Here is a 115,650-nt window from a genome sequence, read left to right as displayed (position 1 = left end):
TTTATACAAAATATATTATTTACACAATCATTTTTAATGCTTAAAATCTAGCAAATATTTTCCTAAAACTAGTAGTGGAGGTCCAAAAATATGAGCATGGATATGCTCAATACTTTTGGACACCCTATGTTAATTTTGGGTTAATTATTTTGTTAGTTTTGTATTTTAATTATCTTTCTTAAATTCCTTATTTCCTTAATTCCTATTTTCCATCTCACAAAGATTTGATATCTTATTTATTTACCTTAAACCACTCTTGATTATTCCCTAAGAAAAGCCATTTGCCATATTATTTTTTATGACAACACACTTTTCATAATTAATTATTTCTTAGTCACCATAATATTAAACCTTTCTTAATTTTTAAACTCTCTTCTCCAAGTAATTTCCTTAAATCAATTTACCATAATTCTTCCTACATTCTCCTACCATAATTCTTGCATGAGCTAGCCTATAAATACCCCCTCATACCTCTCATATTCTTCACATCAAAACCCAATTCTCTTCTTCTCTCTTATTCTTCTTTTCCCTTAACCTTTTCATACTTTTCTTCTCCTCTTTTCTAAAAGAAAATCAGTCCGTATATCTTTGGAGCCAATTTCAGAGCACTTCTGGTCAGTTTTGGGATTTTGCTATTTCACGGAAATTTGTTCCTCTCGAAAAACCTTTAGGTTAGACTCAAGAATCACCCAATTCGGAATTATACTGAAGGAGTTATAGCCTTTGCAAGTTCTGCCTATTCTTTCCAACGCAAATTCAATTCTCTTTAATCCTATTCCTTTATTTTCTTCATGGTTAGTTTTCTAAAATATAAATACCTATTTCAAAGCTATAATTTTATATTAAAGTATTATTTTTAAAAGAGTTTTATAGTCCATGCACATTAGATTTGGGTTTATGTCTAAAGATGTTGTGATAACCTTATAGTTATGTTAATTGCAAGGTGTATTCGTAATTGAACTTTGAAAGTGTAAAGTGTTGATTGATATTCGGAATCAAGGTACGTTTAGGTGGCTAGATACTTTTGAAAGTGATTGGTTTGAATAACATGTTTTATATGATTTTATTGGTGATTGAATTAAATTGATTTGAATTATGATTTTTGAAATAAAGTATGTTTGGAGGTGTTGATTTAATATTTGTTTTAATAAATGTATTTTTGAAGGATTGATTTTAAAATCATGTTTTGAATTGTTTGAATTACTATCATGTTTAAATAATGGAATTGATTTGAAAAGCTTGTTGAATTAATCAAAAGGTTCTTCAAAGCAAGAGTTATTGATTTTGAAAAGTTATTAATATGAGATTTAATTCTCAAATATTTATTAAAAGATTGATTTTGAAAGCATGTTGAATTGAATAAAAGGATTTTTTTATTTAATCTATTATAAAGGTTGATTTTATTTAAAGAGGAATTTCATGAGGATTTATTGAATTATTATTAAAGCTTTACAAGCATGTTGATAGTAATCCCACTATGCAGATTTGGTTGATAAGACTCTGGACTTTGTATGACCGAGTCTTTCCTCAAGAATAGCCTTGAAATAGTAGGAGACTAGTTTGGGGGGTGTGCACACTTGGGTGAGAAATTGGTTTTTATTAATGAATTATTTGAAATATTGATTTATTGGAATTGGTTTTGGAATTATTGGATTAACATTGTGGTTTTAAAAGCATGTTTGCAAATAAATTGAGTTTACAATATCTTGCACTTATCGTACTTAACCTATTTTGCTAATCCGTATTTTCTATTTGTTTTGGTTTGCCCTGTTTACCTTAATGGTAAGCAGTGTTGACTATTTTCAGGTGGAGTTATGAATGAGCATATGGGAGTCCTGGGATTTGCTTCACCTAGCTTAGGAGTGTTGGTTTTGTCTTTATTTTGAGTACTCATAAGAATGTTACTATTTTTATAAGCATTAATTAAAGAAAGTTGGGTTTTCCGCTGCAAGTTTTGTTATTGAGTTAAGTATTTTGAGTACCTTGCGTAATCATGCGGCGGTAACACGCCTAAGTCTATCTATACGCATTATACTTGTATTTCCGTACAAGGAGATTTGGGGGTGTTACACCTTGATTAGCAAACCAATCTATATCTTTGTTTCCTCCTTTGTAAGTCTGATTCACTTCTACCGTTTGGATTAGCTATGACTTTGTGAGTTCGTGACAATTCGCAATGTGATATTGTCACGTGTATCAGTCAAACGGTTACATTTAATTTTAAACGGAGGAAACACCAAATTAGGCCAACCAAATTGTGTCTTTTTTTTATGCGAACACTTCAAAAAGATGTTTTATGACTGAATGAGGAATGACTAATTAAGAAAGTAATGAAATATGCTAATCAATAACTTAATATTAACACAGACACCGGGAGCAACACGTGTCACATCCTGGTGTTGTTTTTTCCCTCCAAAATTCCCCTTCCCTTTTTAAACTTCCTCTTTTTTTTTTTTTTTTTTTTTTTTTTTTTTTTTTTGTTAATATTTGATTCTATACTAATATTATTTTAAATCTTTCATATTATTTTTATGGAAAATATATTCCTTTTTATTTGGTGTTCATAATTTTTCTATACACATTTACCTAAATAATTATTCCAACTCCTTTTTAATCATCTTCTAAATGGAGCATTATTAGATTTTGCCAAAAAAATAATAATAAGATTGATTCATATAATTGATGTTAGAGAAATTATTTCAAAACATCATTTAATTTTTTTTTCAAATACCTCTAGCTATTATTTTATTTCTATTTCAATATAAGTTTATATTCAAATTAATCATTTAACTTTATATAACTTTATTTTCATTGAAATGATTTTCAAAGTGATATAGTATGTGTAATTAATATATTTATCATAAGGGCTAAGTGATGAGAATCGATCTCAAGATCACTTGGATCGGGAGGGGAACTCTAACCACTTGAGCTATCCCTCACTCTTTGTTTGAATAATTTTTGATGTTTATTAAAAGACATTTACAAATAAGTACTTACTAATATGACCACTAGACCTGATAAAACCAAGCCTCGCCTGAAAAAAATCTCGAGTATGGGCAGCACAAAAAATCCATTTTTTTGGCTTTGCTTATTGATATAAATTATGACAATATAATTTCTATATATTTGATGTGTATGTTTTAATTTTATTTGTTAAATATAATTAATTTTCTTAAAAATTATTAGATTTACCGTGCGTGGCACGGATTTTAAGCTACTTGACTTCCCTCATCACTAGTTCAACACTTCAAGGTCTTCAACTCCACTTCTCACTATCATTTCCTCTTTTCGTCTTTCGCTCGTTTGTGGCGCTGCTAAGTGCTAATCATGGCTTTCATCATTCGAAGAAGTTTTTCTGATGTACCTTCAATGGCAGCTTCTGCAATAACGGGTAACAAGCTTTCATCTTTATTTCATGTAGATCCTTCCGAACTTTCGCCCAGAAAAACTACACTAAAATCAATTTCCCAATCTAATGAAGATACCCAATTGCTTCAATGGTTAAGTACTACTTGCAAATCAGGCAATATCACTATAGAAGAAGCAAAATTTTTCTTTGATCATATGATTCATTTACACCCCACCCCACCAATTTCGTCTTTCAATTGTTTGTTGGGTGCTATGGTTAAAATTAAGCAATTTCATCCTGTTATATGCTATTATAAAAGATTGAATTTAAGTGGGTTGATTCCCAATTTTATATCCTTGAATACTGTGTTGAATTGTTATTGTAGTATGAAATGCACTAGTGCTGGGTTTTCGGTTCTAGGGTTGATTTTAAAGAAGGGTTTTAAGGCAAATGTGATGACATTAAACTTTTTGGTTAGAGGGTTGTGTTTAGAGGACAAAATTGGTGAAGCTGCAGGCTTGTTTAGGAAAATGGTGCATTTGGGTTGTAAGCCAAATGTGGCTACTTGTGGGATCTTGATCAATGGGTTGTGTAGGACGGGGAACGCCAAAGCCGCGTTGCGGTTGCATCGAGAAATGGGGAATGGGAAACTTGGTTTTGGTTTTAAACCTAGTTTAGTGTCTTATACTGCTCTTATTGATGGTCTTTGTAAAGCAGGATTTGTCCATAAGGCGAAAACATTGTTCATGGAAATGAAATCCGAGGGTATTTCTCCCGATGTTGTGGCTTATAGTTCTTTGATTGATGGGTTTTGTCATTTTGGGACATGGATAGAGGCGATAGGACTTTTAAATGAAATGTTGGACCAACACATCCAGCCTAGTGTGGTGACATTCAATATGCTCATTAGTGTGCTTTGCAAAGGAGGCAAAGCCAAAGAAGCGAAAGGACTGTTGGAGTTAATGAAGCGGATAGGTGTGCTTCCTGATGTGTTTACACATAATACACTTATAGATGGCCTCTGTTTAGTTGGTAATGTTGATGATGCAAAAGCAGTGTTTGAGTTATTAGCAAGTAGTAGTGACGGTTGTGATGTAATTAGCTATAATACTTTGATGAATGGATATTTTAGAAACCGGAATGCAGATGAAGCTATGAGGCTATATGCAGATATGATTAGTGAAGGAATTAAGCCAACAATTGTAACAATGAATACCTTGCTAACTGGTCTTCTTAAGGGTGCAAGAGTTGAGGATGCTGGAAAAATATTTGGTGAGATAAGAGATCTTGGCCTCACACCTAATTCAATTACCTATAACATATATTTGGATGGGCTTCGCAAAAACGATTGCCTTCAAGAGGCATTGGAACTTTTTAATACTTTAGAAGCTCGTGGGTTTAAGCTGGGAGTCAAGACCTATAACTGCCTCATTGATGGGCTTTGTAAAGAGAAAAACTTTGAAGCTGCCAAAGAGCTGTTCTCTAGATTACCTTCTGTTGGTTTGCAACCGACAACTGTAACCTATGGAGCCATGATCCATGGGTTATGCATGGAAAGCAAATTAGAAGAGGCTTACAGTTATTTTGGAGAAATGGAAGAGAAAGGATGTGCCCCTAATGATTTTATATTCAATACCCTTATGCATGGGTTTTGTAAGAAAAATGAGAGCAATATGGTAGTGGAGCTTCTTCAAGAAATGAAGAAAAGAAAACTTTCACCAGATTTATTCACTGCTTCTATTGTGGTAAATTTACTTTCTAAGAGCGAAGATCATAAGAAATTGCTCAATATGCTACCAACCTTTCCAATGCAAGCTATAGCTAAAGCATCAGCAAAAAAGTCCTGATGATCTGACTAGGCTACAAAATTCTGTCTCTTCTTACTTCCCTGAAAGTGAGATTTATCTGATTATAGAGGAGCTGCTCTCCGTGGCAGATTTGAGCCTATATTTAACAGATTGACATGGCCCACCACCTCACATACCTAGGAAGCTGAGTCTTATTCCTGTAGTCTCAGTGACTTCAATTTTAATATGTACACACAGGCAGTCATTTTCTCAGACAATTTGAGCACATCTGGTTGGGTCATAGGCTGGTTCTTGGTAGCACCTGTCACCTTCGTAGTATGCCAATTTATGGGCTTCATGGTTTCAAGATGATACTAAGATTCCAGGACGAGCAGCACCACTGACAAGGTTGAGGATGCCCCTTACTCTTACCTCCGTCAATTGTAGGCTAAAATAACCTCATTTGGAAGCATTTTAGCTCTCTGGAAAGCCATTGGACCTATGTAGCAGTGAAAAAAATGGAAGCAAAGTGATCGAGAACAATTGGAGGCTGCCTATTTTCTGATCTGAGTTGGCATTACATGATATCAGGCTGTGATGTAGATTATCGCTTGTTTTCTGTAGGTATGAAAGTTTCTTGGCTTTCCTCACATGATTATTGTGACTTTAGATGGATGTGGTTTTCACACTTCTATATCTACCAGAGACTTGCCCTTGGATTCATCATTCATGCTATGAGAACAACTGCGTGATCAAACTTGTAAGTCTACTGGTACTGAGCATAAATCAATCTACTTCAAATTTTCATTTGTGAGTTATGACAGATATTTATCATCTTAGTAGATTATCGGCACAATCAAACTCATTCAGACATTCCCAAATCCCTATGCATGTATTGCTCAGATCATGTATGTTCATTTTAATTTTCTTTTTCTTGCAGTTATATCTGCTATATGAGTTGCATGGTCAGCCTTTTAACGCGATATAAACTGGTTGTTTTTGCTGCAGCTGTGGCAGTGAGTCTTAAGAGAGGAATGCGAGTGTGATGATCAAAGTAGCATAGGTACGAACTCTAAGGTTCACAAAAAGCAAGTCTTAGAAATATTGTTATGCAAAAAAAAAAAAAAAAAAAAAAAAAAAAAAAAAAACCTTAAAGCTATTGCTGCTAGAAATTTACAGTGGCCCTAGCGGCCTTTGTGGGAATAACAATCCAGAAAATATTCAATAGCGAATTGGTTTGCCTGTTACCCTCATCCTTTTAGTTTATCTGGAAGATGTCAGTATTAGAATGGAAGTGTTTGTAATGGCCTCTAAGAATTCTTACAAACTTAGTTAAAGCTTAATTTTTGCTATAAGCTATAAAAAAGTGTGCGTATAATGATATGAGATTGCATGTAAAGTCTAGAATGGTTCTTGGGTGATGAGAGTATGTGATTTTGTTAGTTAGCTTAACTTAACTATAGTTAGTTCTGTAGGTTAGTCATTGTAATTAATTAATTCAGTTATAAATATGGATTTTTTAGAAAATAACACCACAAAAAAACCCAAAATTTGATTATAACACCACAAAAAAAAAAAAAAAAAAAACTTTTATTATAACACCACATAAAAACCCAAAAATTTGATTTCACCACCACTTAACGGATTCTTGGATGAAATCGTTAGTGGGCCCATAATTTGACACGTGTCAATAGCCTATTGGTTTAAAAAATTAAATTAATGAAAAGAATTTCTTTTTTTTTTTAAAAAAAAGCCTATCCCCTAACCCAGCCAGCCCCACCACCTGCGCCACCTTGCCTCAGCCGCCAACACCATAAGCCAGGCCGACGGCACCCTCTCCGGCTCTCCCCCACCAAAACCGGCGAAACCACCCCTACACCACCGAATTTTGCCTTCCCCCTCCCCGAAAACCACCTACGCCGAACTACCCCCAGCAACATCACGCCACCACCACCTACCTCAGCAACATCACCACCATCGTCGCCGAACTCATCTCCCCTGGAGCCATCGTCGAAACCCCAACCCAAAAACCGCCCTCACCTGAGCCCTAACCCGTACCTAGAAACCGAATCGAATCGGGGTTGAGGCTGAGCTGGATACGGTGTTTTAGGGCTAGGGTGGTGCGTCGTTTAGGTGGTCGGCTGGCTGGTTTTGTGGGGGAGCCAGCAGTGGCGGTGGGGAGGGGGAACCGGCGCCGGTGGTAAGTGTGGTGGCTGGGTTAGGATTTTAGGGTTTTTCATTTTTTTTTAGTTTTTTTTTTGTTTTTTTTTAATTCAATATATAACTGACACGTGTATAGTGTGGGGCCCACTAACGGTTATTTGGATGGCGTTTGTAGTGGTGGTGAAATCCAATTTTTTGGTTTTTTTTTTGTGGTGTGACATTAAAAGTTTTAATTTTTGTGGTGTTATAATCAAATTTGTGACAATTTTATGGTGTTATTTTCTAAAAAATCCTATAAATATCTGATTGGTTGTAAGAACACTGTGATTGTAGTCCTCATTCTGTTCATAATTAAATGCTCTCTCTCTCGGAGCTTCTATTAAGCTGCTGTTCTCCATGATTTAAGATTTCTCAGGTGACAATATGTTAACCTTGGGAAATTTTATTGTTTGCAAGACTTTGTTTTACCAACTTTGCAAATCAGAAATTTGCTTGCACAATGAATTGCTTCTGGAATGTTTGATGTCTATAATTGTCTTGATTGGCATGAATATCAAAATTGATGTCTGGGGCACTTGACATTCTTGAAAGAAACAAAAACGCTATGAAAATGTTTGAATTGATGTTAAGTAACTGGAGAGGAGGACCAACTAAGACCCTAGACCCTAGAGGGTTAAAATAACTTGAGGTGTCTTTAGTTCACGGTCACTTTTTTGAGCAGAGTCCCTTCTGTTGCCAAATTGATAATATCAAAGTCTGTGGTTAAACTAGAATTTAAGTGGTGTTAGATAAGGTAGAGTAAAGGAATGGATTCTATTCTCTTATTAAAGCTGTTTGGTTATTTTTTCTAATAATTGATTCCTCTAGCTCTGTTCTTTACACTGCTGCCTTTGCATGACTCTCTGCTTCACATCCTTTTGCATGTCACCGAACAACCTCTCATCTTCTGAAGGTCATACTATCTTCAATAAAGATAACTACTGCTCCTTTCTCTCTCATAAATATAATTGATGTATTGTCAACCATGGTTCTTGGGTCTGGGTGTGGTGAATAGATCAACTCTATGGCCAGATGTGGGCCATATGGTCTTGGTGGTGAAGGACTTAACCCTTGACCGACTTGCTTGGTGTTTTGGATATTGTCCATGCTTCGTTGCAATTTGGTGCGTTATTGTGTTCTCTCTCCTCACTTTCCTCCTGTTGATTCAAATTTTTTTTTTTTCTCTCGTGTCTGGTACTGTTTTCCGTTCATAATATTCTTGTTTGATGATCTAATTTAAGATTTCATGCTACTTTCTCATAAACCAATACAGCCAATTTACACACAGCATGAGAAATTAGTGGGAGTGATGTTATGAGGATGGCTGTAGGCAGTATGATAAAGGTGGTAGTTTGGAGTGGCTTTTGTGAGCAGGGTTTGCAATGCATCTTGCAATGGAGACATTGTGTTTTAAACCTTGATAGCAGAGTCTAGAATTGAAATTTTGAACCAAGCACTATATAGTGCAGTTTATCATTCCATTCCATTTCCAAACTTAAATGATTATCAATGAAATAACTATTCAGACTTCAGAGTATTTGTAACTGATTTCAGAATATTTCGTGCAGTTATGTGCATGGGTTGATTAAAGAATGTCAGAACTTTTTCTTTTGACTTGCAATGGCCAGAACGATTTAGTATCGGATGCCATCTTCTTAGGCTTCAGTCAGTTGAATTGACAAATGCATTAGTTCATAGATAAGCAATATTCAATTCATATACAGAGATGCACAATTCGACCTTGTTTCTTCTTTGATGCAGCAACTTCTATTGAAGAAATCGATAGAGAAGACCATTTCCTCTTGGCTGCATATGGGACAAAGGAGCAAATTCCCTGATGTCTTTTGGGTGAAGTTTTACATGCAAATGCATACCGAAGATTTGTGGTTGTGTGAGGAGGGAGGTTTGCAGTTTGGCATATTTGGAAAAAAAATTCTGGGTTGAGAAAGGCAGTTTTCCCAGCGAGTGACCTTGTATCGTAGGTATGCCTGGTAATTTGTTTCGGAAATGGTGACATATATGGAAGATTCAGTGTGCTCAGGTTAAGGGTAAATTTTCCGTAATCAAATTTATACTGTGAATCTGTAATAGATTTCTTTTTCAGTACAACTGTCTGTGTATTATGTTAACTTCTGCTTGACACTGGTGCAGAAGTATCATTGTAACAATGATATAAAATTCTATAACATTCTCAATCTATAACTTCCCAAATTGTGTATTGAAATTCTTCTTGTATGCCTATATTATGCTGTTGCCTGGAAATTATTTTGACATATCATTTCAGTGGTATTGATAACGAATATTTGATTGTTCTATACTGTTATAACTAAAATTACAACCACACCACAGCACAGCGCTAGGAGCTGCAAAATGTTTTACCTGAAACTCACAACAATCCAGATTGACTGCTGGTGCCTTGGGGGGTAAGAGCAGAACTAGCAACCTTTAAAGGATAACACAAAACAAATCCGACTTGAGGTTCATTACTGAGAGAAATTCAAAGTGGACATGATATGAACATAAATCAACCCCTTCTGACTGAATCTAACCCATTTGCCATATCATGGCTTTTATCTCTATAATTTTTGATCTATTTTGTGAGCAACTTGAAAAATGACACGAAACCAAACACAAACGCGACCCATTCATACAAATCGTCAACTCTTGAGACCTACACACCTGCAGTCTTAGCAGAATTCTAATTCGGACTGATATTGTTGTAGTTAGTGTCCAAGACTTAAACTCTGCAAGTTTATGAGAAGTTACTGACATTGCATGCCTGTCAACCTGTCATATCTTCCTATGATACATAATACATTATACATCTAACATAAAGTTCGTGTACTTGATTATTATTGTGTGATTTAAATTTCCTTCACATTGTGACAAATAAATTAATTGCTATGTAACGAAAAAAAAAAAAAAATCATGTTTTCTGCTCATTTTATAGATGAACTTCCTGAAGAACATGACCCACTTGGTATCATTACTAGTAAAATTCACATGCAATTGACAACTTTCCTTGTATCATTCGAGCAATTTCTGTTTCAAATGCATGGAAGTTGCAAAATGTTTAGTAGAAAAGTTAGAAAAAAACAGCTACTCTATTTATTTCATATTATTTGTACAATATCTATAAATACATATTTTAGAAAAAGTAATGTAATAGCTAATTAATCAATAAATTATGTGTATATGATAAAAATCAAAGGGCTTGTTTTGAAATAAAGAATGTATTACGAAGTTTTTATGATGGGTATGATATATCAATTCAATTTGTCAACTCTTAAATGCTTTAATTTTACCTAACATACAGTACTCTGTTTAATATGTGTGCATAACCTTATAATATATGTACCTTGGTTCAAAATGCCTACCGTTTTATTATTGATCCTTCTTTGAGTAATGAAACAAAAACTTGTGTCTTCAAATTAAAAACTGAAAAAAATACTTCAAATGATTTGCTTTCTTTTGCAAAATTATATCAAGTCAATCTCACAGCTGACAAATTAGATTAATAAAAAAAAAAAAAAAATTGTCAACAATTAAAGCTACAAGATTCAAAGTCCATATATAACAAACAAAGTAATTCTTATTGACTCTTAACACTTCTTGCAACAGCTCACCCTTTGACAGCAGATCGAATGTTCACATTTTCTTGAAACCCAAAACATACAAACCCTGAATAAAGATAAATAATAAAAAAAAAAAAAAAAATTCCAAAGCCAAAAATATTATTGTTAATGCTTTTTTATTTTTAGAATTTTAAAATCACCAAGTCATATATTCACACCTTAACTGAAGATGAGAAGACCACGGTTTCGACTTGAACAAAGGAACCACACTTTGATTAGTGAAGGAAGCATAAAACATTGATTTTGTTAAAGAAACTCACTTTATATGTTTTGCTCGAAATAGCATGCATCTGCTAATGTTGCTAGTAAGGTTATGTACATCTGAACCTTCTTAGAACCTGCCAATGGTGAAATTCATACAGGTGGTTACGTTGTAGACTTGGTAATACTAATTCACCATATGAAGATTAACCTACATGTGTATGTTGAGGGGAATGAAGCCTGGTCCGAAATCATTCATATTAAGAATCAATAACCGAAAGACTTCGAGCCAGACAGCATTCCCCTCAACCATGATTCACAATAAGGAAAAGTTTGAGTTTGAGTTTGAGTGTGAGAGAGAAATGGAATGAGAATGGGAATGAGAATAAGGTCTACTATTTGCTTCATGCATTATAATCTATCAATATTTTTCAAGTTGTAAATTAAAGGTGTGAAGTCCATCCTCCCTTTATATGTAAGAATAGGTTCTCTTTTTTTAAATTTGTGACACATGAAAATAAGTCCACTTTCTACAGCACCTCAGAAAATTGCCTTGTTCACACGCGAAAGTACGTTATTTGATTTTTATTTATTTATTTAATTTTTTTTTTATTAAAATACCTTGTATAATATTATATATATATATATTTATCAGTTGAAAATTTATGCATGGGAATTTATTTATCATTATTCTGACTTATTATTGACATAATTAGTTAATTATAAAATTACTAGTTTGACTTCATTTCTTTTGGTTGTCACTAAACGATAAGTTGGACTACTTCATTTGTTACATTTACATAACTAATAGTTAGGTATTTGTACTCTTTTCCCACTAGCTACTCAATATATTGGACATGTAACAAAAAATAAAACCAGTCTTTCTTGTATATTGAACCGATATTTTATGCACCCTTCAATTGAAAAATACTTATCGACGGAATCATTAAATGAAGCGATTTTTTCAAGAATGATTAAATAATAAGGGAAGCAATTGTATTCAAATAAGAAAGTTTAGAAGGTTAAAAAAGATATTTTTGACATAAAGAAATAATTTGTAATTTTGTATGAATTATTAAGAAGAATTTCTCTACTGTATGAAAATCATGGTTTAAAGAGCTGATATTCAATTCAATGTTACAATTCAAGTAGATTGGCCAATAGTATTGACCCATTCATCAGTATGTTTTTGTACCAAAACCAATTAGAGAGTGTCAATGATGATAAGAATTCCGATTTAGACTAAAGGTGTAGATTCCCTTTGTGCCAATATAATTGCAATTCATTCCAATTTAAGAAATATTACTAATTTACTACCCTATATTATAGTGTCACTATCATTGTTAAAATATTAATAGACCCTTTAATTCAATTTCAACAAAATGAGGTCAGCTTAATTGCTAATTTCAATTATCTTTTGACGGGCTATCAATCTTTTAAAGGGGAAGAACCATGCATGTATTTGGTAGAATTTAGAAACCTTTTGCTTGATGGCCAAATTTTGTATATCTATATGTTTTACCCCTTCTATTTCATAATCCATCTACTGTTAAAGTATACTTTATCTTAATTCTGTATTTCCATTTCAATCCATTCAAAAATAGTAGTCATGCAAAAACTTTTATTCAAGAGGTACATCGTATTGTACAATATACAACATATTTAGTCACTTGACTTTATTTAAATTTAACTAATTTGCATGCGCAAAGAGTTGGTGAATTTTATGATTTATGATGTACAATAATACAATACACCTGTTATATACGAATTACAAGACTTATTTGATCGGCCGAGGAGGTAAGTTGTATGTCTTCATAGCTAAAAGGAATAAAGGATGAATGAAGAGCACAGAAGAATCCAATAATAATACAAATTAATTATAATTTCAGACTAAACACATGCCTTTCTATTCAAAGTTAGACTAGTATACTTGTATAACATAACTAATAAATACATAAAAGAAATTTTAAAAGCTATAAATCTACTGTTATTTTCCTTTTTTTTTTTCAGACTTTTATCCTGTAGGCCTTTTACCTCAAAAGGGCTTGAAAGGGTTAAGCTTGGGATTTAAGCTTGGCATCAAATTAGCACTTCACCTCTTTACTCTAGTGGGAAGTAAAAGATATATTCTTTTTATTGCAGAATCAAAATATTATATTACGGAGTAATTGACATTTTTTCTTAACTTATTAATAATCTAAAGTTATGTCAAACCTTTCAAAAGTACTGTTAATTTTTTCTTTAGTTTTTGTTGTGCTCATTTTTCAAGAATTTTTATTTTCAAACCCACTAATCAAGATTTCAATGACATGAAATTTTTGCTTAAAACAAACAAACAAACAAATTATATTGCTTTATTGTATATTTGTATACAAAAGTCATGTGAGTGTTGAGGTGAAACTGACCTAACTTATTAAGTTCACCATTACTTCAATTTGGTTCCTCTAATGTTTAACAATAATAATTAATAGGTTTAATTTAGAATTTTTTTTTATTTTTTATTTTTTATTTTTTTTTGACAGCAGTAGAAAAGGGAGACTACTCCCTCACCGGTTTAATTTAGAATTGTTACTCTTATAAAACTTTTTTTAAGAAATGTATTTCATTTATAATGTCACCCGATTTGTTACTCTTATAGAAATCTCCCCTTTGCGAATAGAGACCTTCATATACGATTTGGTAAAAATAGGTATATATGTTGTATACAATGCTCGTTGTCTACCAATAAGTTTAAACCAATGTCCATTATAGTTCAAGTTCATCCACTCTTCTATAAACGCCGATATAGTAAGAAAATAAAACACAATAATACTTAATATAGAGTATGTTAAAGTAAGCTAAAATTCACTATCATCATTCTAAACCTTTCTTTGGTAGTGACACAAAAAATTACTTGTTAAATGATACTAGTGCACAGATGGTAACTGTGACCAAGTGTCACAATTTTAGTGTCAATCATCATCATATTTCCAAAACCATTATTTTGAAACTTTGAGCCCATACTTGCAGGGTAAATTGTAGCACAAGGGATAATACATTATTTATAGACAACTTTCCAAAACCATTATTTATAGAATATTTTACTGTGCTTTCTTTCAATAATAATTCCTAAAACATATATGTAATCAGGAAAAAAAATTGACTTTAACAATAGTCAAGCATATTGAAAATGATTAATTATGTCTATAGTCTTTTGGCTTTTGATTCATAATATTGTAGGTTCTTAGACAAAAATGATGGTATGACTAGTATGTAAATCATTATTAACGGAGTAAGTACATTCGTGTATATAGCATGACATAGAATAATAAGGTTATATAGACAAAGAAATATCAAGTAAAATAATTTGGCTTGGTTCGTCAAAAAAAGAAGGTGTAGGAATTTTATTTATACTAATTTATGAAGCTAAACAAATGTAGCTCGAAATAAAAAAAACCTTCTTTGTAATTACTATTTAGTGTATTCACAATCCCTGCTTTGGTTTTTTGTAATTTTATACGGAGTGATAAAACATAGTCATGTAAAAACATGTTGAATTTGTCCATATACTCGTATATAATTTCAAAATACAAGATAAACTTTTTACTATAATACTTGTTAAACTTGTGCGTTGGCAAACAAAGAATCGTGTTCAACTAAGAAATATAGCAACGGAACTGCTATTAACATACAGAGTATCAATTAAAATGGCCAGAATTAGTTGCACTCATGGAAACTCTTGTTGTATTAGAACTAAGAACAGACAGCCTGATACTGAAGTACAATGAACTCTGAAGGCAACTAAAGAAACACATTGCAAGGAAAACAAAGAAGATGAATCATCATACATCTAATTATCTATATAGGAGCTGCACAGGTGGTTCTAAAATGTCCAGTTTGATTGCAACGGCTACAGTGCACAACTCGCTTCACTGGGCCAACACGGTCTTCAGCCCGGACACGCTTTTTCCTAGGACGTGGAGGTGGACGAAGTGATTTAGGCGGGCTCAAGATGATGTCAGTAATACTATTGTTATTGTTATTACCCTCATTCCACAGGGTCTTATCTGGAATAGGGTGAATGGTCTGGGAGTAAGCCTTTCTGTAAGTAGCAACTGTGAAGCAGCTCTCAGCAAACCGATGAACATTCTGCCTACAAGAAAGTAAAGCCGCTACAGCATGAGCACAAGGCAACCCATATGCCTGCCATCCATGACAAAGGCAACAACGATTTCTGATATCAACAATATTGGTACCCTCATGGGATATAACTTCGAATTCAGCTTCATTAGCTCGGAGAACTTGGTAAGTCCGAGCTTGCTCTATGGCTTCTGCCACCTGTCTTTCTGCGTTTGGTACCAGTGTGCTTGCCCATTGCATACTTACCTCACGCCGTTCATTGAACAAAGTCATCAGCTGCCTTCTTATATTCTCCATCATCTGAACCATTGGGAGAGTAGAAGCTTCTAGAATCCATGGGCTTACTGATTCAGCCATACTAGCTGTCAAATGGCCAAATCTCGTCCCTTCAAAATATGCAGTGGCCCATAAGCGTGGTGGAAGCCGTCTGATCCAATAGGCTGCATCTGATGAAATTTCCTCAATCTCAAGAATTTTGGTCTCATACTCGATGACAGTAAGGGCCCGAGCAGCTTCCCAAAATAGATTGACGAGCATGGTATTGTTAAACTCTCTACGAAAGCTTTCACTAAGATGTCGCATACAAAACCCATGGAATGCAGTGGGGAAATTTGCTTCCACCCCCTCAACTATACCCTTTTGCCTATCAGACAAGATAGTAAGCCTTGGCATATTCTCTGTATTCAAATCGAGCAAACTATGCAACTCAGAGAGGAACCACATCCAATTGTCATCAGTTTCCTCATCAATTACCCCAAAAGCTAAAGGGAATAGAGCTCCATCCCCATCATAACCAGCAGCCAGAAGTAAAGTTCCTAGGTATTTGCTCTTTAAGGCAATCCTATCAAGTCCTAGAAGGGGGCGACATCCATTGAGAAAACCATAAATTGATGCTTGAAACGACACAAACAGCCGGTGGAAAGAGTTATCCTCTGGATTGGGAAATACCGCTGCTATACTCCCTGGATTTGTTCGTTCAATCTGTTCAACATACTGAGGAAGGAGTCGATATCCCTCCTCGAATGATCCACGGACAGTAGCCATGATTCGTTCCTTCCCTCTCCAGGCTTGCTTGTATGACAAAGCAATTCCATGAACCCGGTGGATCTCTTCCAATATCTCTTTTGGCTTGCAATTTGGATTCTCCCTAAGTTGCTGCTCCACGGAATGAGCAACCCATTCAACAGTGGCTTGTTGATGGCCAAGATGAGTTAAACCATCACATGTATGATTACTATTAAGGGTTCGAATTGAGAATGTAGGAACACCAGGAAGCTTAGCAGCATGGATCCTCCAAGGGCATCCCTCGTTGACACATTTGGCAGTGAAGCGAGTTTTATCAGACTTGACAGTCTGAATTTCAAAATGAAGGGCGATGGCTGCATCTCTAAGTGCCCTACGACAGCTCTGCACATCAGGAAATTCCTGTCCCACATGCAATTCATGGTCAGGCGCTGGAGCAAGACACCGTGACTGCACTATAGGAGGCGCTGAGTAAATCAGCTCAGGCACCCCAATTTCAAAATCTGAAGTAGGAGCAATGCTCATCTCTTGAGTATGGTTGCCATTAATCTCAAGGCTTTTATCAAAATCATGGGTATCTGAAACATCTAAGTGATCCAACTTATGACTTTCATCTGTATCACACAACTGATGACCCGGCTCCTCAAAATTCCCTTTGTCTACCACCTGTCCACTAGAACCTACATTTGATTCAGCCTCATCTTCATGACTATATCCATCATCTTGATCATAATCACGAGTAACTAATTGCAGCGGACTCATATTATCCTCATCAATCTGGCTAATAGTCAAATGGTGGCTCTGTTCATGAGCTAATCCCAAATCATGCTCATTGTCATGTTGCACATCTAACCCAATCTCATGGTTGTCTTCTAAAGGTAAAGAATTCCCATGCCCTAAACCATGATTTTGACTAGAAATAAATTCATGGTTATTGAAAAATCCATATTCTTGTTTCACATTAGGAAAACCATGACTCGACCCAATAACCAAATCGCGGTCTTCCATGAACCCACAACTAAATTGACTCACACCAAATAGAAATTAATCCTCCATATCACTCTCACTCCTATTTACTCAACAAGACTCATCAAGCAACAGTCAAGCAGTTTCAGATATTCAGCTTCAGCAACAAGATTCCAGCAAACAACACTGAAAACCCAATTACAAACGATAAGTTTAAAACCAATTACAAATAAGATTTCAGCATTACATTTGATCTAAATGAACTAATAGTAAAAATCAATCACAATTCTTCGAACCCTAAATATATTAACTAATTAAGCATCAATTGGAGGAAAAATAAGGGGTGAAAGGGAAAAAATTGAAAAATCCATAGATGGGTACCGAGCAAATTACCAGAAACAGCGAATTCTAGAAGCAGAAATTACAGAATCACCAAATTCTTGATCTGTGTATCTTACAAATTGTAGAAAGATTCGAACTTTATAAAACCCCACCTCAGAAATCACCTGAAAAATCAAAATACAAACAGAATGAGACATTGATTAAACAAAAATCACAGATCTAGCTAACAAAATTGGAAAAAATAAGCACGAGAATATAGAATAAGGTTAGAAAGAGGGAATTAAATAGATTTTGGCGGGCACTAAAAAAAAAATTGGGTAAAAAGAAAGCACCTTATAGGAGGAGGGTAGAGGAAGGGAAGAGATAAATTTGCAGGGGCAAAAGGGTAGCTAAGAATTGAGCAAGATTGTTGGCGATTCAAAGAGAGTTTTTTTTAGGGTAATTGAAATATACATCAAAATTCATATAAAAAGGGGTATTTTTGGGTCATCCCACTACTTGCTCTTTTTTTTGTTCTGTGTTTTCCCTTACTACCCTCGTCAAATTCTGATATGATTGGGAATTTCTTTTTACTTTATTTTTTCTTTGAAATTTCTTTTTTTTTTTTTTCTTTTCTCTCTTTTTTTAAAAGAATCCTAAAAGTTTCTATTGATTTTGAGTTTTAAGTTTAGACTAATACTTTATGTCAGTAAGAGGTTTCTGTGAAAAAAAAAAAAAAGAGTAAGAGGTTGTTTAGTTCATCTTATTTTTGTTTATACGATTCGATCTGATTTGATCTTGTGTGATCTGATTGTTTGATTTTTTCAAACTTTGACCTTATGTATATGATAATAATAATAATAAAAAAAAATAAAAATCAAATTGGGTCTTGTTAGATTTATAATAATGTGAGAAATATCTCAATGCATAATTTAGGCGGGTCCAAAAATGTTCACCAGAGGCTAAATTTGAAGGATATAATGCACAAAATTGAACCAATTTTGGAGATTTCGGAACTTGGTATTGAAAAATTTCTGGATCGTAAGGAATGCATTCCGAGGCATATAATATTGATTGGAACCGTATATGACCATAGTCGGTCACCTAAAGTCGAGGTAGGCTTAAGTTGATGGAGAGATACCTATACATGAACGACTAAGTTAACAATTTGTAGGAAAAGTAGACAATTCCAACCACCCAAATTGCCTCTCAGGGTGTTGTGGGGTTCATGGCAAGCACCCCAATTCCTTGTCTATTTGGGTCCGGAAATGTTGAAAATTGTCTAAAATTGAAAGTTACAATCCACGTTTCAGGACAATTTTGAAAAAAAAAATAAAAAAATTCAACTCTAAAGTGAATGTGTGGAGTTTTCCTTAGGTCAAATAAAAGACCTACCAATATGTCTCTAAAGTCTTGAAAACGAGTTCGATTCAATTATATGACTATTTTAGGATCATGTTGCATAGGTAGTTAAGAGCTGCAACATATCACTAAATTGGTATCCCGGGATCCTATTAAGATGTCGAGAATTCTTCATCTTTATCGAGTTGTCAAATATACCCAAATATATTATCATGTTGTTGATGTTATATCATACTGTATATATATATATATATATATATATATATATATATATATATATATATATATATATATATATTGTACTACGTATGAGTGTCGTGTTTGTTACTCAATACCAAATATTGTTGGTTGATTGCTATAATTGTTCATTCATAATGGAGTGACTGAAGCCATTTCTTTATTATGGAAAAATATCCACAACGTCATAATAGGATTTTCCCCCTTTTATATATATATATATTATAAAATACATCAATTAGTATATTTTACAAAAAACAAAAAGAAATACATCGTCATATAATTTATTACAAAAAACAAAAAGAAATATATCGTCATATAATTTATTGTATGTTGTAGTAGTATGGATATTGATATTTGTAATAACTCTAAATTGTTTTCTATTTTTTCTTCTGATACATTAGAAATTTCCCTCATGAGGAGGGCTTCCTAATATTTATTTCTTCTTACCTTTTCAAAAACAAAAAAAAAAAAAATTATTTATTGGATGTGAACAAAATATGCAAGTACCAAGTCTATATGCATTTCCTCAAGAAAAAAAAAAAATATGCAAACAATACTACCCCTCCATCACCAACAACACAAACAGTCTTCCTTCCCCAATTTTTTACAAGCTTATCCCACTTTTTTTTATTGGGTTTTTACACCTTTCCTTTTTTTTTTTTTTTAAACCTTATTTTGCATTTTAAACCTAATAAATATGGAGTACTTTGTATAAATTAATTGAAACACAGTCAAATCAAGCTTGATGCCCATTTGTTGGATTACACTAAAAAAAAAAGTGTTATGATCCCAGTTACAAAGTTTTGAGCCAGTATTATGATACTGTCAATTGAGAGTGGACACCATTTAAATCTTGAACACTTCTGGGCTTCTGCATAATTCTTTTGTGCATTATCAATTCATAATCAATCATTTTGTTGGCAGTTGCCCTGCCAATCAGCACAGTATAATATATAGCAGAATAATGCTTGAACAAATACAAGTATGTAGTCGCAATACAGGTACCGGCTTTAGTTCAGGGTGTCTTTGTCCCCGTCGCTCTCTAAATACAAAAATATCGCCAGAAATAGTTTTTATACACCAGTCACCAATGTGGCAGACACAGACCCCTATTTTTTACCAATATGGTGGCAATCTAAGTACATATCCTTGCAAATCTAGTTACAAAAATTCAATAACTCTGCTAACACTTCCTCCGCTAACATTTCTGCATCTATTAGCAGTTTGTTACGTAGAGATGATCATGAACAGTGAACCAAAATTCACCCGGCCTATCCTAGAATACAAAAGGTGGAGGGATGGGGTGGAGAATGGGGCAAGATGCCAACAATCAATACTGGTATGTGCTGTGCTAGAAATTGACTATGATTCAGACGAGAAGACTTTAGTGAATAACTTGGCTAATTCAAGCTTACTTGTTATTTCAGGAAATATCTTTTCGAAGGACACACAATTCAAATTACTATCTTTCTCATTTATTACTTTCTTTGAGAGCAAAGTAAATTCCTGAACCTCTGCAGTTTTATCAAGAAGATCCCTCCAAAATTTGTCATCCTCATTTAAATCACCAGCTTTGATAAGTTCCATTGCTTTTGTCAAGGTTGCAACATTCCTGCCAGCACCACAGCCCATAGCTGTGGCAGCACCAACTGCATTAGCTATAGCTAATGTGTGAATCATAGGCATTTCATGCACGAAACCAAATGCCACAGCAGCCACAAAACTATCCCCACAGCCAACAGTGTCAATGATCTTCACCTGCAACATTCAAGGTAGCAACTTATATTCATCTGTTATATAAAGGCAAAACAAAGTGAAACTTTTAAATCATAACAAGTTCGTCAAACCCAATTTGGCATCAAGAACCAGAAAAAGTACAATACAAAATAGGCAGCATCAACCCAAAATGTGAGGAACCCAAACATATGGAAAATTGCTAAAAAGTACTCCTATAAAAGTCTAGTTAAGCTGGGAATTTAATGATATTTTTTTTTTGCTACTAATATGGGGAGCTACAAAGAAAGAACTAGAAAGAAAATTTGATGAAGAGATTTCCCCTAAGTTAACACAGTTACACAGCAGATTTTAAGAAAGAGGAAACATGGCAATATTGTGTGCACCATAGAAGGTTTATGCAAAGAGTAGAGGCTTAGTTTTGTTTGTTTGTTTTTACCCACTGTATATCATTAATCTTGAGGTCTTGGGTGTCTACATGCAGATTGAACATAAAAACATAGTACTCATTGTGCGGAATATAAACAATTTATATCCTAGTCAATTTTCAGTATTTCTTGACCTTCAACAACACATTATAACTTTATAAGTGTGTTATCCACAACATATCATATAAAATTGAGCCAAGAGCAAACCCTCACACAAGTGTTGACAGGGTCATAAACATCACACACAAGTTGATTGTCATTAGATTATAGCTTAAGGCATGTACTATAGGTAATTAAAGTTTTATGAATTGATGACAACACTTATTTCAATTTACAGCTATGTGTGAAGCAATTTTAAAAAGTTAAAACACTAACTTGAGGGATGTCATAATATATGATGTCTGAGAGTGCAAAAATGTATATAAAGGCACAACAAAATAACTGTGAAAGGAACTCTGTTCCCATTTTGAGCTCCAAATGAAATGTGAACAATTGCAACCAAGAACAGATTTCTCTTTCATTTAAACTTGTTTGATGATAATTGTTCAGCATTAGAAAAAATGCGAAGACAATTTTCTACCCCTTTAAAGCAGTATATTGGGTATATAGTGTAAACTACCTTTCACAAAGTTTTAGATGACTAAAATGTTACCTTGTATGATGGGGCACAAGATGTCCCAGAGAGAGTGACAAGTATTGAACCCTTCGATCCCATTTTGATGATGACCCATTTGGTCCTTGACCCTCTTTTGAGCAGCTCTTGCCCAGCTAATATTGGATTCCCAATGCCAGTTAAGGATTCAGCCTAAACAATTGTTTGTATACACACATTACAAACAGGCAGACATGATGAATACAGCAGCATGGTGATGTAAAGCATCTATAAAAAGCAAACAAACGCATGCCTAAAGCCTTCAATAGGTCCAATAAAGAGCCATATGAGGTTTTTGCAGAGAAAACACTACATTCAGAACGAGGAATAGATTTAGATGCGTAATGTAGATTACTGGTAAGTTATGAGCTAGACCTCATCAGAAGTTAGAAGAAGAACATCACTCATCTTCAAAAGCTCATTAAGGGCAATTTGTTCTTCAGGAGATCCCATAGATAGAGATTTCCCCTTTGGTCCAGGATCAAAGAAGACAGAAGTCCCAACTTCCACAGCATACTTCAAAGCAGACACTATAAAACCAGGGGAGAGCTCATCAAAACCATACCCATTGACCACCAAAATCTTTGACTCTTTGATGGCCAATTTTACATCCCTTGAGAGCTCATTTATCCAGCTAAAAGCAGGCTCGTCACTAAAATCTGCTCGGCTGAGAGAAAACATACATTCAGTTAACATATATAGCGAGAGTTTAATCATGGAATTTATTTTGTTATGTAATTTCTTTTCATTTGTCTTGAATATTAACAATAGATAATCTACTTTCTAGCATGTTAAACAAATTGTAATCAACCTTCATCACTTCTCTATCTATCCAGAACAACACTTAAGGTACACAAACCTGCAAAAACCATGCCTATGCATAGGATCCACCAAAACCCAGCAAAGGAGGGTTTGATATGCTTCGGTTACACTCTTAACAGCTTCGAGATCATCAACCATCTCCACAAAACCGATTCCCTCATCATGTAGCACATTCTGAAGAAAACTTCCATAGATTTCATTACCCACATGACCAATTGCGCGGCATCGTAGTCCCAGTCTGGCTGCTGCAATGGCTGTATTACAGTGGCCACCAGCTTCCCAATATTGCTATGGGAAAAAAAAAACGATCACCAATGTAAGAACTCAAAAATATAATCAGGAAAATAAATATATATAAAAGTTAATCGAGCTATAATTAAACATTTAGCAAGCAACAAAGAACCCTATATAAGAAAAAGAAGCTTACAAAATCACGAAGTGAAAAATTCTCCAATTTTGCCTTTATGTTATACACTCTAATTCTGGCCTTTTGGAAAACTCAACCTCCATGGAATTTAAGCTTTCATACAAGCAAGGTTTTAAACAAATGATTGAAGAATAAAGGAAGGCCCTAAACTTATAAGTTCTAACATTGGGAGTTTTCCAATATGACTGACATCTTATTCTATAAACATGAACATGTTTCCAGGATTCTACTCTGTATTATATCAAGCAAAGTAGCAAATCCTTCTATTTTTTAGTTTAAACTCTAAAGTTTGAATGCTATTGACCCTCACGGCACAATTAGTAAGTAATTATAAATGATGGTAATGGGAATAAAAATTTGAAAGAAAAATCAATAATTATTTCCATGGTAATGCTAGTTCAAGTGTTCAACCAAAATTATCTCTCTTTGTTTACAAATTAAATATTCATTACCATCTAATACCACTGGGAAGTATTGCTGTATTGCACAACATTTATGAAGAAAAACACATTGGGATGAGAATGCCTTACCATGGACATTAGAATATTAATTTGCTTGCCAAATTTAACTAAAATTCATTCACATTACCGCTATTTATAAGTGGCTACAAAATGGATTGTAAATGAATCTTTGTGTCATGGACTAGTTAAGGAGTAATAAGTTATTCTGTAACTGTTGCCCCCTCCCCTCTAAATCCTAAAATCTTGGCAGCAATAAGATTATACATTAATCATCAGTTGCCATGGCCCATGGATAATCAAGTTATTAGTTAACCAGTAAAGTTTGGAGCTTCTGAATTATCTCCGCGTAGTTTGAAACATACCCAACCACAATCAGCACCATGATCCAATGCCGTTAATATATTGCATTTAATCAAACAAACACAATTTAGCCTTTAATATTCATTTCTTCGTCTTTTCTTTAACTTCTTTCCATTTGAGAATAACATACACTCCATTCTCAACCAACAAAATCTCTTTATCCCCTTTAAATATATACCTATATTTTTTTTGGAGATAAATTGGCATAAGATACTTCATGAAACAGGAATGGCTTAAGCATATTATAACAAAGTAACTGACAAATTGCTCAATAAAGATGTTAATGTTTGTTATCTAAAGATTGTTAATGTAATAATCAATATAAATACCCAAAGAATTAAATTAAAGCAGCAAAAATTAAGCAAACTATTCATTAATAACCACATAAATTCTTATAATTAACACAAAAATGAAAATCAAACAATTTCTTGATAAAATTGGACAAGAAAATGTGAAATAAAAGAAAAAGAAAAATACCTTATCAGGAGGAGAAGATGACAGAGAATCCATGTAAGCTTTCCTTTCAGATAATGGCTTCGGGGGAAGCTGAGGAATATTAAGAACAATGTCGACGCAAAGATTTCCAAGCGTCGCAATATCAACATCTTTAACATCTACATTTCTCAACTTCTCATTTCCAATTGAGCCATTATAATTCGAAGAACTGAGCGAATTTAAGTGATTACTTAGGACCGAAACTTCAATTCCTCTGCAATTAACGATGGAATTTCTGAGGGTTTTAGATGAATTTGATGGGATTATTGAATTAGGGTTTGTGGGAGGGAGGAGAGAGAGTGAGGGGAAGAAGACATTGGAAGAAATTAGGAATTTGGGGGATAAGATGAAGTGATGCATTCAGACTTCACTGATTTGGGGAAGAACAACTCACTCAGCGAAGAAGAAGATGGAGGAGAGATAAAGTGTGAATTGAAGTTCTGAAATGCATGGAGTTTTCAAGCCCAGAAAAGTGTGATTAGTAGTATAGTGAAGTTGAAATGGTTTTTTTGTGGGCTTTTTATTTGATGTATTGAACTAACAAAACTATTTTCTTTTGTTTTTTCATTGCGGCGAATAGGCACGATTTCTTTATTGGATCATTTAAGTCGGGTGCTTGAAATGGCAACACGTGTTGGTGTTTGAGATATATATAGAATAATATTATTAGTAACTTTTATCGGACACTAAGTTAGTTTAGTTGGTTAAACTCTTGAAGGTGGTATCTATCATTGATACAAATTTTTTGATGATGTGTCATGAAAACTGCCTTAAAAATAGATTAATTCACGTTTACATCACTACTATTTATCATTATAAGCCTATAGCAAAAGGTAAGGTACCCTAGTTTAGTAAAGTGGTAGCCAAGCAATGAACGTAACGAGCATTAAGGGCGTCAATCACCAGCCACTTGCTAACTGTATAAACATGGTTTAGTTGAAGATAAGAAAACAAAGAAATGGGATAAGCATATTAAAGAACATCAGCAATGAGGTAGCCAAAAAGGAAATTGTATCGAGCTATAAAGGGCAGCAATCTGGAACAATTGTGGCTGAACACTTAAATACTCAGGTAAATAGAAGGCGTTTTAACAAAACTTGAAAAGTAAATACAGAGACAATTAAAAACCGGAGGGGTAATTGCTAGTTACCATACAAGAGGACTTGATTACATGCAGACCATAGTTACCATACAAGAGGACTTGATTACATGCAGACCATAGTTACCATACAAGAGGACTTGATTACATGCAGACCCTGATCTTAGAATTTTCTGACTGCACAAAAATACTATTGAGACTACAAGGTCTACCTCTCTTTTTTCCTCAGAAAGGTACAAGGTACTGGAAATTTCTCTGTGTAGTCTTGCAAGTCCTGAAAATCATAGTGAAATTTCAGGGCTAAATTGCTTCTCTGAAATTTCCTCTAGTCGCTTTATAACCTTCTGAGCCACATCAGTGTATCTTCTGGCACTGGTTGAATCTGGTGACGATATTACAATAGGGACACCATCATCACAGCAAGTTCTAATGTCCATCTCTATGGGTATCTGCAATAGTTAAAACATAAACTTGTAAAAACATCTTTAAAGGAAATAAAATCATAGTCAAAATCCATCTAAAAACATAATATCTACATATAGTTATATTAGCTTTCAATCATGGGGATATTTGGGTATTTGTAGAGTGGGCTGAGAGCAAAGAATAGGGAACTCAGGGCTAAGTAACAAACACACAAACTGACAAAATGAGGACACTGAGAAGTACTCACATGCGGTAATGTGGTGTGTTGGCAAGGCAGTGTAATTGTTACTGTCAGGCACGATTAGGATTTGTGAAAGGGCAAACTATTTTTCTAGGGACTGAGGGCATAAGATAGTTCACAATCTCATCTATCATTCCTTAACCAACCATAATCTTCACAGCTACACTTTTGGGGTTTCACTTGATGGTCAATTGCCAGACTATTTAGGCCTAGATGACAGATTCCAACAACCAACACTACTTTGAGCCTTAGAGATCAGGATTGGTTATCTCCAATAAAGACAGAAACACTCAATCAGTTGGAAAACACATCATCTCTTCTAGCACAATTAATTCCACGACAATGCTAATCTATTTTTTTACGCAGTTTCCTCAGAACTTCTTGCAGGATTTAGGAAAATCGAGATTAACTATCAGTAGGTCAGGTTTTTGGATGTTGATATTTTTCCCTCGTCAACTCTAAGGGAATATGCGGTTGGTGCACCAAGAGATCTTCCTTATACCATAACTCATAGGCAGGACAGGTAAAAATTTGTGTAATAATTTCAGAAAAAATCATCAAGATATCTAATCTAGCAATTATCATCAAGTGATCTTCCTTATACCACAACTCACAGGCAGGACAGGTAAAAACTTGTTTGATGCTAATGAACTAAGGTTGGTCTTGTAAAACACAAGTTCATCATCAACCAGTATTACACGTAACATGTTTCACTTCCCACGCAGAGAGGGTGAGGGGAAGAAATCAACTGACAGGCAACACAAACAAAATTAAACCCAAAACAATTTCAACCCAAGCATTTGCTGGGAGAAATGGACTTGAGACTTTGACAGTAGAAATACAAAAGAACAATACTAAGATTTTGATTCTTTATGATTCCAAAAAGCAAAATTTAGGACATAGCTTCCTCATACTAAATTTCTCGAAAAGATAATCACTTACATCACCAAGAAATTCAAGAGACAGTTCAGATCCTGTCCTCCTTGCTCCTCCTTCCCCAAAGATAAATGAAGGTTGGCTACAGTGAGGACACATAAAGCAGCTCATGTTTTCAATGATTCCTATAACCTGCAGGGAAAACCAAAGCCCATACATTATTGTACTATCAAACAGATATAACTGACAAGCAACACGGAGATTAATCAGCAAACATCTAATCTCCTTAGTCCCAACTCTCAAGAGGTAAATCGTCCTTACAGATTCTGTCTCAGAGGTACACCATAACAGAAACAGATACTTACAGGTAACCAACTAGACTATAACGGTCCATCAACACGATGGTCAAACAATGAAGGTAAAATTCTGCTTTTATTTATCATGGGATCTACTTATGAGCGCACAAATGGTCATCAAGACCAGAGGGCAGTAAACATCATTTAACCTAAAGGATGAAACAAATAAGCAGCAGAAGAGAGTTTATTAGTTTAACAATTGGTCAGCCTTAGGAAAGCTTGAGTTTTCATTCTTGAAATATATTAAGTCCTATGTACAGAATTTCAACACGTCCAAAAGCATCAATGTTCCATATTTGCTCAAATATTATCACATTAAGCGATTCAGGAGAGCAGTCAATAGTTTCAAAAGAGTTAATCATACCGGAACATTGACTTTGGAGAACATGTGAGCACCTCTTCTAGCATCAAGTAATGCAATATCTTGAGGAGTGGAGACAATTATAGCACCTATACAAGAAAAAACAGAAAAGTTACATTTCAGGGGAAATAATTCAAGCTGGACTTCTAACCTAAGCAACCAAAGGAAGCAAAACATAGTAGTTTAAATGACATCACAGTGAACACTGTGCTATCACCGCCTCCTGAATACCCCAACACCCCACGCGAGGCCAAAACAGAAAGATTCTTCACTACAAAGATACATTGACTTGATTAATCTGCTAAGTTTATTTACTCTTAATGATATAAGTGATGATGCTTTGCATAAGCCCGCAAACGAATGTTGGGTTCCTACACTAAACTGTTAACAAATTACAAAATTAAAGTACCTGATAATTGCAGCCGCTGAGAAATAGTCAGCTGAGCATCACCAGTTCCAGGTGGCATGTCAACCACAAGAATGTCAAGCTTCCCCCAATCAACTCCTTTGGCCATTTTCTCTAGAGCACTCATTACCTGAAAGACTAGAGTCAAGCCAAGATGAAACCCAGAGTTTGATGCCAGAAATCAAAAGCTAATACAAGCATATGATGCAGAATTATGTACCATGGGACCTCTCCAAACAATTGGTGCATCCTTTTCCACAAGCAATCCCATTGACATGCACTTTACTCCATAGTTTTCCTTGGGAATCATCTTCAAATCTAAAAATTCAGCAAAAAAAGGGAAATCATTTATATCCAGTATGAGATAATATGCTCATAGCAGAAAGAGCCCCTCAACCAGAAGAAGATGATGTATGAACTATATAGAGACAGACAAGAAATCAACTAAGGAAAGTGCCTATTTACATGTACACCAAAAATTTATAACATGTTACACAGAACTAAAAACTCACCCTCGGTGGCTTCTGGCTTTCCATGAATCTTCATCATTGTAGGGATAGAAGGTCCATAGACATCAGCATCAAGCAGACCAACAGCAAGCTGACATCTATTAGCAAGGGCAACAGCCAAATTAACTGCAAATTAAATAATCACACAAACACATATCAGCTATATTAGCAAAGTTTCTAATATGAAACTATTCCTCTTCAAAATAAGGTCAAAACATTTAATTAGAATGTCTTAGCAGAAATTACATGTAGTATTTGAAAAAATCCACTCATGCCAGCCACCCCAAAGGAAAGGAAAAGAAATAAATTTTCAGAAACAAGTCTTTGTTTTTTTTTTTTTTTTTTTTTTTTTTTTTTTTTTTTTTTTTAATGATATATGAAACACCCTTATTTCTCCTCCATGAGTGTGACCCAAACTGAAGAATAAGCGGAGGTGCAGATAAAAAATGACGCTAACTAAAATGCAAAGGATGCAACATCTAAAAAGTGAAGACCTAGTAAAGAGAAAAGCCACTTTCTAAAACAAATTTACTCCTCCAAACTGAAATTCTAAGCTAGAAGCCAATATTAAGAGTAATAAAAACATAATAAAAAAAAAGAGCTAAAAATAGATAGATAATTGATTGTCATTACTAATGCGTCAGTGATTATTGTAATTGGTCATAATAGGAGTCACTAGCTTAATACTCTGATGGTTCATAACAAGAGTCAGCAGATCTCATATCTACGTGAACACCACACTGTAGTGGCATCAATGGACAACTAGTTACACTCCATGGAAAAATTATCATTAATAACAATACCAACATCAGAAAAGCTTGTCTGCCATCACTTTCCTCACTGCTGAGTATCTGGACGAAATATGTGAGCAAAGTTCATAGAAACCTTGCATATCATGATATCTACATATATTAACCTAAAACATTTTACAATATGTTCCACATCATTACTCCTAGTTTGGTGCAGAGAAACAAGCATTTCCCCTTTATGTTGCCACCAATGTTCGAAACACCTTACAAAGGAGCTAATATTCAGCCACTTACTCACAATTTGGCTGCCATTAAAAAACTATAATATTGCAATGTTGGAAATCAATCACTTCCATTCCCATGATTTATTTACCCTACAGACAATTTCCATATCAACACAACAAACTCCAAAATTCCACGGGTTGACATCTTAAAAACAAGCCAATGTTTGAGACTCAAGATCATCAATTAGCAATTAAACTACCCTATCAATCCCAACATCAACCAATTACTACACAATGAGCAACCAAGTAAAAATTCATCACAAGGTATCAACAGCCAAAAACCCCAATTCCTCCTTCACTCAACCTAATAAAATTCCAATATAATTTGAAGAGAAAGAGGAGAGAGAATGGAGGAAGAGGCAATACCTGCAGTGGTTGACTTGCCAACTCCACCTTTACCAGAAGCCACAGCTATAATATCCTTAACCCCTGATATTTGCAGCCCTTTTCCGTTTCCAGCCAATGCTGATAAACCCCTAATTCCCACATTTCTCTGCAAAATTCAATTGATTGAATCAATAACCCCCCCCCAAAAAAGAATTAATTAACCCCCAGAGTTTCAAAACTCAATAAATTTCAATACTTTGATAAACTAACAAAACCCAGAAATTTTAATTACCCAATTGTTAACAAAACTATTGATCTTCAATGCCCCTTTCATGATTTCCTTATTTCCTGAAACCCAGTAATTACTAAACAAGGTTTATTAGTTATAAGTACTAGTAATCACAAATATACTAACTTAATCAACCATTGAAAGTAAATTTTACTTGACCATAAAACTAAAGCTGAAATTACCTCGAATAAATTCTGATTTTTGTACTTCTGTTTGTAGAATTTGGTTTAATTTTCAAGAATTAATGGAAGAAAAAAAAAAAAAAAAAGCATTGCCAAGCTCAACAATGGAGTTTCGTACTTCTGTAAATAGGGGGAAAGAAATGGACTTGTTCTCTTTCAGGTTAATCGAATCCAAGCCTGTTTACTGTCATATACGTAAGTGTCGAAGAAGCCCATTGGGTTGGTATGATTTGAAGAAGCCCAACTGCTATAGGGTGCTAACAATGGTTGCACCGTGCACCGGGTGTATATAACAATTTCTTAAAATACATGAAGTTTGTTCATAGGTCTTCAATACAGAGTACTACTACTCTTATCTTTCAAGATTTTAACCAACTAGACTGTTACCATTTACTTTTAAGAGTTTGTAGTACTGTAGTAAAGTGTGCAAATATTGATTCTTTTTTTTATAATATAAATACCAATTTTTAATCCATTGCAAATCAACATGTTTCAACCCTATGACAATTTATAAATATAACCAATTGTACATTGTATAATACAATTACTTTTATATCATGAAAAAAGCTAATAGACACTCTTGTGGTTTTAGATAAGAGAACTAAATGTAAACGTATTAAATAGAAATAAATACTCATAATTACACAAATTGATACGTAATTTTGTCATGCATTCCAAAATTAATACGGAGTTTATTTGAAGAAATACTTTAAATTTTTATCAAATAGTTTAGACTATTGAAGGCGCTTGTTAGCAAGATCCTTATATTGCGTATAATTGTTTTGATTACTGATATGTACTTAACCACTTAGCTCTGTGTGGATGATATTGTGTAAACCATTCAATAAATCAATGTAAGCCATAAAGTCAACATTTGAGAATAATACTTTATAATATCAAGCACCCAATTTTGATTTCAACCACTAATGATCTAATTATTCACAAATCACAATATTCAAATAATATTATTCAACAGACTAAACTCCAAAAGTCTCCCTCACTAGTTGATTGCCTCCCTTTGCTTGTTCCCTTCACACCATTTTCAATTTCTCACCACAACTCAAATCCTTAATCTTCCCCTTTGATGCTACAAGAACCCGTGATTAGCGATTGTGAAACCGACAGCTTGGTGATCGATCACAAATGAACTTGGAAGAGTTGTTGAAGGGGCAAAATGAGTGGAGTTATGGAAAATGCAGTAGGTGGACTAATAGCATCAGAAACTCATGGAATGCTTGCACTACTATTGTCACGTATCGCCGACGAAATCAAGCTAGGATGGGATTACACGAAAGAGTTAAAGGAGCTACAAAGTCAGTTTACTACACTAAGTTTATTATTAGAGGGTGCTTCCTTTCAAACCTACAACAACAATAACCTAGTACATGATTGGCTCAACAAGGTAGCCAATGCAGCCTACGAGGCAGATGATTTACTCGACGAGTGTTCGTATGATGCTTTGAAGCGTAGAGACAGGAATAGAAAGGCTAGAGACAAGCTCAAAGATGGAGTTACTTCTTCATTTTCGCGCTATCATATGGCGCGTAGAGTGAGGAAGTTGAGGAAATTGATAGCTAAGATATATAGTGATGCTAAGGTTATTGGACTTAAACCAATAAAAGTAGCTAGTGCTCATAATAGCATGTCAAGAAGTCATGGTGATGAGGTTGAAAACAGGACACAACAAAACCGGCGACAGTGGGTTGATGATCGGTTTCTTGTAGGAAGATATGAGGACATAACTCGGCTTGTTAGGTTGTTATGTGACCCTAGAAACACCGCGACAGATTTCAACGTTGTTGGAATTGTGGGCTTGGCTGGTAAGTTTATTACCCCAAGATTTATACAAAGTGATCAAATGTTCTGTTTTCTTTGATTCAAAATAGAACATTTGATCACTTTGTTTCTTTATGTTCCAAAGATTACCTTACCATGTTACATATCACAGCTATTTCCTTAAAAACTTGTTAGTATCAAATGCCGAATTAATTGTCATCGATCTTAATCGGTCTAGGCATTGGTCAAACAAGCAAGATCGAATAGAGTAATCAATTCAAGATAGTGAATGTTTTTCTACAAAATGCATATAAAATGGAATTAGGAATATTTTTGCTAATTTTGGTTATTTGTTACTTTCTCTGTTCTTTTTTACTTGACCTGTTTCTTTTCTCACGCTTGTCAATGCAAAACTTTAACGATCAATAGCTTTTATTCTCCATAAGTAAAAATTATAAAAGTTATATATTATGATAGTACTTATTGAGATAAATTCAAAAAGATCCCATATGAATATGTTTTTCCTTACCTATTACTCACAAAAGACGGTCAAATGAGGGGTGGTGAATAGTGTAAAAGTCAAAGCGGGTCAAGTAAAAAGAACGGAGGAAGTATATGTTATCCACTATAAATAGGGGTTTAATTGACACACGAATAAATCATTCTAATCATTTTGTTGATAATAAGAAATAAGTAAAAGGGCTTAAAGATGATCATCACATTCTAAGAAGCTAGTGTTTCTATATTTTCAACTTTTGGTAAGAAAAATAAATACTTGAACACTTATACCTTCTATATGTTCATGATAGGCTTAGGAAAGACGGCATTGAGCAAACGAGTTGCTAAGGCACAAGAAGTGATGGAATGCTTCAATTCTCATGTTATTTGGCTTGTGGTCTCTCATAGCTTTAATCAATCAGATATTTTGAAGAAAATGGTTGAAAGTCTTTACGGAGAGGCTTCAAATTTGTCGGAAAGTCAAGCCATAGTAAATAAGCTTCGAGACAAGCTCAATGGGAAGAGGTACTTACTCGTACTAGATGATGTGTGGGATACATTTGATTGGGAACCATTTAGATGTGCTTTGCAAGAAATTGGTGGATCCAAAGGTACTAGCCTTTTAGTGACCTCGCGAGGCAAAAATGTGGTGGCGAAGATGGACACATATAGTTGTGACAACCATGGTGAAAACGTCATACAAAAGGCTTATATTTATAAGCTACAAGGGTTGAATGAAGATGATAGTTGGTCTTTATTCATGGCGAGGATGAGTGGTGACAATCAAGTGGGCGCCGGTGATGAGGCATACGTGATAGCAAGGAGGATGATAAAGAAATGTGGCGGCGTTCCTCTAGCCATAAGAGCACTTGGAGACTTGTTAAGGGAGCAAAATATAAAGGCATGGAAAGAAATTGAGAAAAGTGATGTATGGGAGAAAGAAGATCAATATGGTATTTTGCCTTCCTTAAAATTAAGTTTCATTTACTTGCCAAATACGGCTTTGAGAAAATGTTTTTCCTATTGTGCCATTTTTGGGGAAGACGAAGTCATTGAAAAGGATAAGTTAATTCAATTGTGGATGGCGCAAGGCTTCTTGCAACCATGTGATAAAATGGAGTTAACAGGGGAAAAATATTTGAACATTTTGTTGAATAGTTCTTTTTTTCAAGAAGCTGAATTGGATGAACTAGGAAATGTGGAGACGTTCAAGATACATGATCTTGTATTGTCTCTGGCACGCGTTGTTTCAAGTGACTCGAAGTTTTTGAATCTAGAAGAGAAGATAAAGATCAATGATACTTCAAGTGGGCTTCGACACCAATCGACTACACTCTTTGAAGGAGAGATCACGGCTACATTTTGTAAGAAATTTCGTACATACTATTACAATCCACGGTCATTTTATCTAAGGGTCTACATAAGTTTAAAATTCTTGGCGCATTCTATGAACTTAAGGGTGTTATGTTTGTGTAATCTAGGACTAAAGGAGTTGCCAGAGTCGGTTGGTTGCTTAAAACATTTAAGGTACCTAGATATCTCAGGGAACGAGTTTGGGATACTTCCGAAAGTGATCACCAAAATTTACCATTTGCAAACATTGAGAGTGTTATCGATTGGTAAGGTATATGGAAGAAAACACTTTCCAATTCTTTCCAAAGAAGTTAGTAGTTTGGTAAATTTGAGGCACATTTGTGCTAGTAAATACCAAGAAATTGGTATACCCTTAGGCTTGTGTCATTTAACTGCTTTGCAAACTATACCGATAATCGATTTAAGAGAAGATTGGGGTGGTAGATTAAGTGAGCTAGGTCCATTGTTTAACCTTAAGGGTACATTGAGCATCCAAGGTTTAGAATGTATACATTGTTTAGATGAGGCTCGAGGTCTAAATTTGGGAAGCAAGTTAAATGTTGATAGGTTAATCCTAAAATGGTCTAGAATTCGAGACCAACCATACAATATGAATAATGAAATAATCCTAGAAGCCCTGCAGCCTCATGAGAGTTTGTCTAAGCTTGAGGTTGGATTTTACGGCGGTACAAGACTCCCTAGATGGTTGATGGAGATGAAAGGCTTAGGAGGATCACCACTATACAACCTCGTCTCACTAAGATTGAATCATTTTACATACGCGGAGGGAAATCTCAATGTCGAAAACCTTAGGTCACTAAGATTGTTGTCAATAAAACAGTGTTACTTGTTAACTGTTACATTTCCAAAACATGGGTTCCAATGCTGCAGACTGCTAGAAGTACTGATGCTAGATGGTTGTAACATTGAAAATCTCCCGAACCTATCGCCATTAACTCGGCTTCGTGCACTAGGCATTACATCATGTCATGGAAGAAGAAAGTACAAGTTAGAGCTAGCAGGGTTGTCTAGTCTCCCCTGTTTAAACAAATTGTACACTGATGAATTGTTACCTATAGACTTGGTGAAAGATAGTCCCCTTTGCGAATCGCTTCGGATATTGGATTTGGGATGTAGAAATTATTTGTACGATGGTAGGGAAACACTTCCTGTACAACTTCAGCATTTAGAGGCACTGCAAACCCTGGAAATAACCGAGTTCGAATGCCTCGAAACGTTACCGGATTGGCTAGGGAAACTGACATCTCTTGAAAGGTTGATGCTTGTTTCATTGCCGAAGTTGAAGTGTCTTCCTTCACAAGATGTTATGCAATCTCTCAACAACTTGAAGTATTTACATGTTAGAGGATGTCCTTTGCTAGAGGAAAAGTTTAGAAAAAAGAATGGAGAGTTGTTCAAAGTTTTACGTGTCCTTGATGTTAGCTGGTATGTTTATTTCCTGTCTCTTTGTTTTTGTTTTTTTAGTGTATAGCAAAAAAAAAAAAAAAAAACCGTAAAGATACATTAGACCAAAGTATGGCTTTAACAAAAAATTTAAACATAAAGATTCATTAGAACACATTAAAAGCAAGAAAAGACCACCCAAAGGAAAAAAAAAAAAAAAGGTGTAAAAATAGGCCGTCCATATATACAAAGGGGAAGGTAGTATTCTAGATTTGTCATAGATATTCTTGTTAGGCCCGGTTCTCTTCATCTTAAAATAATTAATTTCAATTCATTTTAGTAAAAATAATTTAATTTTAGCAATAATAATTTAATTTTAGTAAAATTAATTACAGTTCAGCAAAATTAAGGTGAAGAGAACATGACTTTGAGGAGTATTAAATAATGGGGAAACATAAATTAATCCTTATGATAAACAACAATAGTACTGTTTATCTAGTGACAATACTGTAAATAAGTGCTTAGGATATTTACTGTTTATGGGTGTTGCACTAAAACTGCAATATACACCAAAAAACGCTAATTATTGAAGCAAAATCACTATTTATGTAACGATTTTGCTTCTGATATTATGATTTTACCCCTTAGATAAACATAAACAGTTTATCAAAAAACCAATAGAGGCTTCCTCTTACTATTACGGGATAGTATAGATAATACTATGTATTTTTTTTTAGATGAATTATTATTACAATGAACCTCCACTTAAATTTTTTTAAGACTAATTATGTATATTTGGGCCGCATGTAGGTTGAATAGCGAGAGGCAGGCGTCATCATCAGTTGAACAGTCATTTGTACAAGGTAGATTTAATGTAATATCCGAAAACTATATGAGAAACTCAATATAGACAAATTTGTACTCCTATAAAGGAATAGGAACACATGGAAAATTGTACATTATTATGTAGATAGGAAGATTATTTCATGTTATATAAGTATATAACATTATTATACATTATACATAATCGATATAGATTGATATTTTGAAATTATACATTATTTCAGTAATTTAAAATTCATGATCGGAAGTTATGTTAATTCATGAATCATGATTGATAATATAGAAACTCTAATTGTAGGATAATGGAGGAGAGAGTAAGACGAGCGGAAGATAGACCGGATATTGAAACTACCACAAGATCTCAAGCACCAAATATTGTACTACCTTCCCACCAAAGAGGCTGCTGCAACCTCCCTTGGTTAAAGCTCAATAAACAATTCTTCAAACACATCCTAATTTAGAAATTCCCATGAACATATTCTCACTTTCATCGATCATCACATCTTTAAAAGACGCCGTGTTCATAATAATAACATTATGCTGAAACACCTCTTACTTCATATTCCTAGATTCAATTTTAGAAGTGGTGACAATCTCGCTCCCTGAATCAACAATTTCCCTATTGAACCAATTTCGTCGAATTCCAAGTCAAGAAGATTGACTTTTCTCTTGGTTATGATCGAGTATACTACAGATGGTTTCCTCGTTGAAGTTAAGGGGATGTATACTCAATTCTTGCCTCGAAACCACTTGGTCTACCCTAAGGATTTTGTATTGAAAACGTGTCAATTTACTCAATTATCGTCTGATAGAATCATTGAGCATGGTCGATTGCATTGGTGAATTTGACACACTAACGCCTTGTCTCTCAAAAGACTTGTCACTCACTATATATACGATCGATATAATTATTTCAAGATGATTCAGATTGATGCCCCTAATCTTGAGAATCTATACACGTTACATGGTCTTGGTGGATAGACTACTGAATCAATTGGATCTTGCATTATTCGCAATCTTGCAGTTAGCAAGAGCTTAAAAAGTGCAAGGATTGTCTGTAATGCTAGAATAACGGATGAATGGTTGAATCACATTAGTATTGATACTCTCTCCAAGCTAAAGCAACTCACCTTGAATGGTTGTCATAGTATTAAGCGTGTTAGAATATCAAGTACATCTCTTGATGCTATTGATCTATCTATTAATGGGTTAGAGGAATATCAAGTTTTGGTATGTTTATCGATCTCTTCCTACCCCATCTTTTGTGATAAATGATGCTAGTCGTGCTTCAACAATGGCTAATATTTGGTTGCAAGGGTACAACTACACCCATAATGCTCTTGAGTACGAGAAGCTAGTTAAGTTTCTGGGCATGTTTAATGTCTTGAGAAGATTGAAAGTAAATTTTTACGGGGTTAGTTATCTTTTTTAAAATCTTCTTCTCATATTTTACTATTCCTATTTCTTTTTGCTCTCCCCATATTGAAATTTTGTATTAGTAATTAAAGATATTAACGGTCAAAGATGTACTGTGTAATGAAACCATGTGTTGTACTTGCGATGTTTCTACCGTGTCATTTTTCAAAAAATGACACCATAACATGATAATGTGTCATGTTATAATTGGTCCATTTTTTATTTATTTTTAAAAGTCAAATGTACTATAAATGAATGTATAATTGTAAATACATGTATTTTTTTAAAGAATACGTAATTATGTCTTATTAAAATCATTTTCGAAAACTAAATTTTAATTAAAATTTCGAAGATAAAAAATTCTTCATTGTTCTTCATTCATGATAGTAATTAATCACTCCCATAAACTTGTATAATCTATTCACAACGCAGACCAAAATTCCAACCAAAATTCCGTCCAAATTCATTTACAAATTTCGTTTTAGGGTTCGATTGATAATTTTGATTAATGTAAAAATCACGTTATTTGATAGTTTTGAGAATGAAAAAAGCCTTAGGAGCGTGTATTATGATGATGTAAAATGCAGATCTTTCAATTTTTTTAACGATCAATGGATAACGAGGGTTTGCTCTTCGATTTAGAGTTCGAGTTTTTTTTTTTTTTTTTTTCACACTGTTTGATCCAGAATCGAGTTTTTTGTAATATGTTTGTGGTTAGGTTATTACCTGTATTGAGTTAATTAGATCATTACCTTAAAATTTTAGTTTTAATTTTGTAGTTGAAATTTGCTTGTGTGTAAGGCATTCATCAGTATTAGTTTTGGTCATTAATTTAAAATATTAAGTTTTATGTTTTAATTGGAATCTGCTCGTTCTCAAGACATTCATATGAATTACCTAACAATTGCGTTAGGTAATCACAATTTTACGTTAATCGTATAACAGAAAAATGATTTATGGTATCATTTTAGCAAAAAATATTTATGGGATCATTATCTTATTATAATTTGGAAAAAATATTTTTTGAATTTTTATCATATCATTTTAGCAAAAAATATTTATGGGATCATTATCTTATTATATTTTGGAAAAAATATTTTTAAAATCTTGGGCATATAAATTAGTGGCTATAATTTTGGGATATTCCTGATTAGCTTTTATTCAGTATTCACCATTGAAAGAGGAATTCTTTCTTTGCAAATACTTATGAACAATATTAATTTTCTAACAATATATAAGTATATTATATTATAGAGTGAGAAAGTATATAGATCATAATTTAATATTTTGTCACGTCCATAATATAATAAGGTTAATACCAGAATATAAAAAACACTGTTTTCCTATGTAATGACCAAAGATAGTTTAAGTCATTACCTAACCAACAAACAAGTTCGAAAAAACTTTATTACATTTGTCAGATCAAACAGGGGTTGCAAACAAAAAAAGAATGCGACCACTTCATCTTCTACAAGCTTGATACTCCTTGTTCTTTGACAAAATTGCACAATTTGAGTCCACATAAATCATATTGTCGAACCATTTAAAGCGGAATTCGTCCTTTGCAAATACTGATAAATGAGATTGCTGTTGAGATTTTTTTTTATGAACAAAAACCTAAAATCAAAAACTGCAAAAAACAAAATACAAAAACACAATTTGTTTTCGAAATTTTATCACGACTTTAGTTGGGATTTGCGAATTTATCAACAACTAACATTGAATTTGGGGACGGGGGGCTAATCTATGACATGATTGATGAACAATGATGAACGATTTTAATTTTATGAATTCTAATTATAATTATAAATTCAAAAATTTATTTATATTATAAAAATAGATTTTCATAATTTATAATTATGTATTTTTTTTTAAAAAAAATACATGTATTAAAAAAGAATACAAAAAAAATACAATTTTAATGCATTATGGACATTAAAAATAATTCAAAATGAAAATAAAAATACAAAATACAGGCCAATCAGATTTTGCCACGTCAGCAAATTGTGGTGTCGTTTTTAAAGAATGACATTGTAGAATTTTCAGCTGTACTTGTAATACTTGTTATTGTTTATCTATTGTACAAACCTCCCCTTGCTGTCAAGGACCAGAAACTCAACTATGTTGTGCAGTTTTGTAAGAGACACACCAATATCAATCAAGTTGTTGATGGTCTATTTTGGCTTTCTGCATGTGGTCCATAGACGATTACTATAAACTTCGGTCTCGATGCATCAAAGAAGTTTGAGGTATGAACACTAAAATACGTTAGTTTGAATCCACTTATATATATATGTGTGTTTGGGTCCAAATAACTTTAATTGGGCCTGTTTAAGTGTTTTAATTACAAAGCCTAAAAGCAAGGTTTAACTGAAAATTTTACACTACACCCTGGTGTAGCTTTGTTACCTACACCCCCTCCCCAAGTCACGTCATTTTTGTTCTTTTTTATGTTTACTTTTTTTTCCCTCTTTTGTTATATACCATTGCAAGTTAATTCAATATTTTGAGTTTCAATTCCATGTAAAAATTATTGTACTCGTATAAAACAAAGAGTGTGAAGAGATTTCCATGGTATCAATTATAATAAAGCAATTGGTGATCCTTTGTTTCAAAAAACAAAAAAAAAAACAATTAATAAATCACAAGAAATCAACTCAATAAGCAAATTGCAAGTCTAATCGAAGCAATTACAAACAAATTACAGTTGTTATGGCAGCGGTGGTGGCGAGATGATGGTTTTATGTGACAGCGGTGATAGTGGCGACAACGAGACAATAGTGGTCGTGTGGTAATGAGGCAACAATGATTATTGTGGCTTAATTAGTTGAGTGGGTTAGAGGGGGAAAGTGCAAAGGATTAAGAAACAGGGAAAATATAAAGAAGCTCAAATCACCATTGATAAAACTTGCTTCTTATTTTAATGAGAATTGTATATTTTTTAAATTTTTTTATAAACAGTATACTCGTATAATTTTATAATTGAACATATAATATTTTTAAAATGAACATATTTATTTAATAGTTGTAAATGAACATACAATTATATAATTGAACGTATAATATTTCCAAAATGAACATATTTATTTAATGGTTGTAAATGAACATGCAATTATTTATAATTGAACATATAATATTATAAAAATGAACATATTTATTTAATTGAAGTATTTCAAAACTGAACATATTTATTTAATAGTTGTAAATGAACATACAATTATTTATAATTGAACATTTAATTAAGGAGCATTATCATTGATGAAAAATGTATAAAATTTATAATTTTTGTACTTGTTATTGAAATTTTTTGAAGGTAGCACACACTCCTTATTGTAATTGTATGTAAGAATCATTTCCATGACAACTACAATATAGCACACACTCTTATTGAAATTCCTTATTAAATTTGTAAAATTAACTACTTCATGATATAATTGGTGCTTTAATTAGTAGTATAAATATATGTTTATCATATATCAAAATTCTAATAAATGTATCTTAATATGCAATTGATCATATAATATTATGTGATTGAACATTTATCAATTAAAAATGAACATTTAGTCATTTATCAAAGAAGTTTCCACTTCAAAATATAAAAAGAACGAACATTAATATGTGAATGATCATGTGCTAATATATAAATGAATATTAATTATATTAATAATCTATTAACATGTGAATAACATCGTACTAATATATAAATGAACATTTACCAAATTAAAAATGAACATTCATAAAAAATAGAACTTTCCACTACGAACTAAATTTACAAATCTATACTCATATGAAATAGATTAAATTATCTTGAAATTTGTGACAATTATACTCTTTTTTTAAAAAAATTTTGAGTCCAGCAATTTTATAAACTAATAACACACCACAAATTTACTTTTTTCCCCATTTTTTTTATAAAAAAAAAATAAAATTATATCATCATACTTACGTTGATACATTTTCAAGCTGGATGTTTCTTTTATTTTCATGAAAACACAATTGCAACAAAAACCAATAAAAAAAAAACTAGGACATTATACTTGTGTTTTCATTTCAAAAATCAACAAAAACACTCACAATTTCGATTTTTGACTTTGCTTTGGTATTTTTTTCCAGCGATTGTGTAAATTTGTCTCATATATTAGACATTATGCTAGACTATTATAGAGAATTATAATTTTTTACTGAAATTTATTAGCAAATATTGAAGATTTTGATGAGAAAGAAAATGGGGAAATAAAATGCAAAGAATGAAGAGAGAGAATTTGAATGGTGGTTCATTTTTTTTTAGTGTAGTGTATGGGGTATAGATGGTTACTGTAGCAACTTGCAAGTGGATAATATATGGGAAGTGAGGAGTTAGTGGGAGGAAGGGTAAAACGGTACCGTTTTGCATGGGGGTGTAGGTAGTAGACCCTACACTAGGGTCTAGTGTTCACTAATTAAGGTTTAACTCTCTCAAGCATGCCAAGTCAGTCAGGCCCAATCAGCGTGACAAGCCCACTTGACTTTAAGGCCCAGTTCATCTATTAAGCAAAGATATAAAAGTCTTCAATTGTCTCTTCTTACATTCATCCACATTAAGCCTCAAGCAATTAATTCTCTTGCATAACTTTCTCTCTCTGACACTGTATTGACTCCGGCATCAGAGGGGCCTTCTTTGGCACAACCCCCGAGGTCAATTTTACGTGTGTTTACTGTGCAGGAAATCCTCGGCCCAGTCATAACTTGGACCGAGTTCAGTCTTCAACCCCAGAAAAGGGCCTATCTAAGGTCCTATTGTTTTAACCGGAACAATATATATAGTTATGGCTGATGAATGACATTTACAAGTTTGAGTATGAGCTAGTTCGTACATATGTTTAATTTCTTTGCTTATATCTTGCTGTTTTAGCTTAAATATCTGATAATAGTATTGTTTCAATGATTTGTGATTAGTTTGAGTACAAAGAGGACGACAATACACTAGAGAAGTGTGGTTATTGTGACTATCTTCCAGTTAGATGTTGGCGGCATTGCTTAGATAAAGTGACAATCATAAATAATGGACTTTTGAAAAATAGTCCAATTAGTGCTAAACATGATGCTGAACTAGAAGAATTCTTCAAGACCGCAACACATCCTCGGATCATTGTCGTAAAGATAATTTATTTGTGACTTCCCATGAGAAAAGGTTTTGAGGCTTGTTGATTGATAATGCTAAACAATTATTTTACTAAACTGAAATTATTTTTACTGAACTGAAATTAATTTTACAGAACTGAAATTATTTTTACTGAATATTTTTTTTATAAGGTGAAGTGATGGTTTATATAACCTTAAAAGTTGGGTTATAAGACTTAATGACTTATTTCTTAAAAATGAGGCTTATGCTTAAAAGGGGTGAAGATTTGGTATCAATTCTCTTTAATTTGCCGTATCAGAATAACAGTCATACTTGTATTTCATATAATCATCGCCGCTGAGCCTACTTCTAGCTATGTTCTATTTATGACGTTTCTACAAATTTTTGTTTTTGAAAACAAATTACATATAAGTACGAGTAATAAGAACAAGTGCTCTGAAAAAAAGAAATTTCTATAATCAACTTTACTCTGTTTTTGTAGCATTTTATTTTATTTTATTTTTTCATACCCATATTCTTGTTTTTCTTTCTCATACCCATATTTTTAACTTTTCACACATAAAATCATTTACATTCTTTCTAATTTTCCCAATCACTGATGAAGTAGCTATCGTATTCGATAACTTTCTCCGACGAAGAGAATTGCTCTTTAAAGCACTCACCGAGGATTCCGACGAGCTTTGTAAACAATGCAATTAAGGTTACTTCTAACTTCCTATTATGGGTGTTTTTATCAATAAAATTTTCTTTGATAGAAATGAATTTTTTTTTTTTTTATTTATTATTATTATTTTGTATGGTATGAGTTTATGACATATATTTGTTCAAATTTTTATGATAGATTCTTATTGAATTTTTGTAATATGTTTCAATTCTTGCCACTCTTTACTGTTCAACTAATTTATAAAAACTCTATACTGAATAGCTAAAAATAAGATCTAATTTTCAACTAATTCTCTAAGCTAAAAACCTCCTAATTCTAAGCTAAAACTAGGTATTTAAATCTAAAAGGTGTTCGTACAAACATAGCCTCGGGTCTATTTATAAGAGACGAGAAAAGCGAAAGCAATGTCTATATAATGTATATATAAATATAATTTTATGTAATTTGTTAATATATAAATAATTATACAATTTGGTTGAACGCACTCATAAAAATGCTAAATATGTCACTTGTATTGCTTTTTCTGAGCTCGCAATTTCTGTAAAAATGGAAAACACTAATCAAAATTCAAAAGCAAGGAATAATGGCTGAATGTGATTTCAATAAAAAGTAAAGAAATCGAAGAAGATGTGTGTTTTTGATAATTCATAAGTTGATTGTTTTTTTTTCCCGACTTATTTTAATTTATTTTTAGAATGCTCGTAAACGACTTTGAGTGTAATACCGGGGATGAATTGGATTGGTCAATTAAGTATTGTATCATGCGATATGGGGGAGTTTTGGTAGCTGAAGATTGTGGAAGAATCTGATTATAGTGGTTTGACAGCGTACAAACAAATCTCTCATATTGTTCTAATGTTAGGATGAGACACAGATGATTTCATCAAGGGTCATACAAATGAAGAATCCAGTATAGAAATTAAAGGATTTAGGGGTTTTGGAAAATGCATCTATCATGTATACGCGTCAGTCACATGCACGACCCTGTTTTTGAATTTTGAGAGTATTGTATTTCCTTTAATTTGACTTCAAGTAATTATTCTAGTTATTTCTTTCACTTTTCCGTTTTTGTTGATCAGTTTTGTTTGTTTATTATTTTGCAAATATGTGTTTATTGATCGATTAAATACGAGTGACTAATTTTTAATTTATGTCTTTCGTATTATATGTCGACTCAATCAAATTGATTGTTCTATTTTTTAACTTACTTGCAGTGACGTCTCTAAGCTACAAATGGCTCTTGCACTCTACGCTGAGGCATCTACAAGCTAAGCAACGTGGTTGAGAATGAAAGGAAATTACGTGGAGCGTGCGAAAATCCTAAAGATTTTTGGGTGAATTGTGTTGTTTGCAAAGAGGCATTTCATGGCAAGTGCGTTGAAATAAACCCTGCAGAAAGCTGAGAAAATCAAATAATTCAAATGCAGAAAGTGTAGCAAATTAAGAGGGTATTGCAAGACACCTATCGAGTGATCAGATCAGACTATATACTTGCTTAGTTGCTTGTTGTCAATGAAACAGCGGCTGTAATGATGATCGGATATTCTCAAAAACCGAGTGATCAGACTATATACGCATGTACTACTTGTGTGCGGTTGTACGCTGCCCTTTATTTTGATACAAGATTTCAATTGTTTTGAGGCTGAATCCGATCGGCCAACATGCACCTGATTGCATGCATATGTATCTGCCTATGTAATTTTTGACTAAGTTGATTTGGTTTTCTTGTAATCCTCAAAATCTTAGGAATACCAATATACCATACCATTGTTTTGCAAGTGCAAAATATACTTGTTGTCTTATGCTGCTCATGGTGTCATGTTATGCATATATCATCTCATGACTTGCATGTTTTGTTGCTGCCAATTAAAGCTCTGTAATCAAAGTCGTGTCATAAAATACGTATAGTGTTAAGGTGCAAATAAGTACTAGTTGTTTCTATCACCACAAAGTTGTCTCTAAGTAGTACATAGTACAAGGAAAACTTTGGTGCTACTAGCTAGCCAACTAATAATCATAATAATGGATTTAACATATTTACATTTTTCATTTCACGTGATGTCAACTTTAAGTAATTAAAAATAAGTCTAATATGATGTTAATTTTTCATAAATGAGTATTGTTACCTGTGACCTGTCAAACAAGTCATCAATTGACTTATATAATAATTAACCGATCAACTAAATCAAAATTAACTTAATTAGTTAGCAAAATAATTTAACAAATTAGTTGCAAAATTAACTTAATATGAGTATAAAAAAAAAATTCTAATTACAATAAATAATTTTGTTAAAAAATTAGGTTATTGGCCTGAGTGTGGGAGACCCTGGTGGCCTGGGTTCATATTGGCTAAAGTGGGGGCAATGTGGATAAGGGGAGGGGGCTGGGTGTTCGACGGCATGGGTTGGGGTGGAGGTGGCTGGTGGTCCTACAGTTTGGGGAATGGGGTTGGTTGATTTTTTTTTTTCCTTGATAATAAAAATAATAGATTCTTAGACTTTTTTATTTACTTTAAAGTGATTAGATTAATTAAACTTTTAAAATACCTCACTAGTAATGTTTTGATACATAGCATATTAACCAGTTAATAACCCATACAACCGGTTATCACTTAATATTGGAAGAGAGGTAAAAAAGTTAGGCTTATTTTTAATTTGAATTAATTAAAGTTTAACTTAATACAAGTCTACATATACACTTGCTGTATCATTGATTGGTACGAAATTAGAAGCTGGAGGATTATATCATTTATATGGTTTTGATAACATGGTAATTATACTTTAAAGCATTCCTAAGCTTCCTAGCCATGATTGCTTCCTCAACATTTATAATTATATAATTATTTATTTTGCAAATGGAGTAATGTAAGCATTAATTTTCAACATCTAATTCGGTTATTGTAAATATATAATGAACTAAAACGTGCCACGCCTAAACTAATGGTACTATATAAAGTTCTCATTCATGGCATATGGAGAGATATGGGTAGAATCATGGGGTATGGTACTATAGTTGTATTAATAAAAACAATTGGGGACCTTTATCTATCTATTAAAAAAATATTAAATTTGGGGAATAAATCAAGTTAGCAATTTGAGAAGAGAGTTAGGTTTAGTGTTTACTTTATACATGCATTTATATATAGAGATAGCCATGTGACAAAGACAAGGTACAGTCCAAAGAAAAGTTAAACCTTGTCCAATTCTAATTATATCATCCATTTGGGTGACCTAATCCTAGCCATGTTCTTGATAATCTTATGCAAATATCACCCCCTTTCCCTTAAAAAATTAGGAAAAAAACACCTCAAATTTCAATTATTTAGAAAGTTTGGTTGATTTTTTGGTTGAAAGAAATATATCAATGCAATAATAAAAATGAAGATGGAAGATTTCCTTTCTATGCTATGAGACATGTAAAAATGTTTAAGATTAGGATTGAATTTTTTTTTATCATTATGACCGTATATAATTTTTTTTTTTTTTGACACAGTGACTATGTATAATCAATTATTACATGTAATCAACAATCAAAATTAATACTTTGTATATCAGTACTAGGTAAGTAAGCCAGAAAATTCTTAATGAATGCTCATTTAAATTAAATATCGAATCTTATCTATATTATTGCGTTTTATGACAGTCAGTACCCGAATACAATTAAATTTAATGCAGTATCATAGATCATGAGTCTCATTATTACTCGAAGTATGAATTAAGGAAAGTATTAAAAACCAAACAATTTTTATTTGTATTAAAAATATGGACATTACAAAAATTAATAACCAAGCAAATACAAGTACAAGTAGATTTTATTTTATCTTATATTTGGGCCAACAGTTTTGGTGTTGGTTGAGGTTTAACGGTCAGTCGATTTCTCACAGCCCAAAGGATGTCTTTGTCATTCCACCCCACCAACAAATTTCTTCATTTTTAATCTTCAAAACCTTCCATTTTTATTCTCCTTCCCTCTTCTTCCTTCTTTTTCGTTCTTCACCTTTGATCCATCTTCTACCTCCATTCAATCAAGGTACTCTCTTTTTCTCTCTCCTCTTCTTTCTGGTTTCTTCTCTTTCCAAATATCTTAGCTTTTATCGAAATTTTATTGCATTTTTATTTCTAAGTTAGCAGGGTTTCTTACCTTTTCTACCTTTGATGTCTGAAATTTGTTTGCATTTTGAGAAGTAAATCACTTACTATTTAGGAATTTTCTTGATAGTATCATCTGGGTTTCATTTGAAATTGGAAATTATGTAATGGGTATATTGTTTTTGGAATGTTTGAGAAATTGGGCAATGTTATATTGACTTTTAGTACTTGGGAATAATTGGGTTTTTGTTAATTTCTTGTTTTGATGGGTGAATTTGTGATTGAGGTGGGATTTATATTATTTGGGTGTTTGTCATGAGAGTTATTTATTTGGTTAGTTGATTGACTATTTGTGTTAATTTAGCTGAATTTTGATGATGATGATTATGTTGGCTTTTGAGAACTGGTTTATAGATTATGAACTGTGGCATTTTTGGTGGTTTTAGGGTCTGATTTTGGGATGGGATCATCATTATCGATTTCGGAACGTTGGAGTGCAGGTTGTTTACATAAGCTGGATTGTCATTTGGTTTTCCCAATTGAAGTCATTGGTTCATTGTAGGAAACCCTTGTAATTCAAATTATATGGCTGTAAAAGGATCCTTCCCAATTAAAGTGGATAGCAATGTACACGGATTCGCCCGCGTGTTAAAATCAGCTGCGTGCGAGTGGTTGTTGCTGTTTCTCTTGTTACTTGATGCAGCATTTTTGTATTTCCTAAAAAAGTTTGCTCAATATTGTGAACTACAATTGCCTTGCATATTGTGTTCCAGGCTTGATCATATTTTAGGAAAAGAAAATCCGGACTTTTATGTAAATCTGCTTTGTAATAATCATAAGTCAGAAATATCATCTTTGGTTTCTTGTCATAACCATGGTAAACTTGTTGATGTTCATGGAATGTGTGAAGAATGTCTGTTTTCGTTTGCAAAGAATGACTCAAGGGAAGAAGCATACAAAATTTTGGTAGGTAAGTTGGGATCAGAATGTATTCAGAAACCATTAGTAAATTTGGATATTAATTCTGGTTCTTTGACCACAAAGTTCTGCTCATGTTGTTCAAAGCCATGGAGATCTAGACCAAATGTGCAGAAGATGGTTCAGTCGAAATTACCTTCAGCACTTGTTTCTAATCCTGAGATTCCTCCACCAAAATCACCTGGACATAGATGCCTAAACAGTCAACAGGGCTTGAAGAATAGAAGGGATAGGTTTTCGTTGCCAACTAAGCCTCTTGTCCTAGGAAGTAAAGATCATGATTCCTTGTCTCATGTTGGGTATACTGAAGTGAAGATCAGTTCAGACTCTGACTCGGATTTCCCATTTTCTGATGATGATGATCTGATCAATGTGCCTCGGAACCGGAAAATTAATGAATTTCTATCACGACAGGGCTCCAAGTTTACTCCGAAGAGTCAGTATGCTGATGTTTTCCCAGCAGTGCAACGTCAGAAATCAACTCCTGCCACTAGCAATTTAATGTTTTCACATCTTGAGCCTGAAAAAGGTGAAACGACCACTCCGAGGTTTATTTCTAATGGTGATTTAAGGAAGGGCCTTGGAGAGCTAAACTGGCAACAACTTATAAAAAAAGCAAGTCCTTTAGCACCTGAGCTTGTGTCATTGGATGATATTCCTTTATCATCCAGTGCTCCAAAGGATTTACCAGCTATATCAGCAGATGAAGGTGACAGAGTTTCTCTCTCAAATACGCTTGATGCTTCTGGTTATACAGATTTTATTTCTCACAAAACTGCTTTGTCATCTGAAAATGTGCAACTGCCAGCTAGATTATCAAAAGAGAATTGTAAGTCCATAATGCCTGTACCTAATTCTTTTTGGTTTAGCTTGTTTAACTGTTGCAATTTCATCTGGTTTATAGGTTTGTGCTGTTTATCCAAACCCCTAATTTCTTGAATATTGTTTGTTAATTTTTATAAAGTACTTCCAGGTATCGAAACTAAGGAAATGGGTGACACGGGACTTACCTCTGCCATCAACCATTGGGAATCTATTGATTTGAATAGCACCTCAACTCTTTCGTCAAGGAAGGATGCTGCATTTGTGCCTAATAACAATTCTGTCATTGGTGCAAGAGACCTTGCTCCTATTATTATTAAGGACGTTAAAGCTTCAAACCTTTTATCAGAAGAAATTGGCAGTAGCACTTGTAATGGTAATGAATCAGCTGAGAAACCATCTGTTTCAAAAGTATCAGACACCCAAACAGATTCATCATCAAGCAATATATGCCCTCCAGTGAATGGTCACTTTGATGAACCACGGATGATTCAAAATCCTAGTTCCAATGATACTCTGATGCCTCCAAAATCTCCAGGTATGGAGAGGTCTCAGTCCCTTGAATCACTAGAAGAAAGTGTAAGTGAAATTGAAGGTGAAAGTCTTGTTGACAAGTTGAGACGACAGGTTGAATATGATAAGAAATGCATAAAAAATTTGCACAAGGAGCTAGATGAAGAGAGAAATGCATCTGCAATTGCTGCGAATCAAGCTATGGCTATGATAACTAAGTTGCAAGAGGAGAAGGCTGCTCTTAACATGGAGGCTCTTCAATATCTGAGGATGATGGAAGAGCAAGCAGAGTATGATGTGGATGCACTGGAAAAGGCTAATGAAATGATTGCTGAAAAGGAGAAAGAAATACAAGAATTGGAGGCAGAGCTTGACTATTTTAGAATAAAGTATCCAGAAGATTTTCCTGAAATGATTTAGGAAATTTTGTTTGCAGAGGATGCACAAGGCTCCTACTTTGAAAGCACTGAAGTTAAGAGTTCGTAGAATTGAAGATATTATCACACTGCACATCCTTATATGTCGTACAATATCTGGAACCCTGCTGGGTAAATTTATTCCTGGAACCTTTCTTGCTTCATTAGTGTTGTCTTTGTGTCTCTTTTTATATATTGCAGTATAGGTTGATTTCATAGATGTTTTCAGACTCTGGAACAACCTTATTATGAAAATGGCTAAACCACTTATGCTGACTATCTAATTCATGAGTTTCTTAAAAAGTAGTTTGAGATACTTAGTTGGCTAACAAAATTAGATAGGGTTTTGAGCAAAATTCAGCAAATGCATAGTTTATTACCAATGTTAATATGATGAAGTTTAATGGAGATATTATATACATATTTGTGTATGTTTATTTATTTATTGGTGTAGAGAGAGCCACATAGGGCAAATGATGTAGATGAGATTCGATCACGGGTCTTGGTTCTACCCTTAAACTTTAACCAAGTTAGTTGACGTCCACATATATGTGTATGTTTATGAATATATACAGATTTGAGTTTCTCAATCTAGATTACTGAAGTTCTTACTTTGCTACTGTGTTTTGATGTTGGTAGTATGAATCCAATAGTTTGTACTCTGTACACAACATTTACACCCCTATATTGGACCAAATGAGTGATCTTGTTATTTGACCTTCAGTTTTTTCTGTAAACAGATTCGTGCTGGAAACAGGTGGACAAAGAAATTGAAAGCATCAGCTTGTTGGGAGTGATTTTGAGGAGAGGCCATGCTTACTTTCAGCAGCTGCTTAGATGCTGAGATGATTGCGTAAAGAAAGTTCTCATTAAGGTATCAGCTCAATACTTTGATGAAAATGATCAACAAAGTCTGCCAAAACCTGTGCTAGTCTTTTGCATCCTCATTTTTTGTCTGAGGTGTGTATACATTCGATTAATGTCATTGAAGCAGCAGCAGCGGCATATCTTGTGGATATTCTCAGAACAGAATTATCAGACTGTATACTAGTGTGCATCTCTTTGATATGTTTTCAATTGTTTTGAGGCTGAATCCAATCGGCCAACATGCACCTGATTGTATCTGCCTATGTAAATTTTGACCCCATTGATTTGGTTTTCTTGTAATCCTCACAGCTTAGGAATACCATTTTTTTCCCAGCTACAAAGTATACTTGGTGTCTTACTTAGCTAATAGTGTCATGCTATGCATATATCGTCATGACTTGCATTTTTCTTTTGCTACTAAATTACTGTAATCAAAGTTGTGTCACAAAATACGGTAATAAGGGGCAAAGCAGTGGTTGTTTCAGAACAGCACAAAGTTGCAGGTCATGTAGTATGGAGACATAATATACTAGGAAACTTTGGTGCTTCGGATATTGTGCTCCATCATTTTTATTTTTCCATTTCTTACTTCTCGATGTTCTCGTGCAACATAGTTTCTGTAATACTGCGCATGTTTCATACTTATATATGGAGTATTACATACAAATATACAATGTATCAAGTAGACAAATGTAGCCAAGTTTGAACTCTGAAGTAACATTGGAGTCTAGTTTCTCATATCTTCATGGGTGCTTCTTGGAAAGCAGTAATCCGTCATTGTTTCTTTTTTCTTTACTTGACTTGATTAGAACCACAAGTAAAAGTCTTTATTTTTCCACTGTTTAGGTAATCATTGAAATCTTATTTTATTCACTCCAAATTGTTTATAAGATTTTACAAATCTATAACTATATACTAAAAGCAAATAAAAAGTGACATGTGTCAGCATTTGGTTAAAAATTTTCCCTCTTAAAAAATTATGTTATTATTTTTTTTTTTTTTAAGGAAATATTTTATTCAATATATCTTTTTCTTCCTATTTCAATTCTTCCACATCTTTTATATTAAGAAAAATAATTTCAATGTAATGCAATATTTCTGTCCCAAATCAATAAGTCTTTTAACAAGTACTAATAGAAAAATAAGCAAATATATTATTAAAAAGATATTCATATTGTATATCATACGGTCGTGCGGGTACAATTTAAAATATTTATTTAGAAAATTTTTAAAAATATGGAACTTTATCATATTTTTTTAGAGGAGAATAATTTGTAAGAAAATTATTGATTTATAAATTGTTGTAAATTTTTATAAAATATGGTAAATCCGTGTATTGCACGAAAATTAAGCTAGTATATATATATGTGCAAGTTTGCAACCTGCATCGTTAAATTTATAAATTACACTATTCGTAAAATTATTAGATATGTAAAATTAATTACTCTGATTTTGAAAAAATCGGTCTCACACTAACATAATTGAGACAATAGATTAAAATTTCATTATCATAGGACAATGTAATATTGTCTCACTGTAATTATGAATGACCAAACTTATATGTATTCTCACTTGCAAAATCAAAATTTGTGTTTTTCTTGTCAACAATATATACCAAAGGTTTTGATATTTCAAAGCCTAGATTGGGACGTGAAGTGGCATTTTATTTTATTAATTTATTAATTTGCTACAAATTATATGAACAAATACTAGTCAACTAAGTTTCTCTCAAATTATATTTAAATATACATTACCTTACTAAACTTAATTTATCTCATAAAATATCCTCCACAACCATGTTTGAGCTAAGCAAATCACCTCTTCCTTCATTATGGCTAATCCTCCCATTGCTACTTATACTCATAATCAACAAGTTTTTCTCCTTCCAAAACACGAAAAACTTGTCAATCTACTACCACCACATTCCCAAAATCTTACCCTATTATCGGTCACTTGCTTGCCATTTATCAACACAAGGATGAGAGGTTCCAATGGTTCTCATCCCTTCTACTCAACTCCCCGACTGGGACCATCGTTATGAACCACCCTTTCGGATGGTGGAACATCGAAACTAGCAACCCGGCCAACGTGGAACACATGCTCAAGACTCAGTTTCCCATTTACCAAAAGGGGCCTTATCAGAAGTCCATTCTGAAGGACCTTTTAGGGAATGGCATATTCAATGTTGATGGTGAGATGTGGAAGTCTCAAAGACAGATTGCTAGCTATGAGTTCAACACCAAATCGCCACGAAATTTCGTAGAGACGGTTGTTGATACCGAGCCTTTTAGGGAATGGCATATTCAATGTTGATGGTGAGATGTGGAAGTTTCAAAGACAGATTGCTAGCTAAGAGTTCAACACCAAATCGCCACGAAATTTCGTAGAGACGGTTGTTGATACCGAGCTTTATTGTTGGTTAATCCCAATCCTACAGGAGGCTGCTAGGAATCAGACTGTCCTTGATCTGCAGACATACTAAAAAGGTTTGCGTTTGACAATATTTGCAAGATTGCTTTTGGTTATGATCCAGAATATCTGTCACCTGCTTTACCACAGGCTAAATTTGCTGTTGCTTTTGAGGATGCTGCGATGATTAGTAGTGCGAGAGCCAAATCACTTTCATCAATCCTGTGGAAAATCCGTAGGTTTCTTAATATTGGTTCAGAGAAAAGGCTAAAAGAAGCAGTAGTTGAAATTCGAGGTTTTGCAAATTCCATTGCAAGACAGAAAGAACAGAAAATGTTCCAGAATTCACAGGAATTATGCTCAGCAGAATCAGATGACTTACTGTCAAGATTTCTTAAATCAGGCCACTCTGACGAGAAATTTGTAACTGACATCGTTATCAGTTTTATCCTTGCTGGCCGAGACACCACATCAGCCGCTTTAACATGGCTTTTCTGGCTGCTCCACAAGAATAAACACGTAGAAGATGAGATCCTAAGAGAGATCAGCAAAGGCAGGGGAAAACATAAAAACAAGACAGAGCATGTTTCTGTTTTTGATCAAGTAAAAGAGATGGTTTACACTAATGCTGCAGTATGTGAGAGCATGAGGCTCTACCCACCAGTGCCTGTAGACGTGAAGGAGGCGGCCGCCAATGACTTGTTGCCGGATGGCACACCCGTGAAAAAGGGAATGTGGGTGGGTTACATCCCTTATGTTATGGGGAGAATGGAAAGCATATGGGGCCCTAATTGGGCTGAATACAAGCCTGAACGTTGGCTGGAAGCGGAGGATGCAGACAATTCTGGGAAAGGGAAGTGGAAGTTTGTGACAAAGGATCCATATTCGTATCCAGTATTTCAAGCTGGGCCTCGGGTTTGTCTGGGGAAGGAGATGGCACTTTTGCAAATGAAGAGGGTGGTGTCTTGTATATTGGAGAGGTTTCGGGTGGTTCCGGCAGTGGAAGAAGGTTTTGAGCCTGTCTTTGTTCCTCACTTGACTTCGGAAATGCAAGGTGGTTTTCCTGTAAGAATTGAAGAAAGGACAGTATGAAATGTTACAAATTTAAAATATTAGCATATGTCATTATGTCATGGCATAAAAAGATTAGCGTATAAAATATTTAACGTATAAAACGGAGAACAAAATGAGATTATAAAAATTTCTTATTGAGACAACTAAACATGTAATCAATTTCAGTCACAACTCACAAGTACCTCTATAATATTCAATCCTATGAATTAGCACTCAAAACGTACTCTTGCTGGTTAAACAACCAATACAAAGCAATTAAACAAAAATTTTATCCAACTAGTATGTGGTTGTATCAAAAGCTGCTTCATATATGACTCAAACTTCATCAGATATAATATAAAATAACAACCTATAACCTATAGTTAAGAGCAAATACGAAGAGATTATTATGAAGATAACTTTTATGAAGGAATAATAATGTTACTTGGGTGGTTCATGGTTGATTTAGTGATTCGACGACTTAAAAGGCAACTGCAATCAACTACAAAGTACTAATTAAGTACTTATTATTTTCATTTTTGTTTTTATACTGTAGTTTATTTAAGTTCAAGTTCCCCTCTTTTTATTTCAGGTGTAGGTGATCATTCTAGTGTCCTCACAAGGTCAAAGGCTCATGTTTATGCTTACAATGGGGTTCGAACCCTTGACCTTGGTGTCTCCACGTCACATCAACACGAGCACATGGTCACTCACCTCCTAGCTTCACGCGCAATCAAAACACCAAGCAGGCGCATTGCCTCACTACAACAGCAGCAAGCAACCCTGCTCTGCCCCTGTTCCCTCACCGTGGCAATACCCAAACGACCAAGCATTTCCTACCAACCTTCCTCATCTTCTGACTCTGCCAGCAAGCTATGTAGAATTAAACTACCAATTTTTTTTTTTTTTTTTTTTTTTTTTGTAAGGTTGTACCCATGACGCATGTTAGAAGGTTTAAGTTACTTAAATAACAGATTGCCAAAGATACTTCGTGCAATATATATGCATCAAAAAAGAGGACTTCCATATACCATCTTTCCTCTTAAATTTATATTTTCTCCTTCATATTTGTTGCCAAATTACTTAAATAGCAACAAACTACTTAGAAATTGCCTAATATAACAAATCATGTTTGAGCTTGGCAAGTTGTTGACTTCATTTTTGGTAATATTTCCGTTGCTCCTCTTGTTCTTCATCAAGAAGTATTTTTCTACCCAAACAACGAACACATGCCAAACTACAACCATCCAGTTCCCAAAAGCTTACCCTTTGATTGGCCATTTGATCACCGTCTTGAAGTTAAAGAAGGATCAAAGATTTCAATGGCTCATAAGTCTAGTAGTCAACTCTCCAACCTCTACATTTGTTGTTCAGCGTCCGTTTGGACGAAAGAACATTGTCAATTTACCAAAAGGACCCTGTCTTTAAGTGCATTCTGAAAGACCTCTTAGGGGATGGTATATTCAATGTTGATGGTGAGATGTGGAAGTTTCAAAAGACAAGTTGCCAGTCATGAATTCAACACCAGATCCTTAAGGAAGTTTGTCGAGACTGTCGTTGAGGCCGAGCTTTCTGATAGGCTGATCCCGTTGTTAGTGTGAACCAGGTTCATTTAAGAGTTTGTATCATTTTTTTATGGTAGTTTATATTGGCTATCCTTACTATCGACTCTAGTCATGTTTCTAATAAATAAAGAACAAATGGCTCAGTATAAATAAAGAAACGTGATATTCACCTATTTCTCATCATTCTAAAATTTACTGTATTTCATAACTTCATAAGTACTATAATCAGATTATACAAATCAATTTTCCCAAACAAACTATCTATCATAACATCATTCTAAAATTGCTTATATAATGTATAATATAATGAATAACAAAGAAGCAAATATATTCAGAGTCGTTGTGGTCAAATGTTTCATGCCTCATTGCATATGCCGAGTTTTGTGTACAACTGTACAAGTGTGAGACTCATGTAAGTATATAATACTGTTTAAATTTATTTTACATTTTTTAAGGGAACTATAATTTTATACAAGTACTTAATTACTTGTTGTTGAGCCATTTGATTATTGTTTCTTGCACAATTTTCTGTATTTAATTGTCAGGCTACTTGGAATTTTTAAACTTACTTCAAATAAGAACTTCTGAACTTGTGCCATTCCAAACTACTTGAACAAATCTTCAAAACATTATAAAATATGCTCAATAAGAGAGGATCTTCAAACCTCCTTTCTTTTCATCTACAAACTCGTGGTTCTCTTTCAGATTTGTGGTCATTTTCCCAAAAACACTCAAAAGTTGACAAATCATAAATCATGTTTGAGCTTGGAAAGTTGTTAGCCCCGTTTTTGCTGATCTTCCCATTGCTTCTCTTGTACTTGATCAAGAAGTTTTTATCCATCCAAACAACAAAAACCTGCCAAACTACTAACTTCGAGTTCCCCAAAGCTTACCCTTTGATTGGACATTTGATCGCGGTCTTGAAGCAAAAGAAGGATGAAAGATTCAGGTGGATCGCTAGTCTGATAGTCAACTCTCCATCGTCCACCTTTGTCATGCACCGTCTGTTTGGACATCAGAGCATCCTTACAGGAAACCCTGCCACGGTGGAGCACATGCTCAAGAATCAGTTTCCAGTTTACCAAAAGGGCCCTTTCCAAAAGGCCATTCTCAAAGACCTCCTAGGTGATGGCATATTCAATATTGATGGTGAGATGTGGAAGTTTCAAAGACAAGTTGCCAGTTATGAATTTAACACCAGGTCCTTGCGGAAGTTTGTTGAAATAGTGGTTGATGCCGAGCTTTCAGATAGGCTGATCCCGTTGTTGTCTGATGCAGCCAAGAACCAAACAGTCCTAGATTTCCAAGATATACTCCAAAGGTTTGCATTTGATAATATTTGCAAGATTGCTTTTGGGTATGATCCAGAATACTTGTCACCCTCTTTACCACAAGCAAGATTTGCAGTTGCATTTGAGGATGCTGTGACGATCAGTAGCCAACGATTCAGATCTTTTTTCCCTATTCTATGGAAAATCCGCAGATTTCTTAATATTGGGTCAGAAAAAGAGCTTAAAGAAGCAGTCACAGAGATCCGGAACTTTGCCAAAACAATTGTTAGACAGAAAAGGCAAGGGGTGGTGAAAGATTCAGAGTCATTAGAACCAGAAGACTTATTGTCAAGGTTTCTAAAATCAGGCCACACTGACGAGAAATTCGTCACTGACATCGTTATTAGCTTTATCCTTGCAGGACGAGACACCACATCATCAGCTTTAACATGGTTTTACTGGCTCCTCCAGAAGAACAAACATGTTGAAGAAGAGATCTTACGAGAGATCAACAAAAACAGGGGAAAACAGAAAAATAAAACAGAACATTCCTCTCTTTTTGACGAAGTCAAAGTCATGGTTTACACTCACGCTGCATTATGCGAGAGCATGAGGCTATACCCACCAGTGGCATTAGACACCAAGGAGGCTGCCATCAACGACGTGTTGCCAGATGGCACGAAAGTGAAAAAGGGTACTTGGGTATCTTACAGCGCTTATGCTATGGGAAGAATGGAAGGTATATGGGGCCTTGATTGGGCTGAATACCGGCCAGAGCGGTGGCTAGAAGTGGAAGATGAAAAGACAGGGGCAGGGAAGTGGAAGTTCGTGCCTCGAGACCCATATTCCTACCCGGTTTTTCATGCTGGACCCCGGGTTTGCCTTGGAAAGGAAATGGCAATCTTGCAAATGAAGATGGTGGTGGCTGGTATCTTGGAGAGGTTTCGGGTTGTTCCAGCAGTGGAAGAAGGAATTGAGCCAATTTACGTTGCGAATTTGACCGCTAAGATGCAAGGTGGTTTTCTAGTAAGGATTGAAGAAAGGACTGTATAACATGTAAGCATGGAGAATTTCTAAGTTTAAGCACATTAAGAAGATTCTAAGAGGTTGTGTTATTTTAAATTACTTACATTAATTTTCAATCATTTTAGCTCCAATATAAATGCATCAAAACATGTCATATGGCTATGTCATAGTGTGAAGGGTATTTAATTTTCTTTTGAGTTAATAGATTAAATTTCAGTCCACTTACAATGGAAAGAAAAGTATGGATCATGCTTAAACAATATATGAGGTGAAACCACAGTACCACACTGAAGATAATAAGAAAATAAAGCTCAAAACAAGAAGTTCCAACAGATAAACTACATTGAGCAGCACTGAAATGAATCCTGCTGCGAGCCTGTGATACATTGACCAGACACCACTGTTCCCAGGACCCAAGCTGCACACTTGTGAGACAGAAAAAGTTTAACCTGGCTGAAAAGATTTGTGCTGCAAGCACATGTGCTGGTAAGGATTGGGCAGTGGGACAGGTCCAGCTCTGTCCAGCCCGGGTTCTGGCTTAACCCAAATCACCAGCCAGGTTAGCCCACCTAATTATTAGCTTCTATTACTTCTTTATAAAGTGGACTGCCTCCCAGCCCCATTGCTTCGTGGTTGAATCTAATTCCTCCAAACAGACCTGACCCACCTCCTAAACCGGCCTTTGGCCACCCAACTAATGCCAACAAAAGTGAATTTGGTTGAAATGATTTTACAGGCAACTTCAGAAATGAAATCCATTTATATGACAGTTTAGTAGAGTATTCTGCCAATGACTCTGGCCTATAGAAGTTATGTAATATTTCATTAAACCTAGTTCTGAAATCACTTCCTATAACATGGCCACACCCGACAAAGCACTGCCCCAAAAAACCTCTTTCTCAAAATGCTACAATCACAGATCCCTTTATTCCAACCAAGAGCAGTTGCACAAGAGCTTCAATAATGCTTAAAATCCAAAGAAGCATCACTCGATGACTTTTTTACAATCAAACCACAAATGCCATATTCCCTTAAACCTTTTCTACTGAAATAATACGACCACAAAAATTCCAACACCACAATTTTAATGGACTGCCACAGCACGAGACACCAATTATTGTAAACATGCACCCATCATGCTTTTCGATTCCTTTCATGATGCAAAATCATTAATTAACATCAGCTTGCTTCATTGACCCCATTTGCTCACAATGAGCACTTAGAATTCACAAGCCACAAGAGAAGGACCTCATATCCTCAAAACTTAAAATCTGGATCATCTTGATAGCCTCATTTGCTCATACACAGAAAATTAAGTTTCAATTCAAGGCGTACAACGCCATTATCCTCAAAACCTTAGCAATGTCTACTTCTAGACCCTTCTCGACCAAATGTGGAAATAATCCGGTGGTGTCTATAATTGTGGTAGGAGGACTTTATATCGTTAAAATAGTAAACCGGTATCAAATTTCTATTTCTCAATCATTCTGAATTTTACTATCTAGAGACTTATAGTACCCGAACTTGCCCTCTGATCACTGCAAAGTCTCACCTTTCTCAATCTGATATACAGTCCAGGTCGTTTATTAGGCGGTACCAGAAATCCTACAGTTGCCAATCTGACCAAGCTCCAATGTGATCTTAACTTCAATCCCTACATCAATAATTAATACAAAATCTATGTTCTCCAGTAAACAACTACAACAAATAAAAAGCATGCAAAAACAATCAAAGATCAGAGATAGCATGCAAAATAATTATTGTTCAAATTTCCCATTCTTATTCTACTCAATCCTCTTATTTAATTACCCTGTGATAACAAACTCACCACTTTAAGCTGCAAAAATGATTGTAACATTGGTAGATAAATCAAATCAAATTACAATTTAAATTCTTGATCAGAGTTTAATCGGTATTTAACAAGCATTCTTAAGTCTGATTAGGCCGATTAGGGTTTCCATTTTTATCAACCAAAATTATACAAGTAATCAACATTCAGCAATAACCAAAATCACCTAATTTCCATTAAAATTTCCTTCCTTTCATCAACTTCCGATTAAAATTGAAAACAAACAGTAATCAATCAACAGATTAAACCACCCTTCAATTGTAATTACAATGAAATTAATCAACCTTTCATCCAAATTTTCGGGTGAACCTTGAAGATTATAAGCCAATTAATTAACAAAATCTCGGAAATTAATTCAAAGATAAAATCAAAATCAAGCAAGGGTAGAAATAAATTGCAATAAACAATAATTAATAACTCGGATTAGAAAGAATTTGAGATATACTATGAGTATGACAATGGCGTCTTCTTTTGTTAAAAATGATGACGAATGCTTAGGAAAATAAATTGATTTTCGCAGTCGAAGATACGAGGAATTAGCTTTTGGAATTATTTTTTGAGTATGAAAGATGAAGATAATTTTTGCCGAAAAAAAAAAAAAAAAAAGGGAAGACGAGGAGTGAGTTTCAGTGAAGCCTGAGTAACAGTAACGAACAAACGAGGGAAATGATATTGCGGTGATCGGCAAATGGTTTTTTTTTTTTTTAGTTTAGTCGGCTACTCTCTCCGTATTTTATTACTGGCTCCACTTTTATTTTGCGTATTTTATACATGTTTAATTTTCCTTTTAGAAAACTTTTGATAATATTTTACTATTTTTCTCCCCGGTCACCTCATATCACATTTTTAATATTTATCATATTATCTCTCCTCCCTACTTATACTCGCTTTTGCTTTTTTAAAAAATTTTATTACTTTTTTTTTTTTTATTTTAACCAACTCCACTTCTATCATATTTTATTACTTTTTACAATTTCTCCTAAAACACTGCACATGAAGGCATAGAGCAAGTAAAAAATACAGAGGGAGTACTAGATGTGTTTGGTTGTTAACTTTTTTTTTTTTTATTGGCTTTTAAGCCGATTTTTTCAGCCAAAAGTTAATATAGCCAATAGGAGTAGTTTTTTTAATGACTTGTTAGCTCACTTTTATTTTCACTAATAATCAATTTATAATCATGACTAATTTTGTCACACTTTTGTAAACATCTGACTTAAACAGTCAAATTAAAAAAGCCGATTCAGATAGCTAATTCTTTTTAGATGGTCAAACAAGTCAAACAAATCAGCCAACAACCAAAGCCAATCGTCGATTATCAAACAACCCCATTGAGAGGGAAACAGTGAAATGAATAGTAACAAGTGATTGAACGAGTTATACTTATTATGTTCACTTTAGTTGCAACACTTCTTAAATTTACATTATTCACATTTTTACACTTGAACTTGTTTATTGATTTAATTATATGTTGGATAAAATATAGTAATCGAATCTTATTGTATTTGTCTTGATTTATATATTCACACTATCTACTTTTTGTATATATGTATTTGTCTCGATTTATATTTTCACAGTACCTAAATTTAACTAGAATAAGTATCTTTTGCTATTAGGAGACAAGATTACACCGAGTAAAACCTGAACAATATTTTTATTCCAAATGTACTTGATTTACATGCAATGATGCAAGATCACAAATGGAAATTACATGAAACAAAATCAAAGATGCATGTGCAAAAGATCGAGTGCATGCATGCATAGAAAAAACACACACATTTAGATTAGAAATTAACTTGAACAAAAAACTAGAATTTCACCAAAACAACCTTAACATTCCCACGTACTAACCCTCAAAACATAACCTTCAACTCTAGAGACACATAAAAGTATAACCCCTAAAACATCCATAAAACTACTAATAATTCATCAAGGATGGGGTACAAGCCCACTAGTTGCAGCACTAGGAGTACAACCCCCACCAGCACCCCCACCACCAAGGCCGCCACCGGCACCACCGAGGCCACCACCAGCACCACCGAGACCACCAGCAGCACCACCGAGCCCACCAAGTCCACCACCACTTCCACCAAGGCCACCAAAGGGCATAGCCCCGAACCCCTTATCGAAACCACCTAAACCACCAATAGGGATAACACCGGCAACTCCACCAATCCCTCCAGCTGCTCCAACTCCTGCAAATGAGATAAAGTTTTTCTCATCACTATTCACATCACCACCCTCTTTTGGTACACCTTTCGCCGCTGCCTCTTTCGTTGGATCAACCGTGTTCGTGTCTGTATCAACTAGTTTAGTACCCGTACCACTAGTACCATTTTTAGGATCTACTATTACCTCGTTATTTTGATTCTCAATATTTTTAGGTTTTGGTACTTCTCTTGCGTTAGCATGCAACACTACAACTAGGGCTAACACTAAAAACACACACCAAAATGACCTAATACCCATTTTATTTTTTCTCTCTTTTACTAAAATGGGTTATTTATTTATTTATATATTTGAAGGAAATGATAAAACTTAGGGTTATACAAGCTCATTTTATAGAGGAATATATTTATAAACTAACGGTGCTGAAAAAGTTAGTTGAAGGTAATAAAGTGACCATAAATGACATTAAGCGAGCTGCATACATTGCATGTATATATAATGTTGCATGCAATATTAATAGCAACAAGGTCGTCTTTACAGTTCAGCATTTTAGTTTATGTGGTTGCATGCATGAGAGTTTCTCGTTATCGTTGAAAATTGGGACGTTCGAGGTTCTTATAGCTTGACACTTGGTGCCACAACACAACAATAATTCATTCAATTTTTTTCTAAGAGTTGAGTATTTGCCCAGATGATTTTAAATTATTATTAATAATAATAATAATAATAATAATAATAATAATAATAATAATAAAGTGATTATATTTTATATTATATATTTCATCTTCGTATTTAAGTATATAACTAAGTCAAACATTGAACAAATTAGTTTTTTTTTTTTTTTGTTTTTTTTTTTAGTAGTTAATTAGTATATAGGGTTCGAATTGGATGTCTGTGTGTATGAATGAGTAGAGTTTTTATTTTTATCATAAATTGATGATATCAAATGAGAAACAAATGAGGGAGAGTCACGTGACATGTAGCCTTTATTTGGAATATTTTAAGTATATAGTATAGATATTTTTGATAAAGTATAAAATATATTCATGGGCCTCAACTATCGGCTTAAGTTTTTGGTTGATTTGGTCTTTTAACATGGTATCAAAGCCAACTTAAATTGGAATATTTCGCGCAGAGTATACGGGAGGTTCATGTTGTATCTTAAGCCCAAAGGGTTCTCTTGTAAGGGGGCGTGATAGAGTACAAATCAAACAATATCTCAAACTACGACTCTATATGTTCTTTTCCGCACTAATTATATAATGAGAATTTTTTTGAATCAAAGTTTTGAAAGAGTATCATAAAAATAAAAATAAAAAATCCCAAAGGTAATAGGGTTTGGGCAATGAGTCATGGTTTCATGGGTGGGCTATATTATTTTTTGGGGCTTCCTTTGTAGCTTTAATAGATAGTAAGTCTATTTGTTAAAAAAAATTAAGGGGCCATTAACGAAACCCTAAGAACATCATATATATTTTTGTAAAAAAAATCTTGAGTTTCTAGGCAACAAGGTAAGATCAAGGTTATATAATTTTTTGATCTAAAAAAAATAGATGAAGGGCAGGAGTGCTTTGAGATCAACAACTACTTTAGGCAAAGTAGTTGAATCTATAGCCTTGGCTACTGTATTTGGTGGGGGGTAAGTATTCCATGATGATTATTATTATTATTATTATTATTATTATTAGTATTATTAGTAATTTAGTTTTAGTTTTAGTATTATTATTAGATTTTCATCTGATTAATGTAATTCTTTTGTTATGCAGGCTTTATTTCCTACCCCAATCACCTTATAATAACGATTTGTTTATCCCGGCAGAAGATTTTGTGGAGTGTTTTCGAAATCTTAAAGAGGAACTTCGAAAATATAGAGAGGGAAAAAAGGATAAACAAGAAAATTAATCCATGATATGATGATTGATGATGCCTTATTTTGTTTCTGAATGTTAACTAGTATTTAGCCCGTGCGATGCACGGGTTAATTTTATTGGCTAAATAGAAAGTATATGTTTTTCAATTAAAGAATTTTACTATTGTATGTTTAAATTGTTCTCAGTTTTTTTTTTAAAATCAAAACATATGTAAATATAAATTATATTGTATTTTGTTAGTAACATAAAATACTACATAAATGTAATGCGATATATTCTAATCCAAAAAAAAAAATTACATCATATCATATGTAAGAAATACAAATTTCATCAAGCAAAAAAACCATATACTAATACATACAGGTTTAACCCAAACCCAACGTACATGTGATGGAAAACATTAGCTAGCCTACCTACATATGGATGCATTAAATGATAAATTGAAAATACAAAATAATTTATAATAAAATCATTAAACATTAATCAAACACTTATACTTCTAATTAAGATTTTTATTATTTATGTTATTTTAGTTAATATCAAGAAACACTATTCTTTCAAAAAAGAAACAGTATGAGAGTACAATGAAAATAAAATTATTTGTACAAAACAAATCATATGAAATTCTTATTAAATGCTTCCAATTGTCTCTTCACAAAATTGATATGTTGTACTTTCCATCCAAATATATTGTTCCTTTGTTGAATATTGAATTTTTCACCTAAAAACACATAAAATCACCAAACATATCAAATCAGCGTTACTTAAAAAAAAATAGAAAACTGAAAATAGAAAAGAAGATCAAAATCGATTATTAAAGAGAAAATATATAGTGGAGTAGAATGTTAAATTTAGAAAAAGATTTTACAAAAAAATAAAACTCAATATAGAGTCTAGCTTATGTGCAACTGAACATTTTGAACATTAAAAATAGGTACTCATAATTTTATTATATAATGAATGTACAATGTAGCATCAAGGAAAGAATACAAATAACTACTCTTCCACATGAAAAACATCATATTAGCAATAAGTGGAAATAACAATTTAAAAACGTAATTAAAATTAGATCAAATAAAAAAAAATTATTTTGCAAATCCAGTTCAAATTTACAAAATCAGTACTAAAAAACACAATAAACGAAAATCATAGACAAAAATGAAGTAAAAAATAAATAAATTTAATTTGAGATCTTAAAAAATGAAAAGGAAATATATAACAAAATAAAAATATTGAAAATAGAATTATAAAACTCGATCTTTAAACATTGTAATAGAAAATTAATTATGCAAATCTCTTAAAAAATCCAAACAAAATATTGATACACAATTCTTCTTAAAAAAACGATTAAACACCAATCACCCAAAAAATCATAAACAAATTTCAGAAAAAAAAAAATTGAAAAATATTAGAATCCTACATAAACATAATAAAAATCGAGATCTGGAAAAAAAAAAGTGACACATGATAAATTTAAAAATATGAAAATTCGTGGGAAAAATTATCTTTGAACATTGAAAAAGGAAAAAAATAAATACAAAGTTTTATAAAAACTTGGACCAAATTCTAAAGTGCAATTTGTTAAAAAATGATTAAATATCGAAGCAACAAAAAAGTGAAAAGAAATTTGAAAAAAAAAACAAATTATAAATAAAGTTGAGAAAACATACGTTTGATTGCACCCTTAAATTCAATACGCTATTATTTTTTGAAGTTTGTTTACATCGTGATAATAATTTTTTTTTAAAAAAATTACTTAATATAAATTATAGATTTAGGATGAAAGAGAGATAGAAATGGTAGAGTTATTAGGGTAAATAGAGAAAGCGTAAAAAGTTAGAGAGGGTGAAGATAAACTATTATTAATTTTTTAGTGTGATTGAAATTTATTTATATAATGCAATTTACTGAAACCCAAGAGACACAAATGAAAATTGATATCTTTTTTTTGAGGGGATTGAATCGTTTAGGAGTTTTTTTTTTGTTTTTTTTTTTTATTTTATTAATTTACATACGTACTGTCTTGTTTCCTAGCCTGATTTATGTACTGTTGGCCTGCTGGCCTGGTTATGGCTGCGGACCTAGTGCTTCAGCTAGTCTGAGTAAATGGTTTGTGAGCTAGCTAAGCATATTGAAATAGAAATGGTTTGTGAGGTATTGGCCTGATGGAAGAGATTTAAAATTTGCATGCCTACGTCTGATAGGTTAGGTTGTATATCCGAGTTCCCTTTTCTCGGCCTATCTGTAATTTTTAATGTCTATGTAACTCTTTTTTTCTGTAACTCATTCGGATTAAAAAATATACAGTAAAGAATTTAAAAGGAAGCTCTTGCATGTTCGGAGATTAGAAAAAGGTAGTAATAGCTAATAATAGGACAAATAATTTGTAGGTGGCTAAGAAAGTTCACACATCACTCTTGCATATATTATGTTATTTCAAACTTTCACCAAACATGAACCACATGAAATGAGTAGGTCTGCCATTAACTCTAACATAAACCAATATGAACTTTCATTTCATTCTCACTTGTTGGTCAACCATTAACCTATTTACTTTAATTAAACAAGTATTAATCAAGATTGTTTTTACATGTATTACGACATATTTACGTTCTTTTTCTTTTGCTTCTTGTCTAAGTCTAAAGTCTCTTCCAATTTGACGGCTGCATTATTTTTTTCCAACCTCCCCTTTTAACCTAAGCTTTTATATAAATACTAAGGTCCATTTTAAAATTCAAATACATACAAACAATCTCTCAAACACATTCCAAACTCTCTAATTAATAACTTAATCAAGAAGCAATGTTTGAGCTTGGAAATTTGTTACTACTTTCATTACTACTCATCCTATCCTTTGCTCTTATACTCTACATTAGTAAATCATCCTCGTTACGAACAACATGGGCTAATGATCACCCCAAATCATACCCTATAATCGGTCATTTGTTCGCAGCCCTCGAACAAAAGGATAGGTTCCAATGGCTTACAAAGCTCTTAATCGATTTTCCGACTTCCACCTTCATCTTCCACCGTCCTTTTGGTGTTAAAAGTATACAAACCGCGGATCCTGCAGTTGTCGAACACATTCTCAAAACTCGCTTTCAAATCTACCAAAAAGGCCCTTTTCAAAAGAGTGTTCTTAGGGACCTTTTAGGTGATGGAATTTTTAATGCTGATGGTGAGACTTGGAAGTTCCAAAGACAAGTTGCTAGCTATGAATTCAACACTAAATCGCTCCGTAAATTTGTAGAAGATGTCGTTGAACACGAGCTTTCAAACCGGCTTCTGCCAATGCTATCAGAGGCTGCTAAGAATGGGACAATTCTTGATCTCCAAAACATACTCCGAAGATTTGCTTTTGACAATATTTGCAAGATTGGTTTTGGGTATGATCCTGAGTATTTATCACCTTCTTTACCAGAAGCGAAATTTGCAGCAGCATTCGAAGAAGCTGTAACAATCAGTACCAGCAGATTCCAAGCCTTATTTCCTGTCCTATGGAAAATTACCAGGTTTCTAAATATCGGGTCTGAAAAAAGGCTTAAGCAAGCTGTAGTGGAGATTCGAGGATTTGCTAACTCCCTTGTTCGAAAGAAGAAACAAGAAATGATGAGAAATACATCAGACATGTCGTCGAAGAAACCAGAAACAGAGGATTTGCTGTCAAGGTTCTTAAAATCAGGGTATTCTGACGAAAAATTTGTTACAGATATTGTTATAAGTTTTATTCTAGCAGGACGAGACACAACATCAGCTGCATTAACATGGTTCTTCTGGCTACTTAACAAGAACGAATCAGTCGAGGAAGAAATAGTCAACGAAATAAAACAATTGAGTAAACAGAAGAAAGATCATTCTTCTGTTTTCGAGGAAGTTAAAGACATGGTTTACATCCATGCTGCATTGTGTGAGAGCATGAGGTTGTACCCACCTGTCGCGGTTGACCTCAAAGAAGCTGTAATGGATGATATGTTGCCAGGTGAGATACCGATAACGAAGGGTACTAGGGTGAGTTACCACCCTTATGCTATGGGGAGATTGGAGAAGTTGTGGGGTGCAAATTGGGCTGATTATAAGCCAGAGAGGTGGCTAGAAGTGGAGAGGTTCGAGGGGAATAATGTAAGAAGAAGGTTTGTACCTCGTGATCCTTATTTGTACCCGGTGTTTCAAGCCGGGCCTAGGATATGTCTAGGAAAAGAAATGGCATTCTTGCAAATGAAGAGGGTGGTGGCTGGTGTATTGGAGAGGTTTCGAGTGATTCCTGTGGTTGGAGAAGGGTTCGAGCCTGTGTATGTTCCTCAATTGACGGCGAAGATGCAAGGTGGTTTGCCGGTAAGGATTCAAGAAAGAATATAAATTTTAGTGACTTCATTGCATTGTAACAAAAATATGCAAGGTGCAGTTCTAAGGAATGTACAAGTTGCATGAAGCTTAAGTCATGAAAATGCAGATATTGTGTATGATTGATTTGGTTGAGGCAGAGTTGGTGGATTTTGAGTTTTGAAGATGGATTACTTTTTACAAGGAATTTGTTAAGAAAGAATCATTTTCAGTACTTGTAATTATATAAGAATTAATTTAGTTTGGTTTGATTAAATGATGTTTGAGTACTTGTACATATAAAACTAAATGCACTTTTTATAATTTAATTTTAAATTAGTTCGATTGAGACTTATTTAATCAAGTCATTCTTGTATGCAATGTCATCGATGACGTACCTGCTTTTCTCCTCTAAATAAAGAACTAACGCCTGCTTGACTGCTTTCAAAAACAACGTATGTAGCACCTTCTACCATAAATTATATCCAATGACTTACATTTTCAATTGCAACCTTTTTTTATGGTACAAGTATTCGTAACATCTAAATAATTCAATAATGTAAATAGTACGAAGTATTTATTAGTACAAATTAATATTATTAGAAGAAAAAAAAATACTATTACCATTCCACATATACTAATCTAATTAGCTACTAATATCTTCTTACCTTTTTTTTTTTTTTAATTCGGGGTAAATTGGTAAACAAATATTTTGAGGAATATATAGTTGTCTTCATACTATTTATAAGAGCATTCTCATACTTTTTATAAGGTAGGAAGATGTTGGACAACACGTGATTTTTGTGCATAGGATACGTACAAATGACTTCAATTCTGAAACAAGTTCCCCGCTTCCAAGTTCCAACCAAACAAATTCAAACAAGCAAGTAACAATAGCCACAAAAGTATCATTCCAAACAAACAACATTATCCTAACAAGTCTATATGTACATATATACAGGGTCATACACGCTGAGTATCAAATAAACTCGGATCCATACTAGAATAAGAGAAACAGAAAATTAAAGATGGACTGCCAAGGTATTTTGATAATTAATCTCTATCTATATTATTGTTGATTAACAAAAATACGTGATAATATTGATTATATTCTTGGCCAGAACTAGTCGGAGAAGATGGGAAAAAGGCAGCAGAAATAATCGAGTCTGAAAACCCGCATGTGACGGCGTTCATCGTACCATCTGGCTCTCAAATTGATTTTAGCTTCAGATGTGATCGTGTTTGGGTTTTTGTTGATTCCAATGGAATTGTAGTCCAAACTCCCATGATTTTTTAAGCTGCTAAGACAATGTGCAACCTTAGTAATTAATGTGCACTATATATTTATAGAGAAAATACAAGTTGATATCAAGGGTAATTTTGTAAATTTAGCAGCCACATCAAGGGTAATTTTGTAAATTTAGCAACCGCACCCCCTTTCTCTCTCCTCTATCACCACCGTACAACCTGCCGCACAATTTTGTAAATTTAGCAGCCACATCAAGGGTAATTTTGTAAATTTAGCAACCGCACCCCCTTTCTCTCTCCTCTATCACCACCGTACAACCTGTCGCACCACCTGCCGCTTCACCAGCCGACCACTGACGACTTTTAGCTTCACCAGTCGACCCCAGCCGACCACCGCACGACCTTTAGCTTCACCAATCGACCACCACACATTCTCTAGCACCACCAACCGATTGAGCACTTTTATATTAACGAAAACATGTTAATTGGTGATATTAACATGTTTTTGTTAATATAGGATATTAACCCGATTTTGCTCATATTTATATATAATATGAGCAGTAAATAAAATGTGCACATTAATACTTGTAATTGTTAAGCTTAGTAAATGTGCACTTTTATATATAATATGAGTAGTAAATAAAATGTGCACGTTAATATTTGTATTTGTTAATGACTCCGAGCTTCCTAGCGAGGTATTGTACCACTATGTAGTGACCGACGTAATCAATAATAATGTTAGCTTGGGTCATGGGATGGATGAACAATTGTGTAAGTTTTACCACTAAGATTTTTTTTAAAAAAAAATTTATGGTGTTTATAGATTGAAAATTCTACATAAAATGACTAATTCTATGCTTAAATTTTATTGACCGATTACTTAAAAAAAAAAAAGAGTTTCATTGGCCAATTAATTTTTTTCATTGATCAAACTTGTTAAAATTGTTTTTTTCTTTTTTAAAAATTCATTTTTTTCGGAAAGTAATTTTCTAAATTTTCGAAAATCTTTTACTTATTTTCATAATTAATATCCGAAAAAATTGAATTTTAGAAAAGAAAATTCATTTTTAAGTTTGACCAACAAAAAAAATAAATTAAAAATCGACTAATAAAAATTAAGTATAGTGCATGTCATCAATGACGATACCTGCTTTTCTCCTCCAAATTAAAGAATTATAGTTCGCTTTCAAAAACAACGTAGCGCCTTCCACCCCCATAAAATGAACTTTTGAGCATCTTACATTATCAATGCAAACTTTTTTATGGTATGTATAAACCAAAGATTATGTGGCATAAGATTTTGAAACTATGGTAGAACATATTAATCAGTATATTCCACGGTGTTGTGTTGCTAAATGAAAAAAATTGCAAAGATCTATGGATTTATCTTAAAGAGTTCCCTCTAGGTATTCTCCTTGGGAGGGTTTTTTGGTTCCCTCTAGGGTTTCTCCCTTAAGAGGGTTTTTCTAGATTTTAGAAAGTTGATTAGTGGAGCTAATAAGTTTCCTGCCAAAAAAGAAGTTACTGCTAGTACATAAGTTAAGACCTGGCACACGAGGTAAGATAATTACACAAATGTCCAAAATGCTGCTGAAGTTCCAAACATCCCTAGTGGAGAGTGTTAGAAGCACCATAGCTTGCCTGACCACCACATCGGCTTCCCTAACTTGATCTCTGGGCCCCTTGCACAACTTTCCCCTTGGTGTCTTGCTTAGAAGGTCCCTGCAATACATATCAGTGATTCCCCATTTCATCAAAAGCATTGTTAGTTTGGTTGATTCCTATAACAGCCCTTTGGCAGTCAAATATGATCGTGAATTCCTCCCATCCTTCCCTGATGGCCCAAGAAACAGCAGCAGCTATGGCGATGGTCTCAGCCATAAGAGGGGAGGTAGCTTTTGTATGAAGAGCAACACCTTTTACCCAATTATGATGCTGGTCTCTGCAGATACAAGCAATACTAGTGGAGTAACCTTGGTCGTCTTTAAAGGAAACATCTACTATTGTTAGAGCTCTCGCAGCGGAAATACGACTTCTACTAGATAATATGAAATCTATACCTCACAAATAAATAATATTTTGGGGTAGACAAACAACCACTATAAAGGAAATAATATATAAGAAAATAAACTTTCTTGATCCAATAACTTTTTTGACGTGAATAATAATTGAATTATTATTAAGGGGTCGTTGGTTAACATAGGAAGTGAAAATTCCCATGAACTTCTATATGGGAATTAAATTTCATAATCAAATTCATGGGATTTTCATAAAGTTGTTTAGTTAGTAATGAGGAAAGTAAATTCTCATGGTAATTTCAACTTACTTAGAGGGGACTAGGTAAGTAAATTCCTACATTTTGTGGGAATTGAAAATTCCTAGGAAGTTCTTCCCCCATTTCATCAAATTTTATTCAACCAAACAACTTATGCATTTTGCAATTCCTAAAAACTTCCCATCTTTTAAAGGTAAACCAAACAACACCTAAAATTTACATACAAAAGTTTGACAACAATTTTTTTTTATGACACTCGTTTTCAATTTAATGCTTATGGGTCCAACGCGTACTAAGTTACAAATTACAAACCACATGTTCCATCGATATAATTATTGGTAGAAATAGCCAGAAAACGGATAGAGGTTGCAATAGTAAGTGTAAGTGGTTTAAAAAATATTTTTCGAAGTAGTAATTACTATTTTTTTTCTTTTTATTGAAAAATTAGTAATTGTCCAAATTAGTCTGTAGGTAGTAACTAATAAATACTCCTACAAATAATAGTTTAAATTGCTAAATACGAAGTACTGAGTACTACTCAATTAAGAATAGGGATCATATTACTTTATTTTTTAATTGAACATATAATATAAAGGAAAATTTGTTAGAAAGGTCCTTTTAAGTGGTCGATTTTGTGAAAAAAGTCCTTGAATTAAAAAAATGGCAAAAACGGCCTTATATTCCATTTAGGTTGTAAGGAGGGAACTTTGACCAATTTCCGATGATTGACTTCGTTTTCTGACCGTTAACCGTCACGTGACTTTAAAAATGAACCTTTTTTTTTTGTTGCCTTTTTCTTCCTTTTCCTTCCAATTCCAACTTACCCCATAATTCTTTCCCCCTTAATTCTCATTCATTCTACTCTCTAATTTGTTGATGTGAACAAGCTACTTAATTCGTAAAAACTAGGCCAGGGTTCGCAAATTAGAGAGAGAAAGGAGATATAAGAGGGGAAGAATTAGGGTCAGTTGGAATTGGAGAAAGAAGAAAATGGGAGAAAAGGCAAAAAAATCAGAAAATAAAAGTCAATCGTCGGAATCCGGTCAAAGGCCCCTCCAAACAACCTAAATGAGATATAAGAACCTTTTTTGCCACATTTTTATATTAGGATCGATCTTTCTCACAAAGTCGACTACTTAAAAGGACCTTTTGACAAATTGTCTTGATATAAAATAGAGAAGAAAGCATTATTTATTATCCACACCTACTTCTTTTCTTAATAATTCACCCACTCTTTGTGCCCCTTAAATGTTGGCAGAGTAAATAAAATTTTCCAACTGTAATAATTCCTTCTATATAAACACACATCCTGTGCTTTTTGTTTATATATTAGAGCTTGAAGAAGTCATCACAAAAAAGGAGCAAGAAAGATGTCATGCCAAGGTAAACTTACTTTTTTTTTTTTTCTTCTTTTTTTTTTGAAAAGAAGGTAAACTTACTGTGACATTGCTAAATCTTTGTATTCTATGTGGCTCGCCTGTCTTAGGGAGCCCTAGGGAGCCCTGACACTTATATATAACTATAGCGCAATACATTAAAAATGTTCTAATACCCGCACATATCTATTGTACGACCATCATTGTTTCGTACATAAATTTTGTAAAAATGTTACTATAATATTTGCATTATTATGAAACATTATTTAGTTAATAGGTAAGCTAGTGTGGCCGGAACTAGTTGGCGAAGATGGAAAAAAGGCAGCAGAAATAATCGAGAAAGAAAACCCCTCGGTGAAGGCCGTTGTACTAGATGAAGATTCTGATATACCATTTGACCTGAGATGTGATCGTGTTTTTGTTTTTGTTGATTCAAACAACATTGTCGTTGATATTCCTTCTGTTGGCTAAGCTAAATTATGATGTGCAACTTTAGTATGTAGATCGATATGATGTGCAACTTAATTATGAAAATCTCGTACTACTAAATAAAGGTGCACATTATTATTAGTATTGTATTAGTACTTGGTAGTGATTATTGAATGGTACTTACTTGGTATCATAGACACTGTTTTATGTTTCTTATCGATTAGTACACTTTTAATCCTTCAATCTATGTTACTAAGACTTGGCTAATTAAAAGTGTTAGGCACGATCCTTTAATGAAATTTTTGTTTAACTTTGGCCCGTATAAATTATAAAGTGTTTAACTGGCTTCTTTTGGAGAAAGGTATAGAAATCAGCATTTATATAGCTCAAATTCGGCCAGATTTAAAAGTGGAGTATTAGATGTATGGTTTACATAATACTCTGTAATGTTTAGATTTATTTTAGAGCATTAGAGCATAATAGATGGTGCAAAACATGTACATACAGAGTATCATTGCTTCTAATTCAATCTTTTTGCAATCTGCGATGATTTTACCCAATGATGCATTGTTGATTCCAATGAAATTGTAGTCCAAACTCCCGTATTGTTACATAAGCTACTAAGACAATGTCCAAGCTTAGTAAATGTGCACTAAGAAAGCATTTACTACTCATACCTGGCCTACTTCATTTCCTAATAATTCACGCCCCTTAAATAATAATGTTAGCAGAAAGGTTAATATATTTTAATTTCCAACTGTAATAGTTCCTTACTTCCTTCTATAGTATAAACACACATCTAGTGCTTTTTGATTTGCACTATCAAAGCTTGAAGAAGCCATCACATAAAAAACGAGAGCAATAAAGATGTCATGCCCAGGTAAACATACCTTTACTTTGCTTAATCTTTGTATATATTCTATGTGGCTCGCCATCTTATATATATTAGGAAAGGGAGCCTTGACACTCATATGTACAGGTAACAGGTAACCATAACACGACACATATAAAAATATCCTAATACCTGTCTTATCTATTATCCATTATATTGTACTTCGTACATAATTTTGTAACAATGTTACTCGATTTTTTTATTTTTGTTATGAATATTATTTTTCATCTTCTATAGGCAAGCAAGAGTGGCCGGAACTCCTCGGCGAAGATGGAAAAAAGGCAGCAGAAACAATCGAGAATGAAAGCCATTGTACTAAATGAAGATTCAGAAATACCGTTTGATCTGAGATGAGATCGTGTTTTTGTTTTTGTTGATTCAAACAACATTGTCGCTTATGTTCCCTCGGTTGGCTAGCTAGGCTACGAATTAATGCATACAATATTGCTACGTGCATGCAAGTGCAATATAATAAAGTACGTAGATCAATGTGTATGTGCTTCAATTAAGGCAACCTCGTGCTACATACTAAATAAATGTGCACATTCAATTAGTATTCTACTTCGTATTAGCACTTGATAAGTTGGTAGTGATTATTAATGGTGATCGGTATCGTCTTTTGTTATGTTTCTTGTTACAACTTTTGTTCATTTAATTTATGTTACTTAGACTTGGCTAAAAGTGTCAGGCCCTAGGCATTAGCTTTGGCCAAATATAAGTTGCGCACCATATCAACTTTTTTGAATGTTGTGTTTTTGCCATGAGCACTTAAGCTAAAATTAAGAGCCGTAGTAGAAGGTATATATTGGCATCAACATGTAAAGCTTGAATTTGGTTGGATTTAAAAGTGACTTGTTCAATTCACATGATGTAATCTAGTCTAATTTGATCTAACTTTTCAATTTTGAGCTAATTACGAAAATAAGATGGTCAATGATAGTTACATACAAATTATAAGATCTAATTTGATCTAATCTAATTTGATTTCATTATTTATGAAATAAGTTGATAGCAACTTAGCTAGCTGAAATTAGCCTAACATAGTGTTTGAAGTTTTTGGAGTAATATATATATCAACAAAACACGTATGGAGTATCATTGTTTCTTATTTTATCATTTTGCAATGAGCGATATCAGTTGATAACTAGCGCAATGTTCACCATTGTTGATCAATGGTGAGCTCTTTTAAAAATACATAGTAAATTAATAAAGGATTTCCATGGAATAGTTAATCATATATAAGTTCAAGCACCTTACATTAATAGGAGTAATACTAGTAGTAACTAACATATGCTTACTAAGAGGTTCTTACTAGTATTTAATTAAGAATTATGCACAGTTTATATAAAATCCATTTTTATAATTTGTAAATTTAAGAATTATGCACCTTGTACAAAAATATTTGTAATTTTATAGTTTTAGATTTTCATCAAAATTATGATATAATACATGTTCAATGTCGCCTAATACATATTTCAATGTAGGAGTCCATTTATTAGTGTGCTATTTACAATTGTTTCATTTTTTAAAGATAAATTGATAGATTATAGTTGTAATGTAGAAACTTCTAATATTCAAATTTCAAAATTGTTAAATATGGTAGCTCCCAAAAAAAAAAAAAAAAAAAAAAAATTACATCATCCTTGCATTTAGGTGGGAAAAAATTTATTATGTGCGTGACATGTGGACAGTGATGACTTTAGCAACATTTTGTGTTAGTAATAGTTAATAGATGATAGATGCCTCGGATACAAGAAATAAACTAGAGCTTTTTACTAATATTTATTTATTTTAATATTCAACAGCTGCGTGCTGAGGACCTTCACTAAACAACTACGAGTACTTTGACAATTACATGCCTCTAATAACAAATACTAGTTAACAGCTTAATTGTCCACTCACGAGTCATGATTAACATCTACTCACACAATTACCTTGCCGAACATACCCATGATCAATCGATCTTTAGCTAATACACAATGCAATCTATATTTCATTGTCATTAATAACCTTTCCTTATCATGCTATATCTTTCTCACACTCGTACAACTTCAACCATACATAACTTATGCATTACCATCGTCAAATCCATCAGAATATAAATCTTTTTTAAGATAATAAATTCTCTTTGTTTATTTCTCTTGATAAAGTAGGATTTAGTATTGAGATAAGACTACGTACGCTAATCTTAGTGTAATTTTATTTTCAAAAAATATAAAAATGAAAATCTGAGCGGGTCTAATGCTAGCTAGTTAGCTGTACATCAATATAATCCAACTCATTATTATCTCAAACACGAATGCAAAAATTCACGTATGAACAGTCAATTGAAATCAATAAAATGAAGCAATATTATATGATGCATGCCAAAGTTGACCAAAATTACATGGGAACCTCCATTCTTAATCTTATATACTTTATTCAAAAGATCGTTATTCACATTGGCAATTTAAGCTTCCGTATATATTGTGTATCAAAGTTGCTAACAACGACCACAAATATTATTAAATATAATTTGGAAAATTGTAGCTTAAGCTTACTCAAGTATATATAGATGTACTCCTTTAGCCTAAAAACTCACCAAAAAATTTGAAGATTATATTCACGAAAAAAAAAAAAAAATCAAATAAAGAAGAACGCAAATTAGAACATACATCCGATTAACAAAGAAAGATGTCTGAATGCCAAGGTATCTAATACGTTTACATATAGCTTTAATTTCTTATAAGCTACAATTTCAAATTTATATCATTGTATTAATTTCTTATTATTGCAATTAATGATCTTTTTAAATTATTGTAATTATTGTGCGTAGGGAAGAATGAGTGGCCAGAACTAGTAGGGAGAAATGGGCATGAGGCTGCTGCAACAATAGAAAGAGAGAATCCTTACGTGCAAGCGATCGTTTTACTTGATGGAACTCCTACTACAAAAGACTTTAGGTGTGATCGGGTTTGGGTTTGGGTCAATTCATACGATGTTGTGCTCCGTACTCCTAAAATCGGTTAAGCCATGTTACTACTAATACTTGATCTAGCCTCGGGGGTTCCAGCTTGTTAATGTACTATATATACGTTTATTTGTATAATAAAATAATTGCCCCGAGGCCTTTTATGTTTTATGTAAAATAAAATTGAAACACATGCAAATGTAATGTTATAGAGCATTATAATGTATGCGAGTGTATGTGAAAAAGCTTTGGCAGTGTTATTTTTGTTCTACATATATAATGATCTATTGATCTCACCCTAAATTTTCTTGCTTCTATGTATTATTAATGTATATGTTGGTTACTTGGTGTCAAAAAAAAAAATGTCTATGTTGGCTACTTAAATTAGCAAAATATTTGAGGTGCTGCCCTTGATTTCGAATCAAATTCCATCTATATATCATTATACTTAGTGACTTTCTTATATACACTTAATATTTATTAGATGCTTTAATGAAAGTGTTTTTTAGTAAATGATGAAAAAGGTGCTCTATAAACTAGTAAGCCGAAATGTCCCAACCCTAAGCCAATTTTACGTTATCAGCGGAAACTTGAAGTTATTCAGCGGAAATTCATTAGAGTATCAATGTCACTAAAAATCTTAGTAGAAGATAATCTTTTTACCTTTTCTTAATTTCTCTAATCGTGTAGTACGTCATTAATGTCACACCTAGCATTATTTCAATTCACAAATTCAAGAAATCTATGTAAAGGATTTTTTTTTTTTTTTTTAAAGTGGTATATATAATAAACGCGCTTAAATATTTTGGCAAAAGAAAGTAGTTTCAGCCATGGAAAAAGTTAGAGTAGAGAAGTAGAGAGACAGGCCGTCCAACTACTCCGAATATACTTCCTTTTCTTAATTTACTAAATTTCTAAACAAATGACACACAATTTAAGAATGTGAACAAGTACTAGGATATAAATTGAATGGAGTAAGTATGTGACCTCATTAGTGTTAAGTGAAAGATTATCAAAGGAATATATATTAAATTTTTTTAGGAAAATAGAACAAGGAACTTGAGACGAATTAAGTGTATAATTTTTGAAAAACCAACATAATATAAAGACGAGAGAATTTTAGCTAAAACATCTTATAAAAATGCTTGAAGTTTTTGAGGGATCATGAAAATGCAAGAGGGGGTGGATTAGAGGAATTGGAAAGGTAATACATTATATGTTGTAACTATGAATTAAATCATCATCATTGCAAAAATAAAATAAATGATGTAGATTTAGTACTATTTCCGTTCATAAAAGTTCAACTCACTTACTATTCATGTGGTCAAAATATAATAACTTTGACCACATTTTATGATTTATACAATCAAAATAAATTAACAAGTTTGATCTTATTAAATTCCCCTAATGATAAATTTTTCAAATATCAACTTTTTAAAATTTTTACTTATACATAGCCGAAATTATTAATGGCCAAAGATGTTCATTGGAGACCGTGCAAATGCAAAGTAAGTCAAATTTTCAAGAACGGAAGGAGTATTAGAATTGCATTATCGTGATAAAATTAAAACGTTACACAAATTAGTAACTACCAAATTATTATAGTCATTATAAAACTATCCCTTAATTTTCATCTAAATTTAATTTCCCATGCATCTCAATTCATTACATTTCCCTTTGCCTAAGTAAATACTTAAATTATAGTCAAATCTTTCGTGATGCCAAAGAATATATGCGATATCAAACTTATATAACCCTTTATACTCTCCTCCAATATAGTCAACTCTTGATATTGTGGAATTTAATTAGTACGGATTAGTGGTCGAAATACTCCGTACTTCATTGAAAAGTTTATCAGCATTATAAGTTATGAACTTATGACATTAACATCATCACCGACATCACCTTAGCATCTCATAAAAATATATGTAACAATAATTGTAATAGATGATGGTGATGATGATGATGATCTAGGGAATATTTTGTAAATATTCCTAATATTTGACCATATCTTAAATCTAACCTAAGCACATATCCTTTTACTCCATATTTCCTCCGATTTTTTAGTTGGTTTTTTTTTACTACATATATATCAAAACGTGCAATTTTGACCCATAATATTTTCAACTGTGTAATTATAAAAGCTATAAAATTGATAATTTATATATTGACAATTCTAACGAAATTCAAATGTAACCATGTGTTTCATTATGTATAAATAGCAAATAATGGTCTGAACTCTAAAATACGGATGAATAGTGTTAAAAGTCAAAATGAAAGAAGTATGCTTATTTTTTATGTCAATTTGTTGACACAAAAATGCTTACTACTTCAAACGTGTAAAGATAATTACAAGCTTCTATAATAATTATATTATTTCCGTGAGAAGCGGAAGCTATACATCGTGAGATTTTTTTTTTTTTTTCCCTTATACATCGTGTGATTGAACAAGTTTCTAAATTCAAAGTTTGACAATAGCAGCTAGCTTAATTTAAGTCATCTTTTAATTACTTCACGCAACCTTACTTTATTACAAATTTAAGTGTTTTATCAAGTTCTTCATGTTATCATGTATATATATAGAGCCTCAAAACCTAGGAGTTTAAGGGTACGTATATACTAATCGATCATCGAAGAAGAAGAAGATTAAGACAAAACAAAGCGAAAACTCGAGAAAGATGTCATCCGAATGCCCAGGTAACTTAGCTTCTTAATGATGAGTTTTTATCTAAACTTGCAAAAATTTTACACTTTACATTGAATACTTTAATCATACAATTTTGTTGATATATACGTTAATACGTATTAACTTGTAATTTTATTGTTTTTATTTATAGGGAAGAATGTGTGGCCAGAACTAGTTGGGAAAAATGGGGAGAAAGCTGCTGAAATTATAAGGGAAGAGAATCACAATGTAACTCAGACTACCGTTCTAAAAGATGGAACACCAGTTATCCTAGACTTCAGGTGTGATCGAGTTTGGATTTGGGTTGATTGTCATGGCAATGTGGTTCGCCCTCCTATGATCGGTTAACTTGTTTTATGTCGATGCATAAAAATAATACTCTGTACTTTATAACGTATGCAAAATTACACACATGTATGTAATAATTTAAGTTGTTTTACGATTATTGATGTATCCTTTTAATCATTTTATTTGTGCTACCGAATTATGTACAACAAATAATTATGTACAATAAAGTTCGTTATCCATATAATAATACTGTAATGATTTAATAATGCTTTGAGGCTTTTATGTAACAAAAACTTAAGTGACTTTGATTTGTACTGCATGTATTATTGTTTTATAATGCATGTTAAGTTCATTTAATTCCTGTATACACCTTTTATATTTATTTTTTTTAACTATATTCACATTTCTCATCTCTAGCTCATTATATTAAGTTAAAGAGTGAAATTCGAGTTTATAGAAAGCTAAGGTGTGAAAGGTCAATGTATATATGCAAATCAAGTTTTAATGCAACAATAAGTTTCTAGTGATCTAATATCTATACAACCTTCTTGGTGCCGTTGGTATCGTTATGTACACGTGATTTTGGTCTATAAGAAGCCAAAAATTGATGATATAAGCCAAACTCAATACTAGCTAGGATATCCGTTGTAGATACCACCACGATCGATATATACTTTAGTCGACATTAAATTAAACAAGTAGCTAGAGTGCTAGACATCCACATACATGAACATACATTTTGGTCTTATATTGAACCCATCAAGAATAATTTACGTATTGGTATTGCATTGCAATATAGGAAATCACCTCACAATTGCCGCATCTCAATCCTCAAGAAAAAAAAAAAAACTATTATAACTACTGAGAATTGAGATGCGGCAAAGCCGGCAATTGTGAGGTGATTTACTTAAACAATCATTTGTATATAACCAATATAATATGGTTATTGGATAATAGATCGTTTAATAAAAACATCAAATACGTTAGATAGTTGACCAAAGAAGTGTCTAATTCAAACTTTGACAATGGCAGCTAAGGTGATCGAGGCAGCACATCGTTTCCTTTATTCCACGCAACTTTAATTTTGCATTATCTTTGTGCATAATCAAGTAAATATATACCGCCTTAATTAACCCGAGCATTTAATTGAGAAAGAGTATTAACTAATTATCAAAGAAGAAGAACATAAAATCAGAGGAAGATGTTCTTGGAATATTTGCTTCATATTGTTACCTAGGTTACATGGATACTTCATTCAACTACCGTGTCCGTGTCAAACACCGTGTCAGACACCAATACTCGTGGGACACACGACGATACATCTCAGACCATATCCTACTATTATATGGGTCATTTAAATTTTTTTTTTAATGAGAAAATTTAAGTAAAATAAGATAAATAAGATAATTGTTAAATAATATGGGTGCTTTCATATATACCTCATTGTTAATATGATAAAGTATGATCTAATGAGAGGATGAAATGACAAATATATGGTCAAATTCTTTTTTTTTTTTTTAAATATATTATATGAATTTTAACATTCCGTACCCGTGTCCCTTATTTTGAGATAGACGTTTTCCCGTATTCATTTCGTACCCGTATTCGTATCAGTACCCGCTCTTGTGCAACCTTGATTGTTAGTGGTTAGTTAAATCGTAATATATAGGAATATGATATCCTCGGTAATTAGTCTTTTTGTGTAAGTGGAGTCGTAATAGGTTTAGTGGATTAATGTTAGGCATAATCATAGTACTATATCCTTATTTTTAGCTTAGTTTTGCACCATATATATACGTGGTATGTTGCTATGTAGAACGTACATTTTTGAATGGATTAAAAACATAAAAAGTTTTTTCCCTCTCTCATCTCTCTATCTATAATTTGCAACATATGTCACTAATAGAATGCCCAAGAAATAATTCATTATAATTATAGATAAAACATTTTAATTGTCTAAAGAAATGTCATGCAAATTGATAAACAAGAAAGTCGTTGACATAATTTATAGAAAAATGGATTCAATATGTAATTGATCTTAAAATTAGGCAAAAGCTCACTATCATTCATAGCAGCAAGAAAATGCAATTTAATCTCTAGTATATGAGTTAGTAGATAAGGACTTTGGTGTCGAATTGAATTTCTCAACATGTCCCTCATAACTTTTATTTAAAAACAGATTAATCAAAATCTTGGATGATATAATAATTAGAACCAATAACAAATCAACTTAATAAATCATTTGTATGCATCAAAGTTGGTAATATGCTAATAGATCGATGATTTTATAAAAGCAAGTACGTAATTATTAATTAAGATCATTGACCAAAAAAAATCATGATTCAAACTTTGACAATGGCAGCACATCATCATTTCCTTTACTCCACGCAACTTTAGCATTAGCCATTATCCATGTGCATAATCAAGTCTATATATACCCCCTTTATTAAGCTCGAGAATTTGATTAAACGAGGATACTAACATATTATCGAAGAAGAAAATAAAATTAGATCGAGAAAGATGTCTTCAGAATGCCCAGGTAATAATCCAACTTTTCGATCTATCGATTTATAATTCAAATTTGCAAAATTTTATTATTTCAAATAATTATACGTACGCACAATATTGTTGATGAACAAGAATGTAACGATGTTTGTCACATGTAACTTTGAAGGGAAAAATGTGTGGCCTGAACTAGTTGGAGAAAATGGGAAGGAAGCTGCTGAAATTATAAAGAAAGAAAATCCAAATGTGATTGAAGCAACAGTTTTACCAGATGGAACTGCTGTAATTGAAAATTTTAGGTGTGATCGGGTTTGGGTTTGGGTCGATTGTAATGGACTCGTTGTTCGTCCTCCTATGACGGGTTAATTAATTAAGCTACTTAATTCATAGCAGTTGTGCTGAATAATGTAACTAGTGCCATAGTTACTTCGTCTATATGTATTGTATATTATGAATGTATGATCATTTATTTTTAATTTTTTATACTAATGATTCAAAGTTTCCTATGTGTTTTTATATATCTAGACCTCTATCTGTCTTGCATAAAACCATGACGTATCGCGTCTTACTATTAAGCCAGTGTATTTTTCCAGTCCCTAAGACGTGTCTTAAGCTGTAAACATCTTTATTTACGTACACATTACTGTAAAGGATAATAACATCATTATTGTTTATTGTGTAATCCCTTAGATTTACTCTTTAGGTTGATTGTCAAAGATATCCCTAACTCTCAAGCAAATGTACCTAGTCATATTTTATTGCTTACTCATGCATACTATATATACTCTTGTTTACTTATCAATACAATTAAGGTTTCCACTATTCTCTTTAAGCTTTCCAACATTCTCTTTCTCAAAACTCTATCAATTACTATTTTAATTTCTATAAATAAAGTGAAATCCATTGTCAAAGGTTCAAAATTTTGACCCAATAATTTGCAGTTAGGCAATCTTTAAGAAACAAAGGGATTGACAAATTTTCCTTCAAAATTTTGTTATGATAGGACTGATCATAAGGATTGATAATGCCAATATCAATCCTTAAATAAATTGTAATTATATTAGGGATTATTCTCCTATAATTGAGCTATAATTATATTCTTGTAACTGAAATATGCTGACTTCTAGCGTATTACTTTAGCTTGTAAATGTTATATATACTTTCCAAGTCAATGAGAATAACACAACTTCTCTGAATATCTTTTCTTATTTTTATACATGGTATCAGATTCTTTGATCCTAAAGCCCTATCCTCCTCCTCCAATGGCCCAACCACAAGCACTTACTGCAAATGTTAGTATCTCCCCCTCTCTATCTACATGGCTTCTTGACGATGGTGCATCCCACCATGTCACAAATGACCTCAACAATTTGGCTGTGCATTCTCCCTACAACGACACTGAGGAATTAATCATTGGTGATGGTACAGGTTTAAAAATTTCTCACATTGGTTCTCTTTCTTTTTCACATTCATCCTTTTCTCTCAAACTGAATAATGTTCTTTATGTTCTTTCCATAGCTCATAATATCATTTCCATCTCTCAATTTTGTATTGAGAATAATCACTACAAGAAAACAGCCGAATTCCGACGGACTGGTTCCGACGAATTCAAGCAACCCGTCGTACTTTTCCGTCGAATTCAAGCAACCCGTCGTAAATCCGTCGGAAATTTCTGACGGATTTTAAATCCGTCGGAATATTTGTTCTTTCCGACGGAAAAGGTCATTTCCGGCGGAAAAATAATCCCTCGATAATTTCCGACGGATTTTTCCGTCGGAACATATTTTAAAAAAATTTGAAATTTTTTAAAAACCAAACCCTAACCCTTTTCTTTGTGGGAGCCGCCCCTTTTCTTTTTCCCCTCTCTTTCTCTTTCTTTCCTCTCTTCTCTTTCTCTCTCCTCCTTGTCCGCCACTTTCCTCTCCTCTTTCTTTCCTTTCTTCTCTTTCTCTCTCCTCCTGGTTAGCCCTCTTTCCTCTCCTTCTTTCCTCTATTTTCTTTTCCTTCTTCCTCTATTTTCTTCTCCTTCTTTCCTCTATTCTCTACCCGCATCTTTCTTCTCCTTCTTTCCTCTATTTTCTTCCCCTCTTTCTTCTACCATGACAACCACCACGCCATCACCAACACCATCACCCACAATCAACAACGACAACAACAAAGAAGAGTAGAACCACCGCCGTACAACAACCACCGTGCAACAACTCTCAGGCGGCCACAAGAACACCGACAACAACAATATCAATTGCACAGCAACAACAACGACAACATCAAGTATTGTAGATCTTGTTTTAATTGTAGATCTAGTTTTTTTTTTTTAATAAATTTTTGATTATGGTTAATTTTTAAGTAATTGTAATATTAGGTTATAAATTTTATGAGATAATTGTGTATCTATCTAATTCCTTCAATTTTTTGTGGTTGATTTTATTTTTATTTTTAGTGATATTCTGGATATAACTTGTTTCTCTTATTTTTAGATCTTGTTTTTGTGGGAATTTTTGTTTCGGATTTTTGTTTTGGATTTTACGTTTTTTTTTTCGATTTGGTATTTTTTTTTTCGTTTTTCTGGGTGGGTGGGTTAGGGGGTTGGTTAGGTGGGGTGGTGGTGGCTCGACAGGGTGGGGGTCTGGTTAGGGGTGGGTGGGTGGGTGGGGTGTGGGAGGTTTGAATGGGGTGGTGGAGGTTTGGACAGGGTGGGTGGGGTGGAGCTGGTTTTTTTTTTATTTTTTTTTTATTGATTTTTGCGACGGAATTTTCCGTCAGAATATACCTCTTCCGACGGAAATTTCCGTCGGAAAATTGCGACGGGTTTTCAATTAAAGTCAAAAACAACGCCGACAGACTTATATCCGTCGAAAATTCCGTCGGAAACTAGTCTTCCGATGGAAATTCCATCGGAAAAGGTCAAATTTCCTACGAATGGTTTTGCGACAGACTAATTCCGACGGAATTCCGTCGGAAGACCGTTTTCCGACGGAATTTCCGATGTTTCCGACGGATTTTTTCCGTCGGAATAAAGTTGTATTCTTGTAGTGAATGCATCCATAGAGTTCCTACCAACATCTTTTCTTATAAAGGATCTCAAAATCGGGGTATGTCTTCTCCAGGGTCCAGTAAGATCGGGAGAATCAAACCCACCCCACCTCAAGTTTTCACGAGCATTAAACCTAATTCACTTGATTGGCACCATCGCTTAGGGCATCCATCACAAAGAGTATTTAGACAATTTATTTCCTCAAACAATCTAAATGTCTCTAGCATCTCTACCTTGGACTACAATTCTTGTGCTTGCAATAAGAGTCATCAATTACCATTTTCTGTCTCTTCTATATCCTTTTCCTCACCTCTTCAATACATTTATACCGACTTGTGGACTGCTCCCATCTATTCCCACGATGGATATACAAATATTATGTGATTTTTGTTGATCATTATACCATGTATATTTGGCTATACCCTTTGAAACAAAGATCAGACACTAAAATATTTTCATCCGATTCAAAGCCTTGGTGGAAAAATATTTTCAACTTCCTCTTATCACATTATACTCTGACAATGGGGGTGAGTACGAAGCATTAAATGACTATTTGGCCGTTGATGGGATTTCGAGACTAACCACTCCACCTCACACTCCCCAACATAATGGTTTTTCTAAGAGACGTCATAAACATATAATCTAGACATTTCTTTCCCTCTTTACTCATGCAAATATGCCTCTAGAATATTGGTCAAATGCGTGTGTTACGATCGCATATTTGATAAATCGTCTACCCACACCTATTTTAAAGAATGAGTCACCTTACTCAAAGTTATTTGGGATTAAGCCTAATTACTATAAGTTAAGGAGTTTTGGGTGTCTTTTCTATCCTTGGTTAAAACCTTATACTAAGCACAAACTAGAACCGAAATCGACTCCATGTGTCTTCATTGGGTACTCTTCTACTCAAAGTGCTTGTTATTGTCTTGATATTAAAACACACAAATTATTCACATCACGGCATGTTCATTTTGTTGAGCACAAATTTCCTTTTTCTGACTTAGTACAACCTAAACATTCTCTTCCAATTTTAATCGAAGAATATATAGTGTCAAATTTCCCTACCTATTATTACCAAGCCTACTCATGAACCAACACCACCTATTTTCGCTACTTCACTCCGATCCCCACTCCAAATTCTCTCACTGTCTCAAATAAACAAAGCCTACCAAATTTATCAAGCTCACAAAATTCTCCAATATTGTCATTCAATGACATGGACAGTAGTCCCTCCTCACAATCTAACTCCCCTACACAACCCTCACCCTCAAATACTGCCACTTGTCCTCAACCAACACATACAATGACCATAAGACTAAAACGGCATTCGAAAACCAATTAGTAAAACTAATTTGAATGCAGAGGTTAAGGAAATAGAACCAAAAACCATAGCACAAGCACTAAAAAGTCCGGTGTGGTGCAAAGCAATGGGTGAGAAAATTTTAGCGTTAATTCATAAAACTTGGGATCTTGTTCCCCCCTCATCATCACATACTGTTGTTGGTTGTAATGGATTTTTCGAATTAAGAAGGATAAGGATGGGAATATTATTCAATACAAGGCTCGGTATGTGGCGAGGGGGTTTAATTAACGTTCGAGTGTTGACTATAGTGAGACATTTAATCCCGTAGTCAAACCAGCCACGGTTCGTCTTATCCTCTCTCTTGCAGTCACTCAAGGGTGGCCTTTACGACAACCAGACATTAACAATGCCTTTTTACAAGGTACTCTCACTGATGAAGTCTACACTATACAACCTCCAGGTTTTGCTGATCCACAATATCCAAATTATGTGTGCAAATTAAACAAAACTCTCTTTATGGCTTGAAACAAGCCCCAAAGGCTTGGTACCAAGAATTACGACAACATTTGATTACTTTGGGGTTCAAAAAAACAGTGTTAGACTCTTCTTTGTTCACTCTACATACTAATGGTTCAATTATTTACTTGTTGGTTTATGTAGATGACATTATTGTTACAAGTAATGATCCTAAATTCCTTGAAAGATTTTTGCAAAAGCTCTCATCTCGTTTCTCGCTAAAAGACCTCGGTGACTTGTCTTACTTTCTTGGAGTTGAGGTCATACCTCACTCAAATAGGTTATTTTTAAGTCAGAGGAAGTATATTAATGATATTTTGTGTAAAGCAAATATGGAAGATGCTAAACCTGTTGCTACTCCATTGGCAAGTCATTCTCCTTTAACAATGCATAGTAAATTGTTAACAGATCCTACTGAATATAGAACATTGATTGGCAGTCTACAATACTTGAGTCTTACGCGGCCCGACATTGCCTTCACCGTGAATAAGCTGGCTCAATATATGCTCCAACCGAAGACCACACTTATGCAATCTCTACGACGCCTTCTAAGCTACCTCAGTGGGACTTCCTACATGGGATTTCTTTTACACAAAGTCCCTCCTCTTACATTACATGCTTACTCTAATGCGGATTGGGCTTGGGATAAGGATGATTAGATTTCCACATACAACAACCTACATTGTTTACCTTGGCAAAAATCCCATATCTTGGACATCTAAGAAGCAAGGTACTCGGGCTCGTTACTCCACTGAAGCCGAGTATAGAGCCGTAGCAAATGGTTTAGTAGAAATCCTATGGATACGTAACTTATTTCTAGAGCTCGGTCTAAAGTTAACACAACAGCCTGTGATCTATTGTGACAATGCCGTAGCAACCTATGTTAGTGTCAATCCTGTTTTTCACTCGAAAATGAAGCATCTAGGCTTGGACTATCATTTTGTACGCAAAAATGTTCAATCTAGTCAGCTCCGAGTGGCTTACATCTCTACCGATGATCAACTTGCTGATGCATTAACAAAACCGCTACCAAGAACTACGTTCACCAAGTTGATCCGCAAAATTGGTCTTTATTGCTTGCCGACCATTTTGACGGGGCGTGATAAGGATTGACTATGTCAATTATCAATCCTTGAATATATTGTAATTATCTTAAGGATTATTCTCCTATAATTGAGCTAGAATTATATTCTTGTAACTGAAATATGCTGACTTCTAGCATATTACTTTAGCTTGTAAATGTTATACTTGTATATACTTTCCAAGTTTATGAGAATAGCACAACTTCTCTTAATATCTTTTCTTATTTCTCTACAAGGACGACAAGCATGGTATGGACTATGGTATGAGTGGTGATAAACCTAATAAGGCTAAATGGATAGAGTAATTATTATCCGTCCTTCATAGTTTGTAAAATAAATAAATATACTCCCTACCTCAACCACACAATTCTTATCCCACGCTTTTGCTACATTTTTAATTTTTTGGCATGGGATCGCGAGGAACGCACGAGAAAACGATGGCCGGCCTTGTCAATGTACATGTAATCTTGTATTAAGGAGCAGATAACAATTTTGAATTTTCTGGTACGGAACTAATGAAATGTGACTCGTCTATAAATTCAACTGTTTTCGTTGTTGTACCAACACAAGCAATCAAACAATTTACCAACAAAACATCAACTAGAGAAAGAGAAAGAAAAAAAAAAGATGGAATCTGATTTATGCCCGCCTGGTAAGATTTATACTACACTTAATTTAATTGCACGCAATATTCATTATGATATAGTACTTTTATATTATATGCTTGTACTATTAATAAAATTAGTACACCTACATGTTACATGATGATATGAATAAATTAAGGCCATGTATGTAACATAACATAACGTACGTAATTTCCTAGAGCAATAAAACTTGTTGATCTTTGTCACTATATAGTGTAAATTTCTAGAGATCGAATCAAGTCTTTATGTATTCTGTATTATGACAAATTATATGATTTTGCAGGGAAGCTAAGCTGGCCGGAATTGGTTGGAAAGAATGGAGAAGAAGCAGCTGAAATAATTAAGCAAGAGAATCCTCTTGTCGATCCCATTGTTTGAGATAAAATATGGAGGCCATATGACTACAATTGTTATCGGGTTTTCGTATTCGTTGATTCGGATGGTATCGTTACTAGTCCTCCAGTGGCAGGTTAAGCAATGCATGAATCATGCAAATAATATGTACACATCAAATTATATAAGTACTAAATAAATGAATGTGTACGGGTATGTAGCACGTAGTAGTGTAGTACGGATCCGACTATCCGAGTATGTGAGATTATGAAATATGAAGTGATGATTCTGATGAACTACTTGCAATCTATTTCAACTACCATAAAAGGAAATTGGGTAATAATATCTATGTTTAGTTCCAAACAAATGGAGTACGCGCATACTCGTCCACCAAATTGGTTAACGAAGCTAGATTTTCGTAGTTAACCATTGACAAATAACAACATGCATGTAAAATACATTTTATATTCGCGTCAACTCCATATTTTGAGATGAAGAGAATAAATACATTAGTATTATTCTTTTGCGTATAATGATATACTTGTATACGGTCATATAAAATTGGCTTCGTTTGTCAATTAGGGACCACATTTACATTAAGTGACCAACATATATCATTGAATCCAGCATTGGTTTTTAAAGCCAAACCATGGCTATCCAATTACTTGTATGTTGCAAATGCTATATGGGGCTTCGCATCAAGCCCAACCATTGCATGCATCATCAAGCCCAATATTCGTCTGGCCCAAGATTTTAGGTTAAAAGCAGATCAAGTCAATAACGATTATCTGATACAATTCGGTTTAGTTTTGAGTCAGGTTCACGTGAGTCAATTTCATACTTGTTCCAAATAATCTGGTTCTAAGCAATTAGCCTACAACTAGGTCAAGTCAATAGCGAGCAAATTTAGAGTTTGATTTACTCCTCTATTCCACTATATAGTTCTCATTTCTATTTTTATGGTTTAACTTTGTAAACTTTGACTAATAGTGATTCTCATTAATGTATACAACAAATTATGTCGGAAATTATTAGATTCGTCTCAATACATAGTTACTATAATATTGAATTTTTACAAATTTTGTCACAGAATTCGAAGGAACTCCATAATATACAATGAGTAATACGATTATACGAGTAATTAAAGTTACATCATTTGAAACAGATGGGAGTAAAAATGGAAGACCAATTTTACTGTTTCATCACCGTGTTGTGGTCTTGTGGACCTCGTGGACTCGTGGTGCAAATGTGCTATGACTTTTTTTTTTTTTTTTAATTTTTTTTTTTTTTTAAATCAAGGGAAGAAAAGAATCCTAAATTAACCGGCTTAAGAGGGACAAAAGAAAACAAAGTTACTTAAAAAAGAGGGAATGAAGTAAACGAGTTGCAATTTCAGATTTTGAAACCCTAGTTCATCTTAGATCTAAAATTAGTCAAAAACCCTCTTTTTCTAGAATTCATGGTAGCTTTAAAGCTGAATCTGCAGATCATTTTCATGTTATTACCCAGGTAATTTTTCAATTTTCCCCTAATCTATTTTGAATGTTCTGAAATTAAGCTCATTTTGAGTGCTTAATTCGGCATAATACTATCTGGGATTTGATAAATTTGCAAATTTGAAGATACCCAGTTGAATTTTTTGTGAATTTATAGGGACCCAATTGATCATTGGGTCAATTAGTGTGGAAATAATTTTGTGGGTTTAGAGAAAATGGGTCAAAATTATGTGTTGAAAGAGGAAGAAAAAGTTATGGTGGAAGCTGTTGTTGGGAAAGATGCATATAATTTCTTGATGTCAACAGCATGTGATGATTCTCTGTCAGAATTTAATCCACCAGGTGATATTTTGAATTTGCAACAAGGGTTATGTCAAATTGTTGATGGATCTAGTTGGAATTATGCAATCTTTTGGCAAATTGCTAGCTCTAAAAATGGTAAGACAGTGTTGATTTGGGGGGATGGGCATTGCCGGGATCCGAAGGCGGTGTTAGCTAGAGAGAGTGTAGATGGTGGGAATGGGAAATTTGGTAAAAATGAGGCCAAAAAGAGGGTTCTTGAGAAGCTACATGCTTGTTTTGGGGGATCAGTGGAGGATAATTTTGCTGCAACATTGGATAAAGTATCAGATGTTGAGATGTTGTATCTTACATCTATGTATTATTGGTTTCGGTTGGACTCTTCTTTGGGTCCTGCGAAATCCTTTACTAGTGGCAGGCCAATTTGGGTTTCGGATGTTAGAAGTTGTTTAGATCATTACCAATCGCGTGCACACTTAGCGAAATCAGCTATGTTTCAGACAGTTGTGTTTGTGCCTGTGAAAACTGGAGTTTTAGAGTTGGGTTCTGTGAGAACTGTTATGGAAGAGCATAGTTTGGTGCAAATGGTGAAGACTGTATTTGGTGAATCACATTCTTTTCCGGCCAGAGCTTCCCCTAAAGTTTTTGGGCGTGATCTTAGTCTTGGTAGTGGTTCTAGACCACGCTCAATGAACATAAGTTTTGCTCCAAAGAAGGAAGATGACGCCTCATTTTCTGCAGAATCTCATGTTGCTGGGAATGATATAGGTCCTAAGAATATATTTGTGTCACCTTCTAATGGAAAGCATGGTGAACACGGTGACAAGAAACTCTTTTCAGAGATCAATTTTGGGGGTTCAAATCCAGAGACTGATTTCCCTGCATTAGATGAGGCTAGCAAAGAGTTTTTGTTGCATGCTGCTGAGCTAAGAGCACGTAAGAGACCAGTTAGGAGACCCGCTAGTGGGAGAGAAGAAGCAATGAGCCATGTCTTAGCAGAAAGACAAAGACGAGAGAAGCTTAACCAACGGTTTTATGCATTGAGAGCTGTTGTCCCAAATATCTCTAAGATGGATAAGGCGTCACTTCTTCTTGATGCCATTTCATATATTAACGATCTCCAAACTAAGATCAGTGCGCTTGAGGCTGAAAAGGAGGCTGCTAATCCCAAGCAGGAGGAACTTCCTCTCCCAGAGATTGATTTTCAGGCAAGGCAAGATGATGCACTTGTTCATGTTAGTTTCCCTCTTGATGATCACCCTGTTTCTAAAGTTGTAAGAACTTTGAGGGAACATCAACTTGTCGCACTAGAGGCCAATGTTAGTACAGCAGATGATAAAATGGTTCATACATTCAAAATCCAAGCTCAAACTGAAGGGGCTGAGAATCTTAAGGAGAAGCTAGAGACTGCTCTTTCCAAATAAACTACAATAGGAGAAAGTTTAATTGTATAATTATTCTTTGTTCTATAATCATAAGTTAAAGTACACATGTTTCAGACGAGGTTTTGATTTTCTTCCTTAAATCGTCTATTTATGGTTTACTATCTCCTCCTCAGAGTTATAGTAGATTATTGTGTGCGATGTTAACTGAACCAATCAATACCATTGCAAAGTCTACTATAGACAGGGTGTTCTTGTAACCTTAGAAAGTCGGTAGAAGTATTCAAGGCTATTTGCTTTCTCGTTTGAAGCTCTCTAAATGAGGTAGAAATAACCTTGAAGGTACACCTGATTTAACAGAATTTGCAGAATCTCTGCTTGTTGCCTTCATGATGAATTATCAATTCCTGGGATGAACGAAGTAGTAAACTTCATTACTTGAAACTCCAATAGAAGCAAAATGTTAGTGCCGTTCAGATCTAATTGCAAGAACAATAATAACTTCAACGATTTGATTGCATGAACAACAACTTTAACAGGCTAGAATCTGGGCAAAACCCTGATATCCTATATTAACAAAAACATGTTTATATCACCAATTTTTCTCTCTCCTCCCCTCACATGGACATTATTTCCTTCCCTCTTCTCTATTCCCATGGCCACTATTTCCTTCTCTCTCCTCCCCTCCCATGGCCATGGCCAACATCGACCACCTTCGCGGCTCTAAATCGGCCGGCCGGCAAACAAAAGACACCTTAGTAGCAAATTATGAAAATTGGGCCTATACTAACCCCTTAGGGAAAGGGATTCGCTCGTGCCGGTGGTGTGGCGGTCGAATGGTGGTGCTAATGGTCATGCGGTGGTCGGCTGGTGGTGCTAGTGATGCGGTGGTCGGCAAGTGAAGCTAATGGTTGTGCGGTGGTGCGGCAAGTGGTACTAGTGATTGTGCGGTGGTGATAGAGGGGAGAGATAGGGGGTGCGGCTGCTAAATTTACAAAATTAGCCTTGATATTAACAAGTTTTGTGAACATAGGATATCAACTTGTATTATCTCCTATAATCTCTCTTACATTTAAAAAATGAAAACATTAATCTCCCTCATGGCAATATGGGTAGAAAAAGGTGCAACACAAGAAATTTCAAAGAGGTCACCCATTTTAGGACGTTCTAATGGAATTTGGTGTATTAGTAAATAGTAATGATGTAATGATATATTATGAGTGCAATTATACATATACGATTTAACTTGATCGTCAAATTAACTTTGTACTCCATAATATTTAGAGGGGAAAAAAGAATGACGAAAGGTTCAAATATCAAATAAGTAGTAAATAAATTTGGAGGGTATAAGTTTTTTTTCCAAATAATTTTAACGTATTTGAACTTATATTATCAAAACTTATTTTGTTTCAATAGATCTTATTTTGTTTGAAATAAATCAGAATAAGTTCAAAGATAACACACTATTAAGTCTGTTATTTTAATATTAATGCGACAAATTAAAAGTGTCAATTCGGATGTCCGAATTGGGTTCGGTGAGATAGGATCGGATCGATTCAAATTTTAAAGTTGAGTCATGTTATATTATTGTGTCCACGCGAGTCAAAATCTGAATCGAATATTTTTTCGGGTCAGTTTCGAATCGGATCAGATCGGTGTGGTTTTACACCTCTACTCAAAACTACCAAGTGGATAGAATACAATAACAAATAAAGATTCACTAATCAGTAAACAACACAGATTAATTAATTAACATCACAAAAACAACTCAAATTAATAGCTATAGTATCTCTTCATATATTTTTCTTTAGTTGAATTGAATAATTAAACGAAATCATATCCTCCAACCTTCCCCAGGTCCCAGGACATTACATTATCCTGTTATATTTTCTCTCTCTTCTCTAATGGCTTTTCTATTAAGTTGCTATTCTTACACGTAACTTTACACCTTCACTTCACAAGATGCACAAATTCTTGTGTTTTTTAACTGTTCAACCTGTACCTCGTGCTCCTGCTCTACCTTTTTTTTTCCTCTGCTTTAAGCTGAAAAACAACCAAATTTTTAATTAAAGAAAACCCAAAAAAAAAAAAAAAACCATTATCTGGAGCCCCAAAAACCCTGGAACTTTACTGAAGTTCTAGTAGTAAAGACTCAATCTTTTTAAAACCCTAGCTCTTGTTTCAAGGACCTTTTTTTGTTCAATAATTTGTGGTAGTTTCTGCTGAATTTGGGGTTTCTGCTGTTGCATTTACTACCCAGGTATATAATCTATCTTGTACTCTTAGATAGTGTTGTAAAGATCATTTTGAGCTTGATTTATGCTTAGGTTTGTTGATTATTGAACTGGGTTTTTGATTATGTTAGTAATTTTGAGAAACCCAGATCGATTTTTTGTGATTTGTTGAGGTTTGATATGAATTGAGAGGAACCCAGATTGGTAATTAGCTTTAATTTTGAGATTTTGATTCCTGGGTTAGTGGAAAATGGGTGTAAATTGTGAGATTAATGATGAGGATAAGGTTATGCTGGAAGATGTGGTGGGAGTTGAGGCATGTAAATTTCTGATGTCTAGATTTTGTGAAGAATTTCCGAGTGATTTTAATGATACAGGAAGTAGTGATGGTGGTATGCTGAATCTTCAGCAAGGGCTATGCCAAATTGTTGATGGTTCTAATTGGAATTATGCAATATTGTGGAAGATTGTTAGTTCTAAGAAGGATGGTAGGTCAGTGTTGATTTGGGGTGATGGGCATTGCCAAGACCCGAAGGTGGTTGTTGCCGGGGAGAGGGGAGATGGTGGGGAGGGTAAATTGGTTGAGGGTAATGGAGAGATTGGTAAGAAAGATGAGGCAAAGAAGAGGGTTCTTGAGAAATTACATGCTTGCTTTAGGAAATCAGAGGAGAATAATTTTGTTGCCACTTTGGATAAAGTATCAGATATTGAGATGCTGTATCTCACTTCAATGTATTATTGGTTTTGGTTAGACTCTTCTATGGGTCCTGCCAACTGTTTAACGTCTGGCAGACCGATTTGGGTTTCGGATGGTAGTGCCTGCTCAAATCACTACCAATCTCGGGCTCATTTAGCTAAATCAGCTAAATGTCAGACGGTTGTGTTTGTGCCTGTGAAAGCTGGAGTATTAGAGTTGGGTTCTATTAAAATGGTCTTGGAGGAGCAGAATCTGTTGCAAGTGGTGAAGCATATCTTTGGTGTACCTCAATCTGTACAGGCTAAGGCGTTTCCTAAAATTTTTGGCTGTGAGCTTAGCCTCAGTGGATCAAAACCACCATCGACCAACTTGAATTTTGCTCCAAAGTTGGAAGATGATGCTGCATTTTCTGCAGAATCTCATGTTGGTGGAAGTAATGTAGGTGCTAAGCACACTTATGGGTCATCGGCTAATGGGTGTGTTAGTGAAGATAGTGGCAAGAAGTTGGTTTCAGAGATCAATTTTGGTGGTTTGAATCCCGAAGCCCAAACTCCTGGCGTAGAGCCGACTAAAGAAGAACTTTTGTTGCAGCCTAAACCAAGAAAGAGGGGTAGAAAACCTGCTAATGGAAGAGAAGAACCATTGAACCATGTTGAAGCAGAAAGACAGAGAAGAGAGAAGCTTAACCAACGTTTCTATGCATTGAGAGCCGTTGTCCCCAACATTTCTAAGATGGACAAAGCTTCGCTCCTTGGTGATGCTATTTCTTATATTACAGATCTTCAAATGAAGGTTAAGATGCTCGAAGCTGAAAAGGAGATGGCTAATCCAAAGCAAAAGCACGTGGCTATCCCTGAAATTGATTTTCAGGCAGGGCAAGATGATGCACTCGTGCATGTCAGTTTCCCTTTGGATCTTCATCCTGCTTCAACTGTTGTAAAGACACTTAGGGATAATCAAGTCCTCGCTCCTGAAGCCAATGTTTCCACAACAGATAACAAGATCATTCATACATTTACCATCAGAACTCAGAATGGTGGTGCTGAGAATCTAAAAGAGAAGCTGCAGGCTGCTCTTTCTTTGTAAGATCGATCTTTGTTGCATGATCCTGGGACAGTAATGAGTACAATCTTTCCTTTTTGAAGGTTTAGCCTTCTCTTTAATCTGTGCTCTTTGTTGTATCTGGTTTTGGTTTACCATTTCTGATATATAATTAATGTGTCAAGTTCTCATGTATGATCTGCCTTCTTTAATTTGATATGATCCTGGCACAGTAATGATTAAAATCTTTCCTTTTTGAAGGTTTAGCACTTTCCACATGGCACCCACCCCACATCTAAAACCGATTGATTCTCGCTCCCATGTAGTTTTGTCATAGGAATTCCAGCTATATACAGAGCTGGTCCTTAGACGAAGAGCTCAATTGCGATTGACAGGAACATTCTCTGTAGATAGCAGGTGAGATAAGATCCAATTCGATTACTTGATATTAATATTTTGGATCAACAATATCTTTCAGAACTTATATCAAGAGTCAAGACTAAAACTTTAAAGTTCATGGCTTTAATATTTCGTCTTTAAACCTTCTTTAGTTGATCTATACATTGCCACTATTATCTCCTATTCCATAGGTTTGTGGTTTGTTAATACTTTGTTCTTAGCAAGCATAGGCTAGAAAATGGTTATTGTATACATTGTAGTTGTGGGATGATGGTTGTGCTGCAGCTCTATGCCTGTTATTGCAATCTCGATCAAAGATCTACTAAGTAACTGAAAATAGCAGAATCTAACCTTTGGAAAAGTTTCATATTCTTGTAAAGTTTTGGTGGAAGTAGAATGATTCTGATTAGAACTCTCAGATATATGATATCTGTTTCCTAGGTACTTGTTCATCCAGCACTCTTATACTCGTATTCACTATAAAATGTGCCTCAATTTTTTGCAGGTACTGAGTTAACAGAACAAAAGGGGAATCTATTTATGATCTACTGATCAAATCTATTTTATATTCCATATCTACTGCTATATAACTATAGTTGTTGTACAGGAGCAGATGTAAGCATCAGGCTTCGCTATCTTCTGATGTTTTTGTAAGTTTTTGGTATACTACGTAGATTAGTATCCCAATATCTCATCTTTTCAGAATTCACAGGTTAGTAGTTGGTACTTGCATTGAAGAACATGGTTTAGGCTTCTCAGAGTTGCATCTCCTTGGAGGATTTCTACCTGAAGTGGTCCAACGCTGATCAATGTGATCGAGCCTAAATGGTCGGGTCAATTTCAGGTAGTGACCTGGTCCAAATAGCATTTTTTGAACATTATGGTCTTTGGCTTGATTTTCTGGGGCTCTTCGGCTGACTGTTATCGCCCCTGAATTTGTACCATCAATTTTCCTATTTGACAGCATAGCATTGATTTTTAAGTTTCTGCTGGTTGAAAGCAGGGGTATGAATGAGTCAGCAGATATCCGAAGACAGACTGATACTTTTTTAAATTTGGCAATAGTATAACACTGTTTTTCTGGCATTGAAATTGTCGGGTCTTGAATCGCAACAAGTCTTCTTGTTTCAGTTTACTGGTAAAATCAACCTTGTACAGATGTGAAATCAAGAACAACATTGTTAGTTTGTAGCATAAATTTGTACTCAATGACTCAATGTAGTCAAATAAAGCTTCTGCAAAAAGAATTTTGATGTTCAGTCAGAATTTTGTAATCTTAAGCTTTGTCCAATTTCTCCCTTTTTGATTTAATTTGCTCCAAGTTTTCTACAACCAATATTATTGTGATGCACAGTTGCTCTTGAAAGAACGGTCAAAACAAGAAAAGCCAGCCAGGAGTATATAGTGTTGAAAAATAAACTGTCTTTATGAACTTACATTGGCTCCCTATATTGTTCAACCAAATTCATTTAAACCTTACCAAGTCTAGTAATTAAGTTTTCTACTTTTTGTATTCCCACATAATTTTATTCAATTCCGTCTATCTCAGGCTACATATCCAAAGTACTATTTTACGATGTTCGGATAAAGTTTATATTGCTACTGGTTTCTTATTGGAATTCCTAATATGACGTCGTATATAATTAGTGACGGGAAGAGGGTCTAAGTTGTCAATCTGTAACAAGGGGCATTTTTAATATCAAATCTTATTACTGCATAATAACTTACGCGTTTGTTGTAAAAATAAAATAAAATAAAATAAAATAACTTACATGTAATCGGGACATGTATGTGATAACTAGTTACAAATGAATGGAGTACACCAACTAATTAGACGAGACTACATGTATTTGTTAGTAACTAGGTACAAATGAAGGGATACACCAACTAATTATTCGAGATTATGCCCAACTACCCTAAAAAAACCAAGTATGAAAGAGTGGGGAGCACGTTTGAGTTCTTGATTAAGCTCTAACACACTATGTAATCAACAAATGATTCAAATTTGAGTCTAGTTGTCAACCTGTACAATTTGCACCTTTGACTTTTCTTTTAAAAAAATAGTACAATTGGTTCTAATATGAGGCAAAACTAGAAAATAATTTTCGAAGAACAAAATTTTCATTCAAGCTTTTAAAGATCAAGTAAAAGACTTTACCTACTATCAAAAATGTTTAAAACATTTTTACCTAAATTTTTTTTTATTAATGTAGCATTTGGGTGTCAACGATCCTAGCGGTCCCCTCCCCTCTATGTTCCGTTTATGTATCTATTTTGTAAAAGGTTTATATTAAATAGTAGTATAGATGTATAATCAATATAGACGAATATCCATCTCAAATTTCGGATACACATACAATAATGTTATCTCCCTAAAGACGAGTTTAGGGCCTAAACTGGAGTAGCTTATTAGCATCCTTGTTATAGTTATTGGTTTGAATTTGTACCCGTAGTTCAACTACTCGATTGTTTCCTTCCTTGCTTTTTATCTCTTTTTTTACCGACCTGTTAATAGTCCATACAACACCTTTTAGTACATACAACACTTGTACATGTTATAACACTGCCGCACATTTCTTTTCATCTAACTATGTTGGAATTTTCACCGGCCAAAAGTTGGTGAAAATTACGTTTTATGAGAAACATAACTTTTTAGTTGTATATATCAATACTTACCACTTACTATATGTGAACATAATACAATCAACCAGCCCCTTTCAAATTTTAATGAACAAATATAACTAATATATCGCTTCTTTTTATTTACCTCATTAAAAATGTATGTACGAGAATTAAGATTGTTCTAGTGGTTAGAGAAATAGAGACCCTCCTTCTGCTCATGTGAGAGAGGTTCGATTATCAACCTAAGCAGGTGAAATCCTAATCTTCTTCCGAGCAATTTTTTTTAAAAGGAACAATACATACGAAGTATACTACTGTATGAGAGAGTACGTTACTCAGATCCGTATGTTGGATTTTTTTTATGTACTCGTAGTACATAGGATTATTAATCAATCTAACCGTGTATGATGGTGAGTCGTACAGTTTGATTAATTCCAGTTTGTATATTTCAAACTTGTCAATTCAAACACCCTCCTAAACAATAGTCAACCACTTCCTACATTTTGACAGAAAAGTCAATGCCATCCATTCCCATTCATTCATTCATTTTATAACTAGTACCATTCCGTGCAGTATATATATATGCCGCTACTACATATACTCAAAGCATATCACCATCCATTCCTACGACCAATCGTACCGAGAAATCGAAACTCGTACAACAATTTTCCCTACCACATTAATACACTTTCGAGTTTAGTGATATATAATAAACATGGGTTTTGCTCAAAGAAGAGGATGTTATGTTGTAATGCTTACAATAATGTTCATATTTTTGGTAACGAGTTTTGATGAAGTTGAAGCTATAAGACCATTGAAAAAAGATCAAAAAACGTTATTATTAGCGTCGTTGCCTAAGGGTCCAGTACCGCCTTCAAAATCTAGCCCGTGTACTAACATCCCCAAGAGTGGTGGCACAGGTCGCTGCACCATGGAGGTGAATGTTGCCGGGGTTAGCACGCGGCACGCCCCGAGCTCCGCCAGCCTTACCTGAGTATATATATATATATGTCATCCAAGCACTATTGTTAAGGATGATATGATCAAGTTTTGCCATGCGCTTAAGGTGAAGAGTGTGAACATATAGTTTATTATTTATTTATTTTTCCCTAGAAACATGTATAGACTTTTGGAATATTTTTTTTTTTTGTTGTTTTAGAGAGCCACCAAGGCGGGTGATGAGAATCGATCTCAAGATCTCCTAGAATCGGGAGAGAAACTCTAACCACTTGAATTATCCCTCACTCTCAACTTTTGAAGAAATTAATTGTTACACAACATTCTTTAATTTTATTCTGAAATCAATAAAATGAAGGCCTCTGAATTTTATTTTAAGGTGTATGTTATGTTGTTTTTGTATTTAAGTTACTTCATAAGTTTTTGTATATGTATGAGTAGTATACTTTTTTTTAGATAATAAAAATTACGAATAAGGTCTCTTTATGGTTTTACTCAATTTATCACCCTCAACAAATGAATGAAGTGGGATCAGAGAGAAGAAAACATGATTGAAAACTACGGACGTATTAACAAAATAATCTACGACATTAGCCCTACTTATCTCTCAATACAATAGTGGTATATACATAATATAACCTTTTACCAATTATTTTATTTTCTACAATGTTTAGATGGGTTAGTAGTAAACAACTTTATATATATATACATATATATATATTAGGGTTATATTAAACAAGGTTATCTTAACTTTGTATCCATATTTGCAAAGTTTAATACATAGCCTTCCTTGCATTGATCTTTTCTAAAAGCATAGGTACTAAATGCATAAAATTTAATTAAATAACAACCGCAAAAAAAAAATAAAAAAATAAAAAAAAAAAAAAAAAAAAAAAAATTACGTATGTACTATAATTTCTTTACCAAATCTCTTCATATTCACCAAATCACCCTATCAAATCGTAATTACGCTGAATAATCACTTGCTTTGTGAATATTATTATCTTCACATCAATCTCTTTACAAGATGGCAGAGAAAATGAAGAACGAGATCGAGAAATTGGAGGAAAATTAATTTGTGTTTATTGATTATGAGGTGTTAAGTTACAGAAAAAGAAGATACGAGTATATATAATGTAGTAATAATACAGGAAGTATCTAGCAGGAAGTTTGTTGTGAAAGAACAAACCCAAAATATCTCAACAATCCCTATATTTATTATTTCTATTGTGTAATTCAGTAATTGTCCATGTATGACCATATATACCCTATAAAAATGACACAGGGGTACAAACATAATGTGTGCATTGAAGTACATATATTTGAAACTTATCATGCATAGACTAAGTCAATTGCTAAACATCCATCTAATAAAATATGAAATCTTTCAAATGAACTCCAATAAAATAAGCACCAACTCAATGACTAATGATACTAAATTACTAAGTTAATTCAGGTCAATATTGTAGCATGCAACTCAAAAGTTTGAAAATATGTATATACTTTATTTCCAATTTTTTTTGTCGAGCAAGTTTGAAAAGATATAAAGATATAATCCGTAATAGTTTCATAGTTTGCGAATTGCCTACATCAGAGAAGGAAAAGTTGCAGGGAGTCAAAGCAGCAAGTTGCCAACATAATATTGAAGAAAATATTATGATTGAACTATAACTTTGTTGAATGCAACAAAATTTACCGACCATGGGACAACAATTTCTTTTGGGTCCAACCCTATATATGCATGTCATTAATTTATTTATTTTGGCGAATGAGCAAGGACAATACAAATTACAAAAAAGGGTGGGGATGGAGTTTTTAATTATAATTTCGTAATATATTGTACACATACCCTCAATCTTAACAACTAGATCATGAACTCATATAATTAATATATATTTATGTCAATTCATCAAAATTATATTTGGGTGGGTTTATAAGGTAGAAATTTTGTAATCTATGTAGATTTTTATTATACTTCTTATAACGGATAGAATACGATATGAATTAGGGTTGTCAATCATATCATGTTATTATTCATTTTATTAATACAATATATAAAGTGCTTGAAAGTTCTTAGGGGCCATTTGGTTGGGGGTATTCATCAAAGGGAATGGGAATCAACAGGAATCATTCCCTTTGTTGTTGTTGTTAGGCTATTTTTCCCATTCCCTTTACCCTCTCCATTCCCCCAAATCCCTCCAAGTTGATTCCCCACCCCCCTTACGTATTTCCATTCCATTCCCTAGCTACCACCACACCACCATACCACCACCCTCCCCACCACCGGAACAACTAGCCACCCCACCAAAATCCCTCCCCTCACCCTCGCCGTCCCTCCCCCACCCCCGAAACAACCAGGCACCCCAGCGAAAACCTCCCCACCACCAGAACAACTAGCCACCACCGACCACTGAAAACCACACCATGTTTCTAGGGTTTTGCGAGGTTAGGGGAGGTTTTTTCAGAGGAGGGGAGAGCTATGTGGGCACGGGGAGCGGCGGCGAGGGGTGGGGGAGGTGTGGCGAAGGGTGGCTAGTGGTGGAGGAGGTGCGTCGGGTGGTGGGGTGGCTGGGTGGTGAAATTGTGTGCGATGTTAGAAAAACGACGGGGTTGGTGTTTTCGTAGTAGATTTCGATTTGCTGAGAGGAGGGTGACTCCAGGGTAGGGTTTCGGGATTTCGCTGGTGGTGGGGTTTTTGGATTTTGTTGATGGTGGGGTTTCAGGTGGTGGCGGTGTTAGTGGTGGTGTGAGTAGGGTGAGGTTGGTTATGGAGGGGTTTCAGATCTTGGTTGGGTGAGAATGATTATAGGATGCAGTGTTAGTGGTGGTGCGAGTTGGCTGGTGCGGTGGTGCGAGTTGGCTGGGACGACAATGCGAGTTGGTAGTGGTGGCCCTTGATTAAGTAATTATCCCCTCTTTTGTCCTACCAATTTTCATGGATTTGGCATCCCTCAAATAGCCAACGGTTCAAAACCGGTGCCAAAGGGGGGGTTTGAACCGGTGCCTTTTTATCTTTTTCGTCTAGTGGTGGTTGGATTGGTGGCATTGTTTCCCTTTGTTTTTTAAAACAAACAACATAGAAAATTTAAGGTAATTTCATTCCATTCTTTTCCATTCATTTTGTTCATTCCATTCCGTCTACCCTGTGTAAACCAAACGGCCCCTTAATTATCTTAACCTAACCCAATTGTTTAAAAACTTGAAATCTTTTGACTAGACTAGAACTAGTCCGTGTATTGAACAAGTTAGTAACCTTTTACCCATTAGCATACTCAGTAATACGCAATATTATTTGTAATTAGGGAAAAAAAATACAATTTTTTTTAACGAATTTTTAAGAAACTTTTGGAAAAATAAATGATAGCCAAGTGATAACGAACCCATGGAGCTACTCTCTTAAGCCGCATGCGGTCCATGCACCTTGTACAGAGGGTACTGATATAAAGTATTTCCTATATTTCCGGACAATGGGAAATACATGAGCTACTTCAACTGTTTTATTTTACATTTAACCTTGGTTTATACTTATTGTAAGGAGTAATTTTTTATGGGCGAATAATTCAAATAATAGTTATAGTTTGTGTGTACAAATTTAAAAGAATGGTTCGTTGGTAGTACGTAGAGTATGTGTTCGTTTTTCTTTTGGTGCATGTACGTAGAGTATATGTAGTAGGCAATGCAAATTGTTTTCTTGCACAACTAGTGGATGCACACATCATCTTACTAAAAATATGTCCAACCTAAGAAAAATAGCATGTAGTAGTAATTTCTTCGACATAAGATATATAAAGAAGAGCATTTGAAACAAAAGCTACTCATAATAATGTAATAAATGGGGAAAATGGCCGCCGAGAATTTATAACACGTTGTGCAAAAATGATAATTATAATAAAATAATAACAATAATAACCTTTTTATTAATACACATTTTAATACACAGTACATTTACATCTATAATCTTTAATAAAAGAATAAAATAAATCTTATTTTCGATAATAAATCAAGAACTTGAAAAAATAATGCCTACATACAAATTGACCTTTGTTTACCGTATCGTTATATATAAACTTTTACTTTTTCTGTCTTCCTATACCATAGGTGCAAAGTTTACGAATCACATATTTCAGCTAGATCAACTCAAGACCTTTGCAAAAATGAGCAAGTAAGACTCATTTACGTACAAACAGGAATGTTGCATGTAGGATTTGATCGAGATGGAGGAGATGATTGTCCACTACTCTTTACTTCTAAGTAAAGTTTAGCCACTTCTTGTATCCCTTTGCTTATTGCCACGTTAACTTCATTATCAAGAAAGCTCGCCGGTTTTAGCACCCTACAACTTGCATGTTGTATAACAACGATAAAACTTAGCAATAAAACTAATATTGTAATAGAACTAGCTAGTTTGAAATGGGAGTTCATTTTGTTAGAAAGATTGTTTAATTTGTGTGTGTATGTATATTTTCTATATAAGTGAAGGAAAGCTTGTGTTTTGAATGTATGTATGTAATTCAGATGAGTTCGTTTAAGTTATGATATTTGAAGAGGCGAGTAATGGGTATTTATACACTCCTAGCATGCATCGTACGGGTAGCTCAGCTCATTGAATAGGTAAGATTACTATATGGGTAGTACAGAAGAATTTTCTTGCTAATTTGGGAAGACTAAAGACTTGGACCATTGAATAGTTGGCGATCATAAAATTGGTATATTATACAGTATTTTTTTTAACGTGTAATAAAATGAGAATAGGTAAACAGATTTGACTTTCATGCAAACCGTGGTTACGACAATTAATCAATTATGGATCTGCCATCATTGCATACAAATGATACAATAATAATAGTGGTATAAACGGACATTATATTCTCGTTATCGTCAAATATAGAAAGCACATGCTTATATATGTTGCATACTACGGACAATATAAGGATCAAAATTAAACAACTTATTACTTATTTATGTGTATATATGTATATATGGTATACTTCACACATTATATATTACTATTATTTATTTATTTATTTTCATTCCTAAATTAAAACTAGATAAACTAACTTATTTTTAACCAACCAATCTACCTTAGGTCATGTAGTTCGACCATAAGTTTTCATAGGCGATTTTGAATATATGTAGCATTAGGATGGGTATTTTGATAGAATATAAACTCGGTCCTTAATAAATTTGTGTAACTGAGTAAGGAATTGTCAACATTTTTTTTTAATTAAAGTAATATTTTCTACGTAATTTTGTTTTTTTTTTCTTTTCTTATATATATAATTCCGATCTTTAATTTATTTTATTTCACAAAAACATTTCAAATTACAAAAAATAACTACTGTAAAATGAATTGAGAAATTAGTATCTCCAAATTTATATGAATTATTTTCTTAATCACTAGTCTTTGAGATTCTTAATTATTTAGAAAAGGTCTGTACTCATTATGAGCTTAAAGATGTAGTTAGTTGTTGATTTTTGTAGTTATTGCATTGCAAATTTGTGATTATAATTATTGTTGCAATATTTTGGCTTAATTAGTGATTGCCAATTAATGAGGGATTTACATATCCAATAAAATTTCTACTCCATTTTATAAGTAGCAAATAGTATTTAAGTTTTTCTTTCCGTATGTAATGTCTCCTATTTAAAATTTCCCAATAGCTTATGGCTAAAATTGAACCAACAATATTAATAACGTGGTGCTTGATTTATTGGTTTGTCTAACAAGAAGTATGTACTACAGACACATGTTAAGTTATAAAAATGAATATTTTTTGGTGAAAATAGTTTTCAAATTAAAAGAAAAACCCTATTGAAAGTGGAATAAATATGGGAATGGACAATAATGGTGAATGTAGGGGACTTTTTAAACTTAAATAATATAGGTTAATCAAGTATGAAAAGATTCTCATTATATTTGCTAGAATAGTAGTTTTATTATTTGTTACTCCCTCCGTTCCTAATTAAAAGAGGTTTATTAAGTTGTCATTTTAGGCATTCTCCGACTTTTAATGGTTACGTTTCAATTATTTCGTAGGATTAAAATAGTTTTATTTATTTTTTACACATTCACCACATACAAAGTGGTTAGAGCTTCATTCCTTCCCGGTTTCAAGGAATCCTGGGATCGGGATTCTCATCAGATCATCCGCTCTTCTGGCTCTCTAAACACCAAAAAAAAAAAAAAAAATACATCTATATTTTCCATACAACTATCCCCGTTTATCAAAATATTTGCATACTCCCAAATCCCAATGCAACTATTCCTATTTACGAAAATATTTTCCTTAATTCTCAAAGTTGTCAAGCTACACTGCTACACTAGTAAATCATCAAAGTAATAGGTTTAATGTTAGTTCAACTTCAAAGTCAGGCAATAAGTAACCGAGCAAGAATATCGCGGAAAATACGGATAATAAAAATGTTGGAGTTTCAAACATCATATAAACACTATATAGTTCTTAGAATTGAAACATTCAAATTCTGAAGGCACCTTTAATCTGTAATTAAGGTCTATGCGTGATAATTGTGTCGATCATTATTCTTAAGTTAAGCAATTTTTAAAGAGGATGTCGTTTTGTCAAATTGTTAAAAGCTGACTTTTTCTTATAGCAATCAATTTTGTCAAAAACTCAAAAGGTTATACTAGCTAGTAAGTAAGTTGAGTTTAGCATATTTTATTTTGCATATTTCTTAGCTAGATATTTCAAAGCCTTGAACCTTATCTCAACTGGACAGACGTAGGACGGAGTACTTGCATTGATAACTTTGTGTATGCTTCCTACATTTTTGTTAGTAGAGTTACATACGAATCTTACAATAGGGCTGACTCGACGCCTAGCTGTAATACGGCTCGTATGTTTAGCTTAGCCTGATATTGAGCCGAACCACAATTGATCGACCCATGAGTCCATAGCATGCATGCATGCTTAACGTTAATTTCCTATATAATTGTTTTCACACTGTCTTACTAGAAATCATTTCATACCTTTCAAAAAATATGAAAAAAAAAACTTTTGAATAGTGTGAGGACAGTTATTTCCTTACAAAATTTGTTTACCTATATGCTATATGCCCCTATTAATTTGATTTTAATTGCCTCTAAGCTTTCAATTCTTTGTGTGATTTAATGATTTGACTCTTATGAATAGTGTCCGGATAATTATATTTGCCCATCATTAACGTTAATTTCTTTTTTAAAAACTCTTAAAAATAATGTGCGGACATTTACATCCCTAACAATATTTGTTTACATATTTTTTTCTCGTTATGTTGCCAACAACTGAAAGAACTTATCGGAAATTAAATGGCTATCAATGTGCGCATCACATGCATTATCCACCCTAGTAACATTAAAAAATTGAACAATAGTGAAGTACTAGATGAAGCCTGTGCGATGCATGGTTTGTTTGTATTTTTTCAAATAAATTTTTTTTACTAAACATATATTTATCTAATAAACTTTGTGATATTCGCTTGCTTAGTTGCTTACTACTTGAATTTTTTATTATAAAATGAATTATTAATTTCATTTCTCATATTTAGATGAAATTCGTAATATACAAAAATTGCAATTATTTTTTCATCAGCTAAAATATAACATTTTCCTATGTGACGCTCTAAAATATCTTGAAAAACTTATCCTTTATGTAATTTTTGTAAAAATTTATGTTGGTTCCATTTATCACCCAAATAAATCATTTAATTTTACTCATGAAAATTTGTTACAAATAATAATGTGTCGCTTTGATAATTCTTTTATTTTTTTTTATTATAATCCTACGTAGCGCTTATAAAAAATTAATCTTACATAGCATAATCCTATGGTAGCGTTTTAAAATTATTAATCATATGTTGCGCTTTTTTTTATTATTATAATCTTATGTAGCGCATTAAAAAAAACTAATCTTACGTGGCATAATCCGATTGTGGTAGCGTTTTAAAAATATTAATCTTAAGTGGCGCTCTAATAATTTTGTAAAAAATAAAGTCTTACGTGGCGCTCTTAAAACTTGGGAAAAAACTCCCCTTTATATATATACTAGTTTTGTGCCCGGGCGATGCCCAGATAGTTGATAAAATTTTAAAATACGCTCAAATAATTCATTCTGATCCCGTCAAAAAAAAAATAAGTAAATTCGTTCTGATAATGTAGGATATTTAGACATACATATAATAGTATAATAATACTTTTTATAGTTTTATTTGTAAATAGATATATGTTATTATTTAAATTATTTTTATTGAACTTAAATTATTTTTACTGAAGTGAAAGTATTTTTACCAAACTAAAATTAATTTTACTGATTAAAACTTATTTTATAGATTTTCTAATTTTTTTTAAATAAATTAAATAACAATGCATTTTGTATGCGGCTAGCCACACCATCTACCAGGACAAAGTAACCCCTATAAAACTGACCGAATAACCCCTGTAATACTAACTGAGTTACCTCTAACACTGACTAACTAACCCCTATCTATAACACTGATTGAGTAACCACTATAACACTGATTGAGTAACCCCTATAGCACTAACGAAGTAACTCTTGTAATAATTGGTGACACGGTTTGGCCAACTATGTATTTAAATAAATTATAAATGGGTCTTATTTTAAAGAACTTTTTAAAACGAATTTGATGATGGAAATAGAATTGAGTTCTAGGATATTTATTAAAAGTTATGATTAAATTTATATATATGAAATATTAGAAGTTTATCGATAATAAAACTCTATGTAACAATTTTATCTTAAAAAATCTATCCAAAAATTGCTTACTTAGCAGCATATGTGTCGCAACAATACCTATTTATCTCCTACATGGCGCGACACTTGGCGAATAACTGGAACGTCAAGTGTCCCTATCTCATGACCTGACTGCGAGACCGGCTTTATTTATTAATGATATTAGATTTGTAATTTAATCTACTAAACATATGGAGAAATTGGGAGCGCGCGAAAGAACAACAATACATGTATTAAAAATTCATATTTCAAGCTTACACTTTATTGAATGAATAAAAAAAGTAAAATTAATATTTTCAACATATAACAGTATAAGTTATCTAACAAGTATTTAGCTCTACACTTTATTTTATACTTCGTACATAAAACAAATTTAAGAAAGAAACCTTTGTTTTTTCGGTATATCTAGTATTTGTAGGCAAATAAAAGAAATTTAAATCTCATCATATATATCGATAGTTAAATAAATAAATAAATACGGAGTATATTTGGCTTGATGAAATTGACCATATGAAGGCGAGCAAGTAAAACTCAATTACAAATGTAGCAAGGGGATTTCGATTTTGATGAAGGTGATGGAACTTTAGAAATCTTAACTTGCGCGACAAGTTTAGTCTCCTTGTGGAACTCCTTGCTCTCATGATCATTACCTTCATGATCAAGAAAGCTTTGTTTTAGTGCCCTACAACTTGCATGTTGTATAACAACATTAAAACTTAGCAACAAAACCAAGATTATCAAAGGTTTAGTTAATTTGGGAAAAAAGTTCATTTTGTGTAAGATATTTGTGAATGTTTTTGTATTGACCTGTTAAAATATACGAAGTATAGCTTGAATAAATGGAAATCAAAAGATTATGATTAATTTACGAAATAATATGAATACTTTGGGTTAAAATTGAGAAGAGGTGCATATTTATGTGTATTTATAATATACATTTATTAGTATGATCTTATGGGTTAGCATGGAATGACTTATGACTTGGACCATTGAAATTTGAAATGTCATTTGACTTTGGTTTATATTTATCCGTAACGTGTAATTAATTAAGCGAGGAGTGCTGAAAGTTTTGAGCTTGAATCTATAATTATGTATATTCTTAATTTCTTATATATATTAATTCGATGATTATGCATGTGCAGCATTTTAATCACATAATAAAGTTGGTTGATATTTTGTGATGCTAATTACGTTGTATAAGTGATTTCACTGATTTGGGCCTTTGGGATGTACATAACTCGAACTTATTTTAATTGACATTACTAACGAAAAATGTGAATTGATAATACTTATGTTTTTCGCTTAATATTAATATTACATATATTATAAGATTTATAACTACATTTTTGAAGCTCTCAAATCCATTAAAAAAATACTCCATAGTCCATACCAAATGTGGCATGCACAAATGATGTGATGAAACTACTCCATATAGAATAAGTTGATTCATAAAATGGGATATTAGATAGAAAATCATTATTATCGAAATTTGACAACCCCTAGTAGATACGTGCAAGATGATAGAATATATAAATCAATCATGAACTTTAACCATCAGCTTAAATTTTTGATTGAATATGGGTATTTTAACACAAGACATGACTTGTTACATATAATAATCTCGCTCAACTTACTAATTTTACTTCATTCGATTTGTTCAATCCGTCATAGTACCCTATTAAAACTCCTAGTCCAACTTCAAAGTCTGGTTATCAAAACTGCAAGAATTACTATGAAGGAAAAACAGGAATTTAAGAAGCCTTGTCCTTCACGTTTCAAACGATAACATGGAATTGAAAATTTCAAAATTTAATTACAATATCAAATAAAACTTATTCATCTGATTCTTGTCAGAGAATGAAAAAAACAAATGGTCTGTCAATTATAAATCAAAATGTCAAATTTTGACTTTTGCTCACAAAAATAATGAATTTTTTTTTTTTTTTTTTTTTTGGTAATTTCCACATTTTCAATACCTTGACTTTTATATGGGCCGAATATGGATGGACTCAGATCACTTCGGCCCAGCTTGGATTGAGGCCCGCAATAATCATGTGTTGCGACCTTGCGTAATGCTAGGACTTTTGCAACTCATCATGCTGACATGCTGTCATGCAACTTATGCAAGAGTTGTACTTTTGTCGTCCTTTTGTATAAATTTGTATTAAGGTTTTAGCTTTAAAAAAAAAAAAAAAATGTAGTATTTAACTTTTTGATACGAAGTGCCTTTTAGATATCACTCTTTATATTGGACAACTTTTTACTAATTTTTTTTTATTTTTCAAAATTTTCGAATTTTATATTTGTCGACACTTGATTTCAACTATTCATATTTTCAAATTAATTGCTACTAAAACTAAAAAAATTCAAACAAAATATAAAATTATCTTAGGAAAAATGGTTTAAGTAGTTTCAATAATTCAATTATATTGGCGGTGTCACATAAAGCAAATCAAACTACTAAAAAGGCTTTTAAGTTTGGTGTATAGTTTTGTAGTTAGGGTTTATACATAAATTAGGGAATTCCCTCATTTCAATTAATTATTAAAATTGAATCCAATTTGCTACAATTAACTTCATGTCACACTTATTAATATATTATCACAATTTATACTATGTATTATTTTTTGGTCAAAATGACAGCAAATTGTCATCTTATTCAATACCTAAACTTAGGGTTCTTATGCAAATTGTGAGTTTCTTCAAATTGAACCATTCTTTTAAATATAAGGTAGTAAAATCCAAAGAGTAATATTTAAAAGATAGTAAAAGTAATTTTTCAAAAAAAAAAAAAAAAACCCTAAAAAATAGGGAAAAAGAATGTAAATTCTAGATTGAGAGGCAAAGGAATTGAAGGAGATGAACGACATTAGAAGTGGAGCCAACGACCCACTAAGACTAACAATCCAACAAACTTGGTCCTACCTTTTTATTGGTCAAATCTTAATTGAAGATTGATAAAGTGTATAAATTGGGCTGAACCATAAGTCCATAAGCTTAAACTTTTAGTTGAGTTGAACCCCATGATCTGTTTATATACTCTATCAAAGATAATAGATGAGAATCTTTAAACAAAATTAAAAAAATAAAAATAAATAAAAACAAAACATTTTAGGTAACATCAATTATTGTACTTTGTATATTTACTTACTATAAAGAGTAATTTTAATGGCTCATATTCAATAATCAAACTAAGGTTAATAGTTTTAATCTCTATTTTGCATGCATGAGATTTATTTTAGGATGAACATTATCTCAATATCGTCATCAATCAATCAAGTCCTCCCGTCTAAAAAAAAGAAAAAAAAAATTGTATGCAAATGAAATATAGTGGTTAGTCATGAAATTTCATGTTATTTCTTATTAATATGTTTTCATCATGTATATATAAGCAATGACATTTTGCTTAACAAAAAAGGTACATATAATTTAGCCATAAACTTATATGTATTTCAATAATATATAAGAGAAACCCTTAGTTTCTCCCTTGGCAGGTTGAGAGCCGGCTTATGCACAAATAGGGCCATCGCAGTCTTGATTAGATGTAGATGGAGGAGATCCAACTTTTGCAATAAGAACTCGTTCGCCGGCCGGCTTGTTTAAACAAATAGGACCATCGCAGTCCTGACTTGATGTAGATGGAGGAGATCCAACTTTTGCAACAAGAACTCGTTCGGAATCCTTTTGCATTACTTTCTCATTTTCATGAATTTCATGATCAGCAACATTTCTACAACTTACATGTTGTACTACAAAAATAGTTAGCAGCAAAAATAAAATCGTCAAAGGTTCAGATAATTTGAGGATGGTGTTCATTTTGTTGGATATTATAAATTTTTTTTATATGTATGTTTATCCAATCGATCTACTTATATTTTGATCTTAGAACTATCTGGTATTTAACAATGAAAAATTTGCTACATTTATATCATCCTTTGTTTTGCTAAATATATAAAGGGTGAGAGTTGCTCTCATTTCAAACCATTCACTAAGACCTCATAATTAAATAAAATAAAAAATTAATTACATGAATTAAGTGCAAAATAAATAAATTACATTATTTATTTTATGTTTATACAATCAATCAATTAATATTTCCTCCGTTCCTAAATAATTGACACATTTGACTTTTTCACTATCATATACTAACTTTGACTATAGTTTTTAAATTAAATAACATATTAAAAAAATTTATCATGAAATATATTGTTGAATAAGTATTAATATAAATTTTCATAATATCAAGTTTTTTTAGGAAAATTTAACAACAACAAACCAAACTTTGCCCTCTTCTCCCAAAATGGACAAATCTTTAAATCTTCCCAAAATAAACACAAGTTTGCATTTTTTCTCCCAAAATAAACCCAAATGACCTGTGACCCGTACAACCGGTCATTTTTTTTAATATTCCTTTAATTATTATTTTTTTAATTAAAAACCTTTAATTATCTTTTTCAAATTAATACTTTAATTAAAAAAATAATTAAAAAAAATAGATCACTCTCCCCTCACCTCACTGCCATACAACCACCACCATCATCCACCACATGCAACCCTGTCATGGCCACTCTCACCCCCACCCCACCACAAAACTCTCTAGACACGCCAAAAAAACCCCCTAACCATCCCGAAAACCCAACCACAACCCGAAAAACTCCTGACAACTCTCCCCCATCCTTGAAAACTCCTCCCCCAGCCCCGAAAACCCCCACCCCAGCCATGAAAATTCCACCTCGAAAACCCTGACAACTATAATCATGCCCCATCACTGCCAAATCCCCCACTTCGAAACCATTAAGCAACCATAACCATCCCCACGCACCCTACCCATCCACAAATCCGGCACCTCGAAATAAAAAAAAATCGAGTTGTTCAAATTTAATCACAAGAATAAATTCGAGCAACTAAATCCTAATTTCTATCACGATCTACCATTTTTTTCAACGATTAAGCTCGTCAATTTAAGGTTTTTTTTTTAATTGTTCTTGAGAGTTTGTGATGTTTTCCTGGGTTACTGTTGGGGTTTCGGGGGTTGGATGTGTTTCGGGGTTTTCTGATGTCCTGCAGGAGAGTTACAATTTCGGGACTGGAACCTTGCGCCTGTACCTGCAAAACAACGGAGACTCCGGGTGGTGGGAGCTCCGCCTCCGACGGTCAAATTAGTACTTGTTTGAGGAGTAATAAATGCGGAAAAGAGTGAAGGTTTTCTCTAGGTGAGAGTAATTAATTTGCTTA

The 115,650-nt window shown here is 33.5% G+C and overlaps 12 protein-coding genes, 2 long non-coding RNA genes and 1 pseudogene across 25 annotated transcripts; 11 read left to right on the top strand and 4 right to left on the bottom strand.

Annotated features, from left to right (window-relative positions):
* Window positions 1-3,204: 3,204 nt before the first annotated feature.
* On the top strand, window positions 3,205-10,873 carry LOC110734399 (putative pentatricopeptide repeat-containing protein At1g12700, mitochondrial). Of its 9 annotated transcripts, XM_021914543.1 has the most exons (5): window positions 3,205-5,760; window positions 5,841-5,896; window positions 5,980-6,044; window positions 6,145-6,199; window positions 9,100-10,873. In XM_021914543.1, the coding sequence occupies exon 1, from the start codon at window positions 3,328-3,330 to the stop codon at window positions 5,194-5,196; it is 1,869 nt and encodes a 622-aa protein (XP_021770235.1). In that variant the 5' UTR covers window positions 3,205-3,327; the 3' UTR covers window positions 5,197-5,760; window positions 5,841-5,896; window positions 5,980-6,044; window positions 6,145-6,199; window positions 9,100-10,873. The 9 variants fall into 9 exon arrangements, with proteins under 9 accessions (XP_021770235.1, XP_021770236.1, XP_021770232.1 ...); XM_021914544.1 differs by lacking the exon at window positions 5,980-6,044; XM_021914540.1 differs by having other exon boundaries at window positions 5,841-6,044.
* Window positions 10,874-14,849: 3,976 nt separating this feature from the next.
* LOC110734398 lies at window positions 14,850-18,321 on the bottom strand. The gene is made up of 3 exons (XM_021914536.1): window positions 17,957-18,321; window positions 17,676-17,788; window positions 14,850-17,468 (listed from the first exon to the last, which is right to left on the bottom strand). Exon 3 carries the CDS (start codon window positions 17,322-17,324, stop codon window positions 15,012-15,014), a length of 2,313 nt encoding a protein of 770 aa, XP_021770228.1. The 5' UTR covers window positions 17,325-17,468; window positions 17,676-17,788; window positions 17,957-18,321; the 3' UTR covers window positions 14,850-15,011.
* A 1,782-nt stretch (window positions 18,322-20,103) lies between these two features.
* LOC110734395 (fructokinase-1-like) lies at window positions 20,104-25,239 on the bottom strand. The gene is made up of 5 exons (XM_021914533.1): window positions 24,567-25,239; window positions 22,879-23,129; window positions 22,395-22,686; window positions 22,020-22,172; window positions 20,104-20,963 (listed from the first exon to the last, which is right to left on the bottom strand). The coding sequence occupies exons 1-5, from the start codon at window positions 24,942-24,944 to the stop codon at window positions 20,568-20,570; spliced, it is 1,470 nt and encodes a 489-aa protein (XP_021770225.1). The 5' UTR covers window positions 24,945-25,239; the 3' UTR covers window positions 20,104-20,567.
* A 334-nt stretch (window positions 25,240-25,573) lies between these two features.
* On the bottom strand, window positions 25,574-30,882 carry LOC110734396 (iron-sulfur protein NUBPL-like). 2 transcript variants are annotated; one of them, XM_021914535.1, is made up of 9 exons: window positions 30,687-30,882; window positions 30,508-30,563; window positions 30,255-30,381; window positions 28,859-28,981; window positions 28,567-28,664; window positions 28,350-28,476; window positions 27,944-28,029; window positions 27,290-27,415; window positions 25,574-26,132 (listed from the first exon to the last, which is right to left on the bottom strand). In XM_021914535.1, exons 2-9 carry the CDS (start codon window positions 30,547-30,549, stop codon window positions 25,965-25,967), a joined length of 897 nt encoding a protein of 298 aa, XP_021770227.1. In that variant the 5' UTR covers window positions 30,550-30,563; window positions 30,687-30,882; the 3' UTR covers window positions 25,574-25,964. The 2 variants fall into 2 exon arrangements, with proteins under 2 accessions (XP_021770227.1, XP_021770226.1); XM_021914534.1 differs by having other exon boundaries at window positions 30,508-30,580; window positions 30,687-30,880.
* Window positions 30,883-31,579: 697 nt separating this feature from the next.
* On the top strand, window positions 31,580-36,995 carry LOC110734394 (putative disease resistance protein RGA3). Its single transcript, XM_021914532.1, has 3 exons — window positions 31,580-32,506; window positions 33,272-35,759; window positions 36,528-36,995. Exons 1-3 carry the CDS (start codon window positions 31,861-31,863, stop codon window positions 36,625-36,627), a joined length of 3,234 nt encoding a protein of 1,077 aa, XP_021770224.1. The 5' UTR covers window positions 31,580-31,860; the 3' UTR covers window positions 36,628-36,995.
* A 10,627-nt stretch (window positions 36,996-47,622) lies between these two features.
* Window positions 47,623-52,051, top strand: LOC110734393 (myosin-binding protein 1-like). Of its 3 annotated transcripts, none has more exons than XM_021914531.1 (4): window positions 47,623-47,791; window positions 48,297-49,657; window positions 49,802-50,711; window positions 51,320-52,051. In XM_021914531.1, exons 2-3 carry the CDS (start codon window positions 48,436-48,438, stop codon window positions 50,581-50,583), a joined length of 2,004 nt encoding a protein of 667 aa, XP_021770223.1. In that variant the 5' UTR covers window positions 47,623-47,791; window positions 48,297-48,435; the 3' UTR covers window positions 50,584-50,711; window positions 51,320-52,051. The 3 variants fall into 3 exon arrangements, with proteins under 3 accessions (XP_021770223.1, XP_021770221.1, XP_021770222.1); XM_021914529.1 differs by having other exon boundaries at window positions 47,624-47,791; window positions 49,793-50,711; window positions 51,320-52,050; XM_021914530.1 differs by lacking the exon at window positions 47,623-47,791 and having other exon boundaries at window positions 47,825-49,657; window positions 49,793-50,711; window positions 51,320-52,050.
* Window positions 52,052-53,161: 1,110 nt separating this feature from the next.
* Window positions 53,162-55,168, top strand: LOC110734132 (annotated as a pseudogene).
* A 1,641-nt stretch (window positions 55,169-56,809) lies between these two features.
* On the top strand, window positions 56,810-61,935 carry LOC110734392 (cytochrome P450 94A1-like). Its single transcript, XM_021914528.1, has one exon. It carries the CDS (start codon window positions 57,229-57,231, stop codon window positions 58,795-58,797), a length of 1,569 nt encoding a protein of 522 aa, XP_021770220.1. The 5' UTR covers window positions 56,810-57,228; the 3' UTR covers window positions 58,798-61,935.
* Window positions 61,936-62,241: 306 nt separating this feature from the next.
* Window positions 62,242-63,160, bottom strand: LOC110734131 (uncharacterized PE-PGRS family protein PE_PGRS46-like). Its single transcript, XM_021914185.1, has one exon. It carries the CDS (start codon window positions 63,083-63,085, stop codon window positions 62,546-62,548), a length of 540 nt encoding a protein of 179 aa, XP_021769877.1. The 5' UTR covers window positions 63,086-63,160; the 3' UTR covers window positions 62,242-62,545.
* A 3,875-nt stretch (window positions 63,161-67,035) lies between these two features.
* On the top strand, window positions 67,036-69,557 carry LOC110734391 (cytochrome P450 94A2-like). Its single transcript, XM_021914527.1, has one exon. It carries the CDS (start codon window positions 67,459-67,461, stop codon window positions 69,010-69,012), a length of 1,554 nt encoding a protein of 517 aa, XP_021770219.1. The 5' UTR covers window positions 67,036-67,458; the 3' UTR covers window positions 69,013-69,557.
* Window positions 69,558-73,822: 4,265 nt separating this feature from the next.
* Window positions 73,823-75,821, top strand: LOC110734130. Its single transcript, XR_002513767.1, has 3 exons — window positions 73,823-73,882; window positions 74,153-75,184; window positions 75,434-75,821. It is a non-coding gene; the product is annotated as an uncharacterized LOC110734130 (long non-coding RNA).
* Window positions 75,822-89,886: 14,065 nt separating this feature from the next.
* On the top strand, window positions 89,887-90,848 carry LOC110734390. Its single transcript, XR_002513802.1, has 2 exons — window positions 89,887-90,215; window positions 90,491-90,848. It is a non-coding gene; the product is annotated as an uncharacterized LOC110734390 (long non-coding RNA).
* An 858-nt stretch (window positions 90,849-91,706) lies between these two features.
* LOC110734389 (transcription factor bHLH3-like) lies at window positions 91,707-93,861 on the top strand. Its single transcript, XM_021914525.1, has one exon. The coding sequence runs from the start codon at window positions 92,252-92,254 to the stop codon at window positions 93,758-93,760; it is 1,509 nt and encodes a 502-aa protein (XP_021770217.1). The 5' UTR covers window positions 91,707-92,251; the 3' UTR covers window positions 93,761-93,861.
* Window positions 93,862-95,553: 1,692 nt separating this feature from the next.
* On the top strand, window positions 95,554-97,944 carry LOC110734388 (transcription factor bHLH3-like). The gene has a single exon (XM_021914524.1). The coding sequence runs from the start codon at window positions 96,203-96,205 to the stop codon at window positions 97,733-97,735; it is 1,533 nt and encodes a 510-aa protein (XP_021770216.1). The 5' UTR covers window positions 95,554-96,202; the 3' UTR covers window positions 97,736-97,944.
* Window positions 97,945-101,426: 3,482 nt separating this feature from the next.
* On the top strand, window positions 101,427-101,936 carry LOC110734613. The gene is made up of 2 exons (XM_021914774.1): window positions 101,427-101,663; window positions 101,871-101,936. Exons 1-2 carry the CDS (start codon window positions 101,427-101,429, stop codon window positions 101,934-101,936), a joined length of 303 nt encoding a protein of 100 aa, XP_021770466.1.
* The last annotated feature ends 13,714 nt before the right edge of the window (window positions 101,937-115,650 follow it).

Source organism: Chenopodium quinoa, unplaced genomic scaffold (assembly GCF_001683475.1).
Source record: "Chenopodium quinoa cultivar QQ74 unplaced genomic scaffold, ASM168347v1, whole genome shotgun sequence".
Classification (NCBI taxonomy): domain Eukaryota; kingdom Viridiplantae; phylum Streptophyta; class Magnoliopsida; order Caryophyllales; family Amaranthaceae; genus Chenopodium; species Chenopodium quinoa.
This window is presented reverse-complemented; position numbering and strand designations above follow the sequence as displayed.

Excerpts from the sequence above, each read along its gene's own strand:
- LOC110734396 (XM_021914535.1), bottom strand. The coding sequence starts at position 30,549 with ATGAAAGGGGCATTGAAGATCAATAGTTTTGTTAACAATTGG. Across the intron at positions 28,982-30,254 it reads TGGCAAGTCAACCACTGCAG|TTAATTTGGCTGTTGCCCTT; the intron begins GTATTGCCTCTT and ends TTTAATTTGCAG. Across the intron at positions 28,665-28,858 it reads AAAGCCAGAAGCCACCGAGG|ATTTGAAGATGATTCCCAAG; the intron begins GTGAGTTTTTAG and ends CTGAATTTTTAG.
- LOC110734389 (XM_021914525.1), top strand. The coding sequence starts at position 92,252 with ATGGGTCAAAATTATGTGTTGAAAGAGGAAGAAAAAGTTATGGTGGAA.
- LOC110734392 (XM_021914528.1), top strand. The coding sequence starts at position 57,229 with ATGTTTGAGCTTGGAAAGTTGTTAGCCCCGTTTTTGCTGATCTTCCCA.
- LOC110734394 (XM_021914532.1), top strand. The coding sequence starts at position 31,861 with ATGAGTGGAGTTATGGAAAATGCAGTAGGTGGACTAATAGCATCAGAA. Across the intron at positions 32,507-33,271 it reads TGGAATTGTGGGCTTGGCTG|GCTTAGGAAAGACGGCATTG; the intron begins GTAAGTTTATTA and ends TGTTCATGATAG. Across the intron at positions 35,760-36,527 it reads CGTGTCCTTGATGTTAGCTG|GTTGAATAGCGAGAGGCAGG; the intron begins GTATGTTTATTT and ends GGCCGCATGTAG.
- LOC110734131 (XM_021914185.1), bottom strand. The coding sequence starts at position 63,085 with ATGGGTATTAGGTCATTTTGGTGTGTGTTTTTAGTGTTAGCCCTAGTT.
- LOC110734393 (XM_021914529.1), top strand. The coding sequence starts at position 48,436 with ATGGCTGTAAAAGGATCCTTCCCAATTAAAGTGGATAGCAATGTACAC. Across the intron at positions 49,658-49,792 it reads TAGATTATCAAAAGAGAATT|TACTTCCAGGTATCGAAACT; the intron begins GTAAGTCCATAA and ends ATTTTTATAAAG.
- LOC110734613 (XM_021914774.1), top strand. The coding sequence starts at position 101,427 with ATGGGTTTTGCTCAAAGAAGAGGATGTTATGTTGTAATGCTTACAATA. Across the intron at positions 101,664-101,870 it reads TGGAGGTGAATGTTGCCGGG|AGAGCCACCAAGGCGGGTGA; the intron begins GTTAGCACGCGG and ends TTGTTGTTTTAG.
- LOC110734395 (XM_021914533.1), bottom strand. The coding sequence starts at position 24,944 with ATGCATCACTTCATCTTATCCCCCAAATTCCTAATTTCTTCCAATGTC. Across the intron at positions 23,130-24,566 it reads CATCTTCTCCTCCTGATAAG|CAATATTGGGAAGCTGGTGG; the intron begins GTATTTTTCTTT and ends TTTTTCCCATAG. Across the intron at positions 22,687-22,878 it reads CATAGGCATGGTTTTTGCAG|CCGAGCAGATTTTAGTGACG; the intron begins GTTTGTGTACCT and ends GTTTTCTCTCAG.
- LOC110734399 (XM_021914546.1), top strand. The coding sequence starts at position 3,328 with ATGGCTTTCATCATTCGAAGAAGTTTTTCTGATGTACCTTCAATGGCA.
- LOC110734388 (XM_021914524.1), top strand. The coding sequence starts at position 96,203 with ATGGGTGTAAATTGTGAGATTAATGATGAGGATAAGGTTATGCTGGAA.
- LOC110734391 (XM_021914527.1), top strand. The coding sequence starts at position 67,459 with ATGTTTGAGCTTGGAAATTTGTTACTACTTTCATTACTACTCATCCTA.
- LOC110734398 (XM_021914536.1), bottom strand. The coding sequence starts at position 17,324 with ATGGAAGACCGCGATTTGGTTATTGGGTCGAGTCATGGTTTTCCTAAT.